The sequence below is a fragment of the Ranitomeya variabilis genome, chromosome 1 (genome assembly GCF_051348905.1).
Source record: "Ranitomeya variabilis isolate aRanVar5 chromosome 1, aRanVar5.hap1, whole genome shotgun sequence".
NCBI classification, from domain to species: domain Eukaryota; kingdom Metazoa; phylum Chordata; class Amphibia; order Anura; family Dendrobatidae; genus Ranitomeya; species Ranitomeya variabilis.
In genome coordinates, this window is record NC_135232.1 from 982,153,659 (window position 1) to 982,275,554 (window position 121,896).

At 45.5% G+C, this 121,896-nt stretch overlaps 3 protein-coding genes and 1 long non-coding RNA gene across 4 annotated transcripts in view; 3 read left to right on the forward strand and 1 right to left on the reverse strand.

The window, feature by feature from the left end:
• Positions 1 to 38,154, forward strand: part of ETFDH (electron transfer flavoprotein dehydrogenase) — a 53,460-nt gene extending 15,306 nt beyond the window's left edge. The window contains exons 2-13 of the mRNA XM_077279410.1: positions 10,805 to 10,945; positions 13,951 to 14,180; positions 17,952 to 18,033; positions 19,601 to 19,719; positions 19,870 to 19,947; positions 21,610 to 21,756; positions 22,001 to 22,141; positions 22,272 to 22,415; positions 22,791 to 22,959; positions 23,148 to 23,330; positions 36,727 to 36,948; positions 37,876 to 38,154. Coding sequence (XP_077135525.1) covers positions 10,805 to 10,945; positions 13,951 to 14,180; positions 17,952 to 18,033; positions 19,601 to 19,719; positions 19,870 to 19,947; positions 21,610 to 21,756; positions 22,001 to 22,141; positions 22,272 to 22,415; positions 22,791 to 22,959; positions 23,148 to 23,330; positions 36,727 to 36,948; positions 37,876 to 38,039 — 1,820 coding nt within the window. The 3' untranslated portion in view covers positions 38,040 to 38,154. The remainder of the gene's footprint in view (positions 1 to 10,804; positions 10,946 to 13,950; positions 14,181 to 17,951; positions 18,034 to 19,600; positions 19,720 to 19,869; positions 19,948 to 21,609; positions 21,757 to 22,000; positions 22,142 to 22,271; positions 22,416 to 22,790; positions 22,960 to 23,147; positions 23,331 to 36,726; positions 36,949 to 37,875) is intronic.
• On the forward strand, positions 32,062 to 33,922 carry LOC143782015 (uncharacterized). The gene is made up of 2 exons (XM_077269099.1): positions 32,062 to 32,848; positions 32,970 to 33,922. The coding sequence occupies exons 1-2, from the start codon at positions 32,652 to 32,654 to the stop codon at positions 33,901 to 33,903; spliced, it is 1,131 nt and encodes a 376-aa protein (XP_077125214.1). The 5' UTR covers positions 32,062 to 32,651; the 3' UTR covers positions 33,904 to 33,922.
• Positions 38,155 to 56,812: 18,658 nt separating the features above from the next.
• Positions 56,813 to 90,829, reverse strand: PPID (peptidylprolyl isomerase D). The gene is made up of 10 exons (XM_077279412.1): positions 90,552 to 90,829; positions 73,970 to 74,110; positions 70,018 to 70,124; positions 68,702 to 68,890; positions 66,277 to 66,399; positions 66,032 to 66,138; positions 65,010 to 65,151; positions 64,819 to 64,905; positions 64,697 to 64,739; positions 56,813 to 58,950 (listed from the first exon to the last, which is right to left on the reverse strand). The coding sequence occupies exons 1-10, from the start codon at positions 90,634 to 90,636 to the stop codon at positions 58,862 to 58,864; spliced, it is 1,113 nt and encodes a 370-aa protein (XP_077135527.1). The 5' UTR covers positions 90,637 to 90,829; the 3' UTR covers positions 56,813 to 58,861.
• On the forward strand, positions 90,725 to 121,513 carry LOC143792933 (uncharacterized). The gene is made up of 3 exons (XR_013220001.1): positions 90,725 to 90,864; positions 112,729 to 112,868; positions 120,700 to 121,513. It is a non-coding gene; the product is annotated as an uncharacterized LOC143792933 (long non-coding RNA).
• The last annotated feature ends 383 nt before the right edge of the window (positions 121,514 to 121,896 follow it).

A 121,896-nucleotide genomic window follows, 5' to 3' on the forward strand; every position in this document is an offset into this window, starting at 1 on the left:
TCGAGATATGGTAGCTCTCGTGACCCCATGTCCTTTCTTGTGGCCCTGAAAGGAGATAAACAGAGCCCTACTCTCCCTCCATGTCTGACACCTTTCTATATAGGTCAGGATGGCTCTTCTGACATCTAAGGTGTGGAATTTATGCTGTTCTGGAGTTACAGGTGAATCAAAAAAGGAAGGGAGAAATATCTCTTGGGACCTGTGGTAGGTGGACGCTACCTTAGGGAGGTATGAGGGGTCTGGTTTTAGGATTATCCGATCATGGAATATCAGTAAGAAGGGTGGGTCTACTGATAGGGCCTGGATGTCGCTAACCCGTCTAGCTGAGGTTAGGGCTACCAAGAGGGCTACTTTATATGTCAGGACTTTTAAAGGTATTGAATCTAGTGGCTCAAATGGGGAGCTAGTTAAGGCCTCTAGTACTAGATTTAAATCCCACGGAGGTAGACGGGGAATATGGACCGGTTTACTACGTTCACAAGATTTTATGAATCTGGAGATCCACCTATTAGCTGCTATATTGCATCCATATAGGGCTCCTAATGCCGAGACCTGAACTCTTAAGGTATTTACAGATAACCCCAACTCTCGGCCTTTTTGCAAGAACTCTAGAATAGGTGTGACTGGAACTTGCTTAGTGAACGGTACCGTGTAAAAGTCTAAGAATTTATTCCATACCCTACTATATATCAGGGTGGTAGATCTTTTCCTGCTCAATAAGACGGTGTTTACTAGTTCTGCTGAGAACCCTCTTGATCTTAGTAGTTGCCTCTCAAATTCCACGCCGTCAAGTGAAGACCTTTCACTTGCGGGTGGAAAAAGGGGCCTTGGGACAGCAGTTTCTTGTCTGATGGGAGAATCCATGGATCGCATAGGCACATGGTCTGGAGACAAGAGAACCATGGTCTTTTCGGCCAGAATGGTGCAATGAGGATCACTCTTGCTTGTTCCCTCCTGATTTTTCTGATCACTAGTGGAATCAGAGACATCGGAGGAAAGGCGTATGCCAGCTGGAACCTCCAAGGATGGTGGAGAGAGTCCAACATATCTGGGTGATCCATGGCGTTCAGGGAAGCGAACCTTCTTACTTGCCGGTTGTCTCTTGTGGCAAATAGGTCGATTTGTGGTATCCCCCATGATTCTGTTATCATACTGAATATGGATCTGTTTAAGGTCCATTCCCCTTGACGTAACTCGTTTCGGCTGAGGTAGTCTGCCCTGATGTTCTCTACACCTCTGATGTGCAGGGCTGTTAGGGATGTTAGATGAGTCTCTGCCAGCTGGAAGATGTCTGCAGCTATGGTCATTAGACTTCCTGACCTTGTACCACCCTGACGGTTCACATATGCCACTGTGGTGGAATTGTCCGAGTAAATTCTTACATTTGCTCCTTGAATCTGCGGAAGAAAGTGATTTAAGGCATATTCTACCGCTTTTAACTCCTTCCAATTGGAGGAACATGACAATTCTGCCTGGTCCCAAGTATCTTGGGCCAGACTGTCTTTCATATGTGCTCCCCACCCAATAGGGCTGGCGTCGGTGGTAATTATTTTAGACGGGTCTATTATCCATGGCACACCCTCTGAGAGGTGGTCCATGTCTAGCCACCAGGATAGTGATTCTAAGACATCTTTGGAAAGAGTTATTCTGCTTTCTAGATGTCCGTCTTTTCCCTGAGCCGACAATACCTCATACTGTAATTGACGAGTATGAAATTGTGCCCATGGTACAGCAGGGATACATGATGATAATGACCCCAGCAAAGACATGCCCTTCCTTAGTGTCATGTAGGGGTTGCGTATTGCGTCTGATACCCTTGATTGTATAGTCAGTTTCTTTGCCTGGGGGAGGAAGCATCTCTGACTTACGGAGTCTAGCTGGATTCCTAAAAATGTCTGGACGGTTTCTGGATTCAGCCGGGATTTTTCGAAGTTGACGATCCAACCTAACTCCTGTAGGTACGAGATCGTATTAGATAGACGGGTTTTACACTGGAGCATAGAGTTTGTCACCACTAGAAAGTCATCTAGGTAGGGTATTATCAAGGTATCTCGTTGACGTAGATGAGCCATCACTTCTAATATCACCTTAGTGAAGATGCGGGGAGCCATAGAAAGCCCAAATGGCATTGCAACATACTGAAAGTGACGAACCTGTCCTTCCAGGATGACTGCTACTCTTAGATACTTTTGATGTTCGGCATGTATGGGAAGATGATAATAGGCATCCTTTAAGTCTATTCCGGCCATGACACACCTAGGAAACAAGAGTTTTATGGTTGAACTAATGGATTCCATTTTGAAGGTATGATTACGCAGGAAGGCGTTCTCTTGAGGTTTATGATGGTTCTAAATGAACCATCAGGCTTATTGATCAAGAATAAAGGGGAATAGAACCCCTTCCCTTCTTGATCCTGGGGAACTTCTATCAGGACTTTTTTAGACAGAAGAGATAGGATCTCTGATTCCAGAGCCCTTTGTTGGTCTTGACCTTTTGGAGATGTTACTATAAAGGAATCCCAAGGGATTCGGTCAAAATCCAATTTTAGGCCGTATTGTACAATGTCCAGAATCCACTGGCTGGATGTTATTTGTTCCCATCTGGGGAGGAAGAATTTTAATCTGCCGCCTACCTCCTGGTTAGCGGTATTTGCGTTTCGGGTTATGGGACCCGCTAAAAAAGGCACCTTTTTGCTTCGGGTCCTTCGACTCCCATCGCTCCCTTTGTTCAAACGGCTTGTTCCTGGTAAAGGGACGTCTTTTGAAGGCTCTCCTGTAGGATGGAAGATACTGGTTAGGGAAGCCTTTTTTCCTTTCTCCTGCTTTACTCAGGAGTTCATCCAGCGCTTTTCCGAAAAGAAACTCACCCTGGCAGGGGATCGCACAAAGCTTTGCTTTGGCCTGTGCGTCCCCTTTCCAGTTCTTTAGCCAGAGTGCTCGCCGGGCTGTGTTCACTAGGCCGGCTGACCTGGCTGCTAGGCGTAGCGAATCCACAGAGGCATCAGCCAGGAATGCTACTGCTTCTTTGATTAGAGGGAATTTCGGCAGGATTGACTCTCTCGAAGTTCTACCTCTAATCTGTTCCTCGAGTTGCTCCATCCACACTAGTAGTGACCTCGCAGTGCAGGTGCTAGATATGGCGGGCCTGAACGCCCCCGTGTTGGCTTCCCACGACCTTTTTAGTAAAGCTTCCGCTTTACGGTCCAGCGGGTCTGTCAGGACTCCTGAATCCTCCACCGGTAAGACCGACTGTTTGGTTGTGGAGGCTACAGCGGCATCCACCTTCGGCACCTTCGACCAGGTATTTAGCTCCTCGTCGCTGAAGGGATAGCGTCTTTTAGAGGATGATGGTAGAAAACCTCTATTTTGCTTATCCCACTCTTTTTTTACTATTTCTTTAATAGTTTTTATGACGGGGAAGGACCTACGTTTCCTCTGTCCTAACCCCGCGAACATGATGTCCTGAGCCGATTTACTTTCTTTCTCATCTGAGCACCCCATCGTGCTTCTGACAGATTTTATTAAATTGTCCACACTGCTGTTGGGAAGACAAAGTCCCCCTTCAGTCTCGGATGAGCTCGGCTGGGATTCCGCTTCGCCTGAGGATATACATACGTCCTCTGACTGTGAACTGACCGGAGATTTGGACCTACTAAGCTGACGGGTACTGGTGGTACTAGTCTGCGCCAACCCCTGCATTTCTTCCCGGATCATAGCTCTGACATCTGATGGAGTCATTATGTTTTCCTGCCGTAAGGTTTGCATGATACACTCCGAACACAGTTTTTTAACATAATCATCCGGGAGGGGCTGCGTACATAAAGCACATTCCTTGTGCTTGGATTTGTGTGTCCTTTTCTTAGTCTAGGAAAGATACAGGAGGAACATATATCAGCATATAGGAAGAGACTCTTTCAAAAACTCACCCAGTGAAGCTGACAGGTACCGGTTCTGGAGGCGGATTTCGTTTGGTGGTAGAACCCTTCTCTGGAGGTCGACCACCACTCTTTGTGCTGCTCCTAGCGCTTCTCTCCTTGCTAGGAGAACGCTGTTGCACTGCGGGCAAGTGCGCATCGTCGGCCGGTGAAGCCATCTTACACACACCGGCCCGACGCTAGCGCTGCATTTTTAAATCTGCCGCCCATTCTCCTGCCTCCCCGGACCAACCCGGAAGTGCTCCCGCGACTTCCGGGTTAGACGCGCCGCTGTCACTCACCATGCGGCGGCTAGGGATATTAAGCCGGCCGCAGCAGCGCGCGTGTCCTCACGGTGCCGGGCGGACCCACGGTGACCGGACCCGGACCGTGGATGCTTGGCCAGACGAGGGGGGAGGCTGCAAGCAGGGGCTCCCCCGCCGCTGCTTCTAGAACCGCAGCCCCTGCCGTTCCCTCAGATACTGACGCAGGCGGGTGCATGGCCCAGGGATCCTCTTCATCTGTAGGTAAGCCGGGTCCCTGTAGGAACAGGAAACCTAAACTGAGGAGGAGAGGGGACCGCCTCCTTTTATTCTGTAGGTTTCCTGTTCCTATGGGGCGGATCCCTCTCTCTCATGTGGGGTGCTGTCGTGGCGAAGGGTAAAAAAAGAATTAAAATAAAAAATAGTCCTATACTCACCTTCGATGTCTTCCCGCCTCTCCGCTGCATGCTGCCGCTTCGGTTTCTAAAGCTGGTGTGCGGTGAAGGACCTGCGATGACGTCACTGTCTTGTTAAACATTCTATCTTTTACTATAGATGTTGCATAGGCTGCATCTATAGTAAAAAGATGGTCACACTTGTCAAACGCTATGTTTGACAAGTGTGACCAACCTGTCAGTCAGTTTTCCAAGCGATGCTACAGATCGCTTGGAAAACTTTAGCATTCTGCAAGCTAATTACGCTTGCAGAATGCTAAAAAAACACGAAAAAAACGGAAAAAAAACGCCAAAAAAAAAATGCGGATTTCTTGCAGAAAATTTCCGGTTTTCTTCAGGAAATTTCTGCAAGAAATCCGGACGTGTGCACATAACCTAAGCCATAATCATCAACATTAACAGAAATAAACACTTGAAATAGATCACTCTGTTTGTAAGGACTCTGCATAATGAGTTTCACTTTTTGCATTGAAAAACTGAATTAAATTAACTGTTTGATGATATTCTAATTTTTTGAGAAGTGTGTGTGTGTGTGTGTGTGTGTGTGTGTGTGTGTGTATATACAGTTGAAACCAGAAGTTTGCATACACTATATAAAGACGCATATGTATGCTTTTCTCAATATCTTTTTATTTATTTTACTCATTTATATAGCGCCATTAATTCCATAGCACTTTACAGACATTATTGGCACTGTCCCCAATGGGGCCCACAGTCTAATTTCCCTATCAGTATGTCTTTGGAATGTGGGAGGAAACCGGAGAACCCAAAAGTAACCCACACAAACACAGGGAGAACATGCAAACTGCTTGCAGATGTTGACCTTGGTGGCATTTGAACCCAGGACCCCAGCGCTGCAAAGAAGCAGTGCTAACCACTGAGCCACTGTGCTCTGACATGAAATCAGAATAAACCTTTCCTGTTTTAGGTCAATTACCATAATTATTAATATTTGCCAAATGCCAGAATAATCAGAGAGAGAGAAAATTATTTTAATGCATTGTTATTACTTACTGAATAGTCAAAAGTTTACATACATTTCATTAGTATTTGGTACTATTGCCCTTAAACTGAATGACTTGGGTCAAACATTTGGGATATCCATCCACAAGCTTCTCACAATAGTTGGTTGGAATTTGGGCCCATTCCTCCTGACAAAACTGGTGTACCTGTTCCAGGTTTGTAGGTCGCCTTGCTCGCACATGCCTTTTCAGCTTTGCCCATAAATTTTCAACAGGATTGAGATCAGGGCATTATGATGTCCACTCCAAAACATTGATTTTGTTATCCTTAAATCACTTTACCATTTTGGCAGTATGCTTCGGGTCATTGTCCATTTCGAAAACACGTTTTCGCCCAAGCTTTAACTTCCTGGCTGATGTCTTGGGATGTCTCTTCAGTATTGCCACATTATCTTCTTTTCTCCTGATGCCATCTATTTTGTGAATTGCACCAGTCCCTCCTGCAGCAAAACAACCCCATAACATGATGCTGCCATCCCCGTGTTTCACAGTTGGGATGGTGTTTTTTTTCCTCCAAATGTAACAATGGTTATTATGCCCAAAAAGTTCAATTTTAGTTTCATAAAACCACAGGATGTGTCTGCAAAAATTAAGGTCTTTGTTCCTGTGTGAATTTGCAAACATTAATCTATATGTTCCTTTTGGAGTAATGGCTTCTTTCTGGCAGAGTGGCCATTCAGCCTATGTTGATACAGTACTCATTTCACTGTGGATATTGACACAATCTTACCAGCTTCCACCATCATCTTTACAAGGTCTTTTGCTTTTGTCCTTGGGTTGATATGCACATGTCGGACCAAAGCACGTTCATCTCTGGGACACAGAATCCATCACCTTCCTGAGCAGTCTGATGACTGGACATTCCCATCTTGTTTGTACTTGAGTATAATTGTTTGTACGGATGAATGAGGCACCTTCAGGTATCTTGAAATTGTACCGAAGGATGAGCCAGACTTGTTCAAGTCCACAATTCTTTTCCTAATATCTTGGCTGATTTCTTTAGACTTTCCCATGATGCTACACAAAGACGCAGTGTGTTTCAGGTGTGCATTAAAATACATCCACAGGTGTGTGTCTAATTAACTCAGATGTTGCCAAAAAACCCCAAAAGACCTCATCATATAGGTAGTCCAGAATTGTTTAAAGGCATAGCAATCTTAGTATGTAAACTTTTGACTTTGCAGTAAATAATAAGGATCCAAGAAGTAACGTTTCTCCTTGCAGAGAGTGGCATGTTAAGCATGCCGAGATGAGGAGAGTAAAAGATGCAGTGCTCCTCTGGGAAATATGCAAATTGTCTCTTTAGCGCGGAAGAGGACTAGAACTCTAGTGCCACCTATAGGAAGTAGCAATCCTAGAAGTCAATGTCGACTCTTTAACGAGACTTGTTACATGACTCTGGATAAAAGCCAAAACCAGAATCTCAATTTGAAGACACTGTTTTGGGGTATTGCTCCTCATTAGTGCAAAGTGTGAGATCCCTGGTTTGATTGTGTGAGGGGCATCTGAGCGGGATCCAAGAAGTAACGTTTCTCCTTGCGGAGAATGACATGTTAAGCATGCCGAGTTGAAGAAACAGTACCCCGAAACAAAGTGTCTGCAAATTGAGATTCTGGTTTAGTCCAGTCCAGAGCCACCAACAGATCATGTTTTCAGGATTTCCTTAGTATTTCACAGGTGATGGAATTATTGCCTGTGAAGGTGATGTAATTATCACCTGGGCAATACTAAGGAAATCTTGAAAACATGACCTGTTGGTGACTCTTGAGGACTGGAGTTGGGGAACACTGATGTAGAGGAACCAGAGTGATCTGAAGAAGACTTTGTATCAGTGTTTTCTCACTACAGGTGGCGCTCTCGTACTTCAGTTGAAGTCGTCATTTTCTTCTTTCTGAAGGACGTCTGTAGATAGGCAACCATGATGTGCCTGTGTGACATGTATATACTGACTTATAACTTGGCTTAGATACATACTCTATTATCTGTACAATTAATATTCAGACAAGGCTGACATTCCCCAGGACTGGCACGTCCTACCCGTATTATCAGGCCGACTAATGCAATTACTTATTTATTGTGGTCTGGTTTCTGCTCATTAGTGTCGGGGGTTGTACATGTGGTGACAGAAGAAGACCTGTGCCGGACGTCACCGAGGAGCCGCCTAATGGTGGCTGTAAGTTCTCTCTACAAATAGAAACTGCTTCCAGTTTGGCAGCGATGGAAGACATGGCCACTGTTTGTCGCCACAGATGCGGATTCTCACTAACATGAATATAAAATATTGTGTTTCTGGATTGTAAAGGGATTGTCATAGAACAGCGTTAAGGCGGTGACAGAGCGCCTTCATCCTGGGGGGCTAGTTGTATCTACATGAGCAACAGGCAGCCACTACATCATGGCAGACATAATCGTCATCATCCGTCACTGTGACGGGAAATCGGGGTCACGGCAGAAATGGACAGCTGCAGCTCACTTTAAAGGGAACCTGTCACCCCCCCCTGGCGTTTGTAACTAAAAGAGCCACCTTGTGCAGTACTAATGCTGCATTCTGTCAAGGTGGCTCTTTTAGTTGGGGTCCCTGCCAACGCTGAACTATTTGTTTTTAGAATTTGCCTTTCCTACCTGTAGTTTGTCGGGGGGGCATGTCTTTTCCCCCCTGACACAAACTCCTCCCACCCATCACTCAGGGCCTCCGGGCGCCACCTTCACTTCCTTCATTAACGTCTGCAGTGTGTGCTGCCTTTCGACTCCCATCACATGATGGGAACTTACAGCGCAGGCGTCGGGGACGTTAATGAAGGAATTGGAGGCGGCGCACGGAGGCCCTGAGTGATGGGTGGGAGGAGTTTGTGTCAGGGGGGAAAAGACATGCTCCCCTGACAAACTAACAGGTAGGAAAGGCAAATTCTAAAAACAAATAGTTCAGTGTTGGCAGGGACCCCAACTAAAAGAGCCACCTTGACAGAATGCAGCATTAGTGCTGCACATGATGGCTCTTTTAGTTAAAAACGCCTGGGGGGGGTGACAGGTTCCCTTTAACCACTGATCTCTTCCATGTAACCCATTAGATGCCACCATCAGCACTGAACCCTTAAAGGGAACCTGTCAATCCCCCAGGCGTTTGTAACTAAAAGAGCCACCTTGTGCAGCACTAATAATGCATTCTGTCAAGGTGGCTCTTTTAGTTCTTGTCCCTGCCAATGCTGAAATAATCGGTTTTAGAATTTCTCCCTCATACCTTGAATTTGTCGGGGGGGAGGGCAGTTCTTTCCCCCCTAACACAGACGCACCACAGCCGTCAGTTACTTCCTCATGTCTCCCTGGCGCCGCCTCCTCAGCGTTATGGCATTTTCCTGGCACCTGCGCTGTAATCTTAGTCCTTAGGCATTCGCAGTTAGCGCTGCCTGTCCACTGACATCACATGATGTCTTTCTTATTGTGCCGGGGTGGGATCTCGGGCCGCGCGTCCACGCAGAATTCTCTTCTGATTTATTCACACTGCAGGGCTGGGAATCTTGGGCATGCGCAGTACTTATAGCGGCTCTCCCTCATTTCCCTCCGCCTCTTTCCTACTGTGCAGCATCATAGGAATATGACGATATCTGACGATTCCTATGACGCTGCACAGTAGGAAAGAGGCAGAAGGAGAGCTGCAGATAAGTACTGCGCATGCCCAAGATTCCCAGCCCCACAGTGTGAATAAATCAGAAGAGACTTCGGGGTGGGATCTCGGGCCGCGCGTCCACGCAGGCGCAATAAGAAAGACATCATGTGATGTCAGGGGACAGGCAGCGCTAACTGCGCATTCCCAAGGACTAAGATAACAGCGCAGGCGCCGGGAAAATGCCATAACGCTGAGGAGGCGGCGCCAGGGAGACATGAGGAAGTAACTGATGGCTGTGGTGCGTCTGTGTTAAGGGGGAAAGACCTGCCCCCCCGACAATTTCGAGGTATGAGGGACAAATTATCTAAACGATAATTTCAGCATTGGCAGGGATAAGAACTAAAAGAGCCACCTTGACAGAATGCAGCATTACTGCGGCACAAGGTGGCTCTTTCAGTTAAAAACGCCTGGGGGGGATTGACAGGTTCCCTTTAAAGGGAGACGTTGGGGGTAAGACTCCTCTTTGATCATATCACCAGGATTTTCTGTGACCGGATCAAATCCCGCCTGTATGAACAAATCGTCCAGTCATCTGTGGGGCTGTTTGACAAGTCCCCTTTAGGCACACGTTGATAACTATGGACCATGTGCTACTAGTATACAGGCTGATGCACTGCCATATAGATCCCTGTAGAAATATGTCTGTGTAAACAAAATACTGTTTATTTTGGTCCAATAAAACAACTTAATGAAATCCTAGTGCTAAGATCTACAATATTTATGTATTTAGTATTGTAACATATGTAACAACCTGTACAGCGAAAAATTGTCTGTGAGGATTAGGGTGTTCCAAAAAATTCATAATGATAAAAAGTGCTACAGAATTTTTCCATCAACATTTTTGGCAAAATAAAAATTACCGTAATATAAATTAAAAGGAACCTAGCAGTAAACTAATGTTGCCTGTACCACGAGCAACATGAATCACACACCCGCTCTACTATTGCAGCCATGTACGTTTTACTCTGGAAATCTGCTGCGTTTCGGAAAAACATAGATGGAAAGACAGTGTGAGTCTGTGCCGCAGATAGTCCTCCTCCTGTCCAGTTCCTCTACACTGACAGGTTACCCCCTATATACACATCGGGAGACACCTGCCATCGTGCGGAGAGAAGCTGCCGTGGACTTTCCTTAGGCTGCTCATTTGAGGAACACTGTCTTCAGCCGGCTTTTCCAAGTTTGTTGTTCACTGAAACCTTTCAGCTTTTTAGGGTACAACTTACAGGGTTGCAATCACGCAGCCAGTCTCTGATTCCTGCTGCCCATGGTTTAGGCTGTGCTAATCTCCTGTCAGGTTCCCATTAAACACTGACGGATATGTACAAAGGCATTCCACCAAGAGAGCACCACTTTATGGACTATGCATCTACATCGAACAGAAAATGTAACATTTATGACAATGGTAATGCAAAGAGGCATAAACCCAAAGATTCTTCATGTCCTTGAAAGCCAGTTCTTGGTTTAAAAATCTTCTTGTGTCCCCGCAGCACATCACGGCTTACGTTACTTGAAACCACTGCAGACATGTGCGCCGGCTTTCTGCATCAAGAGATGGTCTTCATCCGCTGTGCCCAAAATCACCACGCATTATACCATCCATTCCCGCGACAAGGACAAAAGATGGGAAGGTAATTGGCTTCTGTGCTAGCACTGGATGTGTCCTGAATGGCAGAAAACCACGTGAGTCATCACTCCAGTCGGGAAGAGCCCAGGAACCGTCATGGTTAGGCCACTCCTAGCAGACACGACATTATGGCAAGGGACAGATTACAGCTCCTTAGTCATGCTACTACTAGACTACTAGAGCATCCACCTAGGTTTGGTCAAACTAGTCTCTTAGTCACTCATTTAGCACTTAAAACTCTTTAAAAAGTTTTTTTTTATTTTTTTTTTCATAGCATTGTTTGCAAGGGTTTTTTGGGCCTTTTTGCTGTCCTATGGAAAAAGCCAAGAAGTGTATCTTTCTTTGCTAGTATGTTCCCTGCCTGCAACAGCATTCCTATTCACTGAACCCCATTCACACGTGTGTGTCTGTCTTTGCTGGTATGCCTATTTCCTAATCCATTCCCTGCTGTCAGCAACAAACTTTCTTATTAATTCCTGTCTGTTAATTTATCCCATTCTTTTAATAGCCTTACCTGTCTCCCTGTGACTCCTCCATTCTGTTCATACCTGCTATCTTTCACGTACAATTGTTCTTGCTGTATAATGGCTCGCTCACATTATTGTATAAAAAATAATTCCAATGTTGTTCCTGAAAAGTTGTACAATTAGCATCCCTATGGTTCAACTTATGTCATGCGAGTGTGCGAATATATATATATATATAGAGAGAGAGAGAGAGATATGTATTTTTATTTATTTTTTCCCTCACCTAGCATCCGTGTGACATGCATATGTAATGCTTTTTTAACATCGTTTACATACTGTATTTCTCTATGTAATTTAAAGTTAGTTTACAAACTAATAAAGCAATCTTACATACAGATACAGATGTCCTGTAGACATTTCATAACCTCTCTACATATTATAAACTTGCACCCTTTACTGCCTTTCATGTGGCACTAAATGGTGTTTAGCCTTATTTCAATTATTAAATACATAACATGACGTGCGGTCCCCCTTATTTTTTGACAACCAGCCAAGCTAAAGCAGACAGCTGCGCGCTTATATTATCAGGCTGGCAAAGTCCCTGGTTATTGGACCCTTCCCAGCCTAAAAATACAAGATCGGAGCCCCCTAGAATTGGCGCATCACATGAGATGCGCCAATTCTGGCGCTTGGCACGGCTCTTACCGATTGCCCTGGTGCAGTGGCAATCAGGGTAATGGTTTATAGGTTTGATGTCAACTGTGTAATGTCGGTTGCCATCAAGCTTTTGGGTTAGTAATGGAGAGGTGTCTATCAGACGCCCCTTTTACTAACCCAGTAAGTTAAAAAAAGAAAAAAAGCACGCCCACAAAAATGTTATTTAAAGAAAAAAAAACTCATCCCCTCCACTCTTGACTCTAGCTTTGTTTTACCAATTTTATAAAGAAAAGAAAAAAACACCCATCCAGTCCAGGCATTCCAATGTAGTCCACCGAATCTGAAGTAGTCCTCAAATGGGAACCTGAAAGACATAAAAAGAGAGCGCTAAAGACATAAAAACAAGAAACACACTCCCTTATTTACCAATTTATTATTGAGCTCTGAAGCAATCTATGGCTTTCCCATAGTGTCCACCGATCCTGTACTGCAACCTGTGGAGCGTCGTTCCTAGATTGATGCTTCATAGGTCACCCCCGATCATGTCTCACAGGTGATGACATCAGTAACTGAGCAGCGTTATCACTCGGGAAACATGACTGGGAGTGACCTATGGTTGCAGTACAGAATCAGAGCTGCCGTCTCCTGCAAGATCCACTGGCTTTGAAAAATGGTGACATCAGTAACTACACCGCTCATCAGTGGTGCCGCGTCTCATAGAGGGCAGGGTCTCGGCGATCTGATGAGCTCTCAGAATCTATGAAGCGGATTTGGTTTCGAGTATCATCACCTCTTCTGACATCATCCCCACCTTAATGCCAAATGCCAGGGATTGTCTTGTCTATAACACCACGTCCTTCCTCTATCTGAAACTGAATTTTTCCAAAATTGAACTACCTGTGTTCCCTCCCTTTACTAACCTACCTATACCGAATATTGCAATTACCTTGGGTGGTGCAACCATAACTCCCAAGCGGCACACTCGCTGCCTTGGGGTGACATTTGACTCAGAACTTTCCCCTATATCCAGTCACTCGCTAGCTCATGTTACCTGCATCTTAAAAACATCTCCAAAATCTGACTTTTTCTCACCTTTGAAACTGCAAAAACTCTTTCTGTTGCTCTTACTCATTTTTGTCTGGAATACTGCAACTCTCTTCTGATCGGTCTCCCTCTAACCAAACTTTCTCCTCTCCAATCCGTGCAGAATGTGGCAGCTGTTTCACCGATGCCTCTACCTTGTGCCAGTCATTGAACTGGTTACCCATGCGCTACAGAACACAATACAAACTTATCTGTCACCCACAAAGATCTCCTCATTTCTGCTCCACCCTGTATCACCTTCCTCATGTTTTTGTTTCACTCTACCTACCCTTTGTATCATCCTTTCTGCAACTGATCCAAGACTAATTTCCTCCATAATTCGAACCTCACACCTCCATCTCCAAGACTTCTCTCGTGCTGCACCCGTTCTCTGGGATGCATTACCCCAAAGATCCGACTGTAGAAATGTAGATTTTGTTTGGACTAAAACATCTGATCGCAGATATCAAGGTATGATTTTATAGAATTTTCTGTGACCTACATGCCCATATAGACGACTTAGAAGGGTCGATCCTACTGACAGATTCCTCCGGCATATGAAATACCATGTGGTGAATATACTCCTTTGTGACAATCCAGCCTACAGCAGGTCCCATGCAGCAGGCTTATCAGTTTATATGTAGTATGTAACTGTTAGATTTATTACATTTTTCTTCATTCTGCGGGAAACATCCCTGAATAATTATATAGTGAAAGTTTTGATTTTTTTTCTTTTTTGGCTTCTAGATTCCATACAAAGTATTTTATTCCCATGACATTGACTTCCTTTCTGCCATTACAGGTGTCGGCATGGAGAGGTTTGCAGAGGAGGCTGACGTGGTGGTAGTTGGAGGTGGCCCTGCCGGTCTCTCTGCAGCCATACGGTTAAAGCAGCTCGCGGCTGAGAGTGGTAAGGAGCTGCGTGTTTGCCTAGTGGAAAAATCAGCCCAAATCGGGGCCCACACCCTATCTGGTGCTTGTCTGGAGCCAAGAGCCCTGGAGGAATTGTTTCCAGACTGGAAGGAGCGAGGGGTATGTAGATATATTAGGGGCATGTAGATATATTAGGTAACATTGACTTGAGATTACACAGAGAACTCTGTACTTTTATAAGCCACGTCCAACGTGGGGGAATCGCGAGGGTTCACTTGAAGAAGAGAAAAAGGCGTATTTTATTAAGCAAGAGATACATGTTGTTGGTAGAATTTTGCTTTACTGAGATATATTCTGGATCATGTGCAGAAGAGGAAATGCTGGAATGGATTCATTATCTGTAAGCCGCAATCCAGGGAATTACTAACTAGACCAGACAGGAATCCTGGTATATAATAAAGTGCTCTCTTATGGCGATACAGTGTACCTCTTCTGAAACTGACTCCTTCCTGACATTAACGGTATTGGTATGTCCATTGTAAGTCCTGATGTGTGAATTGGAGTACCCTCCATACCTGGCAAATGCCGCCTATGCTACACAGCCGACATATGCCTGTAACAGCAGCGGGTGGGGCTGAACTCTAGTCACTGCCGTTAATGCCACTGTGGATCTCTGTGACATCCAAGGTGTCATAGAAATAATCAGGGCTGTGGAGTCGGTGTCATGGAAATTGAGGGGTCGGAAGTTTGACTTACCGACTCCACAGCCCTGGCTATAATTGTTTTGTTCTATATACTGCACTATTAAGCAATTGTAGGTTCTAGTCCACCATAGAGCATAACAAAAAAAAGTGTTTTTTTCTTTTTAAAGCATAAAAAAATACAAACACTTAAATCGCCCCCTTCACCACTGTCATTAAAAATAAAGATTATAAATTCATTTGGTATTGCTGCATCAATAAAAGCTAGATCTATCAAAATATAAAACTACGTTAATTAGCTCTGCTGTAAAAGCCACGAAGAGAGAAAGATTGAAATGTTAGACCGTTGTTGTTCTGATTGCAGCAACTTTGCCAAAAATGCAGTAAGAAGTGATGAAGTGATCTACAGTACAGACCAAACGTTTGGACACACCTTCTCATTTAAAGATTTTTCTATATTTTCATTGCTATGAAAATTGTACATTCACACTGAAGGCATCAAAATTATGTATTAACACATGTGGAATTATATACTTAACAAAAAAGTGTGAAACTACTGAAAATATGTCTTATATTCTAGGTTCTTCAAAGTAGCCACCTTTTGCTTTGATGACTGCTTTGCACACTCTTGGCATTCTCTTGATGAGCTTCAAGAGGTAGTCACCAAGAATGGTCTTCCAACAATCAAGAAGGAGTTCTCAGAGATGCTTAGCACTTGTTGGCCCTTTTGCCTTCACTTTGCGGTCCAGCTCACCCCAAACCATCTCGATTGGGTTCAGGTCTGGTGACACTGGAGGCCAGGTCATCTGGCATAGCACCCCATCACTCTCCTTCTTGGTCAAATAGCCCTTACACAGCCTGGAGGTGTGTTTGGGGTCATTGTCCTGTTGAAAAATAAATGATGGTCCAACTAAACGCGAACCAGATGGAATAGCATGCTGCTGCAAGATGCTGTGGTAGCCATGCTGGTTCAGTATGCCTTCAATTTTGAATAAATCCCCAACAGTGTCACCAACAAAGCACCCCCACACCATCACACCTCCTCCTCCATGCTTCACGGTGGGAACCAGGCATGTAGAGTCCATCCGTTCACCTTTTTTGCCTCCAAAGATCTCAAATTTAGACTCATCAGACCAAAGCGCAGATTTCCACTGGTCTAATGTCCATTCCTTGTGTTCTTTAGCCCAAACAAGTCTCTTCTGCTTGTTGACTGTCCTTAGCAGTGGTTTCCTAGTAGCTATTTTACCATGAAGGCCTGCTGCACAAAGTCTCCTCTTTACAGTTGTTGTAGAGATGTCTGCTGCTAGAACTCTGTGTGGCATTGACCTGGTCTCTAATCTGAGCTGCTGTTAACCTGTGATTTCTGAGGCTGGTGACTCGGATAAACTTATCCTCAGAAGCAGAGGTGACTCTTGGTCTTCCTTTCCTGGGGCGGTCCTCATGTGAGCCAGTTTCTTTGCAGTGCTTGATGGTTTTTGCAACTGCACTTGGGGACACATTCAAAGTTTGCTCAATTTTTTGGACTGACTGATCTTCATTTCTTAAAGTAATGATGGCCACTCGTTTTTCTTTACTTAGCTGCTTTTTTCTTGCCATAACACAAATTCTAACAGTCTATTCAGTAGGACTATCAGCTGTGTATCCACCAGACTTCTGCACAACACAACTGATGGTCCCAACCCCATTTATAAGGCAAGAAATCCCACTTATTAAACCTGAGAGGGCTCACCTGTGAAGTGAAAACCATTCCTGATGACTACCTCTTGAAGCTCATCAAGAGAATGCCAAGAGTGTGCAAAGCAGTCATCAAAGCAAAAGGTGGCTACTTTGAAGAACCTAGAATATAAGACATTATTTCAGTTGTTTCACACTTTTTTTATATGTGTTAATTCATAGTTTTGATGCCTTCAGTGTGAATGTACAATTTTCATAGTTATGAAAATACAGAAAAATCTTTAAATGAGAAGGTGTGTCCAAACTTTTGGTCTGTACTGTATATATTGTAATATATATCTATACATATATTAAAAGCATATTTTTTATTAATATTTTTCAGAGTTTGAAAATATAAAAAAAATTAAAGTATACATTTTTGTACTTTCCAATTTTAAACACGAACGGGAGCAGCCACACACAGTTGCAAAAAGTCTATAGTAATGGGCAGAAACTGTGTTCCAGTACTTACCAGAGGGGGGAGGCTAACGTTTGGAATCGCAGTGCAATTCTGCCCGTGATTGCTCTGATATAAATGTAACAGTGACTGAGCAGGGAGGAGTAGTGCGGACCGGTGAGTGAGGTAGCCCTTCCAGCTGCACCCTCCCATGCCAGAGCTGAGATGGACCCAAAAAAGGAAATGGGGTCAGAGATCTACCTTAGTCTCTTATGCCCCTTTAGCGGCTGAATTTGCTATATACAAGTGTCATGGCTGCATAAAATAAATAATAATAAAATACTAAATTTAAGCAATTTGTTTTTCAATTTTTTAAATAGAAAGTTATCAAATTCCTTATCAATAAAAAGGTGGCCCCTTACCTCTTGAATTAAAAAAGAAAAAAAAAAAGCCTTTACACATTTGATATCGCTGTCATCGTACTGATGTGGAGAATCATTCTGCCAGGTCATTATTTTTATGAATTGTTTATTGAAGAATAAATAACATACAGAATATAGAAACATACTGTATAGTGGTGACAAGGAATACAGGTACAAATAATGTCAACAGACCACCAAAACGGTAATGTCGGAATATAATTAGAAGGAACTGTATAATATGTAGACGCGCATGTCAAGACCAGTGTACATGACTGAAATAAGACCAAAAGATGTGAAGAGTGTATAACTAGAGCAAAGGAGACCGTCTGGTGATGGGGTACATAGGTACGAGGCGGTGGAATAACGCCCCATCTCCATAGATCACCCACATCGGCCTCTGTTCCCATCACTGGTGTGTTTTCTGTTAATAATGGAAACCTAGATGCTCTGCCACATCCATCATATGACAGATACTACGGGTTCCGCTGTGGTGGCCGCCATTTTGATTGCATTTTATCTTATCTGAAGCGACTGAACCGAGCTTTAGTGGCAGGCCTGTAATGGCCGTCTTGCCTCGCCGAGTTTATCATGCGGCCTCACTACCATGGTTGGGGATGGCTTTGAGGTCCATCGTCGATTGTCGGCTATATATTCCTTTGTGTGGTTTCCTAAACTCCTGAAACTCTTGTTCTCTCAGGCCCCGCTTCACACAAAGGTGACCGGCGATAAGTTTGGAATCCTGACAGAAAAGCACAGAATACCAGTCCCTATACTTCCCGGTAAGAATTTTACGTGTCCTGCAGGAAACACATTTGTTCCACATTTTGTCTTGAATTTATGATTTTCTGAGTCGCGCCTTTAGATATAACAAGCCTGTGCAAACGTATGGCCGAGCAAAGTCCGCAGAGGCTGCTGTCATTTCATTATCATACACAGTGTGAAAATTCCGGAGTGACTGTAGATACGTGCAAATGGAGTGGCCTTTAAGGGGGTTTATGGGAAAAACATATTTACAGTATTCAGAAATGATTTCTAAGAGGATGGAGGCACCTGGAGTAATAGGACTATGTTATACAACTCACTATTTAGGGGCCTTTATGAATATTAATTTGTCTGGAAACCCCCGTTAAAGGGTTATTTCCATTTTCTCAGCTGTATGAATTGGAATAGTGTTTCTGAAAACCACATTTTTAAAAAAAATTGCCCGGTTCTTCAACCAGCTCTGCTTTTTATTGTTAAATAATTGTGTACTGCTCCTGGCTAAAGGGACTGGCCAGCATTGCTAGACATGCACAGTGCTTACAAGCTCTTTCCCAGTGGGCTTGTAAGCACTGCACTGAGGCTGCCCAGGATTGTTAGAGCACGCTGTCAGCTCTTAATCCTCAGCATCAGCCTTAGGACTCACTCTTACGATCATGTACATCGGACCAATACTATCCGATGTTTTATTGGGTAGCACGCAGACCAATGTTATTCTATGGGGCAGTGCTAATCGGCATGCTGCGAGTTGCTACGCAAATCTGATCACACTCATCCATACAAGTCTATGGGTGCGCATAAACACACGTGGGGGAGGGGAGGAAAATTTGAATAAAAATTAACTTTTATTAATGTATTAATAGTATATATTTTATTTAAAAAAAAAAACCATACATCTAAATCAAGATGTATATTGGGTCATAGTGTTGTTATATTATAATCACGACTGTTTATCCACTAAATCAAATCATAGAACAAAATATATGTTATAAATACACTAATAAAAGTTCAATTTTTATTCACATTTTCCCCCCTTGTGTTTATCTAATATTCTTCAGTGGTGCCCACCTATAGGAGTAATGTCTGATGAGATTTGACATCGTTATCACTCTATGGGTGCGGGAAATCATCGGACTGCACTCGGATGCCATCTGTCTGATTTCCGCGGACTTACAGAATGGAGACGGTGGATAAATATTGTTTTCCATCTTCTCACCTGTGCTACTATTCTCCGATCTGAGAGAATCAGATCACACTAAGCTGACATCTCTGATTACAGAGTTTGATCAGAGTGTCATTAGCATAATCGTGCTGATTCTCTTGAGTCCTTACTGCACTACTGACGCTGCAATCTGTGTAAAAACCATTATTACTGTGGAAGCCCGTTATCCGGACTAGTCCAGGAGCTCGTTAGTCATCCCTGTACTTTCCTGGTATTGGGCATACAGCACAGGGATGATTGACAGCCCAGCGTGAGCAGCGAGGAGGAGTCTCTCCCTTGTATCATTGGGATATGGGACTGGAGAGCGGTCACTTACGCAGCAGAACATTGGGCAGTGTTTGATCATCTCTGCTTTGTACATTTAGGACTTCCAATGAATAATCATGGCAACTATATTGTAAGGCTTGGCCACCTCGTCAGCTGGCTTGGTGAGCAAGCAGAAGCTCTTGGTGTTGAAATCTACCCTGGATATGCTGCAGCAGAGGTAGATATTTTTTTTTGGGGGGGGGGTCAGGTCGGGGATTTTAATGCACCTTATATTTCTATTCTATGCTCCTTCTGCCAGAGTATTTCTTATGTCAAAGCTTCCTATTGGGCAAGTCTCTAGATCACAAATACAAATGTATCTCTCCAGGTGCTTTTCCATGAAGATGGCAGTGTTAAAGGAATCGCAACAAATGATGTTGGCATTCACAAAGATGGCTCTCCGAAGGTAACATTGGAAACAAACAAATTATATATGTGCATACCGTTTTTGTACTGAAGAAATAACAAAACAAAAAAGTTATTGATCTTGGTCATATGTGCCAACTCTATCGGAAAAATGGGAGACTACCCAGACTTCTGGAAGAGTTGGAAAATATCCTGGTTGTAACTGAAACTTCCTGAGATAAGGAAAAAAAAAAGCAGAGCTTCTGGAAGTTTCCTTTTGTTTGACGCTGGGATGATAATGACTGAGCAATGGCACTCACATTTTGGAGCTGGAGAAGACAGTGGGTATGTTCATTGGGGAAAATATGCATGTTGCAATCTATTCTCAGAGGGTGACCCTAAAACTTGCCAAGTGTAATTTTGATTAATATTTAATTAAATAGGTTGTGCAGAATTCTGAATCCAGCATTTCGCATTTGTCCGGATTCACTGGTATTGGTGGGGTGAGAGTGCATTTACATACTTCCAGCCACATTCGGACTAGACTTGCCAGACCCGTTTACAATACGAGCGAATTGAGAGAAGCCGAGCACAACTAGTCTGCATGTGACCACGTGTATGCAAATCACATACTTGCTATCACCTGTCCGCCCACTCTCACTGGCAATACAGTCATATGAAAAAGTTTGGGCACCCCTATTAATCTTAAGCTTAATGTTTTATAAAAATGGTTTATTTTGCAACAGGTATTTCAGTTTCATATATCTAATAACTGTTGGACACAATAATGTTTCTGCCTTGAAATGAGGTTTATTGTACTAACAGAAAATGTGCAATCTGCATTCAAACAAAATTTGACAGGTGCATAAGTATGGGCACCCTTATCATTTTCTTGTTTTAAATACTCCTACCTACTTTTTACTGACTTACTAAAGCACTTTTTTTGGTTTTGTAACCTCATTGAGCTTTGAACTTCATAGCTAGGTGTATGCAATCATGAGAAAAGCTACTTAAAGTGGCCACTTGCAAGTTGTTCTCCTGTTTGAATCTCCTCTGAAGAGTGGCATCATGTGCTCCTCAAAACAACTGTCAAATGATCTGAAAGCGAAGATTATTCAACATAGTTGTTCAGGGGAAGGATACAAAAAGCTGTCTAAGAGATTTAACCTGTCAATTTCCACTGTAAGGAACATAGTAAGGAAATGGAAGAACACAGGGTACAGTTCTTGTTAAGGCCAGAAATGGCAGGCCAAGAAAAACATCAGAAAGGCAGAGAAGAAGAATGGTGAGATCAGTCAAGGACAATCCTCAGACCACCTCCAGAGAGCTGCAGCATCAACTTGCTGCAGATGGTGTCACTGTGCATTGGTCAACTGGCAGAAACATTACTGTGTCCAACAGTTATTAGATATATGAAACTGAAATAGCTGTTGCAAAAAAAACCAAACATTTTTATAAAACATTAAGCTTAAGATTAATAGGGGTGCCCAAACTTTTTTATATGACTGTATGGGTGAATCCTGAGTGTGCGCACTGCATGCTTTCAGGATTCATGTGTCTTCAGTCACAGAGAGACTGTAGATTTTTATCAAAACAAGACAAACCTTTTGAAGGTAACAAATGTTCCTGTTGTTTTTGTTAATGACTACATGACATCCAAATATATAGTAATAATAAGTTTTGTCAAGTTTGTTAATTGTATTTTGTCCTGCTGTTCCCATAGTCCACATTTGAACGTGGCCTGGAACTTCATGCCAAGGTGACCATCTTTGGAGAGGGCTGCCATGGACACCTTGCCAAACAGTTGTACACGACATTTAATCTAAGAGAGAACAGCGAACCACAAACCTATGGAATTGGACTAAAGGAGGTATGGCTGTGGGGCGTCTGCTTTTTTACTGCACTGTAGAGGGAAATAATCTCGGGAATAGTGAATGCATTGCATCTCCAATAAACAGCACTGCATGAACCCAGAGGGCTCTCTGTGTAAACTTAATATTGATTTCTCCATTCTGTGTCTTGTTTTTATTTCATTGCATTCATGTTTTGTTTCACCTCTTATTTCACTGAAGTTGGATGGATTAATGTTAGTTCCCTTTTTTTTCAATATCCAGCTATGGCTTATTGATGAGAAGAAATGGCAGCCAGGTCTTGTAGAACACACTGTCGGCTGGCCTTTGGATAGACACACATATGGTGGATCATTCCTCTATCACCTCAATGAGGGAGAACCACTTGTGGCTCTTGGTTTTGTGGTAAGTGTAAAGCATGGTTGGCGTTGAGATGCCACCAGATTGACCACCCTGGTCATGGCACCCATCTAAAACATTCTCTCTGCATTTAGACTTTGTACATAGATTTATTTGGTTGTGAACTTCATTACAGGTTGGTTTAGATTATCAGAATCCATACATTAACCCATTCAGGGAGTTCCAGAGGTGGAAGCATCACTCCACTGTATCCCCGACTCTGGAAGGTGGAGAACGAATTGCTTATGGAGCACGTGCTCTGAATGAAGGTGGTTTCCAGGTAGGGTACCTCTTGCACCATGTTATTTCACTGTATCCTGTATTTGAGCTTCGTTTTATAATTTATCCACAATTTTGTTTCTAAATCATTGTTTTTCAACCTCCGATGGTCACTACCCCCGACAGATCATGTTTTCAGCATCTCCGAAGTATTGCACAAGTGTATTTTCGTCAGAAATTGCCACAGGTTCTCACCTGTGCAATACTAAGGAAATCCTCGAAGTTAGAACTGTGGGGCCTTATAATGACTAGAGTTTGGGAAATATGGCTCTTGATAATCTGGATTTAGAACATTCCTCTGATCATGAAACATTCTGAGAATTTCTTTAGCATCAAGAAGCTTCTTTCTACTAGTAAAATTGTCCATTATTTTCAGTCCTTGCCAAAGCTCACATTCCCTGGGGGTGTTTTGGTGGGATGCAGCCCTGGTTTTATGAATGTACCCAAGATTAAAGGGACTCACACAGCAATGAAAAGTGGCATATTGGCAGCAGAATCCATCTACAAGCAGCTAACCGATGAAAACCTTCAGTCAAGTACCCAAGGTATGTAACACATTGTATGGTGTATTAAATGTTTTTACAAGTTGTGAACAATCTTAGGAATGCTTTCTTCCAACCATGAAAGCTGATTTCTCCAGCTGAAGTGAATGATGTCTCGCTTAGCTGTTTACAGAATTGTTGTGAACGGTCCATATGGAGATAATGCATTTTTTTTTCTATTGGGTTTCTAGGGCTTCATGTCACAGAATATGAAGAAAACTTAAAAAATTCCTGGGTGTGGAAAGAGCTTTATAGCGTAAGGAACATTAGACCTTCCTGCCATGGATTTCTGGGATTGTATGGTGGCATGATATACACTGGGATTTTCTACTGGATACTAAGGGGGATGGAGCCTTGGACGTTAAAGCATAAAGGTACCTGTGTGAGAACTAAGCCTTTAACTATTAACCACTGTACAAATTAAGCGATCATTCAAACTGGATCAAGTTAAAAAGAAGTCTACACAGAAAGCCTCATTCACACATCCGGGAAACTAGAGTCCATGGACGGACCACAATGGATGGACGGGCCGCAGTTTCCTGAGCTAAACTCAGTAGCCTCCTATATGCCTATGTAGCGGTGAAGTTTGGGTCATGGGGTGTGGATGTGCTTATAAGATGACACCATGACCCCCAGACTCTGAAGATCCCAAGTCTGTGTATCACATTTGTAGTCAGGAGATGAACATTTAACATTCGTTACAGCCAAGATGCACTGTGTTCTTTGCTCATAAGATAATTCAGTTCCACCATGTAGTCATTCTTCAGGGCTGTAGGAGAGGAAAATGCACAAATTGTTCCATTGTAAAATCTTTTCTTCCTTTATTTCACTAATCTTTTCATGGAACACAGTAATGACCATATGAACGAAGCCCATAGCCTGGGTTCACACTTTGTGGATTTGTGGTGGATTTTAAACACTGATTTTCCACATGTATAATACAAGTTTTATAGTATCAGAAAAGTGGATTAGTTTTACTTAAAAAAGCTCTTTGGAATTTTTTTTTCTTTTTTAACTAAAGGTACCTTCACACGAAACGATATCGCTAGCGATCCGTGACATTGCAGCGTCCTGGCTAGCGATATCGTTTCGTTTGACACGCAGCAGCGATCAGGATCCTGCTGTGATGTCGCTGGTCACTGAATAAAGTCCAGAACTTTATTTGGTCGTCCGATCGCCGTGTATCGTTGCGTTTGAAAGCAAAAGCAACGATACCAGCGATATTTTACACTGGTAACCAGGGTAAACATCGGGTTGCTAAGCGCAGGGCCGCGCTTAGTAACCCGATGTTTACCCTGGTTACCAGCGTAAAAGTAAAAAAAACAAACAGCACATACTCACCTGCGCGTCCCCCAGCGTCTGCTTCCTGACACTTACTGAGCGCCGGCCCTAAAGTGAAAGTGAAAGCACAGCGGTGACGTCACCGCTGTGCTGTTAGGGCCGGAGCTCAGTCAGTGTCAGGAAGCAGACGCTGGGGGACGCGCAGGTGAGCATGTACTGTTTGTTTTTTTTACTTTTACGCTGGTAACCAGGGTAAACATCGGGTTACTAAGCGCGGCCCTGCGCTTAGCAACCCGATGTTTACCCTGGTTACCCGGGGACCTCGGCATCGTTGATCGCTGGAGAGCGGTCTGTGTGACAGCTCTCCAGCGATCAAACAGCGACGCTGCAGCGATCGGCATCGTTGTCGCTATCGCTGCAGCGTCGCTTCGTGTGAAGGTACCTTAACTCTGTGTCTATGTGCATGTGGTAATATCCTCACCTACTGCCGCCTTCAGCACTATTATGCCCCTGTTCTCAGTGACTTCTCTGCTCTTCACACTTTCCACCGGAGAAGATGGCTGTAGGTAAGTATGTTACCACACACTACACTACATGCACATTTACACTGATTTAATCCCACGTAATTTTATGCACTTGCTTTTTTTTTCTTGTTGTGAAATCTGCATGGACATTGGATATTGTTCCTTTTTTTTTGGTTTTTCTGTTGTGGAAACTCGTGTATTTTGGTGCAGATTTTATCCGGTAATTTAAAAAGGAACCCTAAGTCTTCAGGGTACACCACCGGCGTGGCTTCAGTTTCTTGAGTTTTTTGGTGCATGTCTGTGATAAGAAAAAGTACAAGAAATTGTCCCATCAATTGTACAATGTTTAAACCCAACCCGAAGGGGTTATCTGAATACCGTGAACTAGCTTTAGAAATATGAGAAATAAGAAAAAGATTGTGTTGGAGGGAATTTTAAAAATGATAATACATCTCTGATGCTCAGGTGATCCCTACCAGTCTCTGGTTTCCTGTAACAAATGTGTGCTATACGGACTCATGGCTGTAATCGCTGGCCTCAGTAGTCCGTTGCCATCCATGCTAGCATGGCTGCTGAGAACAGTGGCTACTTATTACACTGTGTTCCAAATTATTATGCAAATAATATTTCCTCATATTTTCTCTAAATTACCTATCTGAATTGCAGTCATTGTTATTTTCCAGTCATCTACTATTCCAGTATAATTGCAATGTTTTGGAACAAACTGCCTATGAAAACAGTATCTTTAAAAAAAAAAAAATAATAAACACTCAAAATGCATGTTCCAAATTATTATGCGCAGCAGAGTTTTCAACCTTTTTTTTATTTTGAACAAAAAAATGGTCAATTGTGAAGTTATAAGCATTATCAGCTTATTACAAAATTAAATCAAACCGTTTTCAAGTGAAAACTTTAATCTAGGTGATGTTACATTTGCACATAGGACCCCTTGTTCGAAGGAAGCTTCTGAACTCTCTCGTCCATTGAATTTGTCAGTTTTTGGATGGTTTCTGCTTCAATTGTTTTGCATGTGGACAGAATACCCTCCCAGAGCTGTTGCTTAGGTGTGAACTGCCTCCCGCCATCATAGACACTCCTTTTGATGATGCTCCAGAGGTTCTTAATGGGGTTGAGGTCAGGGGAAGATGGTGGCCACACCATAAGTTTGTCCTCTTTTATGCCCATAGCAGCCAGAGATGCAGGTGTGTTTTTTTTGCAGCATGAGACGGTGCATCATCATTCATGAAAATGATCTTGCTGCGGAAAGCACGGTTCTTCCTCTTGAACCATGGCAGGAAGTGTTGTTTTAGAAACTCCACATAGATTATGGAGTTCATCTTTACCCCTTCAGGGATCATAAAGGGGCCGACAATCTCTCTCCCCATGATTCCAGCCCAAAACATTACTCCACCTCCTCCTTGTTGGCGCCTTAGCCGTGTTTTCATGGGGTGTCCATCAACCAGCCATCCTCCACTCCATCCATCTGGACCATCGAGCGTTGCACGGCACTCATCGGTGAACAAAATAGTTTGGAAGTCAGTCTTCATGTATCGTTTGGCCCACTGGAGCCGTTTCTGCTTGTGTGCAGTGGATAGAGGTGGTCGACAGGATGGCTTACGCAGAGCTGCAAACCTCTGAAGGACCCTGCATCTTGTTGTTCTGGGGACGTTGGAGGCACCAGCAGCTTCAAAAACTTGTCTGCTGCTATGACAAGGCATTTTTGCAGCTGCTCTTTTAACCTTATGCAATTGCCTGTTGGAAAGAGTCCTCAATTTTTCTTTATCAGCACGCACACGTGTGTGCTGGGAATCAGCTACATACTTCTTGATTGTGCGATGATCACGATGAAGTCTTGGCAATGTTGATTGTAGTCATGCCTTGACCTAAATACTCCACAATTTGTTGCTTCTCAGCAGCCGACACATCCTTTTTCTTTCCCATTTTGGCAAAAAATGTAGGCTGCTTAATAATGTGGAACAGCCTTCTTAAGTAGTCTTGCCTTTATTTGGACACACCTGCCAAACTAATGTGCACAGGTATCTGCAATTGCTTTCAGTGATATAAAGAGCCCTGAGGCTATGTTCACACGATCCTTTTTTTGATCCTTTTTTTGATCCTTTTTTTTTTCAGGTCCTGATTTGGAAAACCCGCAGTGCAAAACTGCACTGCTGATTTTCCTGCAGTTTCTTCTGCAGATTCCTCTGCGGGTTTTCAACAGCACTTTCCTATTGGTGCCTGTTGAAAACAGGAGCTGAATCCGCAGAAAGAAGTGACATGGTACTTCTTTTTTTCTGCAGGCAAATCCGCGCAGATTTGCCTGAGAAAAAAAGGATAGTGGGCACAGCAGCTTTTGTTTTCCATAGGGTAACATTGTACTGTACCCTGCACAGCGGGTTTTCCAAATCAGGACCTGAAAAAAAAAGGAAAAAAAAAAGGATCAAAAAAAGGATCGTGTGAACATGGCCTAACACACATCACCATCAATGAGTTTAAATGACAAACAAAGAAATTCTAACCTTATCACTCCTAAACTCTTTCTGCATAATAATTTGGAACACAGTGTACTGTTAAGCCTTGCTTATATAGCACCATCACATTCTGCAGAGTTTTATAGACATTATTATCACTGCCCCCATTGGGGCTCACAATCTAAGTTCCCTATCACTACGTCTTTGGAGTCTGGGAGGAAACCCACACACACACAGGGAGAACGTACATACGCCTTGCAGATGTTGTCTTTAGTGGGATTTGAACCCAGGACCCCAGCGCTGCAGAGTAACAGTGCTGACCACTGAGCAACTTATGCAGAGGACATGTGTGTAAGGCACGTCATCATTCACAAAGGGAAACAAAGACCAGTGGTGATCACTGGATCACCAGTACTGCAGAGGAAAGGACTTCAAAATGAACGCAACAGCTGTTTGTGCTACCTGAACCACGGGTAGCATGAATCCTACGTGGTTCCCTCATTGCAGCCAATGTCGGGGACACTGCCGCTCCCTTTGAGTGACTGGTCACTTCCTATACACATGTAGTAGAGACCGGTCACTCAAGGGTAGCGCGGCGAGTAAAAGCCACCAGGGACCGGCCTCTTGGACTAGTCACCCGAGCCGCACCGTCCCCAGATGACTTTTAAATGTGTTTTCCCTGAAACATCGCAACATTTCCGAGTAAAACATACATGGCTGAAATGTATAGATTCCTGCAGCTTTCCTTTCAGAGGTAATGTGTTTTCTACATTTAGCGCTGCAGTTCTGTGAGTTGTGACGCTCCTCTGTTACTCCTGAATACGTTACCAGGGTATTACAATTTGAGGGAGGGGTGTTCTTTGCGTACTCTCGCATTGACAAATCCGTGCCACTGTGAAGATACCCACCATTGTGATACAGGGAAGGTAACTCCCACTTGTCTATTTATTCTTAGGTTTGTATGACGAATAGAACACCACAGAGCAGAATATTTTTTCCCGTCTTTTTGGATCTATTCTCCTATTTGGCTGGAGGTGGGAAATACATGCTAAAATGACAGAGTGTGAACGAGGCCAAATCACCCTGATGATTTCAATAGAGGCTTGGAGAGATCTGCTGCTTGGGGACGCCCTGCTGGGAAATCCCTGCGTCTGTAGAATGACATACCGCTCTCGGGCCTTTCCTTAGACCTAACACTAATGTTTGCTGCTCCTAAATAATTCCACACGGTCCCTGCACTGTACAGCAAAGTGCTCACTGCAGCATCCTGGAGATCCAGGGCATGGGAAAAGTGGAGTTTGCAATGGCGTCCAATCCATTGCCAAGTCTCATCTTCCAGAGGCCCTTTTGAAATGACAGTTGTGCCATCGGTGGTTGCAGTAAGCAATTACTTGACTTCCTTTTTTCTATGATTATTTTTTTATTTACCCATTTTAATGGGTCTCAGGTCTGTCATTTATTAAAGCAGGGGATGTTTATTTTAGGAAATGGGAGGGAGGGGGGTATAAGTGCCCCTCTAATCCTGTAGTCATGGCTCCGTGCTGACGACCTCATTTTCCTGTTGGATTTCTGGTACTTATTCCATGGAGCATAGATATATTAGACAGTATGACAGCTGTTACCATAGCTTATACCTGAGTTTCTATACACAGCGGCAGTGATGACGTGAAGATGAAGCTTTAAATGTTTCCAGAAAACAAAACATTGAGAACTGTGCAAGTCTTTGCTGCAACACTTTGGAGAATTCATTTTGGTCAGTTTTAAATACCATTAAGACCAGTCTCCATAAAACCCGATGTACGTATGCATACGAGTGCACATATGTAGAGACACCTCTCCTCTGCAGTGACCTCGTAGTTAAAGGGGTTGTCCAGCATGTGAAGACTGCTGGATTATCTTCAGGACAAGCCATCCATATTAGATCAATGAGGGTCTGACAATCTGCGTTTCTATTTTACATACTACACCTAAGCCGCAAGCTCTGAATTGATCTAGAGGAAGGTGAAAGTCTTACGGGGAACCTGTGATCAGATAAATCAGAGCCTGGCTGTATGATGGCACCCATGTAACGTTTACTATGAAATGCAGCATTTCAGAGAAAACCTGTATGATAAGCCTTTCCCCACTACATGTGATTGACAGCTCACTCACTATGTACACATATGGGAGAGACTTTTCAATCAACAGCATGGTGGCTCAGTGGTTGGCACTGTTGTTTTGCAGCGCTGTGGTTCTTGACTGAAATCCCACCAAGTACAACATCTGCAGGGAGTTTTTATGTTCTCCCTCTGTTTTTGTGGGTTTCCTCCCACCATCCAAAGACCTACTGATAGGGAATTAAGATTGTGAGCCATACTGGAGATGGAGAACCATAGAATGTTACAGTTGGAGTGGACCTCCAGAGTCATCATGTCCAACCTACTGCTCAATGGGGAATCTTTTTTTTCCTGCGAAGGGCCATTTGGATATTTATACCATCCTTCAGGGGCCGTACAAACTCCGCCCACAAAGTGCATCCTGACTCTGGCACTGGTGTCAGGACGTCATCTTTCATTGCATGCCCTTCAGTATTCAGTAGTGAAGGGCATGCAGTGCAGTGTGTGCTAACAGAGCAAGAAGAAATTAGTGAGCTGGTGGCAATCAAAATACAGCTGCCTGCCCAAGAATGCGGTCCCTGAGAATCTGCTGGGGGGCCTGATAAAAGGTCATCAAGGGCCATAAAGTGCCCAGGGGCCTGAGGTTCCCCACCCCTGGTTTACATCAACATGTGTCAGACAAAGAAGAGATCCCACCAAGTAAAATTAAAAACAATGATTTTATTGAACAGTATTAAAAACAAAAGTTAAAAAAAACAGGAATGCCGATTTATAGGGGATGCCAAGCACTATATTAAAAAATAAGAAAAAATAAAAAATAATAATAGCAGCACAAGGGAAAAACCTTACACTGGTAAAAATCCAGCAAAAAATTGTAGTCAATATACCTCCTTAGGCTTCTTTCACACTTCAGTCTTTCGGCGTCAGTCAAAAACCGCCATTTTCGTAAAATGGCGGATCCGTTTTTTTTTTTTGGGCGGATCCGCTATTTTCCCATTGACTTGCATTAGAGACGGATTGTGGCGGATGGTCGTCCGTTCCATCCGCCTTGCGACGGATCCGTCGATATTTGGCGGACGTTGTCTAGACATTGACGGACTTTGTAACGTTTTTTGTCGCCGGCAAAAAGGCGGAACGCGGCGGATCCGTCGCGTCCGCCTTTTTTTTGAATGGGTGCCTATGGGCGACGGATCCGTCGCGATACGTTTTTTGGCGGATCCGTCGCCTCAATCCGCTTTTTTTGATTGAGCATGCTCCAAAAAGTTGCAACTTTGCCCAGACAACCCAAAAACTATATAAAGAGGACAGGTCATTCCCAAATGTACCAGCCAGCAAGAGAGACCCTTCCATGCCCGAGAGACCCAGCCAGACCCAGCCAGCAAGACCTCTGCCAGCAAGACTTTGCCAGCCAGGCACTGCCATCCAGCCAGAGAGGCCCTGCAAGCCAGAGACACTCTGCCAGCAAGACTTTGCCAGCCAGGCACTGCCATCCAGCCAGAGAGGCCCTGCAAGCCAGAGACACTCTGCCAGCAAGACTTTGCCAGCCAGGCACTGCCATCCAGCCAGAGAGGCCCTGCAAGCCAGACCCTGCCTGAGACAGCCATGTGAGTACTGCCATCCAGCATGCATGCATGCATGCGTGCGTGCGTGCTTGTGTGCGTGCGTGTTTGTGTGCGTGCTTGTGTGCGTGCGTGCTTGTGTGCGTGCTTGCATGCTTGTGTGCGTGCGTGCTTGTGTGCGTGCTTGCATGCTTGTGTGCGTGCGTGCTTGTGTGCGTGCTTGCATGCTTGTGTGCGTGCGTGCTTGTGTGCGTGCGCCTGCCTGCCCTGTTTATATGTTTTTCATACTATTTAAGCTGTTATTTTTTATAGCTGAGGTGTAAAAAGTGTTTTGTGTGTGTGTATAAATGATGTGTGATGTGTTCTGCATTTTTGTTGTTATCCCAAATGTTATAGTATTTCAAATAAAGAGCAGTGTAGCTCCTACTGTACCATTAAAAAAAATAAATTTTTTTAAAAAAATAGTAATAAAAATTACACCAAACTGTCAGTAGTCTCATTTCAAGATAAATGTAATATTGGGTAAACATGCAGTAAAGGTTATATATATAAATGTGTAATGCAAATCTTGTGTATAGAATATGTTATCCGGTTTTAGAAAATACAAACTGTAGGGTAATCATAATTACCAATTTTTGGAATTGGTATTTTAAGTTCGAATGAGGAACATTTTTGATAAGGTTTGATAGGTGGCTTTTACCAACATGCGCATTGCGCATATCAATTTCAGTTTTGGTGTTGCTTTAAAGGGTTCTTGGGGGGTTTTTTTGGTGGGGAAACAGGGCTAGAGGGTTTGGCAGCTTGTGCATCAAGCATATCTACCATATAAAGTATGACGGTTAGAAAAAAAATTTCATTTTGTGTGGGATGAAATCTAAAAGTTTTTAAAAAAGATGTAAGTGTTAAATCCTACAGCTGCATCTATCCTTGTGTATAGTAGCTTAGAACTGTCTGTATACTTACAGATACTTGGGACCAAGAGGTACGCAAAGACCATAATGTCTTCTTCTGAGAGCCCCCCAGCACATCAGCAGCAAACTGAGGTATTGTATTTTTTTTTTTTTTCTTTGTTCTGTAAAATTTTTTGGTGATACAACTATGGTCATTGTTTTTTAACCCTTTATGTGTTCTGTATTCACAGGAATATGAAGCAGAGGGGCTTACAGAAGGAGACGGACAGGGTGGAGAAAGACAAGGAGCGGGAGCGCATAGTGTAAGTTTTGAACAGACCGATCCTCACATACAATGCACTACACCCAACACAAACATTCATGACAGCACACACAATACATATGCCTCGATCTAAGAACATTATTAATTTTTTTTTTTACATTTTTTTTATTAGTCCTCACAATCCGGGGCTCGACATAGAGTTCCTCAAAGCACCTCCCATAGTCGTCGGAATGATAATCGCGGCGGTCGCCGAAGAGTAAGTTCCTTTTTGATTTGTTGTGTAGTAAAATGTAAAATTCATGTGTTGTAATCTTTCCCTTTTTATTGTTATATTTTTCGTAGGCTTCACAGCGTGCTCCCGAACAAGATGATGAAGAGGAGGGCATCGATGTGAACACCCTCATCGAAGCAGTACAAAGTAGGGAGCCGCTGTGGAACATGTCGGACCGCCGCCATGCTGACCAGTTAATCACCCGACGGCTATGGGAGGAAGTGTGCAGTGCTGTTATGGATAACTGGGAGGAACTCGATGCTGGGGCCCAGGATCTAGCGCGTAAGTATTCACACTTCATAACCTTATTTTAGCATGATTTAATGTGGTGTATAGTAACCAATTTTTGCTATCTCTTTCCAGGTAACAGGATTATCGTGCGGTGGCGGTCAATCAGGGATCGCTTCAAGAGGGAGTTTAATAAGGAGATGCAGGCCCCGAGTGGATCTAGAGGACGCAGGAGCAGATACAAACATGCCAGAGCCCTGTCGTTCCTACGGTCGACGCTGCTGAGCAGAAGGTAAATATTCAACACCACATATTTTCAGGCAAACTGAAAAAATGTGTAACCTTCAATTTTTTTGCAGCAAGGGCAATTGTAATATAAAGATACTAATATTTTTTTTCTTCTTCTTTAACAGCACTTTCTGCAGCACTCGGGAGCCTGCATCAGAGTTGCAGCCCTCTGGAGCGATCCCTCGAGAGTCCGCCACCGGCGACCACGTCGACCCCTCTGTTTCTGCACCTACCCTTTTGTTTGATCCCTCAGCCTCATCCACCAGCGCTGGAGCAGCAGGGCGGACTTCGTCACTTGAAGCTGCAGGTGATGAGTTAGAGTTCCCTTTACCCCACCCCTCTGCCACTGCCGCAACTTCTAGACCAACTTTGTGGTCAGGACGGCAGCGCCAGAGAGGTCAGGAAAGGAGCTATGCGCCTGACTTTTTGCATCTGAATGCATCCTTTCACAGTGCCATCAAGCTTTTGAGTGAGCAAACGTCTGCTGGGTACAATATGCTTAACAAAAGCATACTTGAACTCAGCAGTCGTCTTGATAGGATGCAATCAGATGCAAACCAGTCACCAAGGCACTGTTTTTTTCAGGCGGTCCTCAGGCACATGGAAAATCTAACTCCTGACCTGCAGATGCATGTGATGCAAGGCTGCCACACTGCTCTAGCGCAGGCGATATCCCATGCCCCTCCACCTACCCTTCATGTGTCAACACCTTTCCCCTCTCAATCCACCGTCTATCCTCCCATCCGTCCTCCTCCTGTACGTCCTCCTCCCGTCCATTCTACTCCTTCGTCATTTGTTCCTTCCCCCCTTAGTCTTTCCCAGTTTTTAACGTCCCCCTTCCATTCTTCCCCTTTAACTTCTCCGTTATCAATCCCAGCAACACCTTCATACCTCACACACACCACATCTGCACCTCAAGTCTCTACACAACCTCATGTTTTCACCACCCATTCCACTTCTGTTCCTCCCCGTGATGTCCTGTCCCCCACTCTCGACGTGGTCCGCCCGCCTGTCAGCCCCTCCGCTACTATCTCCACCCAAAACTATGAGAATCTGTAAAAGTCAATAAATAAACAGTTTTTTGGTTTAAAAATTTTTTTATTGTCTTTTTTTTTTCTTTTAATTTTTTAAGTCACCAAGGTTATGGCAATAGTAACATTAACAGTGTTTAAAGGGTACCGTTGCAAAACATACAATGCTGCATTAAAGTACAAAGATTTTGTATGCAAACAAAAATTGGTATTTTTACAAGTATAAAAATAAATAAATTTTTTACACCATTTCATACTGCCAGTCAACTGATCCTGCAGGAGACATGAAGTAGTCTGCAAAACTGTCCCGCATTCTGCAGACTGCAACTGGACTGCGAAAAGTGGGGTTTTGGTAATCCCGTAAGGTGCTTTCTGAAACATTATCCTCCAGGGAAACTTGTTCTTTTGATAGAACAAAATTATGCAGGACAACGTACGCTTTGACCACATCATCGACAGTTTCAGTCTGCAGTTTAATGGCAGTTAGTAGCACTCTCCATTTGGCAGTTAGGATGCCAAAGGCACATTCCACTACTCTGCGTGCTCTGGTTAAACGGTAATTGAAAATTTTCTTCCTCTGGGTCAGTCCACTACTTCCAAAGGGTTTAAGCAAATGTGGGGAAAGCTGGAAGGCATCATCTCCAACACAAACAAATGGTAACGGTGGACCGGTGGTTCCAGGGAGAGGTCTAGGGGGTGGAAAATCAAATGTCTCTCCATATAAACGGCGCCCCATTGGTGAATTTTTAAAGATTTGTGAATCATTTGCACGTCCATACGCACCTATATCCACAGCGATGAACTTGCATTGTGCGTCAGCTATGGCCATCAACACAATAGAGAAATACTTCTTATAGTTATAAAACTGTGACCCAGAGCCTGAAGGTTTGACGATCCTTATGTGCTTTCCATCAACTGCTCCAACACAATTTGGAAACTGGCAAATCTGATGAAAAATTTGGGCGATCTCCAGCCACCTCTCCTGTGATGGCTCTGGGATGTATTCCACTTGTAGGCACTCCCACAATGCCCGGCAGGTATCTCTGATGATCCCCGAGATGGTGGATATCCCAAGTCGAAATTGAAAATGGAGGGATGAGAAGGACTCTCCAGTTGCAAGGAATCTGTTAACAAAAAGACAATACTTAATAAAAAAAATACAAAAAAAAACAACACAGTTATAAGTCTGATGAATGAGAATCATTTAATAAAAAAAATGACTTACCGAATAGTCACCATGAGACGCTCTGCTGGTGATATTGAGAATCGCATCTGGGTGTCTCGTCTCCGTATACAGTCTTCCACATAGCCCAATAAAAATTCAAAATTTTCAGCTCTCATCCTCACATAATTGAAGAACTTTTGAGGGTTTTCCCTTAGTTCCATGTAAAGCGTGGAATAAACACCACGGGTCATACGTTGTGCTGTGATGGGATGGATCCACAGCCTTCTCTTACGCCGCTGCCGTAGGATTCGCAGTCTTCGTTCCTCCCTCTCTCGAACGCTGACTGCCAACTGATTTGCCTCAAAAGTAAAATCTGCATAGATCTTTGCAATGTTCGCCAGGACTCCTTCCATTTCTGCCACTTTCTCTACAACCTTTCAAAGATGTGGTGTAAATACACGCTATATATAGTTTTCCAGAAGTTTCCAGTAGCCAATCACATTGAAATCCTCCCCTTTTTAAAAACGGATCCGTCAAAAAACGGTTGCAACGGATGTAAAAACGTTCACAACGGTTCTAACGGATCCGTTTTTTTAACGGATTAGGGCAGCTGATCCGTTAAAAAACCGGATCCGTTAGAACCGTTTTTGAACAAAATTTGACGGATCCGTCGATCCGCCACGATGTCGGACCCAACTGACGCCACACAACTGAAGTGTGAAAGAAGCCTTAGTATTAATCCATATACATAGATTGATATAGATATAGATATATTTACAACTGCTATCAATAAAGTCCCTTACAAAAACTAAGTAAACACCACAGGATCAAAACAGCATAAATATAAAGCTGCCAGAGTTATGTGGACCAAAAGATCAAGGTCAGTATCCAAATATAGCCAAATGTAGTGCTCTTGACTATAATGAGACTAGAGCTGGCTATGTAAGCTATATAGTGAGCTCACCCAAGACCATAAAGATCTAGTTAATATTAACCATACATACACGTAGCAGATGCCATAAATGTCAGGTGTTTACCTATAAAGGTGCTCTAGGCGTCCCCTCACCCCGACGTGCGTTTCGCCACCAGCTTCTTCCGGGGGCGGAGGAGATGTGAGATGGCGTCTCCTCATTCATGAAGCATTTTGGATTTACAACCTGGACACCAGAACACCAAACGGGCTAAATAAACTAAATGAAATTATGTTTCACTATTGAAATGATTGTTACGTCTCCCAGATAATGTTTTTATTATTATGCCTTTTTTTCTTATTCATTTATAGAAATTTTAATTAGTGTCTATTGCCTCTGTCTATTTAATTATATAGGTTTATGTAGTTTGCTGGTATTTCACCTTTTAGGACCTGAATTTGTCAGCTGACATTTGATTAACTTTCTGATTGGTTCCTACAAGCTACATAAGACCCACATTGCCAGCAGGCATTTAGCTTTGATAAAGAGCTGTTCCAGATTGACACATGTCGCTTTAACCCCTGAGATTCACATTTATCCAAGGAGTTTTTACCGCTGTATCACTTTTTATGTTGGATGAATAAAATATGAAGAATTTTAAAGGAGCTGGAACATTATCACATTTTCTTTGTGATATTTTATCATAGACTTACCCCAAATATGCACAGTCACTCAGTTAAATGCACTTTTAATAAATTTATATTTCCTCCATTAGGCTTTGATAGTAACCAGCTAAAACCAGCCAAGGATTGCACCCCCATTGAGTACCCCAAACCTGACGGCAAGATTAGCTTTGATCTCCTGTCATCTGTGGCTCTAAGCGGTACGAACCATGAACATGACCAGCCTGCACATCTAACATTACGTGATGACAGTATACCAGTCAACAAGAACCTTGCGATCTACGATGGCCCAGAGCAAAGGTTCTGCCCGGCAGGTGAGTGCCAGCGAGACCCAAGTCCACAACTTTCAGGACATCTAATTTTTATTTTTCTTTCCTCCTCTTCACGCCATCACTCATTTGAAAGCTTTCTCGTCTAATAATCATTTCAGTAAAGAAACTACTATTCGCGGTATTGGGCAGTCTTTTGACATAGAAGCAGCTAAGTGTGTTTTGACACAAACAGATATCAGACTAATTTCGGTCCGTTCACATCAATATTAATCTAAATGAAATAATACTTAAACCTTTTGTTACAATTTTTTTCATGCTCCTTAATATGAGACTACACAGCCTATACTTTCCATTGTATCCATACTCCGCTCTGTGAGCACTCCTGTCCTGTGCACTTCACTGGGGGTTTTAAGCAATCAGTGGGGGTCTCAGGACCTGGACTGTCTTCCCCCAACCCCGCTCTACCAATCAGCTGAAATCTGCATGGCACTGACTGGATAGAAGCGATGTACAGGGCAGACACAGCAGTCCTGTATTTAGTGGCCGCTATCATCTCCAAGTCTCTTGACGTGCCGTACCTCGCAGTGGCCCTAAGCGATGCACAGGACTGCTGTGTTCTGCCCCTTACTCCGTGTATCTGTCTGCTGGGTGTTGGACTCATATTGGTGACTTACTTTAATGTCCTCTATTATTCAGTCCTGACAACCCCTTTAAGGGATACAAAAAATAAAGAAAAAATGAAAAAGGGGAATCTGCCACCACCTTTTATGCATCTCACTGTAATGTACTAAGGGGTAAACTGTCAATCTGAAGGGAACCAAATTCTGAGACCCCTGTGAATCGGGAAATTTTTTATTTTTTTTATTTTAGATACTTTGCATGGCAAAACAATGATCAATCTGTACGTCTCAGGCTGAAATGTTCTATCCTGAAGGTTCAGTGACACTTTTACCCTTGTTCTCGTTTCAGGTGTCTATGAATACGTACCTCTGGAATCGGGGGAGGGCTCACGGTTACAAATCAATGCTCAGAACTGTGTGCACTGTAAGACCTGTGATATTAAAGATCCAAGTCAGAATATCAACTGGGTTGTACCCGAAGGTGGCGGCGGACCAGCCTACAATGGAATGTGAGCGACCCACCCTGGAGAGCAGTATTTTTTATACATTGACTGACTGGTACCAACCACTGGTGCCAACTGCGGACACCAGAATGGTCCTAGGAAATAAATTTCAGGCTTTGATCGAATGTGAGTCGAGAGCTGTGGATTTCCACTATTGCTTGTGGAAGGACACAAACACTAATGTAGAATGGGCATCCAGTGTCTGCTTTGGAAGATGGTTGATTGTGCCAGTAGGTTGCCTTATCGTATCGGGTGGAATTGAAGACTACTGTGAGACGTGCTCAACACCGGCGATGGACAATGCCTTATCTAAACTTAGAGGCCCTGGTTCATCATTTGCCGATTTCCACTTTTGTCTTGTGGTATTCGTTATCGTTTTTTGCACCAAATTCTTCAAAATGTTCATAAATTTGACAAAGTTCATGTTTTTTTCTCGTTTTTAAATGGTTTTTGCAACTCTTTAGTGAAAAAAGTTGAATGTTTTGCTAAATGGTGCAAAAATTGCTGCAAATTACTGGCATACTGAAATTTACATCAGGGGGGGATAGGAGTGGAGTTGTGCAAAATGTTTTTAAAAAGTCACTATTAATGAATCAGGTCAAAACACTTGGAGTCACTAAACTCTACCCACAAAGTGGATGATAAAATAAAAATGGGAGCCCATATAAAATAAAGGTACCGTCACACTAGGCGATATCGCCAGCGATCCGTGACGTTGCAGCGACCTGGATAGCGATATCGCTGTATTTGACACGCAGCAGCGATCTGGATCCCGCTGTGAAATTGCTGGTCGCTGCTAGAAGGTCTGCACTATATTTGGTCGCTAGGTCGCCGTGTATCGCCGTGTTTGACAGCAAAAGCAAGGATACCAGCGATATTTTACACTGGTAACCAGGGTAAACATCGGGTTACTAAGCGCAGGGCCGCGCTTAGTAACCCGATGTTTACCCTGGTTACCAGCGTAAAAGTTAAAAAAACAAACATCACATACTCACCAGCGCGTCCCCCAGCCTCTGCTTCCTGACACTGACTGAGCGCCGGCCCTAAACTGAAAGTGAAAGCACAGCGGTGACGTCACCGCTCTGCTGTTAGGGCCGGAGCTCAGTCAGTGTCAGGAAGCAGAGGCTGGGGGACGCGCTGGTGAGTATGTGCTGTTTGTTTTTTTTAACTTTTACGCTGGTAACCAGGGTAAACATCGGGTAACTAAGCGCGGCCCTGCGCTTAGCAACCCGATGCTTACCCTGGTTACCCGGGGACCTCGGCATCGTTGGTCGCTGGAGAGCAGTCTGTGTGACAGCTCTCCAGCGACCAAACAGCGACGCTGCAGCGATCGGCATCGCTGTCGCTATCGCTGCAGCGTCGCTTAATGTGACGGTACCTTAACTTATAAAATAATAAGGTGCAAACAAAAAAGGCACAATACTAAAGAAAAATCGGGCAAAGCCAATGATGAAATCTGGGCCAGAATGTTCGAGATGTTTTCTATGTTCCACATTTTTTAACAATAGACCTTTTTTCAAAACCCTCAGCCTTTAATGCATCAATCTGTTAAAGCGAAGCCGTCACATATCGACTGACCTAATTCAGTGCAGACACCACAGCTTTCAGGTTTGCTGCTGCAGCTTCCATGCGCCCGTTCCGCTCTAGCACAGTAGGATGTAGAATTCCTGATTTCAAAGACGCCTGTCCTGGTGAAATAATCTCTAATCTTCCCTAATGGAATGAACCATTTATAGATTTTATTCTCTAATTGTACTGTTTTTTATTAACCTATTTCTTGTATGATTCTGGGGCAACCATCTTGCCTCATCTGATATAATCAGCGTTTAAAGTCACACAGACCATAGGAACCTAAAGATGGAGATCAGCTCCTGTTCTCTTAAGAGCTCTCTACTAGTTCTGCTCTCTACCCTATACATCAAATACCAGAAGTGATGGCAGCTGATCGGTGGGGGTGCTGGGTGTTAGACCCCCACCTATCTTACATTGATCACTATAATAATGAGAAATAAGGCTACGTTCACATTTGCGTTGTGCGCCGCAGCGTCGGCGAAACAACGCACAACGCATGCACAACGCTGCGTTTTGCGACGCATGCGTCCTTTTTTTGCTTGATTTTTGGACGCACAAAAAATGCAACTTGCTGCGTCCTCTGCGCCATGACGTGTGTGCCGCAGTGACGCATGCGTCGCAAAACGCAAGTGCAACGCATGTCCATGCGCCCCCATGTTAAATATAGGGGCGCATGACGCATGCGGCAACGAACGCTAATGTGAACGTAGACTGTATGATGCTGATGAGTGGCTTTATTTTGGCACACGCTCCATTAATTTAAGCTTAGGGAAGATTAGGAGATTGATATCACTGGATCCTTTTAATTCCTCCTGACAGCTCCAAGAGCACATAGAAATATGACTTGATTATGGGGGAAGGAGGCAATTGTGAACATGCGAAGGTCGATCGGGGGGACGTGATCAAGTAAACATCGTGTCCCCCTGATTCTTCAGTGATATTGAGGGAGACTTATCAGGCTGCCTTTTGTTATCCATAGGAACCAATCAGACCTCTGCTTTAATTTATTAATGAGCTCTGGTAAAATGAAAGCTGAGCTCTGATTGGCTGCTATGGGAAACAAAGGGAATTCTTACTCTAAAACCGCTAACTCTCCCGCATTATGTGGTTCCGTTGTATGGCATGTCTACAGCAATATTGCCACTATTAAAGGTTCAACCCTTGTAAATTGTCAATTTTTTTGTTCTCCAATTAATACGGATCGCCATTCCTGTGAGAAGACACTCCAGCTTTATTCTGGTGTGAATCCATCCGATGTCTTGGGGTTCATGAAACTGCGCTATTTACTTATCTTGACTGCAAAAACCACCGGTGACCTCTGCTCTGGATCGTTCATTGCCCATGTTCTGATAGGAAATCTGGAAAGTGTATTACATAACCAGCCGCCACCATGTTGTTACTGGACTCTAGCTCTTCTTTCTAGCACACACTTTTTTTTGTAGCTTATTGAATGTTGAATTGCCATAAAATCAATTTTAAAACTCCACTCATGAGATGGTAATTAGTGGGTGACTAGTTGGGGTGTGAGTGACGTGATCTGCCAGAGATGTCACTGCCGGCTCTTTGCAAATCGCGCACATGCAAGCAACGTTCTGCCAAAGTCAGCCAGCCACAGAGGAATAACACATGGTCGCCAGCACCGATCTTACAGCCCCCAATGAATCGCACAACTCCATGGTGGATGACTGGCTGAATCTGGTGTTACTGCTGCCTTTCTGGGCATGCACAGTGTCTGTGGGAGCATGGACCTGACCCGATTTCTCTGTACATTGCGATTTAGGCAAAACATTGCACGTTTGCAATATCTGTAGAAACTGTGGTGATGTTGCTGTTGCAAATCGCGTTGCCTGCACTCACAGGGGCGTGTTGCCATCATTAGTGGGATTACCATATTGTGTACAATTTTAGAATTGATTTTGTGATCCAACAATCAATAAACCACAAAAAGATGCTTGTTGATATGCAGATTTAGGGTTCCGTAAAGACATGGTGGCAGTTTTTGGAGGCTTGGGCCACTGACTGGACCCCATTAAGAACTGTGTGTCATCGTTGGTATCTATCGTAAAGGCTCTGTGAGAAATTGCACATCTAAGAGTGGCTACACATTGCTGACCTCTGATGTCTGCAAACTACACAACTGATGGGAGTATCCGAACGCCCCACAGAGGTTTCTAACGTTTGTAGAGCAGTATGTAGTGTCTATAGTCCACCTGATTGAATATTTGTGTCACGTGAAGTGTATGGCCGAGGGGGTGGGGGCATAACGGTCACTTGATCCTTTCAGTTAATCAACAGTCTGAAGCAGGAAGAAAAGCCTTCATAAAAGCCACTGTGCAAATTTATCTAGGATGTGTAACTTTTATTTTCTCTTTTACTTTCTCACAAAATGTCTTAAAAAGAAAATCTGTTGGGTCCAAAATTTATATCAAAGCACAGGTCTGTGTCCTTAAATTTAAAAAAATCCATTGGATAGTTTGAGAAAACATTCTTTATCTACTGATGCAAATGATGTGCTGAATAGGCAGGATAAGGCATCTGGTGCATTCTAGGTTAAGGCTACTTTCACACTAGCGTCGTGTGACGTCTGTCGCAATGCGTCCTTTTGGAGAAAAAACGCATCCTGCCAAGTTGCCCGCAGGATGCGTTTTTTTCTCCGTAGACTTGCATTAGCGACGGATTGGCACACGTCGCATCCGTCATGCGACGGATGCTTCGTGTTTTGGCGGACCGTTGGCACAAAAAAAGTTACATGTAACTTTTTTGTGCGCTGCATCCGCCATTTTTTTTTTTTTTTTTAACCATTCAAATTTTTATTAAATCAGAAAATGACATACAAGGAGAACATTCCCAATCAGGGAAACAGAAAGGAAAAAGGGAAGGGGAAGGTACAGAGAAGGGAAGGGAAAGCATAAAATAGCAGATAATAAATCCAGCACCCACAATGTCACACCCACGGAGGCATAAACAAAAAGAACGACGTCAGAGAAGAAGCCATATTAGAAATCATGGGACGAAACAAGAGGAGGGGCAAAGGACGATGAGCTCCATAAATTCCACCATGATAGCACCTTGTTTTTATTTGTAAGACAGTCAGCGGTGATAGCTTCATTTCAACTGAAATGGAGGTTGATTTTAGAAATAAGTTCGTTCCTGGAGGGAACAGTAGGCGATTTCCAATATTTGGCAATACAAAGTCTAGCTGCCACCAGGATGTTGGAAATTATAGGCTGTAGGGGAGAAGGGAGGTCCAGCAAGGAGATAACGAGAACTGCCAAGGGACCCGTCAGAGCAACAGGGAGATGTACCACCTCGGCAATAATAGCTTCACCCTGGCTCCAAAAGGCTTGGATGCGCGGACAGCTCCACCAAACATGGGCAAGGGAACCCATGGAGTTACAGCCCTTCCAACAAAGCGGAGAGGAAGCATGATTAAATTTGGCCCATCTAACGGGAGTAATATACCATTGGAGCTGGATCTTTTTAGACTGCTCAAGATGCCCAAGTCATGAGTAAAATTTAGAAGGGTGAATCATAGCATTATGCCAATCATCCAAAGAAGCCTCAAAGGCAAGGGAAGATGTCTGCCACACAAGTCAGGAGCGCCTTATATAGAATAGAGATGCCGTGAGGTAATATAGTGCCAGGTCTAAAAAAAAATCGATGTGCCGGAGATTCTGATAAAAGAAACGGTGCACCCAACAATTTGCGGGGCCTCAAAAAACTGCGCACTTGAAAATATTGAAATAAATCCTTGGGGGACAGGGAGTAGCGAGCGCTTAAGCCAGCGAATTCAAAGAGACCATCCGAGCCATAGAGGTCAGCCACCCGCAACAGACCACATGCCCTCCAAGAGGAGAGAGAAATGTTGCCTATCGCCTTTTCTAAAGCTTGCAAAGAGACGTAATGATACAAAAATGAAAAGTGAGTTGGGGTCAGGGCTGCCCAGAGTTTCAGAGCAGTTTTCATTGTTCTGAGGCAAGGGCCCCCCGAGGGGACCTGGAGTAGTTGAAGCTCTAAAAGAAGTTTGAGGGAGTGTTTGGGGGCATAGTGTGATGCCATCAGGGCATGACAGGCATCACTGCTGTATGGGGCCCGGAGATGAGGAGCAAAAAGGGGGGCCCGCCGCCCGAGCACGCTGACAACCCGGTCCGCGCTCTGCTCGGGCCCCCTCTGACATTTTATTCATGCTGCTGCAGCTGCTGCGCTGCCATTGAGCCGATTAACTACCTGTGGGCTGGCGTCTCCGCGTCTGGCGTGTGTAAATGCAGGCTAAATGAGCGCTGTAGCTTTAAGGGGCCCGGTGCATCATGGGCGTGTGACGTCACACGCTGCCCTGCTCCACTTCCTCATTCCGGAGCAGAGCAGCGTGCGGTGTGCCACGTGCCTGCTGCGGACGGCGGTGGAGCAGACGGCGGAGCAGAAGAGGCAGGCCGGCGGCAGCAGGGGACCACCGCACGATGAGAGGACCGAGGACGTGCAGGATGCTGGAGCTGCTCTGCAGACCGGACCAGACGAGTGGAGCCGGCGGCGGGCGAGCAGGGTTAGTACCGTCCGTCCGGACTCCGGATGCAAACAGGGCCCGGGGGTGAGGGCCTGGGGGTGAGGGCCCGGGGGTGGGGGCCCGGGGGGGGGGGGGGGTTATTTGCTGCCTGCCTGCACGGGGGTCTGATTCAATGCACGGGCCCTGTTTGAATCAGACCCCCCATGCAGGCAGGCAGCAAATAAACCCCCCCGGGCCCCCACCCCCAGGCCCTGTTTGAATCAGACCCCCCGTGCAGGCAGGCAGCAAATAAACCCCCCCGGGCCCCCACCCCCGAGCCCTGTTTGAATCAGACCCCCCATGCAGGCAGGCAGCAAATAAACCCCCCCGGGCCCCCACCCCCGGGCCCTGTTTGAATCAGACCCCCCGTGCAGGCAGGCAGCAAATAAACCCCCCCGGGCCCCCACCCCCGAGCCCTGTTTGAATCAGACCCCCCATGCAGGCAGGCAGCAAATAAACCCCCCCCCGGGCCCCCACCCCCGGGCCCTGTTTGAATCAGACCCCCCGTGCAGGCAGGCAGCAAATAAACCCCCCCGGGCCCCCACCCCCGGGCCCTGTTTGAATCAGACCCCCCGTGCAGGCAGGCAGCAAATAAACACCCCCGGGCCCTCACCCTCGGGCCCTCACCCCTGGGCCCTGTTTGAATCCGACCCGTGGTGCAGGCTGAGGCAGGCAGCAAATAAACCCCCCCCACCCCCGGGCCCTGTTTGGGGGGGCTTATTTGCTGCCTGCCTGCACGGGGGGGTCGGATTCAAACAGGGCCCGGGGGTGGGGAGGTTTGTTTGCTGCCTGCCTGCACGGATTCAAACAGGGCCCCGGGGGGGGGGGGGTTGGTTTGCTGCCTGCATGGATTCAATGAGGAGGGGGGGTTTGTTTGCTGCACATTCCAACAAGGCACAGGTGGAGGTGGTACACATATAAAGTATCCTTGCGTCCGTATCCTTGTGTCCCTGCTGGATACGGGGGCAGAGATGCTGGACACGGGGGCTATGAATGATGCTGGACACGGGGGCTATGAATGATGCTGGACACGGGGGCTATGAATGATGCTGGACACGGGGGCTATGAATGATGCTGGACACGGGGGCTATGAATGATGCTGGACACGGGGGCTATGAATGATGCTGGACACGGGGGCTATGAATGATGCTGGACACGGGGGCTATGAATGGAGATATGGGGTATGATGAAAGACATGGGGGCATAACTGGAGACAGATCGTGCAGGATCATGGGGCAGGATGGATATGATGGAGACAGATGGGGCAGGATGGGGAGATCATATGGTGCAGAAAGGATACTCATGAGGGCAGGATGGGAGAACATATGGCTGACGCCAGGAATGAGACACACGGGGCCAGGATGGCGAATATTATTACCATAGGGACTAATTAAGGGATATTATTACTGCAGTGATGTATTTATTTTTTGAGGACACTGTTTTAAATGAGGGGGCGGTCCTGTTACTGTGTAGAGTGACACTATGTCGCCTCTTTTTCTTTATGCGGTGTAATGTAGAAGTTGGGAAAAATTAAGTAACGTGTTCTACAAGCGGAGCTCGAGATAACTCTGTTATTTCCTGCAGAGACGAGTCCTGGCTGGAAGACATGATGGCGGTCTGTGCTGGATGAAAGATGAAGGACTTCACCAAGAGACGTCACTGGTAAGTCAGTGTTACCTGTACACTGACACTATACACTGTATACTATATACAGAGCTCCTGTGTATAATTTCACTAGTGATCACTGTATTATCTGTACACAGACACTGCATACTAAGTACAGCTCTCCTGTGTATAATGGCACTTAGGCCGGGGTCACACTGGTGCGAGATACGGCCGAGTCTCGCTGGTTAAAAGCAAGCTGTGGCACCTGCACTCCGGAGCGGAGCGTGCAGCTGCATAGCAATACATGGAGCTGCACGCTCCGCTCCGGAGTGCCGGTGCCACAGCTTGCTTTTAACCAGCGAGACTCGGCCGTATCTCGCACCAGTGTGTCTCCGGCCTTATGGTGATAGTGTGGTGCTTTTTTTTTATTACTGATCAGAATTGTAGTATTCAGTCACTATGTGGTGGTAATATGTGGTCTGGACATGGTGTTGCGGTATTTGTCCCTTGTATGTGATATTATTCGATCACTGTGGTGGTAATATGCGGTCTGGTCATGGTGTAGCGGTATTTGTTCTTTGTATGTGATATTATTCGATCACTGTGGTGGTAATATGTCATCTGGTCATGGTGTAGCGGTATTTGTTCTTTGTATGTGATATTATTCGATCACTGTGGTGGTAATATGTCATCTGGTCATGGTGTAGCGGTATTTGTTCTTTGTATGTGATATTATTCGATCACTGTGGTGGTAATATGCGGTCTGGTCATGGTGTAGCGGTATTTGTTCTTTGTATGTGACATTATTCGATCACTGTGGTTGTAATATGTCATCTGGTCATGGTGTAGCGGTATTTGTTTTTTATGTGATATTATTGGTCATTTAAAAAATTGAAAAATAAATAAAAATATACCTAAATTGTTTTGCATATTTTAACAAATATTTAATAGGTTACAGCAGAGTAGGGCCTCACCAAAAGAGTCTACCGTGTTATGGTGGCGGCTTACAAAATCTTTTGGCCAAAACAAAAGCTGCCGGCTATATGTGTGATCTGGTGATGGGAACTGTTAGGGTACTGTCACACAGTGCCATTTTGATCGCTACGACGGCACGATCCGTGACGTCGCAGCGATCGTATGATTATCGCTCCAGCGTCGTAGACTGCGGTCACACGTTGCAATCACGGCGCTGGAGCGATGCCGAAGTCCCCGGGTAACCAGGGTAAACATCGGGTTACTAAGCGCAGGGCCGCGCTTAGTAACCCGATGTTTAGCCTGGTTACCAGCGTAAACGTAAAAAAAACAAACAGTACATACTCACATTCCGGTGTCTGTCCCCCGGCGTTCTGCTTCTCTGCACTGTGTAAGCACAGCGGCCGGAAAGCAGAGCGGTGACGTCAGACGTCACCGCTGTGCTCGCTTTCTGGCTGGCCGGCGCTCACAGTGCAGAGAAGCTGAGACGCCGGAGGACAGACACCGGAATGTGAGTATGTACTGTTTGTTTTTTTTACGTTTACGCTGGTAACCAGGGTAAACATCAGGTTACTAAGCGCGGCCCTGCGCTTAGTTACCCGATGTTTACCCTGGTTACAAGCGAACACATCGCTGGATCGCTGTCACACACAACGATCCAGCGATGTCAGCGGGAGATCAAGCGACGAAAGAAAGTTCCAAACGATCTGCTACGACGTACGATTCTCAGCAGGGTCCCTGATCGCTGCTGCGTGTCAGACACTGCGATATCGTAACGATATCGCTAGAACGTCACGAATCGTACCGTCGTAGCGATCAAAATTGCACTGTGTGACAGTACCCTTAGGGTATGTGTCCACGTTAAGTAAACGCTGCGTGTTTGACGGTGCGTGGGGCCACAGCGTCAAACACGCAGCGTCCAGATGTTCCAGCATAGTGAAGGGGATTTTATGAAATCCCGTCTCCACTATGCGTGGTAACACGCACCCGGCGGCCCTGCGACTCCGGACATACGGCGCTTCTTTTAAGATCGCTGCGCCGCCGCAAGCTATAACACAGGGCCCTATGTGTGGGGTGCGATGATCCCGGATGTGTGCAATGAACACATCCGGCATCATCGCGTCACAGTAGGGGGCGGGGCTTAGCGCCGAGCGGGTTTGCCGCTCCGACGCAGCAACCGCCGGCTATCCTGAAGGTGGACACGTACCCTCAATGTGTGATTGGTGAGAAGTGGAGTTTTTCCAAGAGAGAGCGGTGGGACTGTGGACAGTTCGAGGGGTGGAGCGTGGAGGCGGGGCTGGGGTGGAGCCTGGGTGGAGTCTCAAGGGGGCCCCGAAAATGTTGCCAGTATGGGGCCCCGAAATTTCTAGTGGCAGCCTTGGATTCAATTGTAAACCAAGTGAGGGGGGAATACCCCTCCCACCACAGTTTCAAAGGTTCCAAGATTGAAGCCCTATAGTAGGCCTGCACCCTAGGGGCGCCCACCCCACCATCTGAATATGGGAGGGACATTACTTGGCGTTTAATTCTATGAGGTTTTTTATTCCAAATATCCAAAATTGAGCGTTTGAAAGGCTGACAGAAATTTGAGGGGGATGGATAGTGGCAGACAACGAAATAGGTATATAATTTTGGGCAGAATTAACATTTTAGATGTTTGAATTCTCGCCATCCATGACAAAGAGGAGGTAGAAAGTTGGTCTAAACATTTTTTGATGTCTAGGAGGGCTGCCTCACAAGGCGGACAATATCAGCTAGCCTGGTGATTTGAATGCCCAAATAGGAAAAGCCAAGAGGGGACCAAATGAAGGAATAACTAGACTGGATCTGTAATTGAAGAGGGACCGGAAGAAATAGGGCAAAAACTGTGGATTTGGTTAGATTGAGCTTGTAATAAGAAACCGCGGAGAACTGGTGAAGGATCGAGGAGATTGCGTTTAGGGAGTTGAGAGGATTAGAACACGTCAGTACTACGTCATCCGCGTATAAGCCTATCTTATGCTCAGTGCCCCCTACTATCACACCTCCCACCTCCGAGGATTGACGAATTATGGCGGTGAGGGGCTCCATAATCAGAGCAAAGATGAGAGGGGGCAGCCCTGGCGGGTCCCATTAGAAATAGGGAATAGTTGGGATTTAAAGCCAGCTGAATGCACAGAGGCACACGGGTTGGAATACAAAGCCATAATAGCTGAAAAAAATCCGACCAGTGAGACCAAATTTCCCTAGAGTTAGTGCAATGTATCTCCAGTGCACCCTGTCAAACGCTTTTTCAGCGTCAAGTGACAGGAATACACTGGGGAGGCTCCCCCTCTCCACTACATCCAGCAGATCAATCAGCCGCCTCGTACCATCTCTGGTTTGCCTATCCGGAACAAACCCAACCTGGTCAGGGTGAATGAGTGAGGGCAGCACAGATTGTAGCCTATTAGCCCAAATTTTAGCGTAAATCTTTACAATTCAAAAGGGCAATAGGACGGAAATTCCCCGGCGAGGTTGTGGCCTTCCCCGGTTTGGGGAGCGTTGCTATAGAAGCCTCCAAACCCTCAGCTTTAATGTTCCCGGCCAACAACCAGTAGTTAAATAAATGTAGAAGGAAGGGGGAAAGAGTGGAGAGAAATTGGGCATAATAAGGAAAAGAGAAACCATCTGGACCCGGAGATGTACGTTTTTTAGGCTCTCTGATTATTTGTGAGATTTCGGACTCTACAATTGGGGCATTAAGAAAAGACAACTGTTCCGCGTTGACTGCAGGGAGATTGGCTTTGGCCAGAAAAGCGGATATTAAGTCCCGAGAGGGCTGGGGAGTATCCGGGTCTGATTTAAGGTTGTAAAGGGCATGGTAGTATGAAACAAACTCCTCAGCTATCTGAATTGGGTTATAGATACGGGAACCATCAGGTTTAAGCAGGAATGGGATTTTGGATTGAGCTTCTCTTTTTTTGACGTGTCTGGCCAACATAGCCCCCACACGGTCACCCATTGAGTAAAATTTAGCTTTGGCTGCCCTCAGGCCGTTCTCTGCTCTATGAAGAAGCAGCTGACGGACCCGAAGGCGAGCATTGGTAAGCTCAGAGAGTAGTTTGTGGGTCTGAGATACTTTATGGGCCGCTTCAAGGTGGGCTAGTTCATCTAAGACTAGTTGTAAAGCCAGATTGTACTTTCGTTTAGCTAATGCAGCCATTTAATGAAAAGGCCACGAGCCACAGCTTTGTGAGTGAACCATAGCGTATCATCAGCCACTTCTTTGGAATCGTTAGTGGCAAAAAACTCTTGTAGGGCCTTCTCAATGAGCTGAGAATTAGAATGAGGCGCCATTGCGAGGGAGGTCTGATGGCCAGAGGGTCTCTCAAAGACAATGAAACTGGAGCATGATCCGACCAGGTAATGTTGCCTATAGATGCAGAAATGCAGTGGGGGGAAGGCTACGTCATCTACCAACACATAATCAATCCTGCTGTAAGAGCCGTGTCGAGGCGACAAAAAAGTATAGTCTCATTGCAATGTAGGTATCTCCAGATGTCGTGAAGGTGGTAAGAATTGATAAGTGAGCTCGCCTCTGGAGAGATGAAACCGAACAATCAAAATGCTTAGACATAGGGATATTAAAATCTCCTGCTACTAGTTTATGACCGTGTTGGATGGAACCGAAAATTTGGAAAAAGTTGTTGAGAAACTTTAGCTGACCAGAATCAGGGGCGTAGATAGAAGCAATAGTGTAAGGGGCATTGTTAATCAGACACAAGACTATGACATATCTACCTAGGGGATCGGTCTCACAACGAATCAATTGAAGAGTTAGCCTTACTAAAGAAGATAGCCACCCCAGCTTTTTTCGTGCAGCTGTTAGCAAAGAATTGGTGTGGGTATAAGCCTGAATACATTCACCCATTGTCATGCTCGACCAGATGTGTTTCTTGGATATATATGATGTCCTGGTGGCTTTTAGCTAGCTGACGCCAAACAACTGATCTCTTACCCAGAGAGTTGAGACCATTAACATTAATGGAGTATAAAGAGATACTCATGGGCAAAAACTAAAAAAAGAAAATATGATAAGTGAACACACTATGTGAGATCTCCACCGTAGGCAACTAGGACGTGGACTTCTGACGTGTGAAAAGCTGTGAGAAAAAAAACAGGGGGGGGGGGGAGACACCACAAACAGATAATTAACAAGTAATAGAGAACCATTCAGGGAAATCCTGAGTCCTTTAGGTGAAGAAAAAAAAAAACAGTTCACCTCTGGGGCAAAATGCTAGAACCAGAGAAAAAAAAAAAAAAGTTAGCCGACCCAAGAATAGATATTCAACAAAAAAAAGAGATTGAACAAAATACTCAGTTAAAGCGGGAATGTAGACAGGAACCATTGTAGCAGTGATCCTCAGGCAACCTTCCACTCCGGGTCAATGCGATGCTTGCCGTTTTAATTCTTTTCAGATCCAGGAGAGGCTGTAGACGACGGGGAGCCGGGAGGGGCCAGGCCCCATTAAAGGTACCTTCACACTAAGCGACGCTGCAGCGATACAGACGATGCCGATCGCTGCAGCGTCGCTGTTTAGTCGTTGTGTGGTCGCTGGAGAGCTGTCACACAGACGGCTCTCCAGCGACCAATGATGCCGAAGTCACCTGGTAACCAGGGTAATCATCGGGTTACTAAGCGCAGGGCCGCGCTTAGTAACCCGATGTTTACCCTGGTTACCATTGTAAAAGTAAAAAAAAAAAAACACATACTCACATTCCGGTGCCCGGCGTCCGCTTCCCTGCACTCCTCCTGCATCCTGTGTCAGCGCCGAACATCTCCGGCATCTCCCACAGAGCAGAGCGGTGACGTCACCGCTCTGCTTTACGGCCGGCGCTTACACAGGATGCAGGAGGAGTGCAGGGAAGCGGACGCCGAGCACCGGAATGTGAGTATGTGTTTTTTTTTTTAACTTTTACAATGGTAACCAGGGTAAACATCGGGTTACTAAGCGCGGCCCTTAGTAACCCGATGTTTACCCTGGTTACCAGTGAAGACATCGCTGGATCGGTGTCACACACACCGATCCAGCGATGTCAGCGGGAGATCCAGCGACGAAATAAAGTTCTGGACTTTCAGCAACGACCAGCGATCTCACAGCGGGATCCTGATCGCTGCTGCGTGTCAAACACAATGATATCGCTAGCCAGGACGCTGGAACGTCACGGATCGCTAGCGATATCGTTTAGTGTGAAGGTACCTTTAGACAAAACTTTCGCCGCCTGCGCCGGAGTTAAGCAGGTGGTAACCGAGCCATCTTTGCGGATAAGGAGCCTAGTTGGGAACCCCAGCAGTATAGGATGCCTTTTTCTCGTAGAATTGAAAGGAGTAAAAGCTTTGCGTAGGGCTAGGGTGCCCGGGGACAGGTCAGGAAACACGGCAATACCAGCAAAGGGATCCGGCAGGGAAGGTTTGGCCCTCAATGCTTGCAGGAATTCTTCCTTCATGTCAAAAAAATGGATACGGGCTAGAACATCCCTAGGAACAGAGGGCCCCAGACTTGGCGGTTTAGGAATGCGGTGAATGCGATCGATTACGACATCTGTTTTAACATGATGTGGGAGGACCGCAAGTATGAAGTCCTGGAGAAAGCCTTTCAAATCCGCCGCAACTGCTTCCCCTATGCCCCTAAGCTTAATATTGTTTCTTCTGGATCTGTCCTCTAGGTCCAGAGTCTTAGCATGCATTTTAGTAGCCATTAGGTGAAGGTTAGGTTATCGTGTGCGTACCAAAGTTCGTTGTGGGAAGTTACCAATTCCGCTATTTTGCGCTCCAGGCGGTCCGTGCGATTCCCAATTTCCTCCACATCACCCCTTAAATCCGCCAACATGGAGCGCATGTCCTCCTGCAAGGAGGTGCGCAGGTCCCGCAGCATACCTCTAAGCAGGGACGCAGTGGCAAGGCCATCAGGGAGCACAGCAGCAGCCACCAATGATGATGACTGCGAGGCTCTGCTCGCAGCACGAGATGCCCTGGGAAAAGACGGCGCCATCTTGGGACTCCGGGGCGGCTGGGGAGAGGCCGCAAAAAAGTCCACGATGCGCCTGGAGGAGTTGCGGGAGCCGGTCCTAGACTTGCCCATGCACTGATCGGTGACACAGGTACCGGCGGTTTGTTGGAGCGGAGGAGCCGGGAGGGAAGAGATTTGAGCCGCTGTAAGGTTCCTGCACACGGAGCTCCCGCACTGTGCGACCTACTCCATGAGCAGACAGGCCACGCCCCTGCGTCCGCCATTTTTGACTGCGCATGCGGACAAAACTCCGCCCCCTCCTCCCCGAACATTACAATGGGGCAGCGGATGCGTTGAAAAACTGCATCCGCTGCCCCCATTGTGCATTTATTTCACAACGGACGTCGGGCCGATGCATGGCGACGGCCCCGTACAGACGCTAGTGTGAAAGTAGCCTAAGATGCCACGATGAGTTTTCGATGCAGCATCTTTGCTGCCTTCTTTTCTGCAGCCAAGACATGCTTTCTTGGCCATCCAAATGCATTCAAAACACTTTCAGCGTTTGTTTTTGGGTACAGTACATGTGTAACAATGTTAGGCCATGTGCTCACAATCTTTGCTTTCTATGGGTGAAAACAAGCTGCAGGACATGACATGCTGCGGATTTAATAATTGTTGCAGATAAAATAAAATCTATGTATGAGATTTCTGATCTCTCATAGCTTTTAGAAAAGCACTCCTATTACCGTAAGTCTTTCATTCATGTAGTGAGTGTTATTAGCGGTGTTGCCTGCCGCTGCTCTCTCCATGGTCCGCTGCGGTTCTTTTCCTCTTCTGAGTGACTTCACCACAATTGTGACTGACCAGATCCTTCTATGCATGAATGAAAGCCTATGGATCCTTGTTCTGACACTCCATAGCCTTAATCAAAGCAAGAAACACAATGGAGGAAAAATGGTGACTTGGAAGGGGTACATTTATATATGGTAATAAAGAGGGGAGAATCCCAAATGTAATCCCTCACTAACAAGCCCTAAAACCTTTTATTATTACTAAAATGAGGGTGGTGATAATTAAGAAATTGTTAGAAAATATCTATGTCCCTTATTTGTCTACTTTTAACAAACTTTGTGAACTGAAAGGACCACTGCCTATATTATTGAATGAGGACATCCAGATTGTCATCACTGTCTAACAGAATAGGACATACTGTATATTTAGCACACACATCCCCCAACATGTTTCACCACCGATGTGGAGTCATCAGGGGCTGATGATGACACAGATCAGATGCTTTTTTTTTTTTTTTTTAAGTGATTCCTGTTCAGTAGTCCTGTTACAAGTCTTCAAACAAATATCAAAATGCATTTTTTAAACTCAGGTGATGAATCTGGCAGCATACTTCATGTCCCCCTACACTGAGTAGAGGATGCCTCCCTTGGACTTAAACACCTTTTTTTTTTACACTCATATGTATGTCACCTTGAGAAAAATTAAAGCGTTACAAGCTGCAATCTTCATCTTTCCTGTTCAGAGCTCTAACCATGCAGTTGCTGAAGTTTTTTGACTTTTTTCCTCATCTTTATTTAGCTATCCTGTTCCCAATAACATGGGGTGGATGCCAAGTTGGGTCATTTCTAGTGATGAGCGAATATACTCGTTACTCGAGATTTCTTGAGCACGCTCGGGGGTCCTCCGAGTATTTTTAGTGCTCGGAGATGTAGTTTTTCTTGCCGCAGCTGAATGATTTACATCTGTTAGCCAGCATAAGTACATGTGGGGGTTGCCTGGTTGCTAGGAAATCCCCACATGTACTTATGCTGGCTACAGATGTAAATCATTCAGCTGCGGCAAGAAAAACTAAATCTCCGAGCACTAAAAAATACTCAGAGGTCACCCGAGCATGCTCGGGAAATCTCGAGTAACGAGTATATTCGCTCGTCACTTGTAATTTCACCTTGCCTTTATTAGCTTTTATGTATAAACATAGCCCAATTCTTGTATGGCTTTCAGCTCCTCCATCCATGCAATTCCCTGCCCCCGCAGAGCCAGGGTGAGAGGCGTTCCCTGCTAGCTCTGCACAATTCAAGCCTTTATTATTTACCCTCCCTGGAGATTTGGATGTTTTCCTCCACATCCCCACACAGATCTGCCTTATACAACCGTATCCATCTCTCTGCTTCTCTCTAATACTAGGGAAAGGGGGTTTAAAGAAGAATACTAGTGATGAGCACAAGTGATCATTATTCGAGTTTGGTCTGGTGTGCACGGAGGAGCATGGGTGCGAGAGTGAGATGTTCACGTCCCGATGTTTCACGGCTGTTAGAGAGCCACAACACAGGCAGAGATTTCCTGTGTTTATCAGGCAATGAGACACGAGGATGCGAACATCCCACCCGAGCGCCCTCAGCAAACGCGAGTCACGAGCACTTATACCTAAAGATTACACAAATCTTAGAGGACCTTTCACCAGTTTGAGTACATGAGACTGGCCCCAGCCTGGAATAGTGGCTGCAAAGTTGAGTAAAAGATAAAATTTATCTTGGAATTTCTTGTTTAGAAGATATTAGCTTGTAGAGTTTAGATTATAAAACCAACTGGGTGTTACCAGAGATCTTTCACTGGAGGTGTGTACACAATATATGCCCTTCCCCATCCCCCATAAATTATAACCTAAACTTTACAAGTTAACCTACCATTTATTCAGCTCTGCAGCCCTTAGTCTATGAGGTGACCGGAGCGGCTGTGAAGTCAGCGTTAGTATAAAACAGACCAACTCTGACAATACATAATAAATTGGGTGCAGTGGTACAATGCTGGATGTGCTGTAAATTTTTTTCTTAAGAATTTGGAAAGTTATGAAATGTCCTACAAATGTCTGTTCTGTTCCTGGTTAAGGATCTCTGCTTTTAGTTGAGATTAATCTGTCCTGCATTGTATATATAATAGGGAAAATAAGTATTTGATACACTGCCAATTTTTCAAGTTTTCCCACCTACAAAGAATGGAGAGGTCTGTAATTTGTAAAATTGGCAGTGTATCAAATACTTACTTTCTCTAGTGTACATGCTCAGCAGTGGCGTAGTGCTAGGAGTCAAGAGTCAGGGAAATTGAGGAGTCGGAGGTTTGGCTTACCGACTCCTCATCCCTGGTGGCCAGTTTACCATGCTCAGACTAGTGTAAGGTCCTGTATAAGAAGACAGCGCCAAAAGCAGCATGCTATTGGATCTGTGAGAAGCAGCAGGACAGCTGGCCATGTGAAGAAGTTATACTGGCCAGTAGCAACATTATAAGATTTTAATAAAAACCATTTAGAAAGCTGCTAAATTTTGTATTTTGGATGCAAATGCACAAAACCAAAGGGAATCTTGTCAGCATGATCGTCCCTCCTAAACCGGCTATATGGCTATGCAGATCATTGAAAGTTGAATATACGGTATCTTATGACATCTTCCAGAGAAAGGAGCGTTTTTTGTTTTTTAAATATGTAAATGAGGCATTAACATCTCTAGCCCTATAGGTTGCTTAGGAGAGTTGCTCCTTCCGACAGCTTCCCTATACCTTGTTATGACCTACCACTAAGGCCTCTTTCACACTTCAGTCTTTTGGCGTCAGTTTGAATCCGCCGTTTTCGTCAAGTAGCGGATCCGCCATTTTTTTGGGTGGATCCACTATTTTCCCATAGACTTGCCTTAGCGACGGATTGTGGCGGATGATCATCAGTTCCATCCGCCATGTGACGGATCCGTCGAGATTTGGCGGATGGAACATTGATGGACATAACGTTTTTTGTCTGCGCCAAAATGGCGGTTCGCGACAGATCCGTCGCGTCCGCCATTCCATAGAATGGCCGCCCATGGGCGACAAATCCGTCGCGACTGTCATTTGGCGGATCCGTTGCCCCAATCCGCTTTTCCAATTGAGCATGCTCCTAAAAGTAGATACTTTTCCCAGACAACCCCCAAGTAACAGATCCATCGAAAAACCGGATCCGTTAGAACAGTTTTCTAAACAATTGTGACGGATCCGTCACTATGTCGGAGCAGACTGACGCCAAACAACTTAAGTGTGAAAGAAGCCTTATACATGGGAAAACGCTTGTTATAAAAGACATTAAACCAATTTACTCTATGCACGAGTTTATGAAAGAAATAACAATAAGCCTTTATTACATGGGATCACTGATTCTCTTGCAATACAAAGAAAGTCTTGTCTGACCAGTAGATAAGGGGTACATGGCTTTCAGTGACAAAGGCCAACAGTGCAGCGTCCTGACAATGGAGGGCTAAGTGCAGGGGCTAGAGATCAAGCCAATGATTTCCCAAAAAAGACACAGTTGTGAGTTATGACCAATCTAACCATATAAAAAATATTTAAAAAAAATCGGGCTAGGGGGCCTCCCACTACTCTACTTGCAGGATTTCCACTCCCTAAACTTGTTCTCAGCGATATACAGTGGGTATGGAAAGTATTCAGACCCCTTTAAATTTTTCACTGTTTCATTGCAGCCATTTTGTAAATTCAAAGTTAATTTTTTTTCTCATTAATGTACACTCTGCGCCCCATCTTGACTAAAAAAAACAAATGTAGAAATTTTTACAAATTTAATTAAGAAAAACTGAAATATCAGATGGTCATAAGTATTCAGACCCTTTGCTCAGACACTCATATTTAGGCCACATGCTGTCCATTTTTCTCGTGATCCTCCTTGAGATGGTTCTACACCTTTATTGGAGTACAGCTGTGTTTAATTACACTGATAGGACTTGACTTGGAAATGAACACACCAGTCTATACAAGACTTCACAGCTCACAGTGCATGCCAGACCAAATGAGAATCATGAGACCAAAGGAACTAGCCAAGGAGCTCAGAGACAATATTGTGGCAAGCGCACAGATCTGGCCAAGGTTACAACAGAATATCTGCAGTACTCAAGGTTCCTAAGAGCACAGTGGCCTCCATAATCTTTAAATGGAAGAAGTTTGGGACCACCAGAAGTCTTCCTAGACCTGGCCATCCAGCCAAACTGAGCAATCGTGGGAGAAGAGCCTTGGTGAAAGAGGTAAAGAACCCCAAGATTATTGTGGCTGAACTCCAGAGATGCAGTAGGGAGATGAAAGTTCCACAAAGTCAACTATCACTGCAGCCCTCCACCAGTCGGGCCTTTATGCCAGAGTAGCCCGACAGAAGCCTATCCTCAGTGCAATACATATGAAAGCCCACATTGAGTTTGCTAAAAAAAAACATGAAGGACTTCCAGAGTATGAGCAATCAGAATCTCTGGTCTTGAGATGAAGCGGTATGTTTGGAGAATTCAGGCACTGCTCATCACCTGCCCAATATAATCTTGCAGCTGCAAGACAGCCTGAATACATGTGGGGATTTCCCTAAGAAACAGGCAATCCGTGCATGTGTTCAGGCTGTCTGGCAGCTTCAAATCATGCAGCTGCGGAAACAAAAACCTAATCTATGAGCACGCCCAAAATACTAGAACACCCGAGCATGCTCGGAAAACCAAAGTAACGAGCACACTCGCTCATCACTAGTCTGAATACTTATGACCATGTGATATTTCAGTTTTTCTTTTTTTTTTTAATAAATTTGCAACATTTACTACATTTCTGGGGGTTTTTTCAGTCAAAATGGGGTGCAGAGTGTACATTAATGAGAAAAAAAACACAAACTTATTTGAATTTACCAAATGGCTGCAACGAAACAAAGAGTGAAAAATTTAAAGGGGTCTGAATACTTTCCTCGCCCACTGTAAGTAGCTGTCAGATTGGCAGCAGATTACAACCCCCCTCCTCCTGAGAATATTTGTGTACGGGATGATTGGAAGATGTTACCATCTGCCAAAAGCCGCTGTGTATGGGCAGCGTTACAGAGAAATACAAGAAAACACTGCTTTTACTGCTGGAGCCCAATAGAAGTCTACCCACAAACAAAAAGAGGAAAGAAAATCCACTGCACATCGCACTCGTTGCATAGTTCATGCAGTGTAACAGGAGACGAAAATAAAAAACCTGTAAACATTCAAAAATACTTAGGTGAAATGCAGACACCTGGGTTCAAAAACTATTTTTTTTTTTTGGTTTATTATCAGACCGCAGTTTTACTTTGCGCCCAGATGATCTCTACGGTACACTGCATGCCCACATGGTTGTAAACATTTACGCAAACATCTTTGCATACACTGCTTTCTCCTTCTCCTTCTGTTCTTTAATCCTCTGCTTGACCCGCAGGATCTCACTGCTGATAGCTGGGAACAGAACGTAAAAGAGGAGTGAGCACAGGACACACACTGGTTATTGGCACATCTGAAAGCGCTGAGCGCCTGCTGAGCACTCTATAGGCTGGTGCCAGGAAGCAGAAATACAAGTCCTTATACACAGGATCAAGTTCCCAGTGCAACAAATGGGAACACCACGTTATGGAAGGTACATTCCACAAATTATATTACCTAGCCACAAGATGGGCATAATGTACCAGGGTACCAAGTCCACCATTCCAGAGCTCAGCTGTTCTGTCACTGGAAAATCCTAGACCACCGTTTAAGTTTTTATTCCATAAATCAACAGAATACATGAAAATAAGAAACTTTGTAATATATTTTCTCAGAGAAATCTGCTTCTGTCTCACCCTGAATTGATCATTAATTTTCAAACTTCTCAATTCACCGGTAAAATCCATCTTCAGTTATTACAATTATAAAGTCTTAGCAGTAACTGCCATCAATCATGGAGAGGGGAGGAGCTAAAATCAGAGCTCCTCCCTCCTGTATAGAATCTCATCTGTAGCGCCTGCCATCATCCATGGAGAAGGGAGGAGCTAAAATCAGAGCTCCTCCCTCCTGTATAGAATCACATCAGTTGCGCCTGCCATCATTTATGGAGGGGAGGAGCTAAATAAGAGCTCCTCCCCCATGTATAGAATCTCAGTAGTGCCTGCCATCATTCATGGAGAGGGGAGGAGCTAAAGTCAGAGCTCCTCCCCCATGTATAGAATCTCAGTAGTGCCTGCCATCATTCATGGAGAGAGGAGGAGCTAAAATCCTGAGCTCCTCCCCCATGTATAGAATTTCATCAGTAACGCCTGCCATCATCCATAGAGGGGAGGAGCTAAAATCAGAGCTCCTCCCTCATGTATAGAATCTCAGTAGTGCCTGCCATCATTCATGGAGAGAGGAGGAGCTAAAATCAGAGCTCCTCCCTCATGTATAGAATTTCATCAGTAACGCCTGCCATCATCCATAGAGGGGAGGAGCTAAAATCAGAGCTCCTCCCTCATGTATAGAATCTCAGTAGTGCCTGCCATCATTCATGGAGAGGAGGAGCTAAAATCAGAGGTCCTCCCTCATGTATAGAATCTCAGTAGCGCCTGCCATCATCCATAGAGGGGAGGAGCTAAAATCAGAGCTCCTCCCTCCTGTATAGAATCTCAGTAGCGCCTGCCATCATTCATGGAGAGAGGAGCTAAAATCAGAGCTCCTCCCTCATGTATATAATATCATCTGTAGCTCCTGCTGTTGTGAACTGTGTTTCTGGGCTCCCTCTGGTGGTCACTAACGGTATTGTGTTAGGTATGTCTTGTTGCAGGCCTGAGCTCCAGCTGTGTCGTTAAGCAGCGGGTGTTTCCTATTTGAGTCTCCTCTGGACTCAGTCTCTTGCCTGGCATCGTTGTATCCAGACCTATTTGGTCTCCTCCGGATTCCTTTCAGTCTGCCTCATGCAAGAAAAGCTAAGTCTGTTTTGTACAATTTGGATCGTTTGCATTAGTCAGTGTTTTTGTCCAGCTTGCTTTACATTTGATTTTTGACTCGCTGGAAGCTCTAGGGGGCTGATATTCTCCCTCCACACCGTCAGTCGGTGTGGGGGTTCTTGAATGTTCAGCGTGGATGTTTTGTAGGGTTTTCTGCTAACCGCATAGTCCACTATCTATTTTCTGCTATCTAGACTATTGGGCCTCACTTTGCTGAATCTAGTTCATCTCTACGTTTGTGTTTTCCTCTTGCCTCACCGTTATTATTTGTTGGGGGCTTTCTATATCTTTGGGGTTCAATTTCTCTGGAGGCAAGCGAGGTCTTATTTTTTCCCTCTAGGGGTAGTCAGTTCTCCGGCTGGCTCGAGACGTCTAGAACCAACGTAGGCACGTTCACCGGCTACTTTTAGTTGTTTGTGTCAGGATCAGGTATGCGGTTAGTCCAGTTTCCACCTCCCTAGAGCAGTATTTATATTTTTGCTATCTTGCCGGAATATCAGAGATCCTCTGCCATTGGGATCATAACAGCCTGCCATCATCCATAGAGGGGAGGAGCTAAAATCAGAGCTCCTCCCTCCTGTATAGAATCTCAGTAGCGCCTGCCGCCTCCTCTCTCAGTAATGTAACATTCTGTCTTCACAGAATACAGATTTTACCGGTGAATTGAGAATAAAAGGTCAGTCCAGGAAGAGAAAAAAAAAAATCATTCTCTGAAAAATATATTAGAAAGTTTCTTATTTTCACATATAATATGGATTTATATAATTAAAATGATTGTTTCACTTTAAAGATGATATTATCTACATTGCAGAAGATTTATAGAGATGCACTATACAGATAAGGCTGCTTTTACACTTGCGTCGTACGACGCACATCGCAATGTGCCGTTTAGGTGAAAAACATCCTGCAAAGTTGTCTGCAGGATGCGTTTTTTTCCCATAGACTAACATTAGCGACGCATTGCCACACGTTGCATCCATCGTGCGACGGTTGCGTCGTGTTTTGGTGGACCGTCAGCACAAAAAAAGTTACATGTAACTTTTTTTGTGCGTCGTGTCCGCCATTTCCGATGGCGCATGTGCGGCCGAAACTCCGCCCCCTCCTCCTTGGACATCACAATGGGGCAGCGGATGCATTGTAAAACTGCATTGCTGCCCCCGTTGTGCTGCGATCTCACAGTATGCGTCGGTACGTCGGGCCGACGCTAGTGTGAAAGTAGCCTAAGCGTCTTGATCACTAACGTCTGGTTTTCCATAAGTCACATTACTATTGGTGCATAACATCCAGCCCTCAGCCCTGCAGTCTGACTTTACGAAGAATAGTGACAGAATGGTTCGTTCTAAAGAGCTCACTGAATGGGAGCGTGGTCCTATAGTAGGATGGTAACAGGTCGGTCATGAAATGTCTGCATATTCCACAATCATCTGTGTGTGGCATTACTGAAAAGTGGAGAAAACCACACAACGCAGACCATGGAAAGTTATAGAGAGGGGTCACCGACTGCTGAGGCGCATAGTACCAAAAAAAAAAAGTGACCAATGCTCTGCTGACTCCATACCTCCTCTGGGATTACCATCAGCACAAAAGCTGTGCACCGGGGGGGCTTCACGGCCTGGATTTGTCCATATAGCTGCATGCAAGTCTTTCTTCACCAAGCACCAAGTGTCGGATGAAATAATATCGAGCATGCCAGCTCTGGAGCAGTGATCTGATCTGGCAGACTGGTTTTGGTGAATGCCAGAAAAATGATACCGGCCGGTCTTCATTGTGAAAACTTAATTTCTGTGCAGGGGCGATAATACTATGGGGTTAGTTTTCAGGGAATGCCTAGTCCTCTTCGCACCGGTGAAAAGAAATCTTAAAACTTCAGCACACAGTCATTATATGCTTCCATTTCTGTAGGAACAGTTTGGGGGGGTGGGTGTTCTTTTTCTGTTCCAATATGATTGTGCCCACAAAGCAAGGTCCATAAATAATTGGTTGGAGGAGTTTGGTGTGGAACATGACCAATATCTCAACCTCATCAGCAAAAGCTTTGTTAACGACGCTCTTGGTGTCTGCCTCAAAAAGGCAGACAGTGCAGAAAATGAGTTAGAACAAAGTGACTCCGTCTGCTTGACTAAATTCAATGGGCCTAAAGGCAGATCTGCCTGAATCTCGTCTTTCAGAGCTTCAGGGTATGTGCACACGTTCAGGATTTCTTGCAGAAATTTCCTGAAGAAAACCGGAAATTTTCTGCAAGAAATCCGCATTTTTTTTTTTGCGTTTTTTTTCCGTTTTTTTCGCGTTTTTTTAGCATTCTGCAAGCGTAATTAGCTTGCAGAATGCTAAAGTTTTCCAAGCGATCTGTAGCATCGCTTGGAAAACTGACTGACAGGTTGGTCACACTTGTCAAACATAGCGTTTGACAAGTGTGACCAACTTTTTACTATAGATGCAGCTTATGCCGCATCTATAGTAAAAGATAGAATGTTTAAAAATAATAAAAAAAATAAAAAAATGCTTATACTCACCCAGACATCTCCTCACCGGCGTCCGGCTCCTCTTCCTATAGCTGGTCTGTGCGCACAGGACCTTCCGTGACGTCATGGTCACGTGAGCGGTCACATGACCGCTCACGACCAATCACAGGACAGTGACGTCATCGGCAGGTCTTTCGCCGCACACCAGCTACAGGAACCGAACGGCAGCGTGCAGTGGAGGCGGGAAGACATCGAGGGTGAGTATAGGACTGTTTTTTATTTTAATTCTTATTTTTTGACCACTTATATGGTGCCCAGTGCGTGGAGGAGAGTCTCCTCTCCTCCACCCTGGGTACCAACCACACATAATCTGCTTACTTCCCGCATGGTGTGCACAGCCCCGTGCGGGAAGTAAGCAGATCAATGGACCCCTAGGTGTGCGGAATCCCCTGCAATTCCGCATTTTAATGAACATGTTGCTTTTTTTTCCGCGATGCGATTTTTTCGCGGAAAAAAAGGCTACATTTGCACAAAAAATGCGGAATACACTTAAAATAATAGGAGGCATATGTAAGCGTTTTTATCACGTTTTTATAGCGAAAAAACGCGAAAAAAACGCGAAAAATACTGAACGTGTGCACATGGCCTCAGATGGAAGCTGCTGTGAAGTCACTGACGTGTGGCAAAAACACGATGTAGATAAAGCCTTACCCTTAGGGCGCAGACAGACTGCCATATAACTCATGCAATGACCGCACTGCATGGACTGGCTGGCTGCTCTCCTGACCTGTCACACTCCGGACAGGAGAGCAGCCAGTACGAGGTCTACAATGCAATCCTTGCACTCGCAATACGGCTGTCTGTCTACTCCCTTAGTGTGCACCTCAGATACTACATTATTCTAGTTACTCTTAATAATAATTGTGCACATTTTTAACTTTTTTTAAAGGGATATCGATGACTTTGTAAAAAAAAAAAAACTGCCCAAGTATCAACAGGCAGGTAGATGCTGCATACCTGCCTGTTGTGCTCGGCGATGTTCTTCGTGAACACAGACCGATCCTGCCGGCAATTCAGCTACCTCTGCTGACATCACGTGGACAGAGTGGCTGCTTCTTTTCTGCTCTGTCTATGGGACATCACTGCAGACATTATTTTGACTGACAGCCGGATCCCCGCTGCATAACTGAAGGGGTCGACTGTCAATCAGCGTTACGTTGGCAGTCAAGCCCGTAGACAGAGTGGAGCGGAAAAGAAGTCGTTGCTTTGTCGACGTGACGCCAGCAGAGGCAGCTGAATCACCAGGAGCAACCTGTCACCATTCGGTGCTGGAGAAGAATGGCACCAGCCCAACAAGCAGATCGCAATGTCTTCACTAGTTTGGAATGAATATGGCAGTCTACCAATTGCATCAGGTAGACTTTGAACTTGACATTTAGCCATAAGCTTTAATAATGGCAGAGTTTGATCCGCACAGCAGATGAGACTAGGAGATAGGTTCGGAGTCTCACGGCCCGGAGACATAGATCAGCCTAGAAAACAGATGCGGGTATGGATCAGTGAGACTCTGTGGGTTCATGTGCTCTCTCAGAAAGAAAAACAAATGTCCAATACGAAGACGTGTTACAAGACTATGTGCACATTGCCCAAAACTGGTAATCATGCCCAGGCCTACAGCTAAAATAACCAAAAAGTATTAATAATATGGCAGGTCCAGATGAATGCCACACACTGAGCTGGAGCTACCCAGTCACAATGAGAACCTTTCTATACAAATCCATTTACCTTTGTCATCGGGCGCCACTTCATGAGCCTTTTTAAGATCCTCCTAAGAAAGAAAAAAATATATAGTTTCAAAAGAAATTATTTTAAGTCTTAATCTAACAGAGTTCATGTAAACCCTTTACCAGTGCTTGCTCATAATCCTTCAACCCCTGCCAGCCCTGGGCCCGTCTGTAAAGTGCTTTTGTATTAGATGCATCGATTTCAAGAGCCTATAGAAAAAATAAATAGATTTAGTTACAAGAAAAAAAAAAAAAAAACACCTTTGAATTGAACCATTCCTGCAACACATCCGAGCTGCCACATAGCTACTTACCTCATGGCAGCTTTCAATAGCAGCTCTGAAGTCAGACACCTTCAGCTTACAAGCGGCAATATTCAGATTGCAGCTTACAGCAATTGGATTTAACTTTGCAATGTTGTCATCTCCGGTAACATCTTTACAGCTTTCCACATATCTGGAAAATGTCAAAAAGCAATCACATTAACATGTCTATCTATTCTAGCTCATACATCTTAAAAGAACTCCACAAATGACTTTACTGATGGAGCGTGTGTGCACACAGCCAGACAACCCATGGCCTATAATGATACATCATCGTTGTGAAAACTGGCGCAAGCACAAAGCAGTCTGCTGCAGTCATCACCAAATGGAGAAAATGACTGACTACTACGCGAACACTGTACATGTCATTAATTTTGATAAATTTCACGTGTTAGCATATTAGTTGAAGGGAGTGTCAACCCCGAACTGCAAATTCAGCTACTTATAACATTTATATATGGCACTCAGCCCCTATATAAATCATACCAGTAACATACTTTTCAGAGTTCTAGTGGCTGAAATATTCATTTATAATTGATGTCAGTGAGGGCATGATCTGATCTTGAACTACTGCCGGTCTGGTACAACCGGAAGTATAGTGTGCGAGCAGCTTCAGAGTAGAGCCCGAGTGCCGGGAGCGAGCCCCCCCCCCCCCCCCCCAGAGTGCCGGGAGCGAGCCCACCCCCCCAGAGTGCCGGGAGCTCCTCCAGTGTCACTGCACAAGCACAGGGATCAGAGTTTAGGGACTCAAGCTCAGAGACATATGCAAATTGGAGGGAAACGGTGAACTAGAACCTCAGCCACACCGAGGGTACACCAAGCCCTCATTTGGATTAAAAGGGAATTTTTCAGCAACTACACCATTAATGTTACTGGTATGATTTTACCATTTCTATAGAATCGTAGAAGCAGCTGTATTTGCAGTTGGGGTTGACAACCTCCCATTAAATCAATGACCGTTACAAACAAGCCATGTAACTACCCTAGTACTCATTGTTCACATATTCCTCTACCTTAGAGCCTTGTTGTACTTTTTTATTGCCATTTCCCAGTTCTGAGATTTGAATAAGTTATTCCCAATATTCTTGACATCTTCTGCTATATTGACGATCTTTTCAACCTGTCAAACAAAATAAGCAGAGCGTTGGCTTTGTACAAGAACTATTACATGCCGGATCAGAGAACCCTTGGTCTTTTATATTTCGTAAATAAGAAAGCTCTCACTAAAGTAAGAAAGAGAAATGTACAAAGTGCTTACATCATTAAGTTCTACATCAGAGTCTTCAGGGAAGTCAGGATGGGTGTCTCCAGAACCGTCCACAGGAGACATGACCCACTCGTCACCATCCTTCAGCTCTCCGCATTCTGCTACTAAACACAACTACATAGAAAACGAAAGGCGGGTAAAAAGGTATTAATACTGAAAATCATCATCATATTCAGCTTTTCATGCCATGGATACCCAGTAGAAAGGAGCCCTGTGAATCGATCTGCTCATCTCTACACTATGTTCCAAATTATTATGCAAATTACATTTTTATCAGATTTTCCTAAATGGTCAGTGCAAATGACAGTAAGTCTAATAAAAGTCATCACCCGTTAGATTATACATCAAATTTTATTGAAGAAACCTCCCAATGATAACAGTATAATCTCCAAAATGAATAAAAACTCAAAATGCACTGTTCCAAATTATTATGCACAGTAGAATTTCTAAACATTTGATATGTTTTAAAGAACTGAAAATGCTCATTTGTGGAATTTGCAGCATTAGGAGGTCACATTCACTGAACAAAAAAGCTATTTAACGCCAAAACATCCCAACAGGCCAAGTTACATGTTAACATAGGACCCTTCTTTGATGTCACCTTCACAATTCTTGCATCCACTGAACTTGTGAGATTTTGGAGAGTTTCTGCTTGTATTTCTTTGCATGAAGTCAGAATAGCCTCCCAGAGCTGCTGTTTTGATGTGAACTGCCTCCCACTCTCATAGATCTTTTGCTTGATGATACTCCAAAGGTTCTCTATAGGGTTGAGGTCAGGGGAAGATGGTGGCCACACCATGAGTTTATCTCCTTTTATGCCCATAGCAGCCAATGACTCAGAGGTATTCTTTGCAGTATGAGATGGTGCATTGTCAGCACGAAGATGATTTTGCTCCTGAAGGCACGTTTCTGCTTTTTATACCATGGAAGAAAGTTGTCAGTCAGAAACTCTATATACTTTGCAGAGGTCATTTTCACACCTTCAGGAACCTTAAAGGGCCTTACCAGCTGTTTCCCATGATTCCGGTTCAAAACATGACTCCTCCACATCCTTGCTGACGTTGCAGCCTTGTTGGGACATGGTGGCCATCCACCAACCATCCACTGATCCATCCATCTGGACCATCCAGGGTTGCTCAACACTTATCAGTAAACAAGACTGTTTGGAAATTAGTCTTCATGTATGTGTGGGCCCAATACAACCATTTCTGCTTGTGAACACTGTTTAAGGGTGGCCGAATAGTATGTTTATGCACCACAGCAAGCCTTTGAAGGATCCTACACCTTGAGGTTCGAGGGACTCCAGAGGCACCAGCAGCTTCAAATATCTGTTTGCTGCTTTGTAATGGCTTTTTAGCAACTGCTCTCTTAATTCGATGAACTTGCCTGGCAGAAATCTTCCTCATTATGCCTTTATCAGCACAAACATTTGTGCTCAGATACAGCCACATATCTCTTAACAGTACGATGATCACGCTTATGTTTTTGGAAAATTTCGAATTTTTCATCCCTTCACCAAGGCATTGCACTATTTGATGCTTTTCAGCAGCAGAGAGATCCTTTTTCTTTCCCATGTTACTTGAAAACTGTGACCTGCTTAATAATGTGGATCATCATTTTTAAGTAGTTTTCCTTTAATTAGAATCACCTGGAAAACCAATTATCACGTGTTTAAGATTGATTTCAGTGATCCATTGAGCCCCGAGACAATACCATCCATGAGTTTATTTGAAAAACAAAACAATTAAATCTTTATGACACTTAAATCCAATTTGCATAATAATTTGGAACACAGTGTAGTCCTTATGGTGGACAGATGCAAAGGCTGACTGTGCCTCCTTGTCAGGCATATACTCATGAGGACAAATGCCTGCCATGTGTATTTAACCCAGAAACACTGAGCAGAGGAGTTAGGCTATGTGAACACGCTGCGGATTCCAATGAGGAATTTTCCACAGTGGATTTGATAAATCCGCAGTGAAAAACCGCTGCGGTTTTTACTGCGGATTTATCGCGGTTTCTTTTGCGGTTTTCACCTGCAGATTTCTATTGGAGCAGGTGTAAACCCGCAGCGGAATCCGCACAAAGAATTGACATGCTGCGTTTCCGCGTGTTTTTTCCGCAGCATGTGCACTGCGGATTTGGTTTCCCATAGGTTTACATTGTACTGTACAACGCATGGAAAACCGCTGCAGACCCACAGCTGCGGAAATGCTGCGGTTCCGCAGCAAAATCCACAGCGTGTGCACATACCCTAAGACGGACAACTCACTAGCCAATGTTCTGCATGCACCTCCTCCTTGGAAAAAACTGTCTCAGCTAAAATTATACTAAAAACACTAAAAAGATTAAGAAATAGACCTAAATGTAAGCAGCCCTCCCAAACTAAATGATGGCACACATACAAGACACTTACTTTAGCAGGTTTCTCCCCTTTAAGTTCAACACTTTCCAGCAGCTTCACAATGCCATACCCTTTGAGGACTTGACCGAATACCACGTGTTTCCCATCTAGATGGGGTGTGGGGACAGTTGTGATGAAGAACTGAGAACCGTTGGTATTGGGGCCGGCATTGGCCATACTGAGCAGACCCTCCTTGTCATGCTGCAAGGAGAAAAAAAAATAAAGTGTTTGGAACATTTTATCAACATCACAAAACATCTCAGTAACTAGAGGCTCTTGTGGAAGGTCACAGAAATTACATTTTTTAAAGCAGAGAAAAAAAAGTTAGGACGTCTACAACAAATCACATAATTACATTTAAGCCAAAAATAATGTTCTGTTTTAGACACAGCAAAACTGGAGAGGGAGCAAAATGGTTCAGGATTTTTCGCGTTTTGTCGGTCGTTTTCCGCAGAAAAAAAACGCATACATAAGCATCCCATCATTTTTAATGCATTCCGCAATTTTTGTGCACATGCTGCATGTTCATTAATGCAGCATGTTCATTAATTTTGAGGATTTTTTGCATTTTTGCCACTATATTATTGCATTGGGAAGCTCTGGAAAAAAACGTGAAAAATATGCAAAAAAAAAAAAACCCGCAAAAAACGCATGCCGATTTCCTGCGAAAAAAGTCCAGATTTGCTCAGGAAAATTCTGCACACTTTCCTGAACGTGTGCACAGCCTTACAGACAGAAGGTCACAGTATCATTAAAGGGGGTGTCACTACAGAATGCTGAAACCAAGTACAGGCGCTCATTGCTCCCCGATGTGGCCAGTCATTTATATAGGTCTTACCAAATACTTTTTCTCCATGAAGCCAAGTGGCTTAACTTGCCCATCATGGGGCCCAATGAAAAAAGTCTCTATTAGGGCCCCTAACTATCGTGGGTTTGTACTATTGTTGTTAGTCCCATATTGGTAAAAAGCCTATTTGGGCCCCTTAGGTTCCAGGACCTGGGCGAGACTGCAACCCCAGCACCTACAATAGTAACGCCTCTGTCGACACATCTTTCATTAAGGCACAATGTAGACCTGTTTAAATGCCACAAATGAAGGCCGTCTCAATTCTTTGCCACTTCTGCACATTGCTATGTGAAAATAGAAAAGATTACCAGACTGCTTTTCTTTAATTATCCCCAACATATGTTGGCACCATGGCGCTTTTCCTGGCATATTTGCCAAACATCAGGCTCTGATCACATCACAAAAGCCTTGTGCATGGGACACGGATGACCTTCATATAGAGAAGCGGATGTGTACAAGACAAGCCCCTCAAGACAAATACCTTGTAATGGAAGTTTTCATCCTCAAATTTCTCTCCATATATACTTTCACCACCAGTTCCATCTTGGTTTGAGAAGTCTCCACCCTGGATCATAAATTTCTTAATAACTAAGTAAAAAAAAATCAACTAAGTACAGTACAGAACATAAACACGTATAGTACACGTATAATGTAGACCCCTTCAAGAAGAATTTCACCTACTGGCTCAATTTGATGTATAAGGGGGAAACCCTACAAAATTTACAGTATATACTCGAGTATAAGTCGACCCGAGTATAAGCCGAGACCCCTAATTTTGCCACAAAAACTGGGAAAACTTAATGACTCGAGTATAAGCCTAGGGTCAGGGCCGGCGTCAGCACCCGGCGTACCCGGGCAAGTGCCGGGGCCCTGGCGAGACAGGGGGGCCCATTTAGGGCCGGCGTTAGGGGCAGGCTGCCCGGTGCCCGCATGCGGCCCCTGAGGCAGGCATCTGCGGTCCGAGGTGCAAGCTAGAAGAGAGGAGGCAGAGGCAGCACGGAGCTCTGGAACTTTTGCAGCTGCTGGAGAGCCGCCCACAATCCGTCGCCATGGATATGCAGAACAGAGTGACTTCCGACTGTCCAGTGCCTGGAGAATGAGCCGAGCGTCGCCAAACAGGAAGTGTGCAGCACCTGCCACCTGGAACAAAGGATTGCGGGGGCCGGGGGGATGCAGAGCCTGGCTGGGAGGACAAGGTATGGGCTCTTATGTACTGATTGGGTTGTGTTATATACTACGTGGGCTGGGCTGCTATATGCTACGTTGGCTGCTATATACTACGTGGGCTGCGCTGCTATATACTACGTGGGCTGCGCTGCTATATACTACGTGGGCTGCTATATACTTCTACGTGGGCTGTGCTATATACTACGTTGGCTGCTATATACTACATGGGCTGCGCTGCTATATACTACGTGGGATGTGCTGCTATATTTTACGTGGGCTGCTATATACTACGTGGGCTGTGCTATATACTACGTGGGCTGCTATATACTATGTGGGCTGCTATATACTACGTGGGCTGCTATATACTTCTACGTGGGCTGTGCTATATACTACGTTGGCTGCTATATACTACATGGGCTGCGCTGCTATATACTACGTGGGCTGGGCTGCTATATACTACGTGGGCTGCTATATACTTCTACGTGGGCAGTGCTATATACTACGTGGGCTGCTATATACTACGTGGGCTGCTATATGCTATGTGGGCAGATATATGCTACCTGGGCTGCTATATACTACGTGGGCTGCTATATACTACGTGGGCTGTGCTGTATACTACTATGTGGCTGTGCTATGTACTACTATGTGGGCAGTGCTGAATACTACTGTGTGGGCTGTGCTATATACTACTGTGCGGGCTGTGCTATATACTACTGTGTGGGCTGTGCTATATACTACTGTGTGGGCTGTGCTATATACTACTGTGTGGGCTGTGCTATATACTACTGTGTGGGCTGTGCTATATACTACTGTGTGGGCAGTGCTGTATACTACTATGTGGGCTGTGCTGTATACTACATGGCTGTTCTATAAACTACGTGGGCTTTGTTATATACTATGTGGCTGTGCTATATACTATATGGGCTGTTATATGATACGTTGGCTGTGCTATATACTACGTGGCTGTGTTATATGCTACGTGGGCTGTTATATACTACATGGCTGTGTTATATGCTACGTGGCTGTGCTATATACTACGTGGGCTGTGTTATATACTACATGGCTGTGTTTATATGCGATCATGAATCGTGGTATGTGTTAAAGGGGGGGCCCACTGAGACTCTTTCGCCCGGGGCCCTCAAAAACCTGGAGCCAGCCCTGCCTAGGGTGGAAAATGTAGCAGCTACCAGTAAATGTCAAAAATATAAATAGATACCAATAAAAGTAAAATTAATTGAAACATCAGTAGGTTAAGTGTTTTTGAATATCCATATTGAATCAGGAGCCCCATATAATGCTCCATACAGTTCATTATGGCCCCATAAGATGCTCCATACAAAATACGCCCCATATAATGCTCCATACAGTTCATGATGGGCCCCATAAGATGCTCCATATTAAAATATGCCCCATATAATGCTGCACAAATGCGGATTATGACCCTATAAGATGCTCCATACAGACATTTGCCCCATATAATACTGAACAAATGCGGATTATGGCCCCATAAGATGCTCCATAGAAACATTTGCCCCGTATAATGCTCCATAAATGCTGATTATGGCCCCGTAAGATGCTCCATAGACTATTATGCCCCATATGCTGTTGCTGCGATAAAAAAAAAAAAAATAAATAAAATCACATACTCACCTCTCGTCGCTCAGGCCCCCGGCACTTACTATAGTCACCTTTCCCTGTTACACCGTCAGCGCCGCTGTGTCTTCCGCGTCTTCTGCACTGACTGTTCAGGCAGAGGGAGGGCGCCGCGCACACTAATCGGGTCATCGCACCCTCTGACCTGAGCGTAACTGCAGAGGACGCGGAAGACGGAGAGGCGCCGACTGTGGAAAGCAAGACAGGTGAATATAGTGCACTGCCCCCGTCATACTCACCAGCGGTCCCTGCACGTCCCTGGTTCTCCGGGCACTGACAGCTTCTTCCTGTATGGAGCGGTCACGTGGCACTGCTCATTACAGTAATAAATATGCGGCTCCACCCCTATGGGAGTGGAGTAGGGTCCATATTCATTACTGTAATGAGCGGTACCATGTGACCGCTCAATACAGGAAGAAGCTGCCGGCACCCGGAGCACCAGGAACGTGCAGGGACCGCGCCAGGAGCAGGTGAGTATGATCAGACTGCTGCAGCTCCCCCTCCCCTGCCGACCCCTGGGAATGACTCGAGTATAAGCCGAGAGGGGCAATTTCAACCTAAAAAAAATGGACTGAAATTCTCGGCTTATACTCGAGTATATACGGTACTTACCCTACTTTCCATTCCTTCCCTAGCCATTGCCGTATCTCTGTGCTGCTCCGTCTATTGATTATATGCAGTGACATCATGTGGACAGCGCTGTAGCCGATCACTTTGCTCAGCAGCTCTACCAATGTAGACAACATGAACCGCTGACTTCTAATAGAACTGTACTTAAAACAAACTGCATCTCCACTTTACCTCCCCCTGATCTTGTCATTCACTCTTAAAAACAGCTCAAATCCTCCTTGCTAAGACAACACAGCCATCTCACTGTGAGGTCATGTGTCACAGCCCATTATATTCTATAAAGAGGGGAGAGGGGAGGAGCAGGGAGAGGAAACAGGCAGAGGGAAACAGAAAGGTTCTGTTGCACTCTCTAACAAATGTTTTACCTCAACCAAGAGCTGTGGAGAAAACAGTTTGGTGCAGTTACACCTCCTTGCTTGCATGGGGGACCTCCCTCTGCTTCTGATAGACAGCGCTTGCTTACCAGAGTGAGCATTGTCTGAATGACCATGTACACGTGCACTGACATTGCCTGTCCCCAGCAATGCTCTCCTCCCCATCCTCTGTTAATGCTCCTGGCTACACTAATAAACCCAAAAGTGTAGTGAATAGCTGCAGAAAACTCCTCGGAGGATGCTTGCTATACATACACGTGTATTAGTGTAGCAAGCAGCATCAGCAGAAAGAAAACAGGGAGCAGAACATTCACAGCCTTGCTTTCAGAAGTGGGCACTGTCAATCAGAAGCGGGGGAAGTCCCAATATACACAAGGAGGGGTAGCAGTCCACCAAACTTGGCCACGCCAAGAGTTCATGGAAGCACCCCCATTTGCATAAGAATTGAGCTATTTTTTCAGGCACTGTACCCGTAACATGTACAGTGCTGATATGGTTTTCAGAATGGCCAAGTCCCCTACAGCACAGTCTAGCCAAAAATGCATTTTGGGGTGACGGACACCCATTAACATCAGAAATATAGCAATTTGTGACATGTGAACGACTTACTTCTATGAAACGGGCATCCTTTAAAGTGAAGAGGCTTCCCGGTGGTCTTTCCTAATCCTTTTTCTCCTGTACACAGCGCTCGGAAATTTTCAGCAGTTTTTGGAACTACATCAGCGAATAGTTCTAGCACAACTCGGCCAACTAAAATGAAAAACAGAAAGACAATCAGATGTAAGAAGCCAGCAGAAGCATAATCTACCCAACATGGGAACCCGAAATCCAAACATGGAAGACCCTGACACTGAACGTGCAGCAACATGGAGGCAGCAGCGGTCTACAACTTACACTACGAGCCGTCTGCCCTAGCTACAAGCAGGAACGCTGCACATTACCCAGTGTACCAGACCCAGGACACATGTACTTCAGGAGATCAAGAGCTCCCACACACCTGACAGCAGCTCATCATTTAGGGGAACAAGGATGGCAAAATCCAAATGTGTGAGGGGTACGGCCAGTGTTACCCTTACACGAATACAAAGGAACCAAAATTAGACCGGTCCGGACTCAGAGCCTGTATGTGCACCCATACACATCACTCATCCCTGGTGTCCAGTGACTACAATGCTCACTATTCAGTGAGTTATAATCATCCCCATATTTCCCAGCTATACTGAGGACAGAGCTGCTCTGTATCATAACCTCTCCCACACTCAGTTATACAGCAGCTCCAGCCATCACACATAGTCACCCTCCAGTAGTAAAGCCACTCCATTCTCTGCTCAGTACATTATACATATAATCATCCATAAATGCTGCAGTTACACAGCAGCTCCAGCCATCATACATATGATCACCCCCCCATATCTCCTAGTTATACAGCTTCTCTGTCCCCTGCTCAGCACATCATCCATATAATCAGCCCCCTATCTCCTAGTTACACAGCTGCTCCGTCCCCTGCTCAGCACATCATCCATATAATCCCCCATATATCCTCGTTATACGGCTTCTGTCCCCTGCTCAGCACATCATCCATATAATCAGCCCCATATCTCCTAGTTACACAGCTGCTCCGTCCCCTGCTCAGCACATCATCCATATAATCCCCCATATATCCTTGTTATACGGCTTCTCTGTCCCCCGCTCAGCACATCACCCATATAATCCCCATATCTCCTAGTTATACAGCTGCTCCGTCCCCTGCTCAGCACATCACCCATATAATCCCCCATATCTCCTAGTTATACAGCTGCTCCGTCCCCTGCTGAGCACATCATCCATATAATCCCCCATATATCCTCGTTATACGGCTTTTGTCCCCTGCTCAGCACATCATCCATATAATCAGCCCCATATCTCCTAGTTACACAGCTGCTCCGTCCCCTGCTGAGCACATCATCCATATAATCCCCCATATATCCTCGTTATACGGCTTCTCTGTCCCCCGCTCAGCACATCACCCATATAATCCCCATATCTCCTAGTTATACAGCTGCTCCGTCCCCTGCTCAGCACATCACCCATATAATCCCCCATATCTCCTAGTTATACAGCTGCTCCGTCCCCTGCTCAGCACATCACCCATATAATCCCCCATATATCCTCGTTATACGGCTCCTCTGTCCCCTGCTCAGCACATCACCCATATAATCCCCCATGTCTCCTAGTTAACCCCTTCATGACCCAGCCTATTTTGACATTAATGACCTGGCCGTTTTTTGAAATTCTGACCAGTGTCCCTTTATGATGTAATAACTCAGGAGCGCTTCAACGGATCCTAGCGGTTCTGAGACTGTTTTTTCGTGACATATTGGGCTTCACGTTAGTGGTAAATTTAGGTCGATAATTTTTGCGTTTATTTGTGAAAAAAATGGAAATTTGGCTAAAATTTTGAAAATTTCGCAATTTTCAAATTTTGAATTTTTATTCTGTTAAACGAGAGAGTTATGTGACACAAAATAGTTAATAAATAACATTATCCACATGTCTATTTTACATCAGCACAATTTTGGAAACAAAATTTTTTTTTTGCTAGGAAGTTATAAGGGTTAAAATTTGACCAGTGATTTCTCATTTTTACAACGAAATTTACAAAACCATTTTTTTTAGGGACCACCTCACATTTGAACTCAGTTTGAGGGGTCTATATGGCTGAAAATACCCAAAAGTGACACCATTCTAAAAACTGCACCCCTCAAGGTACTCAAAACCACATTCAAGAAGTTTATTAACCCTTCAGGTGCTTCACAGCAGCAGAAGCAACATGGAAGGAAAAAATGAACATTTAACTTTTTAGTCACAAAAATGATGTTTTAGCAACAATTTTTTTATTTTTCCAAGGGTAAAAAGAGAAACTGGACCCCAAAATGTATTGTACAATTTGTCCTGAGTACGCCGATACCCCATATGTGGGGGGGAACCACTGTTTGGGCGCATGACAGGGCTCGGAAGGGAAGGAGCGCCATTTGAGTTTTTCAATGAAAAATTGGCTCCAATCTTTAGCGGACACCATGTCACGTTTGGAGAGCCCCTGTGTGCCTAAACATTGGAGCTCCCCCACAAGTGACCCCATTTTGGAAACTAGACCCCCCAAGGAGCTTATCTAGATGCATAGTGAGCACTTTGAAGCCCCAGGTGCTTCACAAATTGATCCTTAAAAATGAAAAAGTACTTTTTTTTTTTCACAAAAAATTTCTTTTAGCCTCACTTTTTTCATTTTTACATGGGCAACAGGATGAAATGGATCCTAAATTGTGTTGGGCAATTTCTCCTGAGTACACCGATACCTCATATGTGGTCACAAACCACTGTTTGGGCACACGACAGGGCTCGGAAAGGAAGGAGCACCATTTGACTTTTGAATGAAAAATTAGCTCCAATCGTTAGCGGACACCATGTCGCGTTTGGAGAGCCCCTGTGTGCCTAAACATTGGAGCTCCCCCACTTGTGACCCCATTTTGGAAACTAGACCTCCCATGGAACTAATCTAGATGTGTGGTGACCACTTTAAACCCCCAAGTGCTTCACAGAAGTTTATAACGCAGAGTCGTGAAAATAAAAAATCATTTTTCTTTCCTCAAAAATTATTTTTTAGAAAGCAATTTTTTATTTTCACAAGGGTAACAGGAGAAATTGGACCCCAATAGTTGTTGCCCAGTTTGTCCTGAGTACAGATACCCCATATGTGGGGGTAAACAACTGTTTGGGCACACGTCGGGGCTCGGAAGGGAAGTAGTGACTTTTGAAATGCAGACTTTGATGGAATGGTCTGCGGGTGTCACGTTGCGTTTGCAGAGCCCTTGATGTGCCTAAACAGTAGAAACCCCCCACAAGTGACCCCATTGTGGAAACTAGACCCCCCAAGGATCTTATCTAGATATGTGGTGAGCACTTTGAACCCCCAAGTGCTTCACAGAAGTTTACAACGCAGAGCCGTGAAAATAAAAAATCATTTTTCTTTCCTCAAAAAAGATGTTTTAGCAAGCAATTTTTTATTTTCACAAGGGTAACAGGAGAAATTGGACCCCAATAATTGTTGCCCAGTTTGTCCTGAGCATGCTGGTACACCATATGTGGGGGTAAACCACTATTTTGGGCGCACGTCGGTGCTCGGAAGAGAGGGAGCACCATTTGACTTTTTGAATACAAGATTGACTGGAATCAATGGTGGCGCCATGTTGCATTTGGAGACCCATGATGTGCCTAAACAGTGGAAACCCCTCAATTCTAACGCCAACACTAACCCCAACACACCCCTAACCCTAACCATAACCCTAACCACAGCCTAATCTTAACCCTATTTCCAACCCTAGCTCTAATTTCAACCCTAACCCTAAGGCTAGGTGCCCACGTTGCGGATTCGTGTGAGATTTTTCCCCACCATTTTTGAAAAATCCGCAGGAAAAAGGCACTGCGTTTTACCTGCGGATTTCCAGTGTTTTTTGTGCGGATTTCACCTGCGGATTCCTATTGAGGAACAGGTGTAAAACGATGCGGAATCCGCACAAAGAATTGACATGCTGCGGAAAATACAACACAACGTTTCCGCGCTGTATTTTTCACACCATGGGCACAGCGGATTTGGTTTGCCATAGGTTTACATGGTACTGTAAACCTGATGGAAAACTGCTACGAATCCGCAGCAGCCAAATCCGCACCGTGTGCACATACGCTAATTCTAACCCTAACCCTAGTTCTAACCCTAACCCTAGCCCTAACCCTAGTGTTAAAAAAAAATATATATATATTTTCTTTATTTTATTATTGTCCCTACCTATGGGGGTGATAAAGGGTTGGTTTATTTATTATTTTTATCGCTGTGATAGAACCTATCACAGCGATCAAAATGTACCTGTAACGAATCTGCCAGCCGGCAGATTCGGCGGGCGCACTGTGCATGCGCCCACCATTTTGGAAGATGGCGGCGCCCATGGAGCACACGGACGGACACGGGAGGGACACCGGAGGTCGGTAAGTATGAGGGGGGGGGATCGGACTGCGGGGGGAGGGATCGGACTGCGGGGGGAGCGGACAGGAGGACGGAGGGGAGCGGAGGACAGCAATTACAGGACGGAGGACCGTGGGGACAAGATCGGTGGCGGTGGAGGGGGGCAGATCGCGATCTCCAGCCATGGCTGATGCTATTGCAGCATCAGCCATGGCGGGATTGTAATATTTCACCAATTTTCATTGGTGAAATATTACTATCGCTCTGATTGAAAGTGAAACGTCACTTTCAACAGCCAATCAGAGCGATCGTAGCCACCCCCCCTGGGCTCAAGTACCACTCCCCCTGTCCCTGCAGGTCGGGTGAAATTACAGTTAACCCTTTCACCCGGCCTGCAGGAGCGCGATCCGACCATGACGCATATGCTGCATCACAGGTCGGATTGGCACAGGTTTTCATGACACATACGCTGCGTCAAAGGTCGGGAAGGGGTTAAACGGCTCCTCCGTCCCCTGCTCAGCACATCTACACAGGGCTGTGGAGTCGGAGTTAGTTTTGGTTGGAGTCGGTAGAAATGTACCGACGCCGACTTAAAAAAAAAAAAGTATTAATATTTCATAATTGAACTTTCATATGAATTTTTTTTATAAATGTTACTCAAATATATATGTTCTATCAAACTATGAACAACAGTGATAAGCAGTTCTGCTGGAGATAGAGACATTTCTTAGGGTACCGTCTCACAGTGGCACTTTTGTCGCTACGACGGTACGATCCGTGACGTTCCAGCGATATCCATACGATATCGCTGTGTCTGACACGCAGCAGCAATCAGGGACCCCGCTGAGAATCGTACGTCGTAGCAGATCGTTTGGAACTTTATTTCGTCGCTGGATCTCCCGCTGTCATCGCTGGATCGGTGTGTGTGACACCGATCCAGCGATGCGTTCGCTTGTAACCAGGGTAAACATCGGGTTACTAAGCGCAGGGCCGCGCTTAGTAACCCGATGTTTACCCTGGTTACCATCGTAAATGTAAAAAACAAACCGTACATACTCACATTCCGGTGTCCGTCAGGTCCCTAGCCGTCTGCTTCCCGCACTGACTGAGTGCCGAACGGAAAGTAAAAGCAGAGCACAGCGGTGACGTCACCGCTGTGCTCTGCTTTCACTTTACGGCCGTCAAGTCAGTCAGTGCGGGAAGCAGACGGCTAGGGACCTGACGGACACCGGAATGTGAGTATGTACGTTTTTTTTTTTTTTTTTACATTTACGATGGTAACCAGGGTAAACATCGGGTTACTAAGTGTGGCCCTGCGCTTAGTAACCCGATGTTTACCCTGGTTACCAGGGGACTTCGGCATCATTGGTCGCTGGAGAGCTGTCTGTGTGACAGCTCTCCAGAGACCACACAACGACTTACCAACGATCACGGCCAGGTCGTATCGCTGGTCGTGATCGTTGGTAAATCGTTTTGTGTAACGGTACCCTTACTTCTTGTGTGTCACTGTTCTCCACTGCCCTTATCTAATCTTATACTTTGTTATCCTCATGCTGCCCCAACCCCCCTACTTACAATGTATGAAACTGAAAGTGAAAATGTGTTGCAAATTCTTAGTAGTAAAGCTCCTCCTCTAGACTAGATGTTTACTAGGTGTGCGTCTTCCAAGCATCTCACAGCTGCTACTCAGAAGAGGAAGACTGTAAGAAGTATTATCCTTTCAACAAACTTTGCATCAGTTAACTGTGATTACATGAGGAATAACAGTATTACTGACCACTATATCAGTTGTACGACCTAGCAATAATTTTGTACAATTGTTTTTAGGAAAAACAATTGACATTTGGATTGTGAATGCAGAATTAAAGCCCTGAGAATGTCAAAGCAGTGTCACATTAAATCAGCTGTATTTGAACATTTCACCATCACTCAAGATAGACAACATTATGTCTGTCAGTGTATGACAAATGATCCAGACGAAAACCAATGCTGTGAAGCCAAGATCAGTGCATATTCAGGCAAAGATAAAAATGCTCCTACCAGAGCTTCTAATCTAAAGAGACATTTACAGCGCTTACATCCAGAAGTACTGAAAGCAGTAGATGAGAAAGACTGCATCCAAACCAATGAACCAGTGCCCAGCTCTTTCAGCCAAACAAAGGAGCAGAGAACTTTGCAGCCATCAGTTGCAAGATATTTTGTCAGTGACAAAGTTAGGGTACTGTCACACAGTGCCATTTTGATCGCTACGACGGCACGATCCGTGACGTCGCAGCGATCGTATGATTATCGCTCCAGCGTCGTAGACTGCGGTCACACGTTGCAATCACGGCGCTGGAGCGATGCCGAAGTCCCCGGGTAACCAGGGTAAACTGTTGTGAAATTGGATTTTGGGCTCCCCCGGTGGCCACTGGTGGAATTGAACTTGTGTGCATCATCCCCTCTGTTCACCTGTTCCCATCAGGATGTGGGAGTCGCTATTTAACCTTGCTCCTCTGTCACTTCCATGCCGGTCAACATTGTAATCAGAAGCCTTTCTGTGCATGTTCCTGCTACCAGACAACTTCCAGCTAAGTCGGACTTTTGTCCTTGTTTGTTTTTTGCATTTTGTTCCAGTTCACAGCTGCAGTTTCGTTTCTGTGTCTGGAAAGCTCTTGTGATCTGAAATTGCCACTCTGATGTTATGAGTTAATACTAGAGTCTTAAAGTAATTTCAGGATGGTGTATTGATTGATAGGGTTTTCAGCTGACCATGAAAGTACCCTTTCTGTCTTCCTGCTATCTAGTAAGCGGACCTCGATTTTGCTAAACCTATTTTCATACTACGTTTGTCATTTTCATCTTAAATCACCGCCAATATATGTGGGGGCCTCTGTCTGCCTTTCGGGGAAATTTCTCTAGAGGTGAGCCAGGACTATATTTTCCTCTGCCAGGATTAGTTAGTCCTCCGGCCGGCGCTGGGCGTCTAGGGATAAAACGCAGGCTACGCTACCCGGCTACTGTTAGTTGTGCGGCAGGTTTAGTTCATGGTCAGTTTAAGTTTCCATCCTTCCAAGAGCTAGTTCCTATGTATGCTGGGCTATGTTCTCTTGCCATTGAGAACCATAACAGTAAACATCGGGTTACTAAGCGCAGGGCCGCGCTTAGTAACCCGATGTTTACCCTGGTTACCAGCGTAAACGTAAAAAAAACAAACAGTACATACTCACATTCCGGTGTCTGTCCTCCGGCGTCTCAGCTTCTCTGCACTGTGTAAGCACAGCGGCCGGAAAGCAGAGCGGTGACGTCAGACGTCACCGCTGTGCTCGCTTTCTGGCTGGCCGGCGCTCACAGTGCAGAGAAGCTGAGACGCCGGAGGACAGACACCGGAATGTGAGTATGTACTGTTTGTTTTTTTTACGTTTACGCTGGTAACCGCGGTAAACATCGGGTTACTAAGCGCGGCCCTGCGCTTAGTTACCCGATGTTTCCCCTGGTTACAAGCGAACACATCGCTGGATCGCTGTCACACACAACGATCCAGCGATGTCAGCGGGTGATCAAGCGACAAAAGAAAGTTCCAAACGATCTGCTACGACGTACGATTCTCAGCAGGGTCCCTGATCGCTGCTGCGTGTCAGACACTGCGATATCGTAACGATATCGCTAGAACGTCACGAATCGTACCGTCGTAGCGATCAAAATGGCACTGTGTGTCAGTACCCTTACTGTGACAATGACAGTAGATACATTTAAAAAACAGATCATAGAGCTTGTTGTAAAGGATAGCGTGCCTATTTCATTATTTTCACGACCAGCTTTTGTGTGTCTGAATGGGGAAATGGCCTGCAAGCTTGGCGTTTCTCAGGAGAGAGAGAGTATTAGAAAATTAGTAATCGAAGAAGCTTTTAAACAAAAGGAAGAACTTAAAAAAAACTCTCAAGGGACGCTTTCTGTTTCTTAAAATGGATGCCGGCACACGTCACAGAGTGAACTATTTTGCCATCAATGCCCGATTTGTTTGTGACAAAAATGAAATAGTTACCAAGACATTGGCAGTAAAAGACACCAAAGCTCATCACACCAGTGAGTTTCTCCAGGTCTTGGTGGAAAAGGTTCTGCAAGAGTATCAACTTAAAAAAGAGCAAGTTCTTTCGGTCGTAACTGACAATGCTTCAAATATGATAAGTACTATTAAGCTAATGAATGAGAGTAATGATGGTGACCAGCAGCTAGAAGAACATTCTGGGTCCACAGACACAGAAATGTTTGAAATAGAGAAACACAGTATTGTAACTGAGGAGCAAACTGAAGTTGCTTCAGATGAACAGCAACATGATAGTTTAGATGATCTTGTTGAAACTGTGTCAATACGTTCTTTCATTTATCACATGCGCTGTGTTGTGCATACGCTACAGCTGGCTATAAGAGACAGTCTGCAAGAAGGACATGCTGCTGCACTGATTGGCAAGGTGAGAAAATTGGCTACTGTTGCCAGAACCCCTAAAGTTGACTCAATTTTGAAGAGACGTGCTGGAAAAGGGGCAATTATTGATCAAGCCACACGATGGGGCAGTACTTACTTAATGATTCAGCGCTTGGTTGAACTGAAAACCTTTCTTGTAGACATGGCTAACCCTCAACTGACGCTAAATGAAAGTCAGTGGAATCAGGTGACTGAGCTGGAAAAATTGCTAGAGCACCCATTTACAGTGACTAAAAAATTACAAGCAGAGGACTTAACTCCAGGTATTTTCTTAAAGGAGTGGAAGAACCTGATGTTTCGCCTGTCCCAAAGAGGAGGGTTAATTGCAAGTGGCATTGCTACATCAATGAAACGGAGAGAGGAGCTACTATTACAAAAGAACATTCTTTTGGCAGCTGTTTATGTAGACCCAATGCATCGGATTCTTCTAGATCAGAGGTCCCCAACCTTTTTTGCACCAGGGACCGGCTTTAAGCAAGACCAGTTTTCCATGGCCCGGTGGGGGTGGGGCAGGGGCGGGGCTTTGGTCATATGGGGGTGGGGTTATGGAGGGATGGAGCTTAGTGCATACTTATCATATAATTATGACATTTATAACGAGGTTACCGACGCTAGCGCTGTCTCCGCCGCACAATGGGGGCAGCGGATGCATTTTTCCAGCGCATCCGCTGCCCCTTTGTGAGGTGCGGGGAGGTGGGGGCGGAGTTCCGGCCGCGCATGCGCGGTCGGAAATGGCGGACACGACGCAGCAAAAAACATTACATGCAACGTTTTTTGCTGCCGACGGCCTGCCACAACACGGCGCAACCGTTGCGACGTGTGGCAATCCGTCGCTAATGTTAGTCAATGGAGAAAAAACGCATCCTGCAAGCACTTTTGCAGGATGCGTTTTTTCTGCAAAACGACGCATTGTGATGGATTGCAGTTAACGCTAGTGTGAAAGTAGCCTAAATTAAGCAATTACCTAACTTCAAACTGGAGTTTCTTGTATAATTACAACAACAGGTGTGCAGGGGGCATATCACAGGTGTGCAGGGGGCATATCACAGGTGTGCAGGGGGCATATCACAGGTGTGCAGGGGGCATATCACAGGTGTGCAGGGGGCATATCACAGGTGTGCAGGGGGCATATCACAGGTGTGCAGGGGGCATATCACAGGTGTGCAGGGGGCATATCACAGGTGTGCAGGGGGCATATCACAGGTGTGCAGGGGGCATATCACAGGTGTGCAGGGGGCATATCACAGGTGTGCAGGGGGCATATCACAGGTGTGCAGGGGGCATATCACAGGTGTGCAGGGGGCATATCACAGGTGTGCAGGGGGCATATCACAGGTGTGCAGGGGGCATATCACAGGTGTGCAGGGGGCATATCACAGGTGTGCAGGGGGCATATCACAGGTGTGCAGGGGGCATATCACAGGTGTGCAGGGGGCATATCACAGGTGTGCAGGGGGCATATCACAGGTGTGCAGGGGGCATATCACAGGTGTGCAGGGGGCATATCACAGGTGTGCAGGGGGCATATCACAGGTGTGCAGGGGGCATATCACAGGTGTGCAGGGGGCATATCACAGGTGTGCAGGGGGCATATCACAGGTGTGCAGGGGGCATATCACAGGTGTGCAGGGGGCATATCACAGGTGTGCAGGGGGCATATCACAGGTGTGCAGGGGGCATATCACAGGTGTGCAGGGGGCATATCACAGGTGTGCAGGGGGCATATCACAGGTGTGCAGGGGGCATATCACAGGTGTGCAGGGGGCATATCACAGGTGTGCAGGGGGCATATCACAGGTGTGCAGGGGGCATATCACAGGTGTGCAGGGGGCATATCACAGGTGTGCAGGGGGCATATCACAGGTGTGCAGGGGGCATATCACAGGTGTGCAGGGGGCATATCACAGGTGTGCAGGGGGCATATCACAGGTGTGCAGGGGGCATATCACAGGTGTGCAGGGGGCATATCACAGGTGTGCAGGGGGCATATCACAGGTGTGCAGGGGGCATATCACAGGTGTGCAGGGGGCATATCACAGGTGTGCAGGGGGCATATCACAGGTGTGCAGGGGGCATATCACAGGTGTGCAGGGGGCATATCACAGGTGTGCAGGGGGCATATCACAGGTGTGCAGGGGGCATATCACAGGTGTGCAGGGGGCATATCACAGGTGTGCAGGGGGCATATCACAGGTGTGCAGGGGGCATATCACAGGTGTGCAGGGGGCATATCACAGGTGTGCAGGGGGCATATCACAGGTGTGCAGGGGGCATATCACAGGTGTGCAGGGGGCATATCACAGGTGTGCAGGGGGCATATCACAGGTGTGCAGGGGGCATATCACAGGTGTGCAGGGGGCATATCACAGGTGTGCAGGGGGCATATCACAGGTGTGCAGGGGGCATATCACAGGTGTGCAGGGGGCATATCACAGGTGTGCAGGGGGCATATCACAGGTGTGCAGGGGGCATATCACAGGTGTGCAGGGGGCATATCACAGGTGTGCAGGGGGCATATCACAGGTGTGCAGGGGGCATATCACAGGTGTGCAGGGGGCATATCACAGGTGTGCAGGGGGCATATCACAGGTGTGCAGGGGGCATATCACAGGTGTGCAGGGGGCATATCACAGGTGTGCAGGGGGCATATCACAGGTGTGCAGGGGGCATATCACAGGTGTGCAGGGGGCATATCACAGGTGTGCAGGGGGCATATCACAGGTGTGCAGGGGGCATATCACAGGTGTGCAGGGGGCATATCACAGGTGTGCAGGGGGCATATCACAGGTGTGCAGGGGGCATATCACAGGTGTGCAGGGGGCATATCACAGGTGTGCAGGGGGCATATCACAGGTGTGCAGGGGGCATATCACAGGTGTGCAGGGGGCATATCACAGGTGTGCAGGGGGCATATCACAGGTGTGCAGGGGGCATATCACAGGTGTGCAGGGGGCATATCACAGGTGTGCAGGGGGCATATCACAGGTGTGCAGGGGGCATATCACAGGTGTGCAGGGGGCATATCACAGGTGTGCAGGGGGCATATCACAGGTGTGCAGGGGGCATATCACAGGTGTGCAGGGGGCATATCACAGGTGTGCAGGGGGCATATCACAGGTGTGCAGGGGGCATATCACAGGTGTGCAGGGGGCATATCACAGGTGTGCAGGGGGCATATCACAGGTGTGCAGGGGGCATATCACAGGTGTGCAGGGGGCATATCACAGGTGTGCAGGGGGCATATCACAGGTGTGCAGGGGGCATATCACAGGTGTGCAGGGGGCATATCACAGGTGTGCAGGGGGCATATCACAGGTGTGCAGGGGGCATATCACAGGTGTGCAGGGGGCATATCACAGGTGTGCAGGGGGCATATCACAGGTGTGCAGGGGGCATATCACAGGTGTGCAGGGGGCATATCACAGGTGTGCAGGGGGCATATCACAGGTGTGCAGGGGGCATATCACAGGTGTGCAGGGGGCATATCACAGGTGTGCAGGGGGCATATCACAGGTGTGCAGGGGGCATATCACAGGTGTGCAGGGGGCATATCACAGGTGTGCAGGGGGCATATCACAGGTGTGCAGGGGGCATATCACAGGTGTGCAGGGGGCATATCACAGGTGTGCAGGGGGCATATCACAGGTGTGCAGGGGGCATATCACAGGTGTGCAGGGGGCATATCACAGGTGTGCAGGGGGCATATCACAGGTGTGCAGGGGGCATATCACAGGTGTGCAGGGGGCATATCACAGGTGTGCAGGGGGCATATCACAGGTGTGCAGGGGGCATATCACAGGTGTGCAGGGGGCATATCACAGGTGTGCAGGGGGCATATCACAGGTGTGCAGGGGGCATATCACAGGTGTGCAGGGGGCATATCACAGGTGTGCAGGGGGCATATCACAGGTGTGCAGGGGGCATATCACAGGTGTGCAGGGGGCATATCACAGGTGTGCAGGGGGCATATCACAGGTGTGCAGGGGGCATATCACAGGTGTGCAGGGGGCATATCACAGGTGTGCAGGGGGCATATCACAGGTGTGCAGGGGGCATATCACAGGTGTGCAGGGGGCATATCACAGGTGTGCAGGGGGCATATCACAGGTGTGCAGGGGGCATATCACAGGTGTGCAGGGGGCATATCACAGGTGTGCAGGGGGCATATCACAGGTGTGCAGGGGGCATATCACAGGTGTGCAGGGGGCATATCACAGGTGTGCAGGGGGCATATCACAGGTGTGCAGGGGGCATATCACAGGTGTGCAGGGGGCATATCACAGGTGTGCAGGGGGCATATCACAGGTGTGCAGGGGGCATATCACAGGTGTGCAGGGGGCATATCACAGGTGTGCAGGGGGCATATCACAGGTGTGCAGGGGGCATATCACAGGTGTGCAGGGGGCATATCACAGGTGTGCAGGGGGCATATCACAGGTGTGCAGGGGGCATATCACAGGTGTGCAGGGGGCATATCACAGGTGTGCAGGGGGCATATCACAGGTGTGCAGGGGGCATATCACAGGTGTGCAGGGGGCATATCACAGGTGTGCAGGGGGCATATCACAGGTGTGCAGGGGGCATATCACAGGTGTGCAGGGGGCATATCACAGGTGTGCAGGGGGCATATCACAGGTGTGCAGGGGGCATATCACAGGTGTGCAGGGGGCATATCACAGGTGTGCAGGGGGCATATCACAGGTGTGCAGGGGGCATATCACAGGTGTGCAGGGGGCATATCACAGGTGTGCAGGGGGCATATCACAGGTGTGCAGGGGGCATATCACAGGTGTGCAGGGGGCATATCACAGGTGTGCAGGGGGCATATCACAGGTGTGCAGGGGGCATATCACAGGTGTGCAGGGGGCATATCACAGGTGTGCAGGGGGCATATCACAGGTGTGCAGGGGGCATATCACAGGTGTGCAGGGGGCATATCACAGGTGTGCAGGGGGCATATCACAGGTGTGCAGGGGGCATATCACAGGTGTGCAGGGGGCATATCACAGGTGTGCAGGGGGCATATCACAGGTGTGCAGGGGGCATATCACAGGTGTGCAGGGGGCATATCACAGGTGTGCAGGGGGCATATCACAGGTGTGCAGGGGGCATATCACAGGTGTGCAGGGGGCATATCACAGGTGTGCAGGGGGCATATCACAACATCACATGGCACAATATCCAACAGGTCAGTGACTGCAATGTGCCAACTAGTGACATGGCAGCAGCCTTCACTTGACAGAATAATATATAGAGTTGATATAAAAGAAGACAGACTGGAGAGATGAACGCTCAGCACTGAGCTCATAGAAGCTGGGTCCCTACCAGGCCTCTCCTCTCACTGGCAAACTTTGCGGCCGGCTCCTGGCAGGTCGGCTGGTGTGCAGGCAGTGCCGGCGGGCAGACACTCTGCTCCCAAGTGCGGCTCTCTGCACCGTCTTCATTGCCCTGGCAAGATGGGGGGGCCCACTCACGCTGTCTGGGATACAGCGTGCTCATACTATGCGGTGACCGTCCGCCGGACTGTGTGATGTCAGGAGGAGGAGAGCGCTGAGGCTGGAGACACGCACCAGGAAAAGGGCAGGAGGATCATGAACAGTGCCTGAGGGCAGACACTCCGCTCCCGAGTGCGGCTCTCTGCACGTTTCCAACTGTGTTCAAGATCCTCCTGCCCTTTTCCCGTTGTCTCCAGCCTCAGCGCTCTCCTCCTCCACCTGACATCACACAGTCCGGCGGACGGTCACCAAGTAGTCTGAGCACGCTGTATCCCAGACAGCGTGAGTGGCCCCCCCCCCGTCTCGCCAGGGCCCCGGCACTTGGCCGGGTGCTGACGCCGGCCCTGGCTCTCTCTCTGTCTTCTTGCTCTTAGGATGATGAGCCGACCAGAAGTAACAGGAGAGATGACCCAGCGTCGCCCGGAAGTGTATTGTGTGTATCCATGGTGAGGGCCGGCGGGGGTGAGTATTGCTGCTATTGCAGCTGTGCAGTGCCAGGAGCCGGCGAAACAGCTCAGACAGAGCTCTGTGGCTGTGGACCCCCTGCAGCCGAGGCGCCGCCGGGGATGATGAGGGATTTAATTGTGCGAGCTCTGACCAGGCGCAGGGCCGCGGAGCTAGCTGTCAGCGGCGCCGCGGACCGGCTGAAAAACCCCAACGGCCCGGTCCTGGTCCGCGGACCGGCGGTTGGGGACCTCTGTTCTAGATGATCAACAGCTAACTAAAGGAAAAGAAGCTCTGTTTGAAATAGCAGTAAGGATGAAAGGGTTGCAGAACAGTCAGGAGGAGCAAGAAGAGTTTGGTCGTCCTGCCACATCTTCGCCCTCATCAACTGATGAAGAATTTAATTTCGAAAAATATTTGGATCACAAGGACCGTGCAAAGCGTTCCCGCATAGAAGAGTCATCCCCATCAAAGAACACAGCCAGTACATTTCAGCAGAATTTTTCATGTGCACTAAAAGAAATCGAGAAATGTGACCGTTCATCAAAAATAACAGTGCAACAAGCGATTCCTCTGTATCCTGACATTGTCAGAGATGTTGCCCGAGTGGTTACTGCTTTGCCACCAACCCAAGTTAGTGTAGAGAGGTTGTTCTCTGCTCTCAAAATAATTAGATCAGATTTGAGGGCAACAGTGTTTATTGCATATTTACTTACAAGAGTTTAGAAAAGTTTATAAAAGTTATTTGCTATATTCTAATTGTATTCTGATAAATATAGTTTTTGCTCTAAGTGGTCTGATTACTTATATGATGGTGAGAAACTGAATAAGCACGATGTTCATATTTTACAACAGTAAATTTATTGTTACGAATTGGCCATTTATGAAGGAGTCGGAACCTGATAAAATCCAGGAGTCGGAGTCGCAACTGTGGCTTAGCGACTCCACAGCCCTGATACTACATAGCTGTGAAAAAAAAATGTGACTGCGTCACACACTACGCGCGCTGCGTCACACACTACGCGCGCTGCGTCACACACTACGCGCGCTGCGTCACACACTACGCGCGCTGCGTCACACACTACGCGCGCTGCGTCACACACTACGCGCGCTGCGTCACACACTACGCGCGCTGCGTCACACACTACGCGCGCTGCGTCACACACTACGCGCGCTGCGTCACACACTACGCGCGCTGCGTCACACACTACGCGCGCTGCGTCACACACTACGCGCGCTGCGTCACACACTACGCGCGCTGCGTCACACACTACGCGCGCTGCGTCACACACTACGCGCGCTGCGTCACACACTACGCGCGCTGCGTCACACACTACGCGCGCTGCGTCACACACTACGCGCGCTGCGTCACACACTACGCGCGCTGCGTCACACACTACGCGCGCTGCGTCACACACTACGCGCGCTGCGTCACACACTACGCGCGCTGCGTCACACACTACGCGCGCTGCGTCACACACTATGTCGGTTGTGTTATATACTACGTCACTGTGCAATATAGTACGTAGCATGTGCTATATACTACCTACATAATCTAGAATACCCGATACGTTAGAATCGGGCCACCATCTAGTCACCCACATAATCCCCCATATCTCCTAGTTACACAGCTGCTCCGTCCTCTGCTCAGCACATCACCCATATAATCCCCCATATCTCCTACAGTTATAGCGTAGCTCCCTCCATCACACATAATCACCCTCCAGTTCTGCAGCCGCTGTTCCTCCCGCACTATTCATTCCCACGCTGCCAGGTCTCTGCCCCAACACTCACCCTGTTCGCCTCCCACCTCCACATCAAAAAACACCCGCGGGTTGTCCGGGTGGGACGGCCTGCTGTTGGGCGCCGGGTTAGACATGTTCTCACCGCGGACAATTTCCTCTAACTGTCCGCCCGCCGGCTTCTCGCACCTGAGCACACTTCCGCTGCGGCGGGGGCGGGACTTCCGTTGCTCTAGGACACGCCCCTGTAGTTCTGGATCGTTCTGGAGCTTTGTGTTCTGCTCTGTGCGCTGATTGTGCGTCACGTGAGCGCCAACCGCCGCTGGGATTGTGGGAAGGAGCAGTGTGCCCGCCGCTGTGTCCAGGTGATGTGCGGCCGCCACAGACCGCGGGCAGGGGGAGGGCTGCGCTGTGTGCGGACCGGGCCTCCCCGCCACGGTCATGCGCTGCGTTACTGACTGCGGGGATCCTCGGTCACGCGTGGGGTGCTAGTGCCAGACAGATTAACCCCTTAATGTATTCCCTCCCAACTGCCAAATGTTTTACCTCTGACATCACTGTATAATGTAGCGGGCTGGAGGCTGTGAGGTAAAAGGCCGAGGAAGGGGGGGCGCTTCACCGTTGTTTCGGGTTTTTTGGGGGGAGGGTGATGAAAACGCCGCGTCAGCACGGTCAGTGATAGCGGGTATCATAGTACGTGCATGTGCCGGCAAAACTGCCGTGTGAGGCCGGTGCCCGATACCTGTGAGGCCACGGTCAGTATTTATATTATAAAACTCCACCAGGAGTGTTAGGGTAAGTCTCCACGTTCAGGATTTGGTCAGGATTTTCCATCAGTTTTTGTAAGCCAAAACCAGGAGTGGAACAATCAGAGGAAAAGTATAATAGAAACATATGCACCACTTCTGTATTCATCACCCACTCCTGGTTTTGGCTTACAAAAACTGATGGAAAATCCTGACCAAATCCTGATGCAATCCTGAACGTGGAGACTTACCCTTAGGCTACTTTCACACTAGCGTTAACTGCATTACGTCGCAATGCGTCGTTTTGCCAAAAAAACGCATCCTGCAAAAGTGTTTGCAGGATGCGTTTTTTCACCATTGATTAACATTAAGCGACGCGTTGTGATGGATGCGTCGTGCAGTGGCGGACCGTCGGGAGCAAAAAACGTTGCTTGCAACGTTTTTTGCTCCGTCGTAAACGTCTTGCGTGGCCGGAACTCCGCCCCCACCTCCCCACACCTCACAATGGGGCAGCGGATGCGCTGGAAAAATGCATCCGCTGCCCCCGTTGTGCGGCGGAGACAACGCTAGCGTCGCCTAAGGCTACTTTCACACTGGCGTTAACTGCATTACGTCGCAATGCGTCGTTTTGCCGAAAAAACGCATCCTGCGAAAGTGCTTGCAGGATGCGTTTTTTCTGCATTGACTAACATTAGCGACGCATTTGCGACGCAATGACACGTCGCAACCGTTGTGCGACGGTTGCGCCGTGCTGTGGCGGAGCGTCGGGAGCAAAAAACTTTACATGTAACGTTTTTTGCTCCCGACGGTCCGCTTTTTCCGACCGTGCATGCGTGGCTGGAACTCCGCCCCCACCTCCCCGCACTTCCCCGCACCTCACAATGGGGCAGCGGATGCGCTGGAAAAATGCATCCGCTGCCCCCGTTGTGCGGCGGAGACAACGCTAGCGGGAACCTCGGCCCGACGCTAGTGTGAAGGTAGCCTTAGGCCATGTTCCGTTTTTTCAGCCTTTGTTTATGCAGATGCTCCTCTGTGTTTTAGAGTAGCAGCAAAGTCTGAGATTTCAGAAATGTCTTGTGCAAACATTGGTTTTTGCGTCCTCAGTACCTTTTGGTTTTCGCCGTGTGCAGGGTGTCACTTCTTTCAGCGGTATTCAAAAAAACGCCGGGATCAGTTTCTGGTGCTAAAATCTGCTGGAGTAGAATCCGATTTTTTTTTTTTTTTTTTTTTATGCACTAACCTTTATCAGCCCGCACAAGAAACAAATGTACCCTGACATAAGCGCACCATAAACCGAGCAATGCCTGAGTTTTTGAAGCAAGTTTCTTACTGCCAAGAGAGCAGATTTTGCCTGTGGGGAGAAAAAAGCATCAAAAACGCAACATGTGAACATATCCTAAGGCTACTTTCACACTAGCGTCGTTTTGCCTACGTCGCAATGCGTCGTTTAGGAGAAAAACGCATCCTGCAAAGTTGCCCGCAGGATGCGTTTGTTCCCCATAGACTTACATTAGCGACGCATTGCGACACGTCGCATGCGTCGTGTTTTGGCGGACCGTCGGCACAAAAAAAGTTCCATGTAACGTTTTTTTGTGCGTCGAGTCCGCCATTTTCGACCGCGCATGCGCGGCTGAAACTCCGCCCCCTCCTCCCCATAACTCACAATGGGCAGCGACTGCCCACTTAGTGCTCTTTAACACACTGTCCGTTGGGCCGACGGTTTGCGACGGCCCGTATCGACGGACTAGTGTGAAAGTAGCCTAATAATCAGAGGAACGTATAATAAAAACACGTCACCAATTCTGTATTATTCACCCACTCCTGAATACAGAGAGTGGGTTGTGGTTTCTATCTGCTCCATTAACTCCAATGTGATGTAATCTGCTCACAGTCCTCATGTGCTGGTACATGGTCACTGTGAGGATAGCACTTATGGCCCCTGGTTATCCTGCAAAGTGTTTTTATGGGTGCGCCTCCAAAGATGATATTTTGCATGTGTGGGGGTTCTGTCCGCGGGTTTCTCACTGAATGGGTAGGCTGTACAGTAATATTCCCCTTACTAAGGACCCCAGCAGCTTTGCCGCATCACAACTCATCCACAATTACTTGGTCTCAGTATGGACTATTCACCTTTCTCTTTTTAGTGCAAGCAAACAATAGCTTGTGGTCGGAAAAAATCCACACATACTATTTCCATAATTTGTAGCTCATCTGGATCAACAAGCAACTTACAAATGTCTTAAAGGGAACCAGTCACCCCCCCCCAGGTGTTTTTAACTACAAGAGCCACCTTGTGCAGCAGTAATGCTGCATTCTGACAGGGTGGCTCTTCTAGTTATTGGTGCTGTAACTGCAGAAATAATCCTTTATGTAATTTGTCCTAAATACCGTATATACTCGAGTATAAGCTGACCCCCCTAATTTTGCCACAAAAAACTGGGAAAACTTAATGACTCGAGTATAAGCCTAGGGTAGAAAATGCAGCAGCTACCGGTAAATTTCAAAAGTAAAAATAGATACCAATAAAAGTAAAATTAATTGAGACATCAGTAGGTTTAAGTGTTTTTGAATACCCATATTGAATCAGGAGCCCTATATAATGCTCCATAAAGTTTGATGGGCCCCATTAGATGCTCCATATTAAAATTTGCCCCATATAATCCTGCATAAAGGGTAATAAGGGCCCCATAAGATGCTCCATAGAGATATTTGCCCTATATAGTGCTGCACAAACATTATGGCCCCATACAGACACTTGCCCCATATAATGCTGCACAAACGTTATGGCCCCATAAGATCATCCATACAGTCACTTGCCCCATTATAATGGTGCACAAGCGTTATGGCCCCATAGAGATGATCCTTACAGTCACTGCCCCTTATAGTGCTGCACAATCGTTATGGCCCCATACAGATGCTCCGTACAGTCACTGCCCCTTATAATGCTGCACAATCGTTATGGCCCCATACAGATGCTCCGTACAGTCACTGCCCCTTATAGTGCTGCACAATCGTTATGGCCCCATACAGATGATCCGTACAGTCACTGCCCCATATGCTTTTGCTGCGATAAAAAAAAAAAAAAATCACATACTCGCCTCTCTTCGCTCATGACCCCCGGCACTTTCAGTATTTACCTGCTCCTCGTGCGGCTCCGTCTCTCTTCAGCACTGACGTTCAGCAGAGGGCGCGCACTGACTACGTCACCGCGCCCTCTGACCTGAGCGTCACAGCCAGAGGACGCTGATGACTGAGCCGCACCGGAACGAGGAGCGGTAAATATCGCGCAGCGCTGTATACTCACCTACTGCTGGCGCTGTGCAGTCCCTGCTTCTTCCAGCGCTGCATCTTCTTCCTGTATTGAGCGGTCACAGTTACCGCTCATTACCGAAATGAATATGCGGCTCCACCTCTACAGCACTACCTCTACCTCTTAGCTTCTACAGCACCAATAACTAAAAGAGCCACCTTGTCAGAATTAAGCATTACTGCTGCACAAGGTGGCTCTTTCAGTTAAAAACGCCTGGGGGGAGTGACAGGTTCCCTTTAAATGACAGACACATTTTTTCAAAATCTGGGACCTGTGGTTACCATGAGCTGCTCCCCCCCCCCCCCCCGTTCTTCCCATTTCTGCACTACTGTACTACCATATGCTATTGCTTTTATTTGTGTTCACTGTAGGATGATTTCTTTAGTGTTTTTAGTTTTAGGCCAAATTCTACACTTGGTTATATTGATACACACAATGTTGCATACAAAGATAGGATAAAATTGTTCAATTCCCAGGCCCCAGCGCTGTGAAGAACCTTTCACTAGTTTGAGCATGTTAAACTGCCAACATAACGGAGTACAGGCTGCAGAGCTGAGTAGAGCATTTTATTTTTATTTTCTCATCTCTTTTGTGGAAGCATTAAGCAAATATAGTAGCTCCTCATATTCTAATTTCCATTAAAACCCAGGGGGCGTTAGCAGGTATTCTTTTCTGTGGGTGTTCACTTTTTCCTCTGCATGAAGTTGACCTATCTAAGGCTACTTTCACACTTGCTTTTTCTGCTGTCCGTCATTGTCCAGCAAAATGACGTATCGACGGACGTCACGAAAATAGGGAAAAACGTGTGTGACGCATCCAGTGTAATGATGGATGCGTCGTGCACAAATTTCCAGGAAATAAATGTCCGGAGACGAGAGAGAGTCTTTTTTTCCCGGATTTGAAAATCCTTCCAGCATGCTCAAAAGGGAAAAACGTGATACGTCGCTGGATTCCTGTGTGTGACGGGCAGCGACGGATCCTGCGTCCATAGGCCTCCATTGTAGCCGACGACGGGCAGTGCAGGATGCGTTGCTGACTGATTTTCTGACGTGCACAAAAAACATTCCTATGAACGTTTTCTCTGCACGACGGATCCAGTGCACGACGGATGAAACGGATAGCCATCTGTCACAATCCGTCGCTAATACAAGTTTATGGGAAAATGCAGGATCTGTTGCAAGTAGTGAAAAAACTGATGCAACAGATCCGTTTTTCTACCGGATCCGGTTTTTATTTTTACCATGGAGTTTACAGTGACTTTCTGGAAAAAAGAGGAGAGAGAGACACCCCAGAACGGAAAATATGCATGATTTCAATGGAAAATGCTTGGAAAACTGGATCCGCACTCCAGATTGATTGTTTCACATCTCCGTTATACGCGTTTTTGGCCGCTTCCGTCACTGTGCGCTTTTTTTTGCCGGACAAAAAAAGTTCCTCTGGACGTTTTCTCCATCCGCTGGAAACGACTATTTGGACGGATCCGGAAAAAAACGGATGAAACGTCTGGCCATCAGGCGCTAATGCCAGTCTATGAGAAAAAAACGGATCTGGCTTTAAAAAAAAAAAAAAAAAGGATCCGTTTTTTTCAAAACTTGCCAGATTGTGCCTGAAACAAAAAACCTGATGTGTGAAAGTAGCCTTAAATAGTGTATTTGGTAGCGCCACTCACATGTGTTTGGAGCTATTGTATAGACCAGACCTGGGCAAAGTGCGGCCCACAGGCCACATCCGGCCTTCTGGCTTTCTCAGTCTGGCCCACGGACCCAGACAGCCGTGGGGCTGAAAACCTGAGGTCTGCGGGCCATTGGTGGAGGAGGGGCCTCCGGCCACTTCTTCCACCAATCAGCGTGTGAAACAGCTGACGCGATGACGTCAAATCATCGCGTCAGCTGTGTACCGCGGGAGAGTCAATGCATCAGAGACAGCAGCAGAAGGAGGGCGCCTGGGAACGGGACCGAGATGAGTATGTGGTGTTTTGTTTTTGCTTTTTTTTTTTTTTTTATATGTATGAACATGGGGATTCTATGGGGGTGACATGCTGCACATGGTGAGGCAATGGGAAGGCTGTATACTGTTATGCAATATATGGGGAGGCTGTGTGGGGCTCAATCAATATATGGGGAGGCTGTGGGGGCCTCATGCAGTATATGGAAGGCTGTGTGGGGATCATGCCGTATATAGGGAGGCTGTGTGGGGATCATGCCGTATATAGGGAGGCTGTGTGGGGATCATGCCGTATATAGGGAGGCTGTGTGGGGATCATGCCGTATATAGGGAGGCTGTGTGGGGATCATGCCGTATATAGGGAGGCTGTGTGGGGATCATGCCGTATATAGGGAGGCTATGTGGGGCTCATGCCGTATATAGGGAGGCTGTGTGGGGCTCATGCAATATATAGGGAGGCTGTGTGGGGCTCATGCAGTATATAGGGAGGCTGTGTGGGGATCATGCTGCATATGTAGTAGGCTGTGTGAGGCTCATGCTGTATATAAGGGGCTGTGGGGGGGTTCAAAGATAAATAGCGGGGTGTCAGCATACTTAATTATGCTCAATATTAAGTGATACAATTAATATTAATAAATTAATATTGAGTAGCATTAATTTCAAGCTATTAGTTTGGCCCTCCACAACAGTCATGGTCTCTCATGTGACCCCTTGGGAAAATTAAATGCCTACCCCTGGTATAGACCATTTACAAAGGACCTGTCCCCAGGTCAATAGTGACCAGTTTTTGCTGCAAAATTATTCCCAATGGTCCCCTGAATATTCTAGTTTGATTACTATTTGTAAATCAGTCATCCAGACCCAGAGATATGGGCCTTTTTTTATTTAGTGCTAATTTTATTTTCTTTACAAGGTGGCTCCCTCGAGCATGATTTAGATTTCATATACATCAAGTTTTAGAGGGTAGTGTAGATATAGGTTTACCCATAATGTGCCTGTCATTGGCCCCAATGCGTATTTCGCGTGTTTGGCTTCCTCAGGGGGTATGATATGTATTGCAGAGCATTAGACCTGTCAGTTTTACTGACACATGACTGTTGGACCATGTTTATGGCAAGGCCAAGCAGACCTCGAAGCCATTGCTCAGGCTTAGGTTGCCATAGCAACCATCAGCACTGTGATTTATGTTGCAGGGTGCAGATGGTGTGAAAGTTACCTGTATTAAAGGGAACCTGTCACCCCCAAAATCGAAGATGAGCTAAGTCCACCGTCATCAGGGGCTTATCTACAGCATGCTGTAGATAAGCCCCCGATGTATCCTGAAAGATGAGAAAAAGAGGTTAGATTATACTCACCCAGGGGCGGGGCGGTCCGGTACGGGGCCTCCTATCTTCATAGGATGACGTCCTCTTCTGGTCTTCACGCCACGGCTCCGGCACAGGCGTACTTTGGCTGCCCTGTTGAGGGCCCCAGGTGAGTATAATCTAACCTCTTTTTCTCATCTTTCAGGATACATCGGGAGCTTATCTACTGTTGAGGGCAGAGCAAAGTACTGCAGTGTGCAGGCGGCCGGGAAAGGTCCGAGAGGCTCGGCGCCTGCGCACTGCAGTACTTTGCTCTGTCCTGAACAGGGCAGACGAAGTACGCCTGCGCCGGAGCTGCGGCGTGAAGACAAGGAAGAGGACGTCATTGAATGAAGATAGGAGGCGCTGGATCGGACCGCAACGCCCATTGGACCGGATTGCCCCTGGGTCAGTATAATATAACCTCTTTTTCCTTATCTTTCAGGATACATCGGGGGCTTATCTACAGCATTACAGAATGCTGTAGAAAAGCCCCTGATGCCGGTGGCCGCAGCTCATTTTCGATTTTTCGGGTGACAGGTTCCCTTTAAGCCAGTACATGTCCGGGCCCGTCTAAAGTTTGCGAGAGAACATTTGGATTATCCAGAAGAGTATTGAGAGATTGTTATATGGTCTGATGAAACCAAAGTAGAACTGTTTGGTAGAAACATGAAAGAATGAATGGGGCCATGTATCATGAGATTTTGAGTGCAAACCTCCTTCCCTCAGCAAGGGCATTGAAGATGAAACATGGATGGGTCTTTCAGCATGATAATGATCCCAAGCACACCTCCAGTGCAACAAAGGAGTGGCTTCTTAAGAAGCATATGAAGGTCCTGGAGTGGCCTAGCCAGTCTCCAGATGTCAACCCCATAGAAAAGCTTTGGAGGGAGTTGAAAGTCTGTGTTGCCCAGCGACAGGCCCAAAACATCACTGCTCTAGAGATCTGCATAGGAATGGGCCAACATACCACCAACAGTGTGTACCAACCTTGTGAAGACTTACAGAAAACGTTTGACCACTGTCATTGCCAACAAAGGATATATAACAAAATATTGAGATGAACTTTTGTTAGTGACCAAATACTTATTTTCCACCATAATTTGAAAAATAAATCTAGCCAAATCAGACAAGGTGATTTTCTGGATTTGTTTTCTCATTTTGACTTTCATACTCTCATAGTTGTGGTCTACCTACCGACATACCCACTGTGTGTGTGTGTGTGTACATATGTGTGTGTGTACGTATGTGTGTACGTATATGTGTGTGTGTGTGTGTGTGTATATACGTGTGTGTGTGTATATACAGTGGGGCAAAAAAGTATTTAGTCAGTCAGCAATAGTGCAAGTTCCACCACTTAAAAAGATGAGAGGCGTCTGTAATTTACATCATAGGTAGACCTCAACTATGGGAGACAAACTGAGAAAAAAAAATCCAGAAAATCACATTGTCTGTTTTTTTATCATTTTATTTGCATATTATGGTGGAAAATAAGTATTTGGTCAGAAACAAACAATCAAGATTTCTGGCTCTCACAGACCTGTAACTTCTTCTTTAAGAGTCTCCTCTTTCCTGCACTCATTACCTGTAGTAATGGCACCTGTTTAAACTTGTTATCAGTATAAAAAGACACCTGTGCACACCCTCAAACAGTCTGACTCCAAACTCCACTATGGTGAAGACCAAAGAGCTGTCAAAGGACACCAGAAACAAAATTGTAGCCCTGCACCAGGCTGGGAAGACTGAATCTGCAATAGCCAACCAGCTTGGAGTGAAGAAATCAACAGTGGGAGCAATAATTAGAAAATGGAAGACATTCAAGACCACTGATAATCTCCCTCGATCTGGGGCTCCACGCAAAATCCCACCCCGTGGGGTCAGAATGATCACAAGAACGGTGAGCAAAAATCCCAGAACCACGCGGGGGGACCTAGTGAATGAAGTGCAGAGAGCTGGGACCAATGTAACAAGGCCTACCATAAGTAACACACTTGGCCACCATGGACTCAGATCCTGCAGTGCCAGACGTGTCCCACTGCTTAAGCCAGTACATGTCCGGGCCCGTCTGAAGTTTGCTAGAGAGCATTTGGATGATCCAGAGGAGTTTTGGGAGAATGTCCTATGGTCTGATGAAACCAAACTGGAACTGTTTGGTAGAAACACAACTTGTCGTGTTTGGAGGAAAAAGAATACTGAGTTGCATCCATCAAACACCATACCTACTGTAAAGCATGGTGGTGGAAACATCATGCTTTGGGGCTGTTTCTCTGCAAAGGGGCCAGGACGACTGATCCGGGTTCATGAAAGAATGAATGGGGCCATGTATCGTGAGATTTTGAGTGCAAACCTCCTTCCATCAGCAAGGGCATTGAAGATGAAACGTGGCTGGGTCTTTCAACATGACAATGATCCAAAGCACACCGCCAGGGCAACGAAGGAATGGCTTCGTAAGAAGCATTTCAAGGTCCTGGAGTGGCCTAGCCAGTCTCCAGATCTCAACCCTATAGAAAACCTTTGGAGGGAGTTGAAAGTCCGTGTTGCCAAGCGAAAAGCCAAAAACATCACTGATCTAGAGGAGATCTGCATGGCGGAATGGGCCAACATACCAACAACAGTGTGTGGCAACCTTGTGAAGACTTACAGAAAACGTTTGACCTCTGTCATTGCCAACAAAGGATATATTACAAAGTATTGAGATGAAATTTTGTTTCTGACCAAATACTTATTTTCCACCATAATATGCAAATAAAATGATAAAAAAACAGACAATGTGATTTTCTGGATTTTTTTTTCTCAGTTTGTCTCCCATAGTTGAGGTCTACCTATGATGTAAATTACAGACGCCTCTCATCTTTTTAAGTGGTGGAACTTGCACTATTGCTGACTGACTAAATACTTTTTTGCCCCACTGTATGTGTATGTGTGTATGTATGTATGTATGTGTGTGTATATATATATATATATATATATATATATATATATATATATATATATGTGTGTATGTGTGTGTATATATATATAATATATATATATATGTATGTGTATATATATATGTATATACGAGGGGCGATCCAAAAGTAATGATAATCGGTTATTTCTATTGCACACAGAAATTAAAATAAAATGTTTTCTTCTCTCTTAGGTACCCACTAGTCCAGGAAAAAAAAATCACTTAAATAGACCACGATTCCCGGGAGCTACATTCATTTGAATATGAACTGCCGAGGAGTGAACATCAAAATGGAAAAAAACGAGCTCAGAGCTGTCATCAAATACCTCTGCTTGAAAAAAATGACTACCAAAGACATACACAGCGACATGGTGGAAACATTGGGGGACTCTTCTCCTCCATATTCCACAGTTGCACGCTGGGCCAAGGAATTTAAGCTGGGAAGAACATCGACGGAAGATGAACATCGTGAAGGACGCCCATCCACGTCCCACAATGAAGAAAACGTGAAAAAAGTTGAAGAAGTTGTATTGGCAGATCGAAGAGTGACTATCAGGCATGTAGCTGAGGTCACAGGGATCTCATATGGCAGTATTCAAAGAATCCTTGCAAAAGAATTACATATGAGAAAGGTCTCCGCGCGTTGGGTGCCAAAACGCAGAACAAATAAGAAGATTGCGGGATGCTATCAAGGAGAAAAGGCGCGGCAAACTGCGGGCTGGAGTGCTGTTTCACCAAGATAACTTACCGGCTCACAAAGCTGCAGTTGCCATGGCTACCATTCAAGAAGCGGGCTTTGAACTGGTGGAACACCCCCCCCCCCCCCATTCGCCAGATCTAGCCCCCAGTGACTTCTTTCTCTTTCCTCGGCTCAAGGAACACCTCCAGGGCAAGAAATTTGACGATAATAGCGACGTGATAACCGCTGTTGGGGATTTTTTTGAGGGTCAAGATGAAGAATTTTTTTCGAAGGGAATTCTAAGTTTAGAAAAGAGATGGACTAAATGTATAGACTTGTTAGGAGACTATGTAGAAAAATAAAAAAAAATTTGACCATATTCATTGTGTTTAGTATTGATTATCATCACTTTTGGATCGCCTCGTGCATATGTGTGTGTGTGTATATATATATATATATATATATATATATATATATATATATATATATATATATATATATAATTGTCTAAGGGTCACTTCTGTCTCTGTCCTTCTGTCTTTCTCTCACGGATATTCATTGGTCGCGGCCTCTGTCTGTCATGGAATCCATGTCGCTGATTGGTCTCGCCAGCTGCCTATCATGGCTGCCGCGACCAATCAGCGACTGCAACAGTCCGATTAGTCCCTCCCAACTCCCCTATAGTCAGTGCCCGGCACCCGCTCCATACTCCCCGCAGTCACCGCTCACACAGGGTTAATGCCGGCGGTAACGGACCGCGTTATGCCGCGGGTAACTCACTCCGTTACCACAGCTATTAACACTGTGAGACCAAGTTTTTACTATTGATGCTGCCTATGCAGCGTCAATAGTAAAAACATCTAATGTTTTAAAAATAATGAAAAAAAAAAAAAAATCATTATATACTCACCTTCCGCCGGCAGGTTTCGGTGGTAAGGATGGTATGCGCGAAGGACCTGCCATGACGTCACGGTCATGTGACCGCGACGTCCTCACAGGCCCTGCGCGAGAAGGACCTGCCATGACGTCACGGTGATGTAACCGTGACATCATGGCAGGTCCTTCTCGCACAGGCGCGAAGAAGCTGCGGTACCATGGGACAGCGCCAGGAGCAGGTGAGTATTTCATATTCACCTGTCCGCGTTCCATCCGCCGGGCGCCGCTCCGTCTTCCTGTCCTCTTGCAGTGACTGCAGGTCAGAGGGCGCGATGACGTATTAGTGTGCGTGCCGCCCTCTGCCTGAACAGTCAGTGCGGAGAGACGGGATGCTGAGGAGCAGCGACGAGAGGTGAGTATGTGATTTTTTGTTTTTGTTTTTATTGCAGCAGCAGCTGCATTACATGTGGCACAATGCTGTATGGAGCGTCTATGGGGCCATAAAGAACTGCATGGAGCATTATATGGGGCATCTATGGGGTCATAACTGCATGGAGCATTATATGGGGCCATAACTGCATGGATCATTATATGGGGCATCTATGGGGCCATAACTACATGGAGCAATATATGGGGCCATAACTGCATGGAGCATTATACTACGTGACTGGGCAATATGCTACGTGGACATGCATATTCTAGAGTACCCGATGCGTTAGAATCGGGCCACCATCTAAAAAAAAATATATATATATATATATATATAATCACAGACCAAAAGTTTGGACACATCTTCTCATTTAACCCCTTCACCCCCAAGGGTGGTTTGCACGTTAATGACCGGGCCAATTTTTACAATTCTGACCACTGTCCCTTTATGAGGCTATAACTCTGGAACGCTTTGACGGATCTTGGCGATTCTGACATTGTTTTCTCGTGACATATTGTACTTCATGTTAGTGGTAAAATTTATTCGATATAACTTGCGTTTATTTGTGAAAAAAATGGAAATTTGGCGAAAATTTTGAAAATTTTGCAATTTTCCAACTTTGAATTTTTATGCCCTTAAATCACAGACATATGTCACGCAAAATACTTAATAAGTAACATTTCCCACATGTCTACTTTACATCAGTACAATTTTGGAACCAAAATTTTTTTTTGTGACGGAGTTATAAGGGTTAAAAGTTGACCAGCAATTTCTCATTTTTACAACACCATTTTTTTTTAGGGACCACATCTCATTTGAAGTCATTTTGAGGGGTCTATATGATAGAAAATACCCAAGTGTGACACCATTCTAAAAACTGCACCCCTCAAGGTGCTCAAAACCACATTCAAGAAGTTTATTAACCCTTCAGGTGTTTCACAGGAATTTTTGGAATGTTTAAATAAAAATGAACATTTAACTTTTTTTCACACAAAATTTATTTCAGCTCCAATTTGTTTTATTTTACCAAGGGTAACAGGAGAAAATGGACCCCCAAAGTTGTTGTACAATTTGTCCTGAGTACGCTGATACCCCATATGTGGGGGTAAACCACTGTTTGGGCGTATGGCAGAGCTCGGAAGGAAAGGAGCGCCATTTGACTTTTCAATGCAAAATTGACTGGAATTGAGATGGGACGCCATGTTGCGTTTGGAGAGCCCCTGATGTGCCTAAACACTGAAACCCCCTACAAGTGACACCATTTTGGAAAGTAGACCCCCTAAGGAACTTATCTTGATGTGTGGTGAGCACTTTGACCCACCAAGTGCTTCACAGAAGTTTATAATGCAGAGCCGTAAAAATAAAAAATCATATTGTTTCACAAAAATGATCTTTTCGCCCCCAATTTTTTATTTTCCCAAGGGTAAGAGAAGAAATTGGACCCCAAAAAATGTTGTGCAATTTGTCCTGAGTACGATGATACCCCATATGTGGGTGTAAACCATTGTTTGGGCGCATGGCAGAGCTTGGAAGGGAAGGAGCGCCATTTGACTTTTCAATGCAAAATTGACTGGAATTGAGATGGGACGCCATGTTGCGTTTGGAGAGCCCCTGATGTGCCTAAACATTGAAACTCCCTACAAGTGACACCATTTTGGAAAGTAGACCCCCTAAGGAACTTATCTAGATGTGTGGTGAGCACTTTGACCCACCAAGTGCTTCACAGAAGTTTATAATGCAGAGCCGTAAAAATAAAAAATCATATTTTTTCACAAAAATGATCTTTTCGCCCCCAATTTTTTATTTTCCCAAGGGTAAGAGAAGAAATTGGACCCCAAAAAATGTTGGCCAATTTGTCCTGAGTACGCTGATACCCCATATGTGGGTGTAAACCATTGTTTGGGCGCATGGCAGAGCTTGGAAGGGAAGGAGCGCCATTTGACTTTTCAATGCAAAATTGACTGGAATTGAGATGGGACGCCATGTTGCGTTTGGAGAGCCCCTGATGTGCCTAAACATTGAAACTCCCTACAAGTGACACCATTTTGGAAAGTAGACCCCCTAAGGATCTTATCTAGATGTGTTTTGAGAGCTTTGAACCCCCAAGTGTTTCACTACAGATTATAACGCAGAGCCGTGAAAATAATTTTTATTTTTTTTCTCAAAAATGATTTTTTTAGCACCCAGCTTTGTATTTTTACAAGGGTAACAGAATAAATTGGACCCCAAAATTTGTTTTCCAATTTGTCCTGAGTACGCTGATACCCCATATGTGGGGGGGAACCACTGTTTGGGCGCATGACAGAGCTCGGAAGGGAAGGAGCGCCATTTGGAATGCAGACTTAAATGGATTGGTCAGCAGCCGTCACGTTGCATTTGCAGAGCCCCTGATGTACCCAAACAGTACAAACCCCCCACAAGTGACCCCATATTGGAAACTAGACCTCCCAAGGAACTTATCTAGATGTGTTTTGAGAACTTTGAACCCCCAAGTGTTTCACTAAAGTTTATAGCGCAAAGCCGTGAAAATAAAAATTCTTTTTTTTTTTCACAAAAATGATTTTTTAGCCCCCAGTTTTGTATTTTTACAAGGGTAACAGGATAAATTAGACCCCAAAAGTTGTTGTCCAATTTGTCCTGAGTACGCTGATACCCCATATGTGGGGGGGAACCACTGTTTGGGTGCATGACAGAGCTCGGAAGGGAAGGAGCGCCATTTGGAATGCAGCCTTAAATGGATTGGTCTGCAGGCGTCACGTTGCATTTGCAGAGCCCCTGATGTACCCAAACAGTACAAACCCCCCACAAGTGACCCCATATTGGAAACTAGACCTCCCAAGGAACTTATCTAGATGTGTTGTGAGAACTTTGAACCCCCAAGTGTTTCACTACAGTTTATAACGCAGAGCCGTGAAAATAAAACATCTTTTTTTTCCCACAAAAATGATTTTTAGCCCCCCAAATTTTTATTTTCCTAAGGATAACAAGAGAACTTGGACCCCAGAAGTTGTTGTTCAATTTGTCCCGAGTACGCTGATAACACATATGTTGGGGTAAACCCCTTTTTGGGCGCACGGGAGAGCTCGGAAGGGAAGGAGCACTGTTTTACTTTTTCAACGCAGAATTGGCTGGAATTGAGATTGGACGCCATGTCGCGCTTGGAGAGCCCCTGATGTGCCTGGACAGTGGAAACTCCCCAATTCTACCTGAAACCCTAACCCAAACACACCCCTAACCCTAATCCCAACGGTAACCCTAACCACACCCCTAGCCCTGACACACCCATAATTCTAATCCCAACCCTAATCCAAACGTAAATGTAATCCAAACCCTAACCCTAACTTTACCTCCAACCCTAGCCCTAACCCTAACCCTACCCCTCACCCTAACCCTAAACGTGACTGAAATACGTGTCACTAAAATACGTGTCACTAAAATACGTGGCACTGAAATACGTGGCACTGAAATACGTGGCACTGAAATACGTGGCACTGAAATACGTGGCACTGAAATACGTGATACGTGGCACTTAAATACGTGGCACTGAAACACGTGGCACTGAAATACGTGATACGTGGCACTGAAATACGTGGCACTGAAATACGTGGCACTGAAATACGTGGCACTGAAATACGTGGCACTGAAATACGTGGCACTGAAACACGTGGCACTGAAACACGTGGCACTGAAACACGTGGCACTGAAACACGTGGCACTGAAATACGTGGCCCTAAAATACGTGGCACTGAAATATGTGGCACTGAAATACGTGGCACTGAAATACGTGGCACTGAAACACGTGGCACTGAAATACGTGATACGTGGCACTGAAATATGTGGCACTGAAATACGTGGCACTGAAATATGTGATACGTGGCACTGAAATACGTGGCACTGAAATACGTGGCACTGAAATACGTGGCACTGAAATACGTGGCACTGAAATACGTGGCACTGAAATATGTGATACGTGGCACTTAAATACGTGGCACTGAAACACGTGGCACTGAAACACGTGGCACTGAAATACGTGGCACTGAAATACGTGGCACTGAAATACGTGGTACTAAAATATGTGGCACTGAAATACGTGATACGTGGCACTGAAATACGTGGCACTGAAACACGTGGCACTGAAATACGTGGCACAGAAATACGTGGCACTGAAATACGTGGCACTGAAATACGTGGCACTGAAATACGTGGCACTGAAATACGTGGCACTATGACTGTCAGAAAATGTTCATTAAACGGTTAGGGGTGAGGTTAGGGGTAGAGTTAGGGTTAGGGTTTGGATCCCTTTATCACCTTGATGGTGGTGGGTGGCTTTTCAGTGTGTTTTCTGTTTTTTTTCGATAAAAATGCATGCGTTTTTAACGCAAACAAACGCATGTGCTTAAAAACGCAAGAAAATACTGCAGGTTGTATTTCTGAAAATGAACGCATGCAGAAAAAAACCGCATGCGTTTGAAAACGCGACCAAACGCGTACAAAAAAACCGCATGCGTTTTCAATGTCAAATATAGGGAAAAAACGCATGCGGTTTTTTGTGCAAAAAACGCTGCAGACAAAAACGCAAGTGTGAAACCAGCGACGCTTTTTATAGCAAAAAAGTTTTTGCGTCTCCACATTTTGAGACCTATAATTTTTCCACATTTTGCTCCACAGAGTCATGTGAGGTCTTGTTTTTTGCGGGACGAGTTGACGTTTTTATTGGTAACATTTTCGGACACGTGACCATTTTTGATCGCTTTTTATTCCGATTTTTGTGAGGCAGAATGACCAAAAACCTGCTATTCATGAATTTCTTTTGGGAGAGGCGTTTATACCGTTCCGCGTTTGGTAAAATTGATAAAGCAGTTTTATTCGTCGGGTCAGTACGATTACAGCGATATCTCATTTATATCATTTTTTTATGTTTTGGCGCTTTTATACGATAAAAACTAAAATATAGAAAAAATAATTATTTTGGTATCGCTTTATTCTCAGGACTATAACTTTTTTATTTTTTTGCTGATGATGCTGTATGGCGGCTTTTTTTTTGCGGGACAAGATGACGTTTTCAGCGGTACCATGGATATTTATATCAGTCTTTTTGATCGTGTGTTATTCCACTTTTTGTTCGGCGGTATGGTAATAAAGCGTTGTTTTTTGCCTCGTTTTTTTTTTTTTTTTCTTACGGTGTTTACTGAAGGGGTTAACTAGTGGGGCAGTTTTATAGGTTGGGTCGTTACGGACGCGGCGATACTAAATATGTGTACTTTTATTGTTTTTTTTTTTTTATTTAGATAAAGAAATGTATTTATGGGAATAATATATTTTTTTTATTATTATTTATTTAGGAATTTTTTTTTAATTTTTTTTTTACACATGTGGAAAAATTTTTTTTTTACTTTTTTACTTTGTCCCAGGGGGGGACATCACAGATCATTGATCTGGCAGTGTGCACAGCACTCTGCCAGATCTGCGATCTGCTGTGCAGGGCTGCAGGCTTACCAAGTGTCTGCTCTGAGCAGACACTCGGTAAGCCACCTCCCTCCCTGCAGGACCCGGATGCCGCGGCCATCTTGGATCCGGGACCTGCGGCGAGGAGGGAGGTAGGAGACCCTCAGAGCAACGCGATCACATCGCGTTGCTCCGGGGGTCTCAGGGAAGCCCGCAGGGAGCCCCCTCCCTGCGCGATGCTTCCCTATACCGCCGGTACACTGCGATCATGTTTGATCGCGGTGTGCCGGGGGTTAATGTGCCGGGGGCGGTCCGTGACCGCTCCTGGCACATAGTGCCGGATGTCAGCTGCGATATGCAGCTGACACCCGGCCGCGATCGGCCGCGCTCCCCCCGTGAGCGCCGCTGATCGATGATGACGTACTATCCCGTCGGCGGTCATACGGGCCCACCCCACCTCGACGGGATAGTACGTCAAATGTCGGGAAGGGGTTAAAGATTTTTCTGTATTTCCATGACTATGAAAGTTGTACATCCGCACTGAAGGCATCAAGACTATGAATTAATACATGTGGATTTATATACTTAACAAAAAAAGTGTGAAACAACTATAATTATGTCTTATATTCTAGGTTCTTTAAAGTAGCCACCTTTTGCTTTGATGACTGCTTTGCACACTGTTGGCATTCTCTTGATGAGCTTCAAAAGGTAGTCACCGGGAATGATTTTCAATTCACAAGTGTGCCCTGTCAGATTTTTTGCCTTATAAATGGTGTTGGGACCATTAGTTGTGTTGTGCAGAAGTCTGGTGGATACACAGCTGATAGTCCTACTGAATAGACTGTTTTGTATTATGGCAAGAAAAAAGCAGCTAAGTAAAGAAAAACGAGAGGCCATCATTACTTTAAGAAATGAAGGTCAGTCAGTCAGAAAAATTGGGCAAAATTTGAAAAGCGTCCCTAAGTGCAGTGGCAAAAACCATCAAGCGCTACAAAGAAACTGGCTCACATGAGGACCCCCCCAGGAAAGGAAGACCAAGAGTCACCTCTGCTTCTGAGGATAAGTTTATCCGAGTCACCAGCCTCAGAAATCGCAGGTTAACAGCAGCTCAGATTAGAGACCAGGTCAATGCCACACAGAGTTCTAGCAGCAGACACATCTCTACAACAACTGTTAAGAGGAGACTTTGTGCAGCAGGCCTTCATGGTGAAATAGCTGCTAGGAAACCACTGCTAAGGACAGGCAACAAGCAGCAGAGACTTGTTTGGGCTAAAGAACACAAGGAATGGACATTAGACCAGTGGAAATCTGTGCTTTGGTCTGATGAGTCCAAATTTGAGATCTTTGGTTCCAACCACCGTGTCTTTGTGCAACGCAGAAAAGGTGAACGGATGGACTTTACATGCCTGGTTCCTCACCGTGAAGCATGGAAGAGGAGGTGTGATGGTGTGGGTGTGCTTTGTTGGTGACACTGTTGGGGATTTATTCAAAATTGAAGGCATACTGAACCAGCATGGCTACCACAGCATCTTGCAGCGGCATGCTATTCCATCCGGTTTGCGTTAAGTTGGACCATCATTTATTTTTCAACAGGACAATGACCCCAAACACACCTCCAGGCTGTGTAATGGCTATTTGACCAAGAAGGAGAGTGATGGGGTGCTACGCCAGATGACCTGGCCTCCACAGTCACCAGACCTGAATCCAATCGAGATGGTTTGGGTTGAGCTGGACCGCAGGTTGAAGGCAAAAGGGCCAACAAGTGCTAAGCATCTCTGGGAACTCCTTCAAGATTGTTGGAAGACCATTCCCGGTGACTACCTCTTGAAGCTCATCAAGAGAATGCCAAGAGTATGCAAGGGGTCTAAGGGGTATCGTTTCTCCTTATGGAGAGTGACATACCATCTCTGGCTTGTCAAGGTAAGGAGGCTTATTCGCCGTGCAGTGCTCCTCTGGGAAATATAATATGCAAATTGCCTCTTCTGAGAAAAAGAGGACTTAAACTCTATAGCGCCACCTGTTGGAAGTAGCGATCCTACAAGTCACAATCAACCCTTTAACGAGTCGTGCAATATGACTTAGGATAAAAGCCAAATCAGTATCTCAATTCGCAGACACGGTGTTTCGGGCTGTTGGCCCTCGTCAGTGCGAAGCATGAGAACTGATTTGGCTAAGCCTCCTTACCTTGACAAGCCAGAGATGGTGTGTCACTCTCCATAAGGAGAAACGATACCCCTTAGACCCCAGTCCAGAGCCTCTCACCTAGCCAAATCAGTTCTCATGCTTCGCACTGACGAGGGCCAACAGCCCGAAACACCGTGTCTGCGAATTGAGATACTGATTTTGCTTTTATCCTAAGTCATATTGCACGACTCGTTAAAGGGTTGTTTGTGACTTGTAGGATCGCTACTTCCAACAGGTGGCGCTATAGAGTTTAAGTCCTCTTTTTCTCAGAAGAGGCAATTTGCATAAGAGTGTGCAAAGCAGTCATCAAAGCAAAAGGTGGCTACTTTGAAGAACCTAGAATATAAGACATAATATCAGTTGTTTCACACTTTTTTGTTAAAGGGACACTGTCACCTGAATTTGGAGGGAACAATCTTTAGCCATAGGGGCGGGGTTTTCGGGTGTTTGATTCACCCTTTCCTTACCCGCTGGCTGCATGCTGGCTGCAATATGCGATTGAAGTTCATTCTCTGTCCTCCATAGTACACGCCTGCGTAAGGCAAGATTGCCTTGTGCAGGCATGTACTACGGAGGACAGAGAATGAACTTCAATCCCATATTGCAGCCAGCGGGTGAGGAAAGGGTGAATCAAACACCCGAAAACCTATGGCTAAAGATTGTTCCCTCCAAATTCAGGTGACAGTGTCCCTTTAAGTATATGTGTTAATTCATAGTTTTGGTCTGTGCTGTATGTGCGTGTATGTATATATATATATATATATATTAGATGGTGGCCCTATTCTAACGCATCGGGTATTCTAGAATATGCATGTCCACGTAGTATATTGCACAGCCCACGTAGTATATTGCCCAGTAACGTAGTATATTGCCCAGTGACGTAAAATAAACATACTCACCTTCCGAAGTGCCGTTGAAGTCCTGGCGCCTGTGTACGGTGCACGCGGCCGCTTCCGGTCCCAGGGTGAGTATGAGCGCAGGACCTGTGATGACGTCGCGGTCACATTACCGTGACGTCATGGCAGGTTCTTCTCGCGCAGGACCTGTGATGACGTCGCGGTCACATGACCGTAACGTCATGGCAGGTCCTTCTCGCATAGCATCCTTGGCACCGGAACCTGCCGCTTGCACTGCCGAGGACACCGCGCCACGTCGGAGGGTGAGAATAACCTTTTTTTTATTATTATTATTATTTGTAACAGAGAGGGAGGGAGAAGAACACATCCGTGCCATGCGTTTATTGCTGCAAACGTCCCTTCAGGCTTTTTCGCCGCACAGAAAAAACGTTGCAGTAGACGATTTTTGTGTCCGGCAAAAAAGCCTGAAGGGACGGATCCGGCACAAATCGGATGAAACGCATGTCCTTCAGGCACAATCCGGCGCTAATACAACTCTATGGGAAAAAAACGGATCCGGCGTTTAAAAAAAAAAAAAATGATCAGTTTTTTTCTAAAACTGCCGGATTGTGCCTGAAACAAAAAACCTGATGTGTACAAGCAGCCTTAGACAATTATATAGTAGATATATATATTGTGTGCAAGTGTATCAAGTAATCCCCTTTATATAACAATTAGTCTAATCTCTCATAGAAGGTTTACCCTGTGTTTCGCTTGACCTATGTATAATGAGATATACAATGCATGTTCATAGGATAACGTTATCAATTGTTAGTAGGGAAATCAAGGATTCATGAAGAGGTGCCTTCATTCACTGTAGTAAGATTTCTAGTGTAGGCAACATCACAGGTTGTCATGAATTAGTCGAGCTGTGTTGCCAGTCCCCCATTTCGCCCATTTTGGCAGAGCTAGAAGAAACATCAAGAGTTGCCAAATGTTTGTACACCCTTGAGTTGTGCCAAAATTTTGCCACTTTTTCAAGCAAATTACACCAAGGTTCTGGCCAAAAATGTTTTGATGTATCAGTGCTATAGTTCATGGAGGTATACACTTATCCGTGAAAAAAAAAATGGCCATATAACTCGATGAGGATCTGTGAAACACAGTTGCAAACCCACAATGCTGCTAATTTGCTTCAATTTTGCATTTGTGTGACTTAGATCCATTGCTTAATACATTTTAATTAAAAGAAAGCTTGATGCCAGGAAGTGTCTTCAGTACGTTTCTAGCAGCACTAGTCACGTGATTGGAATGTGAGTTTTGTACATAATAGCCCCATGTTTGCATCTGCACAGATGTATCTGACCCCTTGTGTCTTTATGCTCAGTATATTTGAGACCTTACAAATTTTGGCCTGTCTCGTTACATTTGCTCATATACCGTGAGCTCATTTACCTTTCTGACTTTCTTTTTTTCTTTTTAACAGTGAGCGATGTAAAGCGACATTGGAATATCTTTCAAGACCAGTGCAGATAGCCAAACTCACGGGTGCACGGTCATCCAAAAAGACATACCATACATATTTATATATCAGCAGTTTCTGCTGGATATAATGGACTTGCAGCAGTAAGTTTGTTTTTTTTCCTCCCAGGTTAATGCTATTTAACCCTTTTTGTTTCTCAATTGTTTTTCATCCCTTTTTTTATTAACCATTGAGATTTTATTTTTATTTGTTTAATAACAAATTTCTGTAAATCGTATTAAAATTGTGTTTAAACACTTCCTTACATCCGCAATACATGTTCGGCACAGCGGGCAATGCATTAATGAAAAAACCTTGCATATACGACTCAATGGTGAGGCTGGCTCACAAGCAGCGAGAGACAGCTGCATATGATAGCTGGCAAATTACTGCAATAGCTGCCATCGGTGGTAGTACCAATCTCGGCCGCATAACCCATTAGATGCCACTGTCAATAGCAACAGATGAATCTACTTGATTATTTGAGGGAGGGAGCTACCACTTTAACCTTAACTGAACCTCATGATAGTTGGGTGATTATAATCAATAAAATCTTCAACTCATCCCTCAAAAAAAAAAAAAAGCCTCTAATCAGCTCTGTTGTCTTTCAACTGAAAAATAAATGAAGAAGCGACATAGCTCCCAAAAACCAATCCAGTGAAACCCATGTGCCCCAAAGCCAAATGGCCATCCCCCTGAGTCCTGCTGCACTACAAAACTAATCTATGAGACAGCACCACAAAAGACAAATGGTACTTAAAGGAATATTTCCATCTTTAAGATCCTATCACAATATATATCGTATTTTTCGGACTATAAGACACACCCGACCATAAAACGCACCCCAGATTTTCAGAAGGAAAATAGGGAAAAAAATTAATGTGTCGGCGACGAGCTCTCAGTCTGAGCATGATCTGCCCCCGATTTCCTGTCCTTGAGGGAACATGTATCTGAATATTCAGGTGTGGAACTAATGGAAGAAGCTTATCCAGGCCCTTCCCTGTTGCCTGGAAGAGCGGCTTCTTGCTCGTAATGCCCATGACTTCTTCCTGGAGGCGCCACCGCAAGTCCAGTGGGGGTTCATGCAGACACAACCAGCAGAGACTTTACATGTGTCTGCTGACTGCCATGTCATTCCAGGTATGTGCTTGGCTTGCACTGATAAGCACATTGGTGTCCCAGAAGTTACCACTTCCTTGGGATCCAGATGAGACGTCCATTTGGGATGCGATGCTGTGGCTGGTCCCACCATACAGCGCCTTTGCTTCGGCTCTTCTTTCCACTGTGATTATGAAGGAGGAGCAGCAACAACAGCGGCTCGTCAGTGGGCACATCATTAGCAGTTGCACGAGTTATTGAAGAAGCGACTGTAAGGCCAGCCAGAGAAGCAGAGTCGATTGTGGATCCACTGCCTTCAGGGGAGAACAATTGTGAGCCGCCGAATCTGGTACCCTTATTAAACGACTGAGTTGTGCGTGATCTTCGTGAAAGTTCCTAATGGAAATTGGGTCCTTTTTCTTGTTTATTAGGAAACACCTCAGAAATTTAGCGCAAAGCTTAAAAACAAGGAGAGTGCGCTTTGCAGGGATACTTTACCTAGCTCATGGCAGAAGAAACTTTGCTCAGCATATATCCAGAAAACTATTTGTGAGCAATCCCCAAACTTCGCCATGGATTTAAAATCAGTTGATAGGGCAGACTTTAAAGATTCCCATAAGACCCTAATCCATAAAGAAAGTGATAGGAAGTGGAGAAGGAAAACCAGAATGCCATCTGATTCCAATGAATCAATTAAGTCAAAAGGTGAATTTGGATCTGATTCATCTTTTCATCCTCCGATGGCGGTACAGGGGGTAGACTTTGCTTGCCTGTAGAAGACATGGACAGATTGGTCAAGGCTGCAAGGACTACCATGGGCATCATAGATGCCCCAGAAAAAAAAACAAATTAGTACATTGTTTGGGAGATGTTAGAGCAGAAGAAGCATACATTTCCAATAAATGAGAACATTCAACTCACATTAAAAAAGAATGGGAAAAAACTTAAAGGAAAGGTTCGCTACCCTCATCTTCAAAGAGAAAGTGCCTATTTGATGAGATAGCCGTGGGATGAAATTACAAAGATAGATGTAGCAGTGGCTAAGTCATCAAGAAAATCTACCTTGCCCCTTGGAGACATGGGTATCGTGAAAGACCCTGATGGATACCTAAGGCATACCTGGGAATCCTCAATGGAAGCCCTGAGACCTGCTATCTTGGTGACCTGTACAGCCAGATCTATTAAGATATGTATGTAACAACTGGAAGATCAACTAAGGGATAATGGCCAGGCTCTTTTATCTCAGAACAATCTACCTTTGATGCAGGGAACAGCAGCCTTTCTCGTAGAGGCTGGCGGCCATGTCAGGCGGCCTCTCTAACGCCACTAGTATCCCGCTATGACTCAAATGTTGGCCGGGGGATGTCCAATATAAAGAGTATCTTTGTGGTCAGGTTCTGCATGACATCTTGGACAAACCTGGTGATAGAAGAGATTTCCCAGTTTGAACCTCCTGGAGTATAAAGATCTTTTCGGAGAAAGACAAAAGAGGAAAAAATAAGGATTTATATTGGGGAAGGGCAAATGCTTCCCCTCTTCCTCCCTGCCTGGCAAGAATTTCATCCAGTGACTGGATTCTAGGTATAGTGGAATTGGGCCTCAGGTTGGAATTTAAGTGTTCCTCCCTGAACATTCGCAGTAACATCCTCCCGGGAATCGTGGGATTAAAAGTTAGCTCTGGAAGAAGTAATTTTGAATCTAATTCAAAACCAGGTTCTCAAGGATCCCAGTGGAAGAAGACAGAAAGGGGATTCTATCCTTCCTTTTGTTGATAAAGAAGCCAGATGGCACGTTCAGAACTAATGTTAATTTGAAGAGTCTGAATAAATTTATTTTATTATCGACCTTTCAAAATGGAGTCAATGAAATAGTCTATAAAACTTCTGTTCCAGATTATTACATGAGTCTGCTGGACCTGAAAGATGCATATTACCAAGTTCCCATCCATGTAAGAGACCAGAAATTCCTAAGGGTGGCTCTATTCATGAACACAAAGGTCAGGCATTTTTATTTCGTGGCCTTGTCTTTGTCAGTCCATGGCCTTGAGAGTATTTACGAAAATCATAATGGAAATGACAGCACATCTTTGGTAGCTGGATGGCAGATCGGTAGAACACTGCAACTTACTGCTAACAAGGGGCAGAGTCACCTTGGAGGAGTTGGGTTGGCTACAACCGATTTAAAAAAAAAAAAAAAAAAAAAGGAAAGCTAATTCAGTGGGTGACTTGTCTCCTACCAGAAGAGAATGCGCTCGAAGCGACAGTAAACAATCCTACTATCACACTCAGGCAGTGCCATTGTTGGGGACCTTGACATCATGCATCCCAAAAGTGCTATGGGCACAATTGCATACCAGACAATTGCATCAAGAGATACTGATAGGCGAAATACAGCTCAGAGGGTGTTTGGAAGGGAAACTAAAGTCTTTCTTCAGTGACAACCAGTGCTCTATTTTGGTGGCTAAGCATAGAGAATCTGTCAGTAGGAGCCCCATGGGTATATCAGATTATTAATGTCATAATTACAGATGCAAGTGTTAGGTTGAATTAGGGCAGGTTCACATTGCGTTAAAGCAGCCCGTTCAACGCGTAGCATTGACGGGCTGCGTTAAGGCTATAGCATACACGCCATCTGTGCTAGCGGTGACAGAGCCTTAGATACTGCAGCCCGCGTCCGAGACTCCGTCACTGAATGATGGCACATCGCTAGCGCATTCCGATTATGGCATGCGTTGGCGATGCGCCCGATAATAGGGGTTAATGGCAGCGTTAACGGACTGCGTTACATCGCGATATGCTACGGTGTAACGCAGTCCGTCTAACGGACTGCATTAACGCAATGTGAACCCAGCCTAAGAAATGTTCACTCTAGTCGGATGTAAACTCTCCTTGAACAATCCATGGCTCAGCTCCAAGACCTTTATTTAATCCAAACATAGGTTTATATAACCCCTGTAAGGGGGCTTCGTTAGCTCTAAAATGGGAGTGTTCGAATGTATTCCATTGGTTAGTGGGTTGGGCAATTAACTAGTCCATGGGTGCATCCATGATGTCACCAGACTGGGTTGGTCCATGAGGTCATCAGTGGGCGGATCCATGAGGTCATCAGGCTGAGCGTGACCTTGGATACCAGCACATGGTGTGTTGTGAAACAGGAAATGGCAGCCTTCTTTAGTATCACACTTTGATCTGAGCAAGCTTATGTAAGGTTAAACAATACACTTTATGGGTCGTTTCTCTCAATCTCTTATGTCTTGAGGTTAATTAAGTATTTGATCTTATGGCTTTCCTCAACACAAGCACAAGTGGATGGGGAGCGCATCTGAGAAACTGTAGTTTTGGGTATTTGGTCAGAACACGAGAAGAGGAGTTCATCCATTTTGAAAGAACTTCTGGCAGTGAAATATACAATAGAGAAATTCTTCGCATCTCTCCAAAGCCATTATGTTCATATCCTGTCAGAAATGAACAAAAGTGGCTTATATGAGCCATCTGATGGCAGCAACGTAAGAAATTTTCCAGATGGCAGAAAAGTATCTCTTGTCTTTAACAGTGTTGCACATAAAAGGAAAAGAATATGACGGGGCAGACTGCTTAAGCCGAAATAGACTGACAGGGGACTGGGCCCTAAATCCAACAGTCTTTCAGCAAATAGTAGGCCTATGGGGCTTCCGAAGTATAGACTTGTTTGCAAATTGGCGGAACAGGAAAGTAAAAAAAATTCCATTCGCTAAATTGCAGGGAAAAGGCTCATGCGGTAGATGTCTTCCAGATTGCATGGGACTTCCATCCAGCCTATGCATTTCTTCCGGTAAATATGATCCCAGCAGTACTAATGAATATCAGGGAAGACCAGGCGAGGATAATCCTGATAGCCCCATTCTGGCAAAAAGTCCATGGTATTCATGAATGAGGTTTGTGTCGATCTCAGATCCATGGATGTTACCAGAGATCCCGGATCTACTCGTCCAAGGTGTGGTCTGGTATACGCAGGCAGCAGGCCTTCATTTCACAGACAGGAATTTGGAAGGTCACTGTTAATCCAGAGAGGCTTTCTCAAAGTTTATCTAATTTTCTTCAGAAACTAGTAACAACAAAATTATATGGTTGCACCTCGAAAAAGTTCCCACCTAGTTCTGGGTGAGGAAATACTGATTACATTTATCCTGTCTAGAGCAACAATAGGATACGAGCTTGGCCTATCTACTATCACTCTTAAAGTGCAGATCTAAGCCCTAGGAGCAATGTATAACTGTAGCTTGGCAGGCAATAGATGGATAACTAGTTTTATTAAAGCATGTGATAGGTCTAGGCCAATACATAGTCCAAAGATTCCTCCTCGAGACCTGAACTTGATGCTGGAGGCATTGACCAACCCCTTCTTTTAACCATTAGAGGTGTCATCTGTTAAAAATCTTACTTTAAAGGGAACCTGTCACCAGGTTTGACCGATATGAGATACCACAACCACCTTTCAGATCTGATATAGAGCATTCTATAGTGCTGTATATCTGCCCCCAACCCGACCTGCAAGGCAAAAAAAAGCTTTTTCTATACTAACCTGCGGGACAGTCGAGTCCGAGGGGTGTCGCTGGTCCTGGTCCAGCGCCTCACTTCTTGCGATGCTGTCCTCCTTGCTTCGTGTGGATGATGTGCGCCTACATCATCCATGCTGTGTCCCTGGTATTGCACTTCTGAACAGGTGTTTTTCTCTGCCCTGACTAGTGTAGAGTACAGTACTGCAGTGTGCATGCGCCCAGGGCTCTTTCCCCTTTCCTGGCGTCTGTGCACTGCAGTACTTTACTCTCTACTGCTCATGGCAAGTAAGTACGCCTCCGCAGGATCTCGATGCCGGGGAAACTGTGTGGATAACGTAGGGATGCGTTACACAAAGCAAAAAGAAAGGAGGCGCCGGACCATAACCAGCGACACCCCTCAGACCGTATCGCGCCGCAGGTGTGTATAATAAAACTTTTTTTTCTTGTTTTGCAGGTTGGGTTGGAGGCAGATATACAGCATTATAGAATGCTGTATATTAGGCCTGAAAGGTGGTGCTCTTAGTGAATATCGTTCAAACCTGGTGACAGGTTCCCTTTAAAGACTAATTCTGGTAGCGCAGACTTCAGCTCTAAAGGCCCCGTCTCACACAGCGACGCTGCAGCGATACAGACAACGATGCTGATCGCTGCAGCGTCGCTGTGTGGTCGCTGGGGAGCTGTCACACAGACAGCTCTCTCCAGCGACCAACGATCAGGGGAACGACTTCGGCATCGTTGAAACTGTCTTCAACGATGCCGAAGTCCCCCTGCAGCACCCGGGTAACCAGGGTAAACATCGGGTTACTAAGCGCAGGGCCGCGCTTAGTAACCCGATGTTTACCCTGGTTACCAGCGTAAATGTAAAAAAAACAAACACTACATACTCACCATCTGTTGCCCGTCAGGTCCCTTGGCGTCTGCTTCCTGCTCTGACTGAGCCGCCGTACAGTGAGAGCAGAGCGCAGCGGTGACGTCACTGCTGTGCTCTCACTTTACGGCAGTCAGTCAGAGCAGGAAGCAGACGCCAAGAGACCTGACGGGCAACAGATGGTGAGTATGTAGTGTTTGTTTTTTTTACATTTACGCTGGTAACCAGGGTAAACATCGGGTTACTAAGCGCGGCCCTGCGCTTAGTAACCCGATGTTTACCCTGGTTACCAGTGAAGACATCGCTGGATCGGTGTCACACACACCGATTCAGCGATGTCAGCGGGACCTCAACGACCAAAAAAAGGTCCAGGCCATTCTGACACGACCAGCGATCTCGCAGCAGGGGCCTGATCGCTGGTACGTGTCACACATAGCGAGATCGCTACTGAGGTCGCTGTTGCGTCACAAAACTTGTGACTCAGCAGCGATCTCGCTAGCGATCTCGCTATGTGAGACGGGGCCTTAAGGGTCAGTGATTTCCAGGCCTCCTCAGTTAATCCTCTATTTACACAAATTTTGGGAGATAGGCTTATTTTAAGACCAGATCCAGCCTGCCTTCCAAAAGCCATGAAATTTCATAGGAGTTGAGATTTTTTTTTTCCTCCTTTTGTACTAATCCTAGGAACCCAAAGGAGGAAAAAATCCACACACTGGACGTTAGGAGGTCTTTAATAAACTACATGTCGGTAACGAAACAATGGAGGAAGAGCCAGTCACTGTAATGGGATTTTCCAGAGCCCATGACTGCACCGTTATATTCCCCCCCATCACTGTTTTTGGTATGCACTAATAAAGATTTAGGTGTATAGTCTAGACTGCGTTGTAGTTAGTCTGGTGACAGTATGTGCATATAATTATCTTGGCTGTCCTCTCATGTTCTGTAGCCTGTGACTGATGCAGGGGAGATGTTCCGCTCTTTTATTCAGTAGTATGCTGTCCTTGATGGGCGGATCTCCTCTCTCAAGTGGTGCTGTTATGAGTTCTGGAAGATCTCTTTACGGGTAAATAATTTCATCTTTCATTTTCACATGCCAATGTTATAAACTTTTATGATGCTCCAAAATGTTCTCTACATCCCTAGATGAATTCCTTGCGGACTGTAGTTTACAAAATGGACTCACTTGTGGCTGGTTCTGATGTTTCAATGTACCATAGCGTTTGCCATGTTAAGCAGTTAAATTTGCATTTAAAGGAGGAAATAGACATGAGGTGACAGGCTTCAGATATACAGCCTCATTTGCATATCAATTCAAACTTTGAATACTTCTCTTATTGGATAAAGGGGAGAAAAAATGAAACCACAAAATGGCCCAGTTGTGAAGAGGTTAAAATTATTTTTTTTTACACTATTTATTTATCTTTTTAAACAGTTCATCTGACATCCTGTCTGCAGAGGCTGCAATGGAGCCAATAGATAACCAACAATCCAATCTGAATACATCATCAGAAACTCTTGTCTCTCTGCAAGAAGTGGTGGAAGTACCAGAGATGGGGAATTTTCCAACACCCATGGATCCCCGAAAAGTCCACCGAAGGCGAACCCGTAGAAAAAAAGTTGCTTCCTCTGGAGGGTCTGGTACTCCAATATCTAGCCGACCCCAAATAGATAGCCGGGTCCTTGAGTGCGTCAGCAGAAATTCCAATGAAAATCCTGAGACCTTTTTGAAGAGCTTAGTCCCACATCTATACCGAGTCCCACAGGATCTCCAAATTCGTACCCAAATTGCGATCTTGAGCATCATTGAGGCCGCCACTCCCCCCAATGACCCTGGAGAAATATTTTGGGCAATAGACAATTGCCGAATGCGATCCCAGCAAAGATCCTATGTGCCTTACCCTGTCCCCACCCCATCAACCCGGAGGATGCATACCTCAGATCCAGCACTACAGGGCAATGGAGTATAAATCTCCCCCCAATGTTTTTGAAGGGTCGCCACCATTTTAGGCAGAATTTTTATGGCCCTCTTATGTTATGACCATCATATCCTTCAATCTCCAGGCAGCATTCATATAAGGCTTGGGGATTCTGGTGATCAACCTTGTCCCGAAAGATATACAAATCTTGAGTTTTTTCAAAAACTATTGTTTCATCCACTACGTTTGTATTTTTAATGTTGCATATGGCATGTTTTGTTTTTGGTTTTTTTTCATTTTGACAAGATCCCTATTAAAAAAAATTGAAAATATTTTGGTTAATTATGAAAAAAGTGTCCAGTTATTTTCTTTTGATGAGGGTGGGGCTATATTTTTTTTGTGGTTTTCTGTATATGATTAAGGTAAGTAATTCATATATTTTTTTTTCAAATACAGTAGTGTTCAAAATAAGTGTGTTCAAAAAAATATGGGTTAATCACAAAATCTTTACACAGTTTTTATTTCCATGCATGGGAACATTGCACACTCTTATATAATTCAAAACATGAAGAGAAATGTATATCATTTGTAACTACTTTACAGAAAATGACAGAAATGAACATTGGTCTGTTCTAAAAAAAAAAAAAAAATGTCTGTATTTGTCTTTATAAACTCACAATATGTACTTTTTTGTGGCTTTAGCATTCCTGTGA

Coding starts and splice junctions, on each gene's coding strand:
- LOC143782015 (XM_077269099.1), top strand. CDS start 32,652: ATGTGGTGTATAGTAACCAATTTTTGCTATCTCTTTCCAGGTAACAGG. Junction 32,849..32,969: donor TCGACGCTGCTGAGCAGAAG/GTAAATATTCAA, acceptor CTTCTTTAACAG/CACTTTCTGCAGCACTCGGG.
- PPID (XM_077279412.1), bottom strand. CDS start 90,636: ATGTCTAACCCGGCGCCCAACAGCAGGCCGTCCCACCCGGACAACCCG. Junction 74,111..90,551: donor GGAGGTGGGAGGCGAACAGG/GTGAGTGTTGGG, acceptor TTTTCATTTTAG/TTGGCCGAGTTGTGCTAGAA. Junction 70,125..73,969: donor AGGATGCCCGTTTCATAGAA/GTAAGTCGTTCA, acceptor TTTTTTACTTAG/TTATTAAGAAATTTATGATC.